Genomic DNA, 144,179 nt, shown 5'->3' on the forward strand with positions numbered 1-144,179 from the left:
GAGATTAAGGGAGGATTCAAGGAAGTTTGCTCAAGATTCATCTTTGTTTAGCTTAGATCTTCATCTTCTTTACATTTTGGGTTGTAATCTTTACTTTACTTTACATATTTTGCATTGATTACTTGTAATAACTTGAAGATGATGATTATTATTGTTTCTTTGATTATTATTAGCTTAATCTTAGCCATGATTGGCTAAATCCTCTGTGTTTGCTTATCTATGAATCTCTAACGCTAGTGTTTACCCCAAATCAATTGAATATTGTTGTTTGAATGAATTACATGATCATGTGTTGTTGAGTTAGCTAAAGATCTATTGCTATGAGTTCGTTTTAGGCTTGACTTTGATTACATATGTTGAGTAGCTCTCTTAGTGATTTGAGAAGTGAATCAATGTGTGCTTCAACACCTTAGGTGATCTAGACAACTAACTAGGAAATCGCTAGTGATTGTGTTCTTGATCTAGGTTGGTTTTCAATTGGCCTTTAGTCAACATAGTAGTGCCGATTATCTTAAGTGATTTCGATAGTTGGGGGTTTTAAGTGATTTCAACCCAAGCTCAATCTTAATGACCAAATCATGCTTAACTCGATCTTAGAATACAATGCTTATGTGAATTCGCAGAGTGTCATTTGATTTGAGGTTTAGTAGTGATGCTAAATATTTAATAGTTCAACAGCTTTTAAGACAACAAAATAGGCAAAACGGGGCAAGCCAAGCATAGAGATGATTAGATAGGTGAACACTTCTTAGTTAATTTGATTTAAGTCTTAATACTTTGCTACTTGTTTCTTGCTACTAGTTTACTTGTTTAGTTTAAGTTTGTTTAATCGAACACGTTTTAGTTGTTAGTTAATATCAATCAAAATCCCCAATCAAACAAACCCTAGGACAATCGATAGTTTCAAACACTTGACTATGACCACTCCCTTGGGACGAACTTGATAAGAATACTTGCATTAAAGTACTATAATAACCGGGTTTTAAGTGCTCGTTAGTTGTGTGTGCTTAATTGTTAGTGTTTGAATCATAAATAAATTTAGAGGGTAAAAGTTATGCATAGCATCACACCATCAGTAATACACGTCAAATGAGACGACAATCGGTAAAATCGTTAACATTTTTAAGTTGAGAATTTTAATAAATTTTGTGTTTATGAGTTTAATAATGGTGTGTAGGTGTATAAATACACAAAAAAGGTGTATAATTACATACAAAAAAAAATCAGCTCACAATGTCGTTCGGAAAGCTTTCCTGGATGACATGTCGTCCGGAAAGAAAACCACGCCAAAATTTTGCAGTCAATTTTTTTGGAGCCATTTTATCTGACAGTCACCTTTCCGGAAGACATGTGGTTGTCCGTGAAAGTTGGTCAACATTTCAGGAAAAAGCGAGGTAGAAAAGCAGATTTTTTTGTCGTGTAGCCGACTTTCCCGGACGACATATGTCGTCTGGAAAGGTGTCGTTGCGAATAATCATTTTTCTAGTAGTGAATTTAATGTATATATAGACCAATAGGGATATGTAATCAAAAAAAAACAAAAAAACTTTATGCATACAATGTAGTAATTTGGATAAGGAAGTCCTAACATTTTAAATAAATACTAGTGAAATGACTCGTGAAATCACGCATTTGTTTAAACGAAACAATTTAGTAACATGTTTTAGGTATTAAGTAAATGTAAATCATAAAGTCATTTATTTTAATGACCCGTTTGACTAAGAAACTTGACGTTGTTTTTACAAATATATAGAGACATGTATTTTCGCGTACATATATAACGTAAGTAATTTCGTAAAAAAAATCCATATTTGAATATTAATAATATAATAATTATAATTATAATTATAATTATTATATGAAAAGTAAATAATAATAATAAAGTTCGCTCAAAGTTGAGTATTTATATTTTTAATAATAATAATAATTATTAGTAATAATAATAAATGCCTTTTAAATTTTTTCAAAAAATTAAAATTACAATTTAGGAGAGATTAGTATTTCCTTTTTTAAAAGATTTCGTATAATTTTTTAATTAAATTAATATATAATTATGACATCATCACTATAAAAATTAAAGAGTAATTAACCTAATGATGACATCATCATTTTAGAGTTATATGACTATACTAGTGAAATGACCCGTGGAATCACGGGTTTGGTTAAATAAAATAGTTTAACGATGTTTTTTATGTATTAAGTGAACGTAAATGCTAAAGTCATATAGTTTAATGACACGTGGAACCACATATTCTAACTAAGAAACTTGTCATTGTTTTTACAAACATATTGATATACTTAACTTAGTCAGAATAAATGAACTACATTTATTCTCCCACCACTTACTTTCAATTTTGATCACAATTATTATTTTTCTTATCATAAAATTTACATTACAACATTTTATTGAGACATGTATTTCGCATACATATGTAACGTAATTAATCCCGTAAAGAAAACCTATATTTGAATAATAATAATAATAATGTAATAATACTCCCTCCGTCCGACTACAAGTATCCGGTTATTTTTTGCACAAAGTTTTAGGAAATTCCATTAGCTTCATTCTCCACCGATCAGAAATCTTCTCTCTCTCCAGAATAACCTCTTCTGATTGATTGAAATATCAAGTAGATACTTGAAATGTGACAACAAAAAATAGAAAGGTGGATCATTATCATTTTCATTATTGTAGTAATATCGTTGTATATGTATGTAAATCAGTATTGTTATCTCATCATATTGTTGGTCAAAACAATAACTGAAGTGCTACTTGTGATGTGAGCAAAAGAAGTAAACAATTGTAATTAGTTAGATATACATATCAATTTTTTTACGAAACGTGATTTATAGTATCTGTAGCCTATCAATTAAAAGAAATTAACAACAATAAAAAAAATTCAGTCAGCTAAAGATATATAAAGATAATTAATAGTGATCACATTATGTATTCTCACCTTATAATAGCTTTATACCATTGAGGAGAAGTAGATGATTAACATGTATCGATTATGGTAGTTAATATCATAGTACATAACTCGGAGAAGAAAAAAAAGCAAGCATGAATAATTGCAGCTAAAAAAATTAGGGCATAAATACGTATCACATTAAGATTGAATAAATGAGTAAATATGATGAGTTTATATGTTTAAAATGGGCTAATATGATATAATTATGTTTAATTGGGTAAATATGTTATTATTAAGTTAAGAATGCTATATATGATAAAAACCCTAAATAAATAATAAAATATTTAATTAATGTTAATGACATTATCAAGATGGCTTAGATTTTTTTCTTTTTATTTTTGATTTTTTCTTAACAAAGGAAATAGTCTAATAATGAAATCATCATTTTAGAATTTTAATAGAAACTATAGATAGATAGATATAGATGCAAACTTTAAAAATTGATATAGAAACTCTCATTTTGTAAACATGAATATAATCACGATTCACGAACCCCGTGTGTATACGCGGGTCTAAAGTCTATTATACTTATAAACTAGTAACTAGTTTGATTGTCCTCGTATAATAAACTCACTATTTTCTCTGTATACATGCTCTTACCTCTAACTTGATTTGTTGCTCTTCCCTATCTGAAAACAGCTTAACTAAGTTCCTTGGAATTACTAATCCATCTAGACTGTCGCAAATTTCGTTGTTACTGTCACGAATACTCCTCACGACCCCTTCCCATGTCAATCTCCGACCATTTCCACTGATTTCTAAAGAGTAGCTAAATCTCTTTGCTTCTGTGTCCTCTCCCATGAATCGTATAAATGCTATGTAGCACGGAACCGCACCTAGAAGAAAATCTTCAAATTGATAACAAAAATGATCGCTGTAGCGGTTACATACCTAAACAATATTTCAATAAAATGTTTAGAGGTTTAAGAAATACATGAACATTTAGGAGTTATGTTTATAGGTTAATTTAACTAGTAACATGACTTTGTAACTTACAAGCAACATCCCTTTAACATTATCCTTCTCTTGTAGTTGAACATAACTATATTCGAACACAGATCCACGTGACATGTCAAAGTTGTCAACATTATGATCATCCTTAAGATGCGTTACAAGTCGTGTAATGCTGCCTTTGATCGAGCATTTAGAGCCAGAGTAAGGACAATCATAGGCAAGTTCATATGGTTTCGATAAACTCAATGGTTCTGCTACTTTCTCCAAAGCTAAGCACCTTATGCTACCTATTTTGAGACGGCATACTGGGCAACAACTTTTCAATCGGGTTATACACATTGGGCAAAAGGTGTGGCCATTTGGGCACTACATGAAATAAATTTTAATAACATCATTATTATAAGTGCATAATATGAAGAAACCAAACACAATTATTCAAGACATATTGTTATATTTGGATCATGTTAGTAATCACTCGTATTAGGAATTATGTTCCATGTACGTACCAACGATAAATGCATCTACATGTACGAAAATTACATTTAATTACAATTTGCAGCATTTCATGAGCGGTTGCAATTAAAAAGATACTCGTATATACTAGCAACATATCAGAGCCGCAGATTGAGGCCTGCAAAGTGGCCTAATATCCAAAAGGGCTCAAAAAATATCGTCTAACATTACATACATATACATAGTTCAATTTATTTATTAAGAATTTAAATATGTCAAAATAAAATACCCAATATAACTGGTTAGTGAAAAACCTTTTTATATTAAAAACCTTTTTATATAAAAGATCATTTTTATTATTTTATTTATATTTATTGAACATGCTCATAAAATTAACGAGAGCACCCTGCAACATATATACCTGGCGAATCGGCGAGGACATAAATTCAGTGCAGACAGGACATTCAAGAAGCTCGTATACATTGTCTAAAACCAATTGATGTTTCTCACTTTCTTGTGAAACTATTAGTTCACAGTAATTCAACTATGAACACCAGACTCTTAATTTCACACAAACAATAGGAATTAAAGTGCAGAAAATTAAGAGAACACGAATTAGAAGAAAACCAATAATATATTAAGCACAATCGTGTTTTTGATATATATATGAAAACTGCAAACATAAACGTGTATTTATACAAGAAGAACCAAATCTTCCAGATTTGGTTTCTTAACAAACTACTCTACAAAATAGGAAAAGATATACAAGGATCAAAGCTAAACTTAAGGAGATTAATTCTGGAAGATAAACACAAAAACGCATCATCATATATCTTCTAAATATAAAAGAGATCTTCCAGAATCTTCAAATGGCTTTATCAACAAGAAATCATTCGGCAGTTGACTTTTGAAAACTTCAGACTCTAACATCATCTGCTCCTCAGACTCTAACATCATCAGACTCTAAAATCTGCAAAATACTTTGACTCATCAGATTAACTTTCCCAACAATCTCCCCCTATCTGATGATGTCAAAACAATTCAAGCTACTAACCCATCAACTTCTTGACCTCTCTTTCAATCAGCTTGCACTTATGCTTCATGTGTGAGATCTTCTTCATCATACTGATCTTGCTGTACAAGTGCATCAACAACTTTCTTCGAAAAGGTAAGGTCTGCAGAGATTCACACCTTGTCATCAAACTTAATAGCAGCTCAATATTAGCATCCTCAAACTGATCCACTCTAATCAACATTCTCCTTCCATTAGAAGTTTTAACCAGCAATGCATCCAAATACTCAACATAAAAATCATCTATAAACTCCATATGTTCAGGAACAGCATATGTATCAACTATCCTCTTGACCCTTCTTTCTTTCTTTCTCAAATTAAAGGCTTCACAGAAAACTTCATAATCCTTCAAACTAATAAACCCTTCTTCAAACACCAGATGCACAAACATAAAAATCCTCTTAAACACCTCACTTAAAATCACCCTGTCACCTTCACAACCTCTCAAACCAAATGCAATTCCTCTCCATTCACAAAATCCTAACCTCAATATTTGATTCAACTTCACCCTTAATCTTTTATCAGAAGCATGAGATAAAGTCAGAAACAAACACACTCCATCATACTCAGTCCTATCAATTTCAACCTTCAACACTTCTCCTTCATACCTTCTAAATCTAAACCTTTTATTCAACTTAGCTCTCAGATCATTCAAGACCGCAGGATTTTCAGAAATATCACCAGCAGATTCTGCAATCATCTCACCAACAGCTGCAACATTTTTACCCTTATCCTTAACACCACCAGCAACAATTTCATCACCAACAGTAACATTCTCAACCACATTTTCTGAAACCACAACCTCATCAACAACAATGTGCTCCCCCTCAATTTGATTCTCCCCCTCAACAGCAGCTCTCTTATTCTTATCACCAGCAACCTCTGCATCATCAACTCTCTTTCTTTTCTCCCCCTTTTTGACATCATCCACCTGAAGAGAAGATATGATTTCCCAGATTTCAGCTTGTTGATTTTTTAAAGTAACCAAATCAGAAGCAAACCCTGTAAAACAACTTTCTACCCCATCAACTTTCTTTTCCAATACATCCAACCTGTCATTAAACATCACCACAGAATTTGAATTACCAGCACCACCCTGCAACTCCCCAACCAACCTCCTCACCTCCATCAACTCTGATTTTGAAACAAAATTATTATTAAAGTTTTTAGAAAGATCAGACTGCACAACAGATAGTTTGTCATCAAACTTCTTAGTCAAATTAGTCAAAGCCTTATTCAAGCCAACCAATTCAACTGGTGCCCCAGTCTGACCTGCAGTGTCAATAGATGTGGGTATGGTTGGTATATCCTCATGACTTTCCTGTTGTGAAGAAAAGCAATCCTTGGATAAAGAAGGTGTTGAGGCCTGTACCACACCCTGTGACATGAGTGTGGCATTGGCAGCCTGTGCAAGAGTGTGTAAGGATGACATGCTCTGGAAAGGTAGTGACAGACTTAAGTCTGAGGTAGAAGTAGGTTTGGCCATTTCAGTAGGTTGTTGAATTTGGTTTGATGAGTCCAGGATTGGGACCTCTGTTTGTAAGTTAACTGAGGGGGTTGCATCAGTAACTGTAATGTGGGTATCCAAGTTAACTAACCTATCAGGTTTGGTTAAGGTCAAAGCACTGCTTGCAACAACCTCTAGCAGAGGTGAAGAAACAGTACTAGCACCATCTTGCCTAGTGAATTGTAATGGTGAATTCACAGGTGCTGAATCATCTAAGGGTTCAAGTATGGTGGTATTCTCTGTATGAACTGGTGAGTTCATAAGGTTGTTTGATGAAGATATTTGCTCAGTAGCAGTGGGTGAAGATGGGTTAGATTGAAGTGGTGTTTCTTCAACCATATCTTCAGCCTGCTCTGTTTGATTGACAATATGGGGTGGAGTAATTGGGGGGGTAGAAACTGAATGTTCAGATTCTGTTGAATGTTGTTGACCATTGTTGTGACCTTCTTCAGATTCTGATTGCTCAGATCCTGAAGAAGATGCCCCTTCAGATTCTGATTGCTCAGGATCTGCAGGTTGGTCTGCACGGCCCAAATTGACCCAATGCATCATAGCAGCTGTAAGAGGGACTTCTTGACCATCATCAATGTGCCTATGAAACATTTTGACACTGCATTCAGGTAAATACCTGTACTCATAGACATTAAAAGTTTGCAAACCATTGTACAAAATTGGTGTCATTGCTTGTTCAAACATTAGACTCATAAATCTTATGAATGGCACATTGTGATCTCTTAAAGGTTTTTCAGTAAGCACTAAGAGTTCATTAAAATACAGACGTGCAAAGTCTATATTTCTCCCTGTTACCATGGCATCAAAAATATGAGCCTCAAAATCATTTATTTCAGTTAGACTCCCACATTTAAAACTCAAACTTCTGATTATATTTGACAATAGAAACATCCACCTTGGACTGAACATACTGATTTTGACACTAGAATTGGTTAAGGGCTGACCAACTAGGTTAAAACAATTTCGTACAGCAGATTTTGCTGCTGTTCGAACAAAATTCTCATTAAAAGGAAGGTTTAAAGCAGCCCTTAAATGATTTTCAGTAATTGTTAAGGTGTTGTTACCATTCCTGTAAGTACCAGTAATTGACCTTGCTTCTCTGTTCCCATTACAAGTGTACCAGAACTCAGCCAGCATCTCAGGATACATCACCGTTGTCTTAAAGAAGGCATCCTTCAAAGGATGATTCCTCATAAACAGCATCAATTCCTCATATCCCTCATTAGCAAACCCTTCTGGAATTCTACCACAAGCTACCCTATTGTTCACCGATACCTGTACCTCCTTATTACCTCTAAAATCCTTTGCTCGATGCATCCTTTCAGTTGGTTCCAGAACAAAAGGGATGAATTTCATGTTCGCCATTGTAATCGCAAGAGAATTTCGAAAAACAGATGAGGGTTTTGAGATGATCGACTGATTTGACAAAAAAATTTAAAATTTAAACCCTATTAAATAATTCTGACACCGCCAAAAATTTTACCATTTACCTCCTCAAAAAGTTACAGTTTTGACCCTTTTATTATAAGAAATAGAATAAAGAAAAAATAAACTTACCTAAAACAGAACAAGAAAAAAAAAAAAAACTTTATTTGACTCAAGATAGAAAATAATTTACACAAAATTACATCAAAAATACACCAGAGTCACACCATCTCAGACTCTGAAATAGCATTACCTCATCCAGACTCATTAAAACATCAGACTCCGGAAGAGTCATCACTAGACAACATTTCACTAGATGGATTTAACATTCCAAGTTGTCCAAGAAGATAAAAATGCCTTTCTTCATTAAGTGCCTTAGTAAAAATATCTGCCAATTGATCCTTTGTACCAATATGCTTCAAATACACTTTGCCCTTTTCAACACAATCCCTTATAAAATGATGTCTGATTTCAATGTGCTTTGTTCTTGAGTGAAACACTGGATTCTCAGTAATAGCAATTGCACTCTCATTGTCACACATGATTGGAGTGTTGGACAATGTCAACCCAAAATCCAAAAGTTGATGTTGCATCCAAAGTAATTGAGCACAGCAGCTTCCTGCAGCAACATATTCAGCTTCTGCTGTAGAAGTAGCAACAGAGTTTTGCTTCTTACTAGACCAGCTAACCAGTTTTCCACCTAACAATTGACATCCACCAGAAGTGCTTTTCCTGTCTAACTTGCAACCTGCATAGTCTGCATCTGTGTAACCAATTAGATCAAACCCTGAGTCTTTGGGATACCAAAGACCCAGGTTAGGGGTACCTTTTAAGTACCTAAAAATCCTTTTCACAGCTTTGTAATGAGACTCCTTAGGGTCAGATTGGTAACGTGCACAAAGACATGTAGCAAACATTATATCAGGTCTACTTGCAGTTAAGTATAACAAAGATCCAATCAAACCTCTATAGGTTGATTGACAAGTGGGTTTACCAGACTCATCCTTATCAAGTTTTTCAGAAATGCTCATTGGTGTTCTTATAGAAGAACAATTTTTGAAACCATATTTGTCTAACATGTTAGCAATATAGTTACTCTGGTTTATAAAAATACCCTCAGAACTTTGTTTTATTTGCAACCCAAGAAAATAGTTTAATGTACACAAATTACTCATTCTATACTCTTTTGACATAATATCAGAAAACCATTTTCCCAAGTTAGGATTAGTAGACCCAAATATAATGTCATCTACATAAATTTGAACAAGTAGCACATCACCTTTGTCCTTTTTGACAAACAAAGTCTTGTCAATAGCTCCTCTGGAAAAATTATTTTCTAGAAGAAATGTTGACAAGGTATCATACCAGGCTCTTGGAGCTTGCTTCAGACCATACAATGCCTTTTTCAATTTGTAAACATGTTTTGGAAATTTCTTACTTACATAACCAGGAGGTTGTTTCACATACACCTCTTCTTGCAAAACTCCATTCAAGAAAGCACTCTTCACATCCATTTGAGATACCTTAAACCCTTTGTGAGCAGCATGAGACAAAAACAATCTGATAGCTTCAATTCTAGCCACAGGAGCAAAAGTCTCATCATAATCTATCCCTTCTTCTTGCCTGTACCCTTGAGCAACCAACCTTGCCTTATTTCTGATAACAATACCATCTTTATCCACCTTGTTCCTGAATACCCATTTTGTGCCAATGATAGTTTTATCATCAGGCTTTGGAACCAATTCCCATACTTCATTCCTTTCAAACTCTGTAAGTTCTTCAGTCATAGCCTCATTCCAGTCATCATCACCTAGTGCCTCATCAATCTTCTTAGGCTCAATAAGTGAAAGAAAACTTGAAAACAAACAGAAATTAGCTATGGCAGATTCAGACACAGCAGCCTGATTAGAAGAACTAGTCTTGGGTAACCCTGTAGTATCCACAACATAATCATCAAGATGCTTTGGATGAACTATGCTTCTTGAAGATCTTCTGATAGGTACAATGGGATCTGAGGTGGTATCTGATGATTGGCCACTCTCTTGATTAACAACAATCTCTTCTTCTTGTGTAGATTCTTCTGTATGAACACCTTCAGCAATAATATTTTTAGAGTCTGACCACTGTTCATCAGACTCAGACTCTGAATCCAGAGTCTGAACAATGTTCTCTGAAATTAACTTAGACATTTCTTCAAGTGCAGAATTCTCAGAATTGGATGATTGATCCATTTCTAAGGAGCTTTCATCAAAAGAAACATTGATAGATTCTTCAATCTTCATTCTCCTCTGATTGTAAACTCTATAAGCTTTAGATACAGAAGAATATCCCATAAAAATACCTTCATCAGACTTTGGCTTCATCTTATCAAGCTGATCTCTTTGATTTAAAATGTAGCACTTACACCCAAAAACTTGAAAATAATGAATAGTAGGCACCTTTTTGTGATATAACTCATAAGGAGTTTTACCATGTTTCTTCACAATCAGTGACCTATTTTGAGTGTAACATGCTGTGTTTACAGCTTCAGCCCAGAACCTTAAAGCTACATTCGATTGACATAGCATAGTTCTAGCTGCTTCAATAAGGGTTCTGTTTCTTCTTTCAGCAACTCCATTCTGTTGAGGAGTTCTTACAGCAGAGAAGTTTTGACCAATTCCAGATTCTTCACAAAAATCAATTAAAGTAACATTTTTGAACTCAGTACCATGATCACTTCTTAACTGTTTAACAAGAATACCCTTTTGAACCTGCTCTCTTTTGATCAACCTGATGATTTCTTCAGGAGCATCACTCTTTGCAGCCAAGAAAATAACCCAAGTAAATCTGGAATACTCATCAACAATCACAAGAGTATACCTTTTTCCACCCAAACTACTAGTATTCATTGGACCAAACAGATCCATATGAAGCATGTGAAGTGGATCACAAATGGTAGCCAGGGTTTTTGAAGGAAACTTGGTTTTGGTTTGTTTACCCATAATACAAGCAGAACATGGCTTATCTTTCTTAAAGGGTTGCTGTGGAAGACCTCTCACCAATTTCTTCTTAGACAGCTCATTTATATTCTTAAAATTAAGATGAGAAAGTCTTTTATGCCACAGCCAATTTAGCTCATTTACAGTCTGAGAATACAAACATGTCTCAATACCAGAATTAACAGAATTCAGATCCAATACATACACATTCTGATGTCTCCAGGCCACAAGTGTTGGCCTACCTTTTGGATCATAAATAATACCAGCTTTCTTTCTGATTCTTATTTCACAGTCTTCATCAGCAATTTGACTAACACTTAGCAGATTATGCATCAACCCTTCAACTAAGGCAACTTTCATCAAAGTAACACTACCAGCTTTCACAGTACCATAACCAACTGTCTTTGCAACAGAATTATCACCATATCTCACAGGAGGACCCTTCTCTTCTACAAACTCTACAAGATGTTCTTTGCATCCAGTCATATGTCTTGAGCAGCCACTATCCAGATACCACTTACTACCCTGCTACACAAGACACAAACAACTACACAATTAATTCTTGGAGGGAACCCACTTTTCAGTGGGTTCAATAGGAGAATCTTTTACTCTCCATACAAAAGCTTTGTTACCAATCCAGATCAACTTGTCTTTAACAGATTTCAAAACACTTTCACTTTCACAGACTTTGGGTTTCCAACACTTTTCAATTCTCTTTGGAAGACAACATGTACTCTTAACAGGAGATTTCTCTTTACTTTTGATTACATTATTAAGTTTTGAAATTTCCTTTTTAAGTTTTCGAATAGTCTTAGTCTGTTTGGACTTTGACTTTCTTTTTGACCTTTTAGAATCTGGACTGGTACTAGTAACAGAAGATAAATCAGATATGTCCTTGCAACTTGACTCATGGGTGATAGACTCCTGGTCAGAACATTCACTTTTAATTTTCAAATCTAAACTGTTAGAGTCTGAAGATTTCTCAAGTTCAGACTCTGATTGACTTTTACTTTCTGACCAGTTAGAGTCTGATGGTAACAAAATTTCAGACTCTAAAGGATCTCTGCTCTCAAGTACAATGATGTCTAAAGGCTCAACAGGATCTAATGATTTTACAAAAGCATTTGTCAAAATCTTTTTATCACCATCAAACTTTACAAAAGTATCTGGTAAAATATCAGGTTTAAATCTATTAGGATCAGCTTCCACATTATTGTCTAATATGTAGTTTTCACCTAATATAGCCTTAACATCATCTGGAATTTGTTTGGCAATAGCATCAGAATTCTTTTTAGAAGATACACACCAAGATCTACAAATTGACTCATAATGTTTTGACCTTTTAATTGATCTTCCTAATTCTGTATTTAATCTTTTAGTTTCTTCAGCATATGCCATTTTATAAGTGTCTAATTCAGCCTCACACGATTTTAATCCTTTAATTTCAGCATCTTTTTCCATAATTGACTGTTTAAGATCAAAGATTTGTGTTCTTAACCTATCAATGTCTTCTAAACACCACTTAAAGTCAAGCAACAAGTACTGAAACATTCTCACTTTTTCATTATCAAAATAGTTCACAAAGTTTTGTACCTTATAGGCAGAAATTTTATTACAAGAACTATCCATATCCATCTTCTCAATAGCCTTCAGATCCTCTTCAAAATTACTGGATCCACCAACCATTTCAGTTAAAGCCATAAAACACTTGTCTTCCTCATCATCTGATGATGAATCTTCATCCTCCCATGTTTCAGTATACAAAGCCTTCTCCTGTTCTTTACCCTTTGCCTTCTCAGCTTCATTCTTTAATTTCTTGTACTTCAACTTGTACTTTCTTGCTTTGTCAACAGACTTGTAGGAATCTGAACCTCCTTCAACCTTAGACCAGCAATCAGCAGCTATATGCCCTATCTTACCACACTTGAAACACTTAGCTTTCTTTGGATCAAATGAACTCTTACCTTTACCCTTCTTAAAACCAAACTTTCTTTGCTCAACTCTCTGAGCCAAAAGAGCTATCTGGGCCTCCAGATCATCATCTTCCTCATCTTCTTCAGATTCACTATCATCAGAAGTTTCATCATCCTCAGATTCAACCTTACTAGAGTAACTGGAGAACAACTGTTTGTTCTTCTTTGTAGTAGCCACCAAAGCTGCCTCTGGATCTTTAGCAACCTTCTTAACATTGATCTTGTTCTTCAACTGTGTTTCTTCAAAATTTGATAGAATACCAAACAACTCACTTAGCTCATACCCTTCAATCTTCTCACTTATTACCATAGAAGTAATAACCGATTCAAAGTTTGAAGGTAGTAATTCAATGAACTTTTGACACAAAACTTGTTGTGTCTTTTCTATACCAACACTTTCAAGATCATTTATCAAAACCTGAAACCTTGAGTGGAGATCACTTAAGGATTCTTTAGGCTCAGCAGCAAAGTTTTCATAGCATCTGATCAGATTCTTTCTCTTTTGAGTCTTAACAACTGTGACTCCTTCATAATCATTAAGTAAAAGATCCCACATAGCTTTAGCAGTCTTGGCATGACTAATTTTCCTGAGAATAGGAACAGTGACAGCATTACCAATAATACTTCTTATTTTGCTGTCAAGCTTAAACTTTATAGCTTCTGCTTCTGTCCATCTTTCTCTTGGAGTTGAACGAAAATAAGCAGGTTGTGCAGCAACAGTATCTGATCCAGGAACAGCATCGACCATTTGACCTGGTGTAATGGGTCCTGTGGTAAGGACAGTTTCTGCATCTTCATGAACAGATCCAAGAAACCATAGAACTTTTAGCTTCCATGTTGCAAAGTCTGTGCCATCAAAAATCGGCACACCTTTTCCAGCCATGACTGGAGTAACAATTGTACTGGTAGACATCTTGATTTCTTCAAAGATGAAAAATAGATCGTTTTAAAGATTACCTTTGACGGATTTACACCTTACCCGCTCTGATACCAGTTATTAGTTCACAGTAATTCAACTATGAACACCAGACTCTTAATTTCACACAAACAATAGGAATTAAAGTGCAGAAAATTAAGAGAACACGAATTAGAAGAAAACCAATAATATATTAAGCACAATCGTGTTTTTGATATATATATGAAAACTGCAAACATAAACGTGTATTTATACAAGAAGAACCAAATCTTCCAGATTTGGTTTCTTAACAAACTACTCTACAAAATAGGAAAAGATATACAAGGATCAAAGCTAAACTTAAGGAGATTAATTCTGGAAGATAAACACAAAAACGCATCATCATATATCTTCTAAATATAAAAGAGATCTTCCAGAATCTTCAAATGGCTTTATCAACAAGAAATCATTCGGCAGTTGACTTTTGAAAACTTCAGACTCTAACATCATCTGCTCCTCAGACTCTAACATCATCAGACTCTAAAATCTGCAAAATACTTTGACTCATCAGATTAACTTTCCCAACAGAAACCCTCGATTTATTTTCGATTGTTTTCCCCATTACCACCAGATTTTCGCATTTTCGGGAGACCTTCGATAGATACAAGGGAAAAACCTTATCTTCTTGCCGTTGCCAATATTCAACGTTCCGTTTGAGATTTGTTCCTTTGCCTATCAAACAATGTGTAAAACAAACTTTTGGGATAAATTAATAGTGGAACATGGATATAATTTACAGAAATTGGAACAGAAAATAATAATTACAGATATACACATAACAAAGTAAAGATTCGAAACACAATAACCTAATCAAATACATGTTGGAAGTTGGAACCAAGAAAAAACGCCAATTTTTAAAATAATACACTAATATATTAATTATTTATTTTTTGTTTCAAAAGAAAAAACCTAACACGTGCTTAAACCCTAACCAGGATCGATGACTAACGAAATACATAATCATAATTATAAGTATATGTAGAATATACATGCGCACTTCACATGAAAAAGAAGAAGCAGAATATTTCGTACCTTTTCTAGTAAACGTAGAACCTGATTTCCGTTTTCTATATATATTTGCTCTTTTTTCAACCACGAATAACTTGTATGCATATATCATTATCATATTATAATTATATTTAATATTTAATTTTAATTAATTTATTAAAGTAAAATTTAATTATATACAACCAATCAGAGTCCTATTACAACTACTCTACTGAATAGATGTTTTTGAACTTAAAGGGATAACTCGGGCCGCTACAGGGTTGTAAATTTAGACTACAAGGCCAAACAAACAATAAAAACACCAATGCTATAAAAAGTTTGACTTGGCGTTTTTATCTCACAGAAGAACAACTAACATCCTTTTTATCTTAAACACAGTTATTACTCTTAAACCTAGCAGTGGTGAAGTCTCCCAAATAATTTTAAAATATATCAAGTCTCCCAAATTTAATCAATAATGAACGTTTCTAACTTTTCAGTACAAAAGTTAACAAAAAAAATGTTACATTTTACTACAAATGTCCCTTGCGATCTTTCATTAGTAGTACTATATACTACTGTGATACTTAGATACTCTAGTATATATAATATTCACAGACTGATAAACATAAAACACTATTTGACTATTTGTTCCATTCATATTCATAAATCATACAGTAATAATATTTTAATAACATTATACTGTAACAACTTCTATATATCTATTTATTTATCTATTTATCTATCTATACATTATATAAAGCGTGTGAAGATAATTCTACGTGTCAACTTCTGATTAAATTCTGCCACATGTCAACTCCATATTTTACACTGCCACATATCAGCTCCATATTACACTATTTATTTGTTTAAAATAAATTTATATTTTGATTGATATTAATTCACAATATATAACCTATATTACATAGTTTTTTAAATGACATATCATATCGACCCATGTATATATATTATTTGAAACAACCATAGACACTCTATATGCAGTAATGTTGGAGTTAGCTATACAGGGTTGAGGTTGATTCTAAAAATATATATACTTTGAGTTGTGATCTAGCCTGAGACGTGTATACACTGGGTAGTGGATTGATTCAAGATAATATATATCGATTTATTTCTGTACATCTAATTGTGAGCAACTAGTTGTAGGTTACTAACGAGGACAGCTGACTTAATAAACTTAAAACATTAAAACGTATTAAAAATGTTGTAAATATATTTTGAACATACTTTGATATATATGTACATATTTGTTATAGGTTCGTGAATCGACCAGTGGCCAAGTCTTACTTCCCGACGAAGTAAAAATCTGTGAAAGCGAGTTATTGTCCCACTTTTAAAATCTAATATTTTGGGATGAGAATACATGCAGTTTTATAAATGTTTTACGAAATAGACATAAGTAAATAAACTACATTATATGGGTGAATGATCGAAGCCGAATATGCCCCTTTTGCTTGGTAACCTAAGAATTAGTAAACCGATCTACTAATTGACGCGAATCCTAAAGATAGATCTATTGGGCCTAACGAACCCCATTCAAAGTACCGGATGCTTTAGTACTTCGAATTCGTTTTTATCATGTCCGAAGGATTTTCCGGAATGATAGGGGATATTCTTATATGCATCTTGTTAATGTCGGTTACCAGATGTTCACCATGTGAATGATTTTTATCTCTATGTATGGGATGTATATTGAAATATAAAATCTTGTGGTTTATTATTATGATTTGATAATATATAGGTTAAACCTATAACTCACTAACATTTTTGTTGACGTTTTAAGCATGTTTATTCTCAGGTGATTATTAAGAGCTTCCGCTATTGCATACTAAAATAAGGACAAGATTTGGAGTCCATGCTTGTATGATATTATGTAAAAACTGCATTCAAGAAACTTATTTTTGATGTAATATATTCTTATTGTAAACCATTATGTAATGGTCGTGTGTAAACGGTATATTTTAGATTATCATTATTTGATAATCTACGTAATGCTTTTTAAACCTTTATAGATAAAATAAAGGTTATGGTTGTTTTAAAAATGAATGCATTCTTTGAAAAACGTCTCATATAGAGGTCAAAACCTCGCGACGAAATCAATTAATATGGAACGTTTATAATCAATATGAACGGGACATTTCAGTTGGTATCCGAGCGTTGGTCTTAGAGAACCAGAAAATTGCATTAGTGTGTCTTACCGAGTTTGTTAGGAAGCATTAGTGAGTCTGAACTTCGACTGTATTTTTCTTCAAAAACGATTGCTTAACATTTTTTGTTGGAAACTATATATTATTAACATGTAAATATTATGTGATATATTAATCTCTTAACGTGTTTGATATTGTGTAAATCCCATTGATTCACCTAATAATAATGAAGAGTCAAATATATTTTGGGAAGATTCACAAATTCCCGAAGAGGAACCGGAATAAGAGGAACCAGAAGAGGAGGAATCGGAAGAAGAGGAACCAGAAGAGGAGGAATCGGAAGAGGAGGAACCAGAAGAAGAGGTTCTGGAGGAAGAAATATTGATACCTATAGTAAATCGATTAAATAAAATAAAATCCTCAACCAAAGGACCAAAGTTAATAATGGTCAATGGTGTTTCCGCCGAGGAAGCAAAATATTGGGAAGATTACCAATTTTCCGATGAATCGGATCCCGATGAGGATTCCGATGATGTTATAGAAATTATCTCGACCCAATTTAATAAAGCGAAAGAAAATAATAAGGGGAAAGGTATAAAAATAGAGAAACCCGATTCCAACCCCGATGAACTTTATATGTATCGACAACATCCGTATTTCCTAAAATGTAACAATGACTCGGGAACCTCTAAACCACCAGGTTTTTCTATACCATTGTGAAAAACGACGGCTCGTATTAGAGGAACATCATATATTCCTGTAAAATTAGGAAAACGAACCAAGTCCGAAGAAGAAGAAACCAGTGATTCAGATTAGAGGGTTGTAATCATGTTGTGTATTATATGTATTGTAGTGTGCTTGTACTTTTATGTTCTATGTAAAAATTTCTTGTATTGTTTGTTAATTATCTTTTACGAATCTAATCCTTGTATATTTTACAGTATAAAAACAAAATGGACGTTAAGGGTAGACAACCGAATATTTTAGAAGATCTACCAGAGGATATGATTGAGGAAATCTTGTCTAGAGTCGGTCAGAATTCATCAGCACAATTAATTATGGCAAAATTAACTTGTCAAACATTTGAAAGACTTTCCAGAAATACCTTTGTTTATAAAAGACTTTCCTTTGATAGGTGGGGTATATCACATTGGGGAGACCATAAGTTACGCCGTGTTTTCTTTAAAGCGTTAATGTGGGAACCCAAATGCAATTTTACGCTACGGGTTAAGAACCTATTTTGACTCAACATATCCCAACATAGGATTTCGTGAATTAGAAAGAGCTTCTAACATGCAACATAAAGAAGCATGTTATGCTTACGGGTTAGTGATGTTCGCTTCTTACCAAAGTGAGAAAAAGAACATCGGTTTGCAGCTTTTAAATAAGACCTTCCCACAAGTGACGGATTCAGTAGTTGGGGTGAGAAACAAGGTTTTTAGATTATTACGGGGCTGTTGGACATTACGAAACCCTCGTCCTTTTGATGACATTACAACATGCTGCCTAGCCAATGGTCATAACAGTTATTTTCCACATGACCAAGGATGGGAAGTCGTCTTAGTAAAACCAGAATACATGACTTGTTTCTGGACTTATGAATTACGTGTCTTTATTTCCTTTGCTGAACAACTTGCGTATTAACTAGATTTATCTTCAAAACTATCATGTATCATAGTGTACTATATTTCATGTTATATGTAATATAGCGAAGTTGTAAGTTTGAAGAATATTTGTATGTGATATATTATTATAATCAGTTTTTCATATGAAATTTTAGTAGTTGAATTGTATATTAGCTACTAAGTATGAACTTAACGTGTAGGTAGTACCCGAATTTAAACTTATATAATGCTAATATGAAGAAAAAGCTTTTATAAATGAGTTCATATTATGCTACGAAATACTATTGACTACTCTTAATATTCTGTATGATTAACTCGATTCAGTTGGCTATTTTGAAGGAAATGGCACCGACTACTTGACACACCATGAATATGAGCGAAGAGGAATTTCATACCTTTCTTGCTGCAAACATAGCCGCAGTACAGGCTGCGCTACATACCAACAATAACTATGAATCTAGCAATGTAGCTAACGGCGCAAGAAATCGTGTAGGATGCTCCTACAAAGAATTCACTTCCTGCAAACCTTTGGAATTTGATGGAACCGAAGGACCAATTGGATTGAAAAGGTGGACCGAGAAAGTCGAATCGGTATTTGCCATAAGTAAGTGTACTGAAGAAGACAAAGTTAAGTACGCTACGCATACCTTCACAAGTACTGCGTTAACGTGGTGGAACACCTATCTTGAACAGGTAGGACAAAATGCTGCTTACGCACTACCGTGGTCGGCATTCAAGCAATTGATGATCGAGCAGTACCGTCCTAGAAACGAAGTCAATAAACTCAAGGCAGAACTTAGAGAGTTACGAACACAAGGGTTCGACGTTACCACATATGAATGACGATTCACAGAGTTGTGCCTATTGTGTCCAGGAGCATTCGATGATGAAGAAGAGAAGATCGACGCGTTTGTAAAAGGGTTACCAGTAAGGATTCAAGAAGATGTGAGTTCACACGAGCCCGCTTCTATACAGAAGGCAAGTCGAATGGCTCATAAACTCATAAATCAGATTGAAGGAAGAATTAAAGAGCAGGTGGCCGAAGAAGCCAACACAAAACAACTCAAGAGGAAGTGGGAGGAAAACGGTGACAAGAGTCACCAGTACAACCACAATAATAATTACAACCACAATCGCAACAACTATCCCAACAACCGCAACAACAATCGCAACAATAACCGCAATCCAAACAATAACTACAACAAACATCCCAACAACAACAATAACTACAACAACTGTTTCAACAACAATAACAATCCCAACAACAACCTCAATAACAACAACGGCAACAAAAACCAAAAACAGCCATGTCATAGGTGTGAAGAAAATCATCAGGGGTTTTGAACGACATTATGCAACAGGTGTAAAAGAAATGGTCGGAACAAGTAATGCCGAAACGAATAGTGTCGGAACAAGTAATACCAACACTGTTTGTTATAAATGTGGAAAACCGGGCCACATTATAAGAAATTGCCCGAATCAGGGGAATACTAATGGACAGGATCGAGGAAGAGTTTTCAATATTAATGCGGCAGAAGCACAAGAAGACCCGGAGCTTGTTACGGGTACGTTTCTTATTGACGATAAATCTTCTTATGTTTTATTTGATTCGGGTGCGGATAGAAGCTATATGAGTAGAGAATTTTGTGCTAAATTAAGTTGCCCATTGACGCCTTTGGATAGTAAATTTTTACTCGAATTAGCAAACGGTAAATTAATTTCAGCAGATAATATATGTCGGGAGAGAGAAATTAAACTGGGGGATGGAACATTTAAAATTGATTTAATACCAGTCGAGTTAGGGAGTTTTGATGTAATAATTGGCATGGACTGGTTGAAAAAGGTGAGAGCAGAGGTCGTTTGTTATAAAAATGCGATTCGCATTATGCGTGAAAAAGGAAAACCTTTAATGGTGTACGGAGAAAAGAACAACGCGAAATTAAATCTTATTAGTAGTTTGAAGGAGCAAAAACTAATAAGAAAAGGTTGTTACGTCATTCTAGCACACATCAAGGAAGTTAAACCTGAAGAAAAGAACATCAGTGATGTTCCCGTAGCAAAAGAATTTCCCGATGTATTTCCGAAAGAATTACCGGGATTACCCCCATATCGATCCATTGAATTTCAAATAGACCTTGTACCAGGAGCTGCACCAATAGCTCGTGCTCCATACAGACTCGCACTCAGCGAAATGAAAGAATTACAAAGTCAGTTACAAGAACTTTTAGAGCGTGGTTTCATTCGACCAAGCACATCACCATGGGGAGCTCCTGTTTTGTTTGTCAAGAAGAAAGATGGTACATTCAGGTTGTGTATCGACTACCGAGAGTTGAACAAACTTACCATCAAGAACCGCTACCCACTACCGAGAATCGAAGACTTATTTGATCAACTACAAGGCTCGTCTATTTATTCGAAGATCGATTTACGTTCTGGATATCATCAAATGCGGGTGAAGGAGGATGATATTCCAAAGACTGCTTTTAGGACGCGTTACGGTCATTACGAGTTTATGGTTATGCCGTTTGGATTGACTAACGCACCAGCTATGTTCATGGACCTCATGAACCGAGTGTGTGGGCCATATCTTGACAAGTTTGTCATTGTTTTCATCGATGACATACTTATTTACTCGAAGAATGATCAAGAGCACGAAGAACATTTGAGAAAAGTGCTAGAGTTGCTGAGAAAAGAAAAACTGTACGCTAAGTTTTCAAAGTGTGCATTTTGGTTGGAAGAAGTTCAATTCCTCGGTCACATAGTGAACAAAGAAGGTATTCAGGTGGATCCAGCAAAGATTGAAACCGTTGAAAAGTGGAAAACCCCGAAAACTCTGAAACACATACGCCAATTTTTAGGACTAGCTGGTTACTACAGAAGGTTCATCCAAGACTTTTCCAGAATAGCAAAACCCTTGACTGCATTAACGCATAAAGGGAAGAAATTTGAATGGAAGGATGAACAAGAGAAAGCGTTTCAGTTATTGAAGAAAAAGTTAACTATGGCACCTATATTTTCATTACCTGAAGGGAATGATGATTTTGTGATATATTGTGACGCCTCAAAGTAAGGTCTCGGTTGTGTATTAATGCAACGAACGAAAGTAATTGCTTATGCGTCTAGACAATTGAAGATTCACGAACAGAATTATAGACGCGGTTGTTTTTGCATTAAAGACTTGGAGGCACTACTTATATGGGGTCAAAAGTATTATATATACCGACCACAAAAGTCTTCAACACATATTTAATCAGAAACAACTGAATATGAGGCAGCGTAGGTGGATTGAATTGTTGAATGATTACGACTTTGAGATTCGTTACCACCCGGGGAAGGCAAATGTGGTAGCCGATGCCTTGAGCAGAAAGGACAGAGAACCCATTCGAGTAAAAGCTATGAATATAATGATTCACACTAACCTTACTACTCAAATAAAGGAGGTGCAACAAAGAGTTTTAAAAGAGGGAAATTTAAAGGATAAAATACCCAAAGGATCGGAGAAGCATCTTAATATTCGGGAAGACGAAACCCGGTATAGGGCTGAAAGAATTTGGGTACCAAAATTTGGAGATATGAGAGAAATGGTACTTAGAGAAGCTCATAAAACCAGATACTCAATACATCCTGGAATGGGGAAGATGTACAAGGATCTCAAGAAATATTTTTGGTAGCCATGTATGAAAGCCGATGTTACTAAATACGTAGGGGAATGTTTGACGTGTTCTAAGGTCAAAACAGAGCATCAGAAACCATCAGGTCTACTTCAACAACCCGAAATCCCGGAATGGAAATGAGAAAACATTACCATGGATTTCATCACTAAATTGCCAAGGACTGCAAGTGGTTTTGATACTATTTGGGTAATAGTTGATCATCTCACCAAATCAGCATACTTCCTGCCAATTAGAGAAGATGACAAGATGGAGAAGTTAGCACGACTGTATTTGAAGGAAGTCGTCTCCAGACATGGAATACCAATCTCTATTATCTCTGATAGGGATGGCAGATTTATTTCAAGATTCTGGCAGACATTACACCAAGCATTAGGAACTCGTCTAGACATGAATACTGCCTATCATCTACAAACTGATGGGCAGAGTGAAAGGATGATACAAACGCTTGAAGACATGCTACGAGCATGTGTTATTGATTTCGGAAACAGTTGGGATCGACCTCTACCGTTAGCAGAATTTTCCTACAACAACAGCTACCATTCAAGCATTGAGATGGCGCCCTTTGAAGCACTTTATGGTAGAAAGTGCAGGTCTCCGATTTGTTGGAGTGAAGTGGGGGATAGACAGATTACGAGTCCGGAGATAATACAAGAAACTACCGAGAAGATCATCCAAATTCAACAACAATTGAAAACCGCCAAAAGTCGACAAAAGAGCTACGCTGACATTAAAAGAAAAGATATAGAATTTTAAATTGGCGAGATGGTCATGCTTAAAGTTTCACCTTGGAAAGGTGTTGTTCGATTTGGTAAACGAGGGAAACTAAATCCAAGGTATTGAACGTGTCAGACCAGTAGCTTACCGACTTGAGTTACCCCAACAACTCGCAGCTGTACATAACACATTTCACGTCTCGAATTTGAAGAAATATTTTGCTAAAGAAGATCTCACTATTCTGTTAGACGAAATTCAAATCAACGAAAAACTTCAATTCATTGAAGAACCCGTCGAAATAATGGATCGTGAGGTTAAAAGACTTAAGCAAAACAAGATACCAATTATTAAGGTTCGATGAAATGCTTGTTGAGGACCCGAGTTCACCTGGGAGCATGAAGATCAGATGAAAAAGAAATACCCACACCTATTTCCAGAAGATTCGTCAACACCTTCTACAACTTAAAATTTCGGGACGAAATTTATTTAACGGGTAGGTACTGTAGTGACCCGAACTTTTCCATGATTATATATTAAATGAAAACTATATTTGCATGATTAAATGTTTCCAACATGTTAAGCAATCAAACTTGTTAAGACTTGATTAATTGAAATAGGTTTCATATAGACAATTGATCACCCAAGTTGACCGGTGATTCACGAACGTTAAAAATTGTAAAAACTATATGATGACATATATATGATTATATATATAGTTAAAATGATATTATGATAAGTAAGTATCTAATTGGGCATTTTAACAATGAGTTATATACATAAAATTGAGTTTATTGAATTAAGAAACTCGAAACGATATATATAACGATTATCGTCATAATAACGTCTTACTAAATACATATGAATCATATTAAGATATTGATACACTATGTTTAATCATGATAAATGATAAGTAAACATGTCATTAAGTGTATTAACAATGAACTACATATGTAAAAACAAGACTACTAACTTAATGATTTCGAAACGAGACATATATGTAACGATTATCGTTGTAACAACATTTAACTGTATATATTTCATACTAAGATATATTAATATATCATAATATCATGATAATGTAATAATTTAACATCTCTTTAGATATAATAAACAATGGGTTAACAACATTTAACAAGATCGTTAACCTAAAGGTTTCAAAACAACATTTACATCTAACGACTAACGATGACTTAACGACTCAGTTAAAATGTATATACATGTAGTGTTTTAATATGTATTCATACACTTTTGAAAGACTTCAAGACACTTATCAAAATACTTCTACTTAACAAAATTACTTACAATTACATCCTCGTTCAGTTTCATCAACAATTCTACTCGTATGTACCCGTATTCGTACTCGTACAATACACAGATTTTAGACGTATGTACTATTGGTATATACACTCCAATGATCAGCTCTTAGTAGCCCATGTGAGTCACCTAACACATGTGGGAACCATCATTTGGCAACTAGCATGAAATATCTCATAGAATTACAAAAATATTAGTAGTCATTCATGATTTATTTACATGTAAACAAAATTACACATCCTTTATATCTAATCCATATACCAACGACCAAAAATACCTACAAACACTTTCATTCTTCAATTTTATTCATCTAATTGATCTCTCTCAAGTTCTATCTTCAAGTTCTAAGTGTTCTTCATAAATTCTATAAGTTCTAGTTTCATAAAATCAAGAATACTTCCAAGTTTGCTAGCTTACTTCCAATCTTGTAAAGTGATCATCCAACCTCAAGAAATCTTTCTTATTTACAGTAATATATCTTTCTAATACAAGGTAATACTCATATTCAAACTTTGGTTCAATTTCTATAACTATAACAATCTTATTTCGAGTGATGATCTTACTTGAACTTGTTTTCCTGTCATGATTCTACTTCAAGAACTTTCAAGCCATCCAAGAATTCTTTGAAGCTAGATCCATTTGTCTCTTTTCTAGTAGGTTTATCCACAAAACTTGAGGTAGTAATGATGTTCATAACATCATTTGATTCATACATATAAAACTATCTTATTCGAAGGTTTAAACTTGAAATCACTAGAACATAGTTTAGTTAATTCTAAACTTTTTCGCAAACAAAAGTTAATCCTTCTAACTTGACTTTTAAAATCAACTAAACACATGTTCTATATCTATATGATATGCTAACTTAATGATTTAAAACCTGAAACACGAAAAACACCGTAAAACCGGACATACGCCGTCGTAGTAACACCGCGGGCTGTTTTGGGTTTGATAATTAAAAACTATGATAAACTTTGATTTAAAAGTTGTTCTTCTGGGAAAATGATTTTTCTTATGAACATGAAACTATATCCAAAAATCATGGTTAAACTCAAAGTGGAAGTATGTTTTTCAAAATGGTCATCAAGACGTCGTTCTTTCGACTGAAATGACTACCTCTTACAAAAATGACTTTTAACTTAAATTTCCAACTATAAACCTATACTTTTTCTATTTAGATTCATAAAATAGAGTTCAATATGAAACCATGGCAATTTGATTCACTCAAAACGGATTTAAAACGAAGAAGTTATGGGTAAAACTAGATTGGATATTTTTTGATTGTTGTAGCTACGGGAAATATTGTAACAATTCTATAAAAATCATATCCTAGCTAACTTATATTGTATTATACATGTATTCTAATATATTATGTAATCTTGGGATACCATAGACACGTATGCAAATGTTTTGACATATCATATCGACCCATGTATATATATTATTTGGAACAACCATAGACACTCTATATGCAGTAATGTTGGAGTTAGCTATACAGGGTTGAGTTTGATTCCAAAAATATATATACTTTGAGTTGTGATCTAGCCTGAGACGTGTATACACTGGGTCGTGGATTGATTCAAGATAATATATATCGATTTATTTCTGTACATCTAATTGTGGGCAACTAGTTGTAGGTTACTAACGAGGACAGCTGACTTAATAAACTTAAAACATTAAAACGTATTAAAAATGTTGTAAATATATTTTGAACATACTTTGATATATATGTACATATTTGTTATAGGTTCGTGAATCGACCAGTGGCCAAGTCTTACTTCCCGACGAAGTAAAAATCTGTGAAAGCGAGTTATTGTCCCACTTTTAAAATCTAATATTTTGGGATGAGAATACATGCAGTTTTATAAATGTTTTACGAAATAGACATAAGTAAATAAACTACATTATATGGGTGAATGATCGAAGCCGAATATGCCCCTTTTGCTTGGTAACCTAAGAATTAGTAAACCGATCTACTAATTGACGCGAATCCTAAAGATAGATCTATTGGGCCTAAAGAACCCCATTCAAAGTACCGGATGCTTTAGTACTTCGAATTCATTTTTATCATGTCCGAAGGATTTCCCGGAATGATAGGGGATATTCTTATATGCATCTTGTTAATGTCGGTTACCAGATGTTCACCATGTGAATGATTTTTATCTCTATGTATGGGATGTATATTGAAATATAAAATCTTGTGGTCTATTATTATGATTTGATAATATATAGGTTAAACCTATAACTCACCAATATTTTTATTGACGTTTTAAGCATGTTTATTCTCAGGTGATTATTAAGAGCTTCCGCTATTGCATACTAAAATAAGAACAAGATTTGGAGTCCATGCTTGTATGATATTATGTAAAAACTGCATTCAAGGAACTTATTTTTGATGTAATATATTCTTATTGTAAACCATTATGTAATGGTCGTGTGTAAACGGTATATTTTAGATTATCGTTATTTGATAATCTACGTAATGATTTTTAAACCTTTATAGATAAAATAAAGGTTATGGTTATTTTAGAAATGAATGCAGTCTTTGAAAAACGTCTCATATAGAGGTCAAAACCTCGCGACGAAATCAATTAATATGGAACGTTTATAATCAATATGAACGGGACATTTCATATATGATAAAATATACATATAGTTGGTTTTATGTTAATATAAGTGTATTGTTCTATGATCAATCAGATTACACAATGTAATTCGTTTGTACGAGAAGCATATACAATTTGAGATGTACAATAGTCATGTACCTTAAAGGCTTAAATCATTGAGAAAAGATGCGCAACAGAAAGCAACAATATCCCCAAAATTACTTTTGTTGTTCTTGACAAATTTCATCCACATAAATTAAAATAAAAACATATCAAACACTTGGTCAGATGATCCATTTTCTTTTGACGAAAAACGAAAAACTTATATAAATCAATAGAAGGATCATCTTTTTTATTTGAAGAGGAGATAGAAGTGTTTGGTGATTTTATCAAAGACGCTTGAGTCTCTATGTTTGTGAGAAGGCGGTCATTTTTGGTCTTTAGATGATTTTTTATTTTCCGATGCCCGGTTAGATAGATTATCATCTTTTTCTTAGTGAGGTCGCGATCTTTTGAGTTTCGAAGTCCTTATGTATTCTAGTTGGTTTTGCGAGCTTTCTTTTGATCTAGTTTAGTTTTGCTCCACGTTATCATTGAATCTTTTATGGGCCTTAGTTGCACTATATGTGATCCAAATGCTTCATGCGTTTCACATGTGTGTTCATCCGCAAATATTTCTTCAATATGCGGTGAATGAGTTTTTTGTTTATCTTGTTCATCCTCCTCATTAGGTCATGTATGATTGTGTCCTAAAATGTGACGCCCCGTACAAAACCATCGTGTACGATTCGTCAACAACATGATCTTTATACGGTTAAGTACTACATGCTGTTTGAAAACCAGTTTGAATTTAAAAAAAAGACATAGCGTTTACAAAAGATAACGTGACACAAAGGTCGTTACAAAGTCATTATTTTTGAAAATAACATAAATTACGAATGCAAAATAAAAGTTCCATAATTAAGACATCACTAAGTTATGCAGTGGATATCTAACACAGTAGGTCCTTAACAGCAAGTCTAAATAGCATGACAGCAAGTCTAACAGCGGAAGCAACAAACCTCTAAGCACCTGAGAAAACATGCTTAAAAACGTTAACAATAAAGTTGGTGATCTATAGTTTAAGTTGTAACAGTAATATAAGATTGACCACGAGATTTCAATGTTTCAAAACAGTATGAAAAGTATATGTATAACCGAGGGCACATGGTAAGTAGACTTAACGTAAATATAAATATCACCCCCTGAAAGTACACCTGGTGAGTGTGTATGTCTTCGAAGTATTAAACACCCGTTAAATGCTAGCGCGACTAGCCCGAGTGGGGATGTCAAACCCTATGGATCCATATCTAAGATTCGCGTCTACCGGTTCAAAAACCAATAGTTAAACGTTACCGTGCTAAGGGGAAAGTTTATGCCGTTATATAACCCACACATATGTAAAGTTTAAGTACTCGTGTCAAATAAGTAAAACATAAAAAGCGCATGTATTCTCAGTCCCAAAAATAGTATAAGTAAAAAGGGAAGCTATAACTCACAGTGAATAAGCAATACAAGTCGATACGAAAGTGTGCAAGTAGTAAGTCGGTCCGAAAGGTCGTCAACCTAAATCAAAGGTTACTAGGTCAGTAGGTTGTCTTTATAAGTTCTAATAGTGCATAAAATAAGTTTAAGTGTCATCATCATCATCATTTATCATCATAAAAGCTAAGTAAGTTTGACAAGAATAGAGATCGAAACAATAGGCTGATTTCGGTCAGCTGTTACGACCTCTACGTAAATCGAAAAGATGCGTAGTCAGTGGCTATGGCTCCGTATATGAGTCCACTAACCTCTGACCAATTTTCAGAACCTAAATCGTCTTCGTTTAACCGTGGCGACGGTTTAAGTGCGAGTAGGTCAGAAATTTCAGCACAATGTTACAAGGGCGTAGTGACTTTCGGAGGGCCATAAATCCTAAACCGTAACTCGGATTAAGACGAGGCCTAAATGGAAAATCATCTACTTGAACCTAACTAACTGAAAATAAACTTTACAGTAGTCCAGGTTACTTCTCAGATCCTGAAAAACAGTAAACAAATGTTCCGGTGGGGTTCTTAATGCTTGATGCTCATCACGGTTCTCATCCTTGATGCTTGTAGCTTCAAGTGTACAACTCGTTGATGGTTTAGCATCACTTTTGACCAAGATTCTACCATCAATACACAATATGTTAAGACCAAGTAATAACACAACTCATTTAAGAGTCTTAGATGGATGATGAACCAAGGTTACATCATATCCTTAGTCTTAACACAATTACAAGTTACATTTACAACTAAAGCTACAAACTTTACATCAATCAAACAAGTATGAACATAATCTAAGTCAAATGAGGTGATGGAACCCTAAGCTAGAGAGCTTGGATCCATTTCACACAAGTTATAAGGTCACAAAGCTAGAAAGCTTGAACCTTTAGTGTTCTTGAAGAACTTGAAGCATAAAGCTTAGATCTTTAAGTTATATGAAGACCATAAACATAAGTTTTGATCTTTATATCAAAATAATGAGATCATAAGTTAGAAAACTTAGATCCAACAAAAGATATGAAGATCCAAGCTAGAAAGCTTGCATCTTGATTGTTCTTGAAGATCTTGAAGCATAAAGCTTGGATATTTAAGTTACATGAAGATTACAAACACAAGTTTGAATCTTTATAACAAAATAACAAGATTTAAAATTAAAAGATATAGATCTACAAAGTGGGTGAAGATTCAAAGCTAGAAAGCTTGAATCTTCCATGTTCTTGAAGGATTCAAATCCATGTTTGAATCTACAAAATATAATCAAGATCAAAAGCTAAAAAGCTAGACCCATGATGATGATGATGATGAATTCGTGGTGATGAGAAGGAGAAGAAGAAGAAGAAAAGTTCAAAATACTTACACTTTTAGAGAGAGAAAGAACTAGAGAGAATTAGAGTGTGTGTGTGTGTGAATTACAAATGAAAGCAAGTGTTAAATGGATGGAATAAGGGTGGTATTTATAGGTGAATGGGAGAGGGTGGTGGAGAAGGTGGCCGTGATTTTTGGAGGGGGACAAAAGTTTGCTTTTTGGTTAATGGTTGTCTAAAGTTGGTGCTTATGTTAGGATCCCATGCAACATTAAGGATAATACTTGACATAAATGCTAGCATGTTCCCTCTAATAAATGAGCATTTGTCTTACTTATTATTGGGTCACTAGTAATTAATAAGTGGGCTAAATAAAGGGCTACTAGCTAGAGTAGGGTGGGCTTAAGTCCAACAAGGTAGAAAGTCCAACAAGACTAACTAGTAAGCATAATTAAATTACTACGCATAATTAAGTATCCAAAAACCCAAGTAATTATTATTGTAAAATAATAATTAATATTTCGTAGTCATAATATTCCGATTACGACAAAAGTTAAACGTGTGCGTGGTTCGCAGTTTTTTCGAAACGTCAAGTGACACTAACGGTCATAAATGCTTCCGGTGAACAAGTTAAGTATCCTACGTACTCTAAGGCACGTTTTAATATATAAATGAAAGTAAACCATGTAATTAAAGATTCCAGAGTATAAAGTAGCACAGTACGCTCAAATACGCAGTTTCGATAAAACATAAGGCATAAATGTAAGCCGAAAAAGTCGGGTCGTTACATTACCCACTTGTTAATGGAAATTTCGTCCTGAAATTTAAGCTGAGGCAGGTGTTTGAATCGGGAAAAGGTGAGGATATTTCTGTATCATTTGATCCTCTCGTTCCCAAGTAAACTCAGGTCCTCGTTTGGCATTCCATCGAACTCGGACGATCGGAATCTTGTTGCGTTTCAAAGTTTTGACCTCACTGTCCATAATTTTGACAGGTTCTTCCACGAAGTGGAGTTTATCATCAATCGTGTAGTGACCCGAACTTTTCCATGTTTATATATATTAAATGAAATTGATATTTACATGATTAAGTGTTTCCAACATGTTAAGCAATCAAACTTATTAAGACTTGATTAATTGGAATAGGTTTCATATAGACAAATGACCACCCAAGTTGACCGGTGATTCACGAACGTTAAAACTTGTAAAAACTATACGATGGCATATATATGGTTATATATATAGTTAACATGATTTTATTATAAGTATGTATCTCATTAGGTATTTTACCAATGAGTTATATACATAAAAAATGAGACTATTAAATTAAGAAACTCGAAAACGATATATATAACGATTATCGTTATAACGTCTTACTAGGTACATATGAATCATATTAAGATATTGATACACTTGGTTAATTATGTTAAATGATAAGTAAATATATCATTAATTGTATTAACAATGAACTACATATGTAAAAATAAGACTACTAAATTAATGATTTTGAAACGAGACATATATGTAACGATTATCGTTGTAACGACATTTAATGTATATAGATCATATTAAGAGATATTCGTATATCATAATATCATGATAATATAATAATTAAAAATCTCATTTGATATTATAAACATTGGGTTAACAACATTTAACAAGATCGTTAACCTAAAAGTTTCAAAACAACATTTACATGTAACGACTAACGATGACTTAACGACTCAGTTAAAATGTATATACATGTAGTGTTTTAATATGTATTCATACACTTTTGAAAGACTTCAAGACACTTATCAAAATACTTCTACTTAACAAAAATTCTTACAATTACATCCTCGTTCAGTTTCATCAACAAATCTACTCGTATGCACGCGTATTCGTACTCGTACAATACACAGCTTTTAGATGTATGTACTATTGGTATATATACTCCAATGATCAGCTCTTAGCAGCCCATGCGAGTCACCTAAAACATGTGGGAACCATCATTTGGCAACTAGCATGAAATATCTCATAAAATTACAAAAATATGAGTAATCATTCATGACTTATTTACATGAAAACAAAATTACATATCCTTTATATCTAATCTATACACCAACGACCAAAAACACTTACAAACACTTTCATTCTTCAATTTTATTCATCTAATTGATCTCTCTCAAGTTCTATCTTCAAGTTCTAAGTGTTCTTCATAAATTCTAAAAGTTCTAGTTTCATAAAATCAAGAATACTTCCAAGATTGCAAGTTTACTTCCAAGTTTTCTAAATCCATTCCAAGTAATCATCCAAGATCAAGAAACCTTTGTTACTTACAGTAGGTTATCTTTCTAATACAAGGTAATAATCATATTCAAACTTTAATTCAATTTCTATAACTATAACAATCTTATTTCGAGTGGAAATCTTACTTGAAATTATTTTCGTGTCATGATTCTGCTTCAAGAACTTTCAAGCCATCCAAGGATCCTTTGAAGCTAGATCCATTTTTCTCATTTCCAGTAGGTTAATCCAAGGAACTTGAGGTAGTAATGATGTTCATAACATCATTAAATTTATACATAAAAAGCTGTCTTATTCAACGTTATAAACTTGTAATAACTAGAACATAGTTTAGTTAATTCTAAACTTGTTCGCAAATAAAGTTAATCCTTCTAACTAGACTTTTAAAATCAACTAAACATATGTTCTATATCTATATGATATGCTAACTTAATGATTTAAAACCCGGAAACACGATAAACACCATAAAACTGGATATACGCCGTCGTAGTAAAACCGGGAGCTGTTTTGGTTGGGATAATTAAAAGCTAAGAAGAACTTTGATTTAAAAGCTATACTTCTGGAAAAATGATTTTTCTTATGAACATGAAACTATATCCAAAAATCATGGTTAAACTCAAAGTGAAAGTATGTTTTTCAAAATGGTCATCAAGATGTCGTTCTTTCGACGGAAATGACTACCTCTTTCAAAAACGACTTGTAACTTGTTTTTTCAACTATAAACTTATACTTTTTCTATTTAGATTCATAAAGTTAAGTTCAATACAAAACCGTGGCCACTGGAATCACTCAAAACGGATTAGAAACGAAGAAATGGCGAGTAAAACAATATTGATAAAAACTACTCATTTTACCTACGTGAAAGTTAGTAATAAATCTATTCCAACCATAACCTAATCAACTTATATTGTATATTATATAATCTTGAGATACCATAAACACGTATACAATGTTTCGACCTATCATGTCGACCCATCTATATATATATATTGCGGAACAACCATAGACACTCTATATATGAATGTTGGAGTTAGCTATACAGGGTTGAGGTTGATTCCAAAATATATATATAGTTTGAGTTGTGATCAATACTGAGATACGTATACACTGGGTCGTGGATTGATTCAAGATAATATTTATCGATTTATTTCTGTACATCTAACTGTGGACAACTAGTTGTAGGTTACTAACGAGGACAGCTGACTTAATAAACTTAAAACATCAAAATGTATTAAAAGTATTGTAAATATATTTTGAATATACTTTGATATATATGTATATATTGTTATAGGTTCGTGAATCAACCAGTAGCCAAGTCTTACTTCCTGACGAAGTAAAAATCTGTGAAAGTGAGTTTCATTTGATCCCTTTTTAAATGCTTTTACAATATATATTTTTGGGACTGAGAATACATGCGCAATTTTTATAAATGTTTTAAGAAATAGACACAAGTAATCGAAACTACATTATATGGTTGAATTATCGAAATCGAATATGCCCTTTTTATTAAGTCTGGTAATCTAAGAATTAGGGAACAGACACCCTAATTGACGCGAACTCTAAAGATAGATCTATTGGGCCTAACAAACCCCATCCAAAGTACCGGATGCTTTAGTACTTTGAAATTTATATCATATCCAAAGGGTGTCCCGGAATGATGGGGATATTCTTATATATGCAGCTTGTTAATTTCGGTTACCAGGTGTTCACCATATGAATAATTTTTATCTCTATGTATGGGATGTATATTGAAATATGAAATCTTGTGGTCTATTGTTACAATTTGATATATATAGGTTAAACCTATAACTCACCAACATTTTTGTTGACGTTTAAAGCATATTTATTCTCAGGTGAATACTAAGAGCTTCCGCTGTTGCATACTAAAATAAGGACAAGATTTGGAGTCCATGTTTGTATGATATTGTGTAAAAACTGCATTCAAGAAACTGATTTCGATGTAACATATTTGTATTGTAAACCATTATGTAATGGTCGTGTGTAAACAGGATATTTTAGATTATCATTATTTGATAACCTACGTAAAGCTTTTTAAACCTTTATTTATGAAATAAAGGTTATGGTTTGTTTTAAAAATGAATGCAGTCTTTGAAAAAACGTCTCATATAGAGGTCAAAACCTCGCAACGAAATCAATTAATATGGAACGTTTTTAATCAATAAGAACGGGACATTTCAAATCGTAAGTTCCTCCAGGGGTATGATAAGTTCCGGTGGAGCAAGACACTTCTTCAAATTTGATACGTGGAAGGTAGGATGAACAGCACTCAACTGAGTCAGAAGATCCAAACGGTAAGCAACTGGTCCGACACGCTCCAAGATTTCAAACGGACCAATGTATCGCGGGTTTAGCTTTTCACGCTTTCCAAAGTGGATTACACCTTTCCAAGGTGCGACTTTCAACATCACACGGTCACCCACGTTAAATTCGAAGTCCTTACATTTAAGATCAGCATAACTCTTTTGGCGATCACGGGCCCTCTTAAGTCTCGCTTGAATCTGGGCAATCTTCTCCGTCGTTTCATGGACTATCTCGGGTCCGGTGATTTGCGCTTCGCCTAATTCGGCCCAACAAATAGGAGAACGGCACTTGCAGCCATACAACGCTTCAAAAGGTGCGGCATTAATACTCGAGTGATAATTGTTGTTGTAAGAGAATTTGGCTAACGGCAAATGCCTTTCTCAAGACTTTCCGAAGTCAATAACACAGGCACGCAAAATGTCCTCTAAAGTCTGAATCGTTCGTTCGCTCTGACCGTCGATCTGCGGGTGATATGCAGTGCTCATGTCGAGACGAGTTCCCAAGGCTTCTTGCAAAGAACGCCAAAACCTTGAAGCAAAACGGGTATCGCGATCTGAGATAATCGATAAGGGCACACCATGACGGGATACAACCTCTTTGATGTATAGTTGAGCGAGTCTCTCCATTGTATCCGTTTCCTTCATGGCTAAGAAGTGTGCAGATTTAGTAAGTCGGTCAACGATAACCCAGATGGTATCATAACCGCCTACCGTCTTTGGTAGCTTTGTGATGAAGTCCATCGTAATTGCTTCCCATTTTTATTGTGGGATTTTTGGTTGTTGAAGTAATCCAGATGGCCTCTGATGTTCAGCCTTAACCTTTGAACAAGTCAAACACCTCCCAACATAAGTTGCAACATCCTTCTTAAGATTAGGCCACCAATACTGTTCCTTGAGATCGTGGTACATTTTACCGGCTCCTGGATGAATCGAATATCTCGACTTGTGGGCTTCATCTAGTATAAGGCTATGTAGACCTCCATAACTAGGTACCCAAATCCTTCTGGCAAAGCATCGGAGTCCAGACTCCTTAACCTCAAATTTAGAGACGAGAATGTTCAAGTGTTCACGGGATATGTTCTCCTCTTTGAGAGCCTCTTCTTGGGCTACTCGGATCTGACTATTGAGATTTGAATGAATGATGATGTTCAGAGCCCGAACACGAAGAGGTACCGTTCTCTCCTTTCGACTCAGAGCATCGGCTACAACATTGGCTTTGCCAGGATGGTAACGGAGTTCACAATCATAGTCGTTCAGCGTCTCGATCCATCGACGTTGTCTCATATTCAGCTGCTTCTGATCAAAGATGTGCTGGAGGCTTTTGTGATCAGTGAATATGGTACTCTTTGTCCCATAAAGATAGTGTCTCCACAGTTTTAATGCAAAGACAATGGCTCCAAGCTCGAGATCGTGCATTATGTAATTTCGCTCGTGAATCTTCAGTTGGCGAGAGGCATAAGCGATAACCTTTATGCGTACCATCAGTACACAACTAAAACCACTCTTCGAAGCATAGCAATAAACGACGAAATCATCACTGCCTTCAGGAAGTGATAAGATAGGTGCGGTGATTAGCTTCTTTTTCAAAGTTTGAAATGCTGATTCCTGTTCGGGTTCCCAAATGAACTTCTTCCCTTTGTGAGTCAGCGCGGTCAAAGGGCGCGCAATCAGAGAGAAACCTTCAATAAATCTTCGGTAGTAACCGGAGAGACCCAAAAATTGGCGAATATGCATCAGAGTAGTGGGGGTTTCCCACTTGCTAATAGCTTCAATCTTGGCGGGATCACCTTTGATACCCTGGTCGCTCACAACATGACCCAGAAATTGGACTTCCTTCAACCAAAACTCACACTTGGAGAATTTTGCATAAAGTTGCTCTTGTCTCAAGAGTTCGAGTACCAGACGAAGATGTTGCTCATGTTCTTCTTCGCTCTTAGAGTAGATGAGGATATCATCTATGAAGACGATAACAAACTTGTCCAAGTATGGTTTGCAGACACAATTCATGAGGTCCATGAACACGGCAGGTGCGTTGGTTAATCCGAATGGCATCACGAGAAACTCATAAAGACCATAACGAGTTCTGATTGCAATTTTCATTATATCACTCTCTTTCACCCTCAACTGGTGATAAAAGGATCGCAAATCGATCTTAGAGTAAATGCTCGATCCTTGTAGTTGGTCAAAAAGATCGTCAATGCGGGGAAGAGGATACCGATTCTTGATCGTCAATTTGTTGAGTTCACGGTAGTCGATACACATGCGGAATGATTCGTCCTTCTTCTTCACAAATAAAACAGGTGCGCCCCAAGGCGAGAAACTTGGTTGGATAAATCTACGGTCTAGCAGTTCTTCTAATTGGCTCTGTGTCACGTCCTCCAGATAGGGCCTGGAAGAATAACGTGACTTAATATATCAAATCACAGTTGTATAAACGAGAACGACTCTACATGAGACGTTTTGTTGAGTTTTGTAGCGGAAGATAAATATGTCTTTAATTGATATGATATGTAATGAAGACTCCAAGCATAGCAAGCAATCATCATCAAAGCAGTAGATATACAGTGAAAGCAATATTTAAGTACCTGAGAATAAACATGCTTAAAAAGGTCAACACGAGGTTGAGTGAGTTCATAGGTTTGTAATAAATAATGATTTCAGTAGTAGTGTTAGACCACAAGATTTGTTTTCATAAGTAGATCACTCAGATCCAGTCAAGTTGATCTCCCGCAGGATCAAAAAGTTATGCCAGTGCGTGATATTTAGACTAAACGTTGTTTGTCCCGTGACAAGTTGTTCTGTCCTTATCGTTTAATTTCATTATCAAGTAATACAAAGACTTAGTCAAATGTATCGGGGACGTTACTCCCGATAGGCCTATCCCCAATAATTAAGAATGCCGCAGCAATTAAAAATATCACTGTAGGGACTTAGTCGGACATAGCTGGATATAGCATAGTTTAATAGTTGGTACTGATATTTAGACTAGACTTTCAAGTTTTCCCCGTAACAAGTTATCGTTTATACTTGTCAGTTGGGGACTTGCTGGTCATAGCCCAACATATCACAGTTTAATAGTTGGTACTTGTATTTAGACTAGACTTTTAAGTTTGCCCCGTACAAGTTATCGTTTATACTTGTCGGTTAGGGACTTGCTGGTCATAGCCCAACATATCACAGTTTAATATTTGATACGTGTAAAACAGTTATAAAAGTTGTGCATGTATTCTCAGCCCAAAAATATAGATAAAAAAGGGAGCAGATGAACTCACTAAAAATCAGTTTTAGTATTTATATTCATTTCATAAAAACAGTTATAAAAGTAGCGCATGTATTCTCAGCCCAAAAATGTAAAGAGTAAAAGGGAGCATATGAAAACTCACATTAAATAGCAGTTGAAGTATTTCACACAAGAAGGAAAGTAAAGCAAGTAAGTGATCTGGATATCAACCTTGAGGTATAACGTTTGATTAGTTAATGTCTAACTTGACATAAAGTATGTTTGTTAATATAGCAACTATATTGACAATGACGGTTTTCGAGAAAAGTTCCTATTTCTCAAAAGTTTCTATTTTTGGAAACCTACTATTTATGAAAAACTTCCACTTATAGTAAGCTTCTAGTTTAAGAATGTTCGAGTTATAATTCTTAACAAAGATGTTGTAAATCTCGCCCAAACTCGTCGCTAACATGCAAGTCACTCGAATGATCTATTGTTACCGAGCGGCCCAGGATCTCTTGACCAGAATCTAAGTCTTGGCATTCGAGATCCACAGGCGTCCCATAATGGTAACAAGGATCACCCTAGGCCACAAGTAGCGATGATGTTTGTAGTCTTTGTACGCTATCTTTAATTATAACCTTCACGTTAGGTGCGTATATACATATATATTCATTAATTCGATTTTAATTAAAATTCCTATATATTAATACTTTTATAATTTTTAGTAACATATATTACTAATTATAACATGTTATTTATTTTAATTTTAATTGCATATAATTTATAACATTATTTACATGTTTCGGTAAAAAAATAATAAACCGAAGTAAATAGTAAAAAGTAAAAAGTAAGAAAAGAATACTTACTAGTAGTAATTCTTCAAAGAGAGAATGAGAGAAATTTTGGTATGAGTTTGAATGAGAAATGAGGGGTATTTATACTTGAAAAAATTAGGTAAAAAGAATAAAATAATTAAAAGAAAAAAAATATTTTAATTTTTAATGGGATTTTAAAATTAAAAAGTATTAAATGTTAGGTCATGGGATAATGCACAAAATAAAATAATAAAAGTAGTTTTCCATTATAATTTTTAATTAAAAAGTAATTTATTTATTTATTTATTTATTTATTTTTTAAAAAAATTCATTTATTTTAAGGATTTTTTTTAAAAAATAAACAAATTGATTTACTACTTTTCCAAGAATATTTGTCAATATATTTTTTTTATTTTTTTTTCAAAATAACAATACTGATAATAAAGATATTAATTATTGATATCTTGTTTAAAAAGGATATTAATAATAATAATATTAATATATCAAATTAATGCGTAATTATTTATAAATAATTGTTCGTAAATCGTCGGAATTAGTCGAGGTTAAATGAAATTATATAAAGATTTTTGTTTAAATTTTGCCAAAAATTTACGGGTTGTCACAGTATCCCCCTGTTAATAGAAATTTCGTCCCGAAATTTAGTTGTTGCCATCAGTCGGCGTTGTTTGTAAATAGGTGAGGATATTTTCGTTTTATTTGGTCTTCATGTTCCCAGGTATGCTCGGGACATTGCGTGAATTTCAACGGATAGAATATTGTTTTGTTTCTAGCGTTTAAATCTTATGATCCATAAATTCTACGAAGTGCATTTTATTATTAATGCGGAGGTTATCTAAAGGATTTAACAAGAGTGTCATTGATTAGGTTTTCTCAGAAAGAGATGATCACGCTATACAAGCATTTCAGTACATATGAAATGTGTTATGAATAATATTGAGCTTATTTAAACCTTGAACGTTTATGCCACAATATTAGGGTAGACAAAACAGAGAGAAGTTCATGAAAATCACAGTCATGAAATTTGATAGAGATCGTCATTGTTTACAACAAGAATGATGAATATGAGTTGAAAAATAGAGTTTTATCAACATTGGGTAATATGGATAAAACGATTCGATTACAGGAAGAATATAAACGAAGCTATCGTAAAAGATTGAAATGAGGAAATTAAATGTTCGCCTTAACTTTTGATATGGTTAAAGTTGTTTTCTGGAATTCAATGGATTTAAAGGAAATCTTCGTAATCTATAAGATTTGATTCTCCGGTAATTAAGGAAATTAGGATTTCTTTGATTAAATGCGATAAGTTGCCTCGATTGCTGTGTCTGGAATTTCACTATAAATTAGCTTCTTCCGTTTCATTATCTTCACCACTTCTATACTTTCTTTCTCGATTCGTACTTCCAAAAGATTCTTCAATATGCTTCATCCGGTTCTAATTCAAGATATAGTCCTGACTTTTATATCTATCGTTCTTCTTTTTCATCTGTCGCCGGAAGAGTCAGTTTACTTCTACTATGCTCTTGGATTTATTGTATTTTTAGTTCTCCCGTATCTTTATATTGCTATACGCATTGATATACACGGTTTATAATTTCGGTGTCATTATCAGGCTTTATATTCTCCCCTATATGTCGAAGCTTCATGCTTTTGTAAAGCAAGTAATGGTCCAGAATTCGTAGGTATGAAGTTTCAAATGAACCTAATGTTCTAAGCAGAAAGGAATGTAATATCATGATTTGATTTGTTACATTACCAGAATTACTGAAGATAGAACTATTAAGAAAATATGTTCTTGATATCTTCAGAGTTTAAGTAGAATGTAAGAGTCGTGTAACATGGCAAATGATGATTATAAAGTCTATGAATCATCATCTTCCATTAAAAACTTAGCATGACTTACTGTAATGTAATCACGTTGGCCTGACGTCATTATATTATACTAACTCATGCTTCAATTTCCAACACTTCTCCAAAATCATTCATATTTTAAATTTTGAATTTTACAGAATATAGAAACTTAAACAGTTTCCTTTATGATGTAATAAAGATATCGCAAAGAGATAATTTATTGCGGACAAGAATAGTTATGAAGATATCTTCAGAAACATCGAGGATATTTATGATGAAAGATACGATGATATCGAAGAATAATGAAGAAAATTCTTCTGTAAGGATTTAGAATACGTAAAGAGATCTTTTGTAGTTTTCATCAGAAATCGAATCATCTAGATTCTTTGATTATAGGTTTAGTCCTTGGGATTTGTCCACCGCTTCCTTCATGTTTTGCTCATTCCGTTTCTCAATACCAGATTTTCTTTGAGCTTTTCCAACGCAAAATTCTTTATTATCAAGCTTCTGGTCATTAAGACCATCTACGGCCTTTGCTGCTTCATCAGCATTATTAGGGTTAACGAATCTGAATTATTGGTTATAGTTCTAAGGTGTTTTTAAGAATTTTGAAGAATGTACAATGTAACATATTAATGTGAGATATAAATATTTCTCGGGTATTACCTACCCATTAAAATATTTTCACAATTAACAGTTTGTACAAAAGAGTTTTAATTACAGTTTTTTTATGAAAATATACGTACATATATATTTTCCTTCAGATGTAATCATGGATTTAATATAATATTAAACTCATTTGATTTACGGTTGAAACTAGAATGAATAATCTCCAAAACCTTTAGAGATTTCATAATTGTCGCAAAATATTTCGCTAATGAAGTTATGAATCAATACATTCATCGTTACACTTGATTTATTATGAAATGGAGTTTATTGTGTTGAAACAGTGATTAACAATTGTTAAGTCATTAGCGAAGGGTGAACATCATAGCATATTAGTGATATAAATTAACCAAGTAGTACATACTTGTTGAGATTCACACTTAATTGCTTAGTACGACAAGATTTATTATTATTCTAAATCATATATATAAGGTTTACATATATAATTCTTCACGAAGAATGAGTCAATACATCTTAACTCATTATTACTAATATTCCTTGGTATCTATGGGCGTATGATGTTGATGTTTGAGGTACTGAGTGTGATGTTGAGGCATGGAATGCGGATGTTGTTGTTGATGAAGCTGATGTTGTTGGTGGTGATGTTGATGGTACTGTTGGTACTGGTGGTGATGCTGGTCATGCTGCTGGTGTTGCTTGTGGTACTTGGGTAGTAGGTGTGAGCCTAGCTTCCAAATCGTGCACCGTTTCCTCCAGGGTTTCTACTTTACGCTCGAGTCTATGGATTTGTTCTACCCATTCCTCTGTAAGGTTTGTCAATTCTTGATATTTAGTTCGAAGTCTTCTAACTTCTTCTAATAACCCAATCTGGTTAGAATTTGGGAGTAGAGGACGAATACTGTCTTGGGCTACATCGAGTCGACCTTCGAGGCAGAAAATCCTTGCGAAAAGAGTGTAAACGGTATTACGAACAGGTTCGCCGGTAAGCGGATCGAGTACTCCGACGTTTGGTGGTAAGTTTGGCTCGTGATAAGGAGTACCTTCTTCATTTCTCCATAGGGTGAGTATTTCGCGAACCCATCCCCATTTTGTGAAGAAATTACGGTAATTGATCGGTGGGTGTGCTCCCGTCACATTATCTTCGGAGCTAGAGGAACTTGAGGAATCAGGTGAGAAATCCATATTATGTTTTTGGAATAAGGTTTGATATGAAATAGGTATTGGATACTGAATGATATATTCGTCTCCTTGAATACGTATATATAGCAAAAAGATTTCCGTAATTTACGGAGGAAATTTAGGAAAAGTGTCAGACAAAGTCTATTGGGATAGATATGATAAGATATAATAAGATATGATGTGTCTATATTCCAATAATGGCAGTATGAGGTGTCGAGATCATAAAATGATAAGTATGTAATCTGATAATCTTTCGACTAAAGACTTTCAATTCGTAATGGCCTATTCAGGTCTAGGGGTGTAACGACCCGGAATTTTCCGATCGTTCTATACTTATGAGATTAATATTTACACAAATTAAACCTTACCAACATGATAAGCAATTCAAATTGTTGAGACTTATATTTTTGAAAAGAGTTTTACACAACGTTTGACCGTCCAATTTGACCGATGATATCACGAACTATATAACACACGATAATTATACGATTATGTATATGTACATATCTATACATATTTAACATGATTTAAGGATGGTTTAACATCTCATTGTGAACTAACAACAATGAGTTATAAGTATACTTTGAGACCACTAACTTAAGTTTTCAAAACGATAACTATATGTAACGTTCTTTGACATATATACTTACAATCTATAATGTGTTGTGATTTATGTCACCAATATGATTTAAGTGTAATGGGATTAATTTGTAACCAAAATAATCTTGATAAATATCGAACAAGTTTGGGGAAGTGTGGAGTGCACATTTGTTTGAACTTATCTTGATTATGACGGGGGTTCGGGGGCAGCGCCGCCGATAAGCGGGGTCTAAGGGGTGGCAACCCCTGGCGGGGTCCAAGGGGCAGAGCCCCTGGCTGGGGTCGAGCTGCCAGGTCAGCTTGGAAATTTTTTTTTTGGGCTAACATTGCTTTATTAAAAATGTCTTAAAATTTTATTTTTGGCCCGGTTGGACCTAAAATAAAAGCCTGATTTTGAGCTTCTTTTACCGTATCATACTCATCATCCATACGTATTTACTATTAGTAAATACACATCAAATCAATATCCTTATCAGCTTTAAATCTGCCCTAGATAAGAGGGAATCTTATTTGTAAGCTAGCATACATTATTACTCAAAAATTCAACACAATAATTTGTCCTTGTTCCCTCAACAACCAGACTGTCCTATAAGTATCACCATCACCCTGGTTTTTCATTTCATTCTTACAACCATCTTTCTCTAACCAAAAACACACTCTTAGGAACTCTAAGTGTTCTTCACAATCTCAGCAAATACTCATGAAGAACTAGCTTCATGAACAACCTATAATCATCATAAGAAAGTTTGATCAAGATTATTTTCTATCTTTTCCAGTAGCTTTATCCAAGTAACTTGAGGTAGTAACCTTATTCATATTCTTATTCAATTCATATTTATATAGCTATCTTATTTTGTGTTATAAATTTTTAACAACAAGAACATAGTTTGAATGATTTCAAACCTGTTCGCAAACAAAATAGATCCTTCTAATTTGATTTTTAAAACACTTCAAAACCTGTAATATATCATATTATGACAAAATCGGATTAATCATATCTTGGCTAATTAACATAATATTTAATATATATTTACTTATGATTTGATTTTATATATTCCAGGACCACCCGTAAACAACACGAGAAGATTAATCATAAGACCTCATGATTGTACGCAACACGTCATCTGACAACACGGTACTTTATGTACGCAACACGTCATTTGACAACATGGTACCATGGGTCGAGATTAATTCTGATCAATACGAATATAATGGGGTCTTTATTTATTTTATTGAGCAACTAATTGTGGACCATTAACAACAGACTGCTAACTACGGACTAAGAAAAATATTAAAAGTATTAAAAGTATATATATATATATATATATATATATATATATATATATATATATATATATATATATATATATATATATATATATATATATATATATGTAACGATTACTTGAAAAGAAAATATGTTGATATATTATATATATGGTTAGGTTCGTGATATCTATCGGAGACCAAGTCGAGTTAAATACCTTCAAGGAAAAGGTGAGTATATAGTCCCACTTTTAAACTCTAAATATTTCGGGATGAGAATACATGCATTTTATGATTTACGTTATGGACACAAGTGATTAAAAATATATATTCTACGTTGAGTTGTACCACTGGCATACTTCCCTGTAACTTGGTAACTACTATTTACATGAGGTATTGTAAACGCGAATCCTGTTGATAGATCTATCGGGCCTGACAACCCCAACCGGACTGGACGACCAGTATTCAACGGTTGCACAGTACTTCGTTTCGGTAACTACACTTGGTACGGTGTAGTAAGATTTCATAATAAAGGGAATATGCGACGTTGATTAAATGTTAAGTATGGTTATCAAGTGCTCAACATCTTAGAATATTTTTATTAAAACGTTTATATATGAAATCTTGTGGTCTATATTTATAACGCTGCTGGCATTAAACCTATATCTCAGCAACTTTATGTTGACGTTTTAAGCATGTTTATTCTCAGGTGATAACTAAAAGCTTCCGCTGCAACATGTTGAATTTAAGCAAGATCTTGAGTATGCATATTTGTGTCAAAAATAAAACTGCATATCGGAGGATTTGTAATGTAAAATATGTTGGAGGTCGTATTGTTATTATCACATGTAAAGTTTGTAAGTCTAAGATTATCGCTAAACGATAATCATTATTAAGTTGTTTAAACCTTGTATTTGTAATAAAAGCTATGGTTTGTATTGTAAAAACGAATGCAGTTTTTGAAAAGTGTCGCATTTAGAGGTCAATACCTCGCGATGAAATCATATGTTATTGTATTCGTCCTTATGGTTAAGGTCGGGTTATGACATGTGGTATCAGAGCGTTGGTCTTAGAGAACCAGAGAATTTGCATTAGTGTGTCTTATCGAGTTTGTTAGGATGCATTAGTGAGTCTGGACTTTGACCGTGTTTGATTTCGAAAACTATTGCTTATCCTTGTTGGTTAAAAATTAATATGTAAATATTATGTGGTATTAACGTGCTAGTTGTTATGTGATAGATGTCTGGCTTAGAACTTATTATCACATTCAGCGACTCCGAACCAGACTCTTCAGATGGTGTTCCAGTCATTAATCTATCCGATGATGAAAACGACACCTTTGGGGAAGACTCACAAGTTTCGGATGAATCAATTGAAGAGGAACCGGAAAGTGATCCTGAGGAGGAAGAAATACAGGAAATTACGAAAGACAAGTTCGAACGAGGAAAGAAACGAAAGGCTACTGAAATGGAAAATCTAAATCCCGAGTCTAGAGAGGATGTTGTGGCACCAACTCCACCAGATACTTCCACACCTATTCCCGCTATTCCTATTAGTTCTATCCCGACATCCAGTTCTTCGGTTCCTCGGCCAAAACGCAGGGAGACAACCAGGATAACCTTTAAGCGATTTCTTTGAACACAAACGCTTTGGGTTAAATGATGCGCTGTTGTTTTAAACCATGGGATCATATAATGTTTTGTATAATATTACTAGTGTGGTTTGCTTAATGTTTGATGTAAGATAAGCATATGTAAAATAGTGAAGTGTGAAATGTAATAATTTTCCATGGTTAAGTATTATTTGGGTGGTAGTGATTGATTTTCGTACTAAGCTATTAAGTATGAACTTTAACGGGTAGGTACTACCCTAGATATAATTATAAAACGCTAATAATAAGAAAAGGCTTTTATAATAATAACTGGTTCATATTATTAATAAGCTACGATGTACTGTAAATACATACTACATCTATAATATTCCATGTGAATAATTATTTTTTTATTCTTATTGAAGATTATGGCGCGATTGAACCGAATGACGGAACAAGAAATCCAGGAACTCATCAATCAGCGAGTGAATGACAGAATGTTATGGGTCGAGGCTGCAAGAGGTGCTGCAGTTAACCCAAATCCTCGTGTGGGGTGCACTTACAAAACTTTTCAAGGTTGCAAACCCTCATCATTCAGTGGAACAGAAGGACCGGTCGGTTTAACCCGGTGGATCGAAAAGATTGAGTCTGTGTTTAAAATCAGTGGTTGTATTGAGAAGGACATGACCAAGTATGCATCGTGCACCCTACAAGATAGTGCACTCACGTGGTGGAAAAACTATGTGAAGGCAGTAGGAGGAGATGTAGCTTATGATACTCCTTGGGAAGAATTCAAAACAATGCTAATCAACGAATATTGTCCAAGGAACGAGGTTAGGAAGTTGGAAGCTGAATTACGAAGCCTGAAAGCTGTTGGTACTGAACTCACCAACTACAATCAGCGATTCATGGAATTAGCTTTGCTATGTCCCGAATTGGTACCAACCGAAGAACGGAAGATTGAACTGTACAAAGACGGTTTGCCTAAAAAGGTCAAGGCAAATGTTACAGCATCCAAACCCAAGACTATTCATGAAGCTATCACCATGGCGAACGAATTGATGGACCAGATTATTCTGGATAAGAACACCGATGTGAAGACATCGGGAAACAAAAGAAAGTGGGAAGGTAATCATCAACAATCCAACAAGAAACAAGAAACCACGCAAGGTGCGAGTAGCGGTTCAAACTCAGGTTACAAAGGACGAAATCCTTTATGTAACAGATGCCACAAACATCACTCTGGTTATTGTAATGTGGTGTGCAACAATTGTAATCGAAAAGGTCATCTTGCTGAAGATTGTAGGGTTCCTGCTACAAATACAAACGGTACCGAGACTCCTGCCACCAATGCAAATAGAACTGCCTTGGCCACTGTTACTTGTTATGGGTGTGGGAAACAGGGTCATTATAAGAGCCAGTGTCCGAATCCAGAGAAGAATAATGGATCTGCACGTGGAAGAGCATTTGTTATTAATGCTAGAGAGGCGTGTGAAGACCCGGAGCTTGTTACGGGTACGTTTACCATTAATAACTTATCCGCATCTATTATATTTGATACTGGTGCCGATAGAAGTTACGTGAGTAGAGACTTTTACGCTAAATTGAATTGTTCATCATTACCTCTAGATGCTAAGTACATGATTGAGTTAGCTAATGGTAAACTAATTAAAGCCGATAAAATTTGCCGTGATTGTAAAATAAATTTAGCCGGAGAAACATTTAAGATTGATTTGATACCCGTAGAATTAGGAAGTTTTGATGTAATAGTCGGCATGGACTGGATGTCCAAAATAGGAGCTGAAGTTGTGTGCGCCAAGAAGGCAATTCGCATTCCTCGTAAGGATAAAACGCCAGTAATGATTTATGGAGAGAAGGGTAACTCAAAGCTAAAACTCATTAGTTATTTGAAAGCTCAAAAGTGCTTGAAGAAAGGGTGCTATGCTATCTTAGCATATGTTAATAAAGTCGAAACGAAGGAAAAAGTGAAGAGCATCAACGACGTGCCTGTGGCAAGAGATTTTCCTGAAGTATTTTCGGAAGAGTTACCAGGATTACCTCCATTTAGATCTGTAGAATTTCAAATAGATCTAGTACCGGGAGCTGCACCAGTGGCTCGTGCTCCATATAGACTTACACCATCTGAGATGAAAGAGTTACAAAGCCAGTTACAAGAATTACTGGACCGTGGTTTCATTCGACCGAGCACTTCACCGTGGGGAGCTCCGATTTTATTCGTCAAGAAGAAAGACGGATCTTTCCGAATGTGTATAGATTATCATGAATTAAATAAGTTAACTATCAAGAATCGGTATCCACTACCGAGAATTGATGACTTATTTGATCAATTGCAAGGATCATGTGTTTACTCGAAAATCGACCTAAGGTCGGGCTATCATCAACTACGCGTCAAAGAAGAAGATATTCCGAAAACTGCTTTTCGGACACGCTACGGTCATTATGAATTTTTGGTCATGCCGTTTGGGTTAACGAATGCGCCAGCTGTATTCATGGACCTCATGAATCGAGTTTGTAGTCCGTATTTAGATAAGTTTGTTATCGTTTTCATTGACGATATTCTTATCTATTCCAAGAGTGAGCAAGAGCATGAGCAGCATTTAAGATTGGTATTAGAATTGTTAAGAAAAGAACAATTATACGCAAAATTTTCTAAGTGTGCATTTTGGTTGAAAGAAGTGCAATTTCTTGGCCATGTTGTTAGTAGCAAAGGAATTCAGGTTGACCCGACTAAAATTGAGGCCATTGAAAAATGGGAGACTCCTAAGACACCAACGCAGATACGCCAATTTTTGGGTTTAGCTGGTTATTATAGAAGGTTTATTCAAGATTTTTCTCGAATAGCTAAACCATTAACAGCGTTAACACAAAAAGGGAAGAAGTACGAATGGACTTCTGAGCAGGAGAGTGCATTTCAATTACTGAAGAAGAAGTTGACTACAGCACCTATTTTATCGTTACCTGAAGGGAACGATGATTTTGAGATATATTGTGACGCTTCGAGACAAGGTTTTGGTTGCGTCCTTATGCAACGGAAGAAAGTTATAGCATACGCATCCCGACAATTGAAGATTCATGAGCGGAATTATACGACGCATGATTTAGAATTGGGAGCAGTAGTGTTTGCATTGAAGATATGGAGACACTACTTATATAGGGTTAAATGCACTGTGTTTACCGATCATAAAAGCCTTCAACATATCTTCGATCAGAAACAGCTGAACATGAGGCAACGTAGGTGGGTCGAGCTGATAAACGACTATGATTGTGAGATTCGCTATCATCCTGGGAAAGCGAATGTAGTGGCCGACGCTCTAAGCAGAAAGGAACGGGAACCAATTCGAGTACGAGCAATGAACATAAAAATTCGCATGAATCTCAACTCACAAATCAAAGAGGCTCAACGAGAAGCTCTTACTAAAGAAAACATAGGAAATGAAATAATGAAGAACTATGGGAAACAACTCGTTATACGGGAAGACGGAATTCGATATTTTGCAAACCGTATTTGGGTACCAAAGTTGGGTGGATTAAGGAAGTTGATATTGAATGAGGCACATAAGACAAGATACTCGATACATCCTGGAGTTGGAAAGATGTATCAAGATCTTAAGACGCATTATTGGTGGCCTAATTTGAAGACAGACGTTGCAACGTATGTTGGGGAATGTTTAACTTGTTCCAAAGTTAAAGCAGAACACCAGAAGCCGTCAGGGTTACTTCAACAACCAGAAATCCCAGAATGGAAATGGGACGGTATTACCATGGATTTCATCACAAAGTTACCTAAGACTGCCTGGGGTTATGACACCATTTGGGTAATAGTTGATCGTCTCACCAAATCTGCACATTTCTTGCCTATAAAGGAAACGGATAGAATGGAGAAACTATTACGATTATACATAAAGGAAATTGTTTCAAGGCATGGAATACCTATTTCCATTATATCCGATCGTGATAGTAGATTTACATCAAAGTTTTGGCAATCACTACAGGAGGCCCTGGGAACTCGTTTGGATATGAGCACCGCATATCATCCACAAACTGACGGGCAGAGTGAAAGAACAATTCAGACTCTTGAAGACATGCTCAGGGCATGTGTGATCGACTTTGGAAACGGATGGGATAAATATCTACCATTAGCAGAATTCTCGTATAATAACAGTTATCATGCGAGCATTAAAGCTGCACCATTCGAAGCACTGTATGGAAGGAAGTGTAGATCCCCTATCTGTTGGAATGAAGTAGGGGATCGACAATTAACTGGTCCCGAGATCATACACGAAACGACTGAGAAGATAGTACAAATCAAGGAGAGATTGAAAACAGCCCGTAGTCGCCAAAAGAGCTACGCCGATGTCCGAAGGAAACCATTAGAGTTTCAGATAGGTGACATGGTTATGTTAAAGGTGTCACCTTGGAAAGGTGTAATACATTTTGGAAAAAGAGGTAAACTGAACGCAAGGTATGTAGGCCCGTTCAAGATCATCGAACGCATTGGATCGGTAGCTTATCGACTCGAATTACCACAACAACTTGCCGGAGTACATAATACATTTCACGTTTCAAACCTTAAGAAGTGTCTTGCAAAGGAAGACCTCACCATTCCTCTTGAAGAAATCCAAGTCGACGAGAAACTACAATTCATAGAAGAACCAGTCGAAATCATGGACCGTGAAGTTAAACAACTCAAGCAGAGCAACATACCAATCGTTAAGGTTCGTTGGAATGCTCGAAGGGGTCCCGAGTTTACTTGGGAACGAGAGGATCAGATGAAACAAAAGTACCCACATTTGTTTCCCGAGAACGCAAAATAGGTACAATTTTAAAATTTCGGGACGAAATTTATTTAACGGGTAGGTACTGTAACGACCCGGAATTTTCCGATCATTCTATACTTATGAGATTAATATTTACACAAATTAAACCTTACCAATATGATAAGCAATTCAAATAGTTGAGACTTATATTTTTGAAAAGAGTTTTACACAACGTTTGACCGTCCAATTTGACCGATGATATCACGAACTATATAACACACGATAATTATACGATTATGTATATGTACATATATATACATATTTAACATGATTTAAGGATGGTTTAACATCTCATTGTGAACTAACAACAATGAGTTATAAGTATACTTTGAGACCACTAACTTAAGTTTTCAAAACGATAACTATATGTAACGTTCTTTGACATATATACTTACAATCTATAATGTGTTGTGATTTATGTCACCAATATGATTTAAGTGTAATGGGATTAATTTGTAACCAAAATAATCTTGATAAATATCGAACAAGTTTGGGGAAGTGTGGAGTGCACACTTGTTTGAACTTATCTTGATTATGACGGGGGTTCGGGGGCAGCGCCGCCGATAAGCGGGGTCCAAGGGGTGGCAACCCCTGGCGGGGTCGAAGGGGCAGAGCCCCTGGCTGGGGTCGAGCTGCCAGGTCAGCTTGGAAATTTTTTTTTTGGGCTAACATTGCTTTATTAAAAATGTCTTAAAATTTTATTTTTGGCCCGGTTGGACCCAAAATAAAAGCCCGATTTTGAGCTTCTTTTACCGTATCATACTCATCATCCATACGTATTTACTATTAGTAAATACACATCAAATCAATATCCTTATCAGCTTTAGATCTGCCCTAGATAAGAGGGAATCTTATTTGTAAGCTAGCATACATTATTACTCAAAAATTCAACACAATAATTTGGCCTTGTTCCCTCAACAACCAGACTGTCCTATAAGTATCACCATCACCCTGGTTTTTCATTTCATTCTTACAACCATCTTTCTCTAACCAAAAACACACTCTTAGGAACTCTAAGTGTTCTTCACAATCTCAGCAAATACTCATGAAGAACTAGCTTCATGAACAACCTATAATCATCATAAGAAAGTTTGATCAAGATTATTTTCTATCTTTTCCAGTAGCTTTATCCAAGTAACTTGAGGTAGTAACCTTATTCATAATCTTATTCAATTCATATTTATATAGCTATCTTATTTTGTGTTATAAATTTTTAACAACAAGAACATAGTTTGAATGATTTCAAACATGTTCGCAAACTAAATAGATCCTTCTAATTTGATTTTTAAAACACTTCAAAACCTGTAATATATCATATTATGACAAAATCAGATTAATCATATCTTGGCTAATTAACATAATATTTAATATATATTTACTTATGATTTGATTTTATATATTCCAGGACCACCCGTAAACAACACAAGAAGATTAATCATAAGACCTCATGATTGTATGCAACACGTCATCTGACAACACGGTACTTTATGTACGCAACACGTCATTTGACAACATGGTACCATGGGTCGAGATTAATTCTGATCAATACGAATATGATGGGGTCTTTATTTATTTTATTGAGCAACTAATTGTGGACCATTAACAACAGACTGCTAACTACGGACTAAGAAAAATATTAAAAGTATTAAAAGTATATATATATATATATATATATATATATATATATATATATATATATATATATATATATATATATATATATATATATATATATATGTAACGATTACTTGAAAAGAAAATATGTTGATATATTATATATATGGTTAGGTTCGTGATATCTATCGGAGACCAAGTCGAGTTAAATACCTTCAAGGAAAAGGTGAGTATATAGTCCCACTTTTAAACTCTAAATATTTCGGGATGAGAATACATGCATTTTATGATTTACGTTATGGACACAAGTGATTAAAAATATATATTCTACGTTGAGTTGTACCACTGGCATACTTCCCTGTAACTTGGTAACTACTATTTACATGAGGTATTGTAAACGCGAATCCTGTTGATAGATCTATCGGGCCTGACAACCCCAACCGGACTGGACGACCAGTATTCAACGGTTGCACAGTACTTCGTTTTGGTAACTACACTTGGTACGGTGTAGTAAGATTTCATAATAAAGGGAATATGCGACGTTGATTAAATGTTAAGTATGGTTATCAAGTGCTCAACATCTTAGAATGTTTTTATTAAAACGTTTATATATGAAATCTTGTGGTCTATATTTATAACGCTGCCGGCATTAAACCTATATCTCAACAACTTTATGTTGACGTTTTAAGCATGTTTATTCTCAGGTGATAACTAAAAGCTTCCGCTGCAACATGTTGAATTTAAGCAAGATCTTGAGTATGCATATTTGTGTCAAAAATAAAACTGCATATCGGAGGATTTGTAATGTAAAATATATTGGAGGTCGTATTGTTATTATCACATGTAAAGTTTGTAAGTCTAAGATTATCGCTAAACGATAATCATTATTAAGTTGTTTAAACCTTGTATTTGTAATAAAAGCTATGGTTTGTATTGTAAAAACGAATGCAGTTTTTGAAAAGTGTCGCATTTAGAGGTCAATACCTCGCGATGAAATCATATGTTATTGTATTCGTCCTTATGGTTAAGGTCGGGTTATGACAAGGGGCTTGAGCTATAGGATCCTTTAAATTGGTAATCCAAACCTTTCCATTCTAGAGTTTCGTAGACGCCATCCGTCAAGAAAATTCAATGATAAAAAATAACGAGAAATCAAAGATTTTGAAAGTAATGAATATGAATAGTAGAGATTTCAAGAATCATTGATAACATTTCATGTAATACATATGTAATACACAAAACCATGATAGATGATAAAGGAATGTAGAGAATTTCAGAAATCATGGTGTTGCATTTAAATATGGTGGTGGAATTGGATAGTACTTAGGAGAATGAGCAGAGTTCTTAGATTGGATTGGCATTCTAAGATAAGTAAAGTTTCTAAAGTATAGGGTAGCATTTAACAGTTAAAGGCAACAATTAAAGGCACTATGGTCAAGGATAGTTGTAGTCCTACATTGTTAAGGTACCTAATTGTATAAGGCACACATAAAATGCAATCCTGGTTCTCTACAACAACCTGGCTCTGATACCAATCTGTCACGTCTTCCAGATAGGGCCTGGAAGAATAACGTGACTTAATATATCAAATCACAGTTGTATAAACGAGAACGACTCTACATGAGACGTTTTGTTGAGTTTTGCAGCGGAAGATAAATATGTCTTTAATTGATATGATATGTAATGAAGACTCCAAGCATAGCAAGCAATCATCATCAAAGTAGTAGATATACAGCGGAAGCAATATTTAAGTACCTGAGAATAAACATGCTTAAAAAGGTCAACACGAGGTTGAGTGAGTTCATAGGTTTGTAATAAATAATGATTTCAGTAATAGTGTTAGACCACAAGATTTGTTTTCATAAGTAGATCACTCAGATCCAGTCAAGTTGATCTCCCGCAGGATCAAAAAGTTATGCCAGTGCGTGATATTTAGACTAAACGTTGTTTGTCCTGTGACAAGTTGTTCTGTCGTTGTCGTTTAATTTCATTATCAAGTAATACAAAGACTTAGTCAAATGTATCAGGGACGTTGCTCCCGATAGGCCTATCCCCAATAATTAAGAATGCCGCAGCAATTAAAAATATCACTGTAGGGACTTAGTCGGACATAGCCGGATATAGCATAGTTTAATAGTTGGTACTGATATTTAGACTAGACTTTCAAGTTTTCCCCGTAATAAGTTATCGTTTATACTTGTCAGTTGGGGACTTGCTGGTCATAGCCCAACATATCACAGTTTAATAGTTGGTACTTGTATTTAGACTAGACTTTCAAGTTTGCCCCGTACAAGTTATCGTTTATACTTGTCGGTTAGGGACTTGCTGGTCATAGCCCAACATATCACAGTTTAATATTTGATACGTGTAAAACAGTTATAAAAGCTGTGCATGTATTCTCAGCCCAAAAATATAGATAAAAAAGGGAGCAGATGAACTCACTAAAAATCAGTTTTAGTATTTGTATTCATTTCATAAAAACAGTTATAAAAGTAGCGCATGCATTCTCAGCCCAAAAAATGTAAAGAGTAAAAGGGAGCATATGAAAACTCACATTAAATAGCAGTTGAAGTATTCCACGCAAGAAGGAAAGTAAAGCAAGTAAGTGATCTGGATATCAACCTTGAGGTATAACGTTTGATTAGTTAATGTCTAACTTGACATAAAGTATGTTTATTAATATAGCAACTATATTGACAGTGACGGTTTTCGAGAAAAGTTCCTATTTCTCAAAAGTTTCTATTTTTGGAAACCTACTATTTATGAAAAACTTCCACTTATAGTAAGCTTCTAGTTTAAGAATGTTCGGGTTATAATTTTTAACAAAGATGTTGTAAATCTCGCCCAAACTTCGTCGCTAACATGCAAGTCACTCGAATGATCTATTGTTACCGAGCGGCCCAGGATCTCTTGACCAGAATCTAAGTCTTGGCATTCGAGATCCACAAGCGTCCCATAATGGTAACAAGGATCACCCTAGGCCACAAGTAGTGGTGATGTTTGTAGTCTTTGTACGCTATCTTTAATTATAACCTTCACGTTAGGTGCGTATATACATATATATTCATTAATTCAATTTTAATTAAAATTCCTATATATTAATACTTTTATAATTTTTAGTAACATATATTACTAATTATAACATGTTATTTATTTTAATTTTAATTGCATATAATTTATAACATTATTTACATGTTTCGGTAAAAAAATAATAAACCGAAGTAAATAGTAAAAAGTAAAAAGTAAAAAGTAAAAAGTAAAAAAGAATACTTACTAGTAGTAATTCTTCAAAGAGAGAATGAGAGAAATTTTGGTGTGAGTTTGAATGAGAAATGAGGGGTATTTATACTTGAAAAAATTAGGTAAAAAGAATAAAATAATTAAAAGAAAAAGAAATATTTTAATTTTTAATGGGATTTTAAAATTAAAAAGTATTAAATGTTAGGTCATGGTATAATGCACAAAATAAAATAATAAAAGTAGTTTTCCATTATAATTTTTAATTAAAAAGTAATTTATTTATTTATTTTTTAAAAAAAATTCATTTATTTTAAGGATTTTTTTTAAAAAAATAAACAAATTGATTTACTACTTTTCCAAGAATATTTGTCAATATATTTTTTTTTATTTTTTTTTCAAAATAACAATACTGATAATAAAGATATTAATTATTGATATCTTGTTTAAAAAGGATATTAAAAATAATAATATTAATATATCAAATTAATGCGTAATTATTTACAAATAATTGTTCATGAATCGTCGGAATTAGTCGAGGTTAAATGAAATCATATAAAGATTTTTGTTTAAATTTTGCCGGAATTTTACGGGTTGTGACACTCTGCAACTCTTGCATTTCGGAAGGTGCGAGTCGATAAGGTGCGTGAGCCACAGGTGCAGCTCCTGGCACTAAGTCGATCTGAAACTCTACTGCTCTTGGTGGCGGCAATCCAGGCAATTCCTCTGGAAAGACATCGAAAAATTCGTTCACAATTCGTACGTCATCCACGCTCTTCACCTCAGTTTCTAACGTTTTCACATGTGCCAAAACAGCAAGACGCCCTTTCTTTATGATATTTTGCACTTTCATACAACTAATGAGATTCAGCTTCGAGGTACATCTCTCTCCGTAAATGATCAGTGGCTCACCATCTCCGTGTGGTATACGAAGAGCTTTATCTCCACAGATAATGTCGGCCCTTATCTTGGTCAACCAGTCCATACTGAAAATAACATCAAAGCTTTCGAACTTAATGGGTATCAAGTCAATCTTGAAATCTACACCAGCTAAGTTGATAATAGCTCCTCGGCTAATTTGGTCAACTTGCTCAAGTTTTCCATTGGCTACTTCTACAAGATACTCTCCTTTAAAGGAACTAACGACCAATTTATCTTATCAAAAAAGTGTCTACATACATAACTTCTATTGGCACCAGTATCAAATAGGATAGAAGCTAATAGATTGTTGATAGTGAATATACCTGTCACCAAGTCGGGGTTCTCACGAGCATCCCTTGCATTTACATTACAAGCTCTGTCACGTGATGGTCCGCCGTCCTTTCGCTTGTTGGGACACTCATTTCTGAAGTGGCCCGTCTGTCCACATTCATAACACTTTCTCGGTCCATTGGGGTTCGGCTTCCCAGTCATGGTGGTGATCTTGCAGTCCCTACCAATATACCCGGTCTTTTTTGCATTTTTCACAAACAACGTTACAGTACCCGGTATGGTGCTTGTAGCACCTCTTGCACTGTGGTAGAGTACCCTTGTAGTTGGGGTTTGAGCTAGTGTTCGGGTTGGGGTTCCCACCGTTGTTGTTTCTTTTGAAACCCTCATGTCACTTCGCTGGGTTTTGATCATAGGCTCTACCCTTGTTGTTATCCCACTTTTGCTTATCACTACTACCCGCTTCGGATTTTGCCTTTTCCGGTTCATCGATGATGATTTGGTTCATTAAGGTATGCGCCATGCACATTGCTTCCGAGACATTAGGCGGCTTAGACGAGGTGACATTTCCCTTAATGGACTTAGGAAGTCCCCACAAGTACCTTTCCATACGCTTAAACTCCGGGGTAACCATGGTAGGACACATTAGGGCTAATTCCAGAAACCTACAGTTGTAACCATCGAGATCGTTTCCCACAACCTTCAACTGCATAAACTCCATCTCCATTTTCTGGATCTCTGTCCTAGGGCAATATTCCTCAATTAGGGCCCCTTTGAATTCCTCCCATGGGGTAGCAAACGCCTCATCAATACCCTTTGCTTGAGCCAATGTGTTCCACCAAGTTAGTGCGCCGTCTGACAGCGTACATGAAGCATACTTGGTTTTGTTCGCCTCTGAGCAGTTACTAACTCGAAACACAGATTCTAATTTCTCAAACCACCTAGTGAGACCAACTGGCCCCTGAGTTCCACTAAAGTTGAGGGGCTTGCAGCTTTGAAACTCTTTGTATGTACACCCATTACGAATGGGCTGGATAACCGGTGGCGGTGGAGCTTGGGGGTTCATTTCCGCTAAAGCTACGGTGACTCGTTCATTGATCATTTCCTCGATTTGGGCTGCGGTGGGTGTTGATCTTCTGTTGGCCATTGATGTTCTAAACAAAAAAATTTGACTCAAGTCAAAATCTAGTATTCAAATAGTAATAATACAGTATATGGCAACCAGCATGGAATCAACACAACACATGCTAATTAAGTAACGCAAATAGATTCAGATACCACAAAGTCATCACACAGTAATGTAAATAGAATACTGTGCAAGAATTAAACAACACAAAGTTCCATTCATTAATAATAAGTTGCATACATCAGCATAGGTTCGTACAATACATAAGTGAAACATGAAACTACAAATGAGATTGCATAATGAAATCTACTACAAAAGCCCTACGGTGACGGTGGGTGTAGGATGTCCAATACATGGGACATCTGGTCCTCGAGCTCAGTTACCCGAGCACGGAGGATCTCTACCTCCCTCATCAGTTCCTCGACAGAGGGAGATGGTGGGGCAGGCGGTGCAGTCGGTACGGGTGGTGCTGGTGGAGCGGGTGGTGCAGATGGTACGGGTGGTACTGGTGGAGCTGGTGGTGCAGACGGTCCGGCTCCAGAAGTAGAGGCTGCGAAGTGGTTAGGCTTACGGATGAAGGGATCAGCAGGATACGGCACAAGCCGCTTTCGGGCGGTAACCCTACGATGCCAACCATGAGCATCAACGAATGGTCGACCTCCATTAATCCCTGGAATGACGGTACAATCGAAATGGTACCGCTTCTTCGGCGAGGTGGAGGGTGGCTATACAGGTGCATCATCAGGGTCCTCATCTGAATCCTCGTCACTAGAGTCGTCAGAGGATGAGTCATCGGATGAAGAATCGGCGGATGATGGGTCGTCTAGATTGTCTGGGGGTGGCTGCATGGGTGGCTCTCCTCAGGCGGCCATCATCTGTCAGTATATGGCGGGTTCGATTGGCACGATACGTCCATCAGGAAGGCGTCGGAACCAATGGTTATGCTCATTACGGACTGGACCTTCCCCAAGTTCCGCGGGAATCACAGCACCACCAGGATGGTGCTGTGGCTCCGGAGGTCCTGAGGCAAGTGGAGCTGGAATCTCCGGTGGTTCCTCGGCTCCGTCTGAGGTAATCACTGGGCCGGGTGCATGGCTACTAGCTCCGGAGGACGAAGCGCCTGAGTCACTGGAGGGTGTCCACGACGGGATCTGAGAATTGACAACGATGGAAAGTGAGGTGGCTGATGAGTCTGTGTCGCTATCCAAAATGATGACAGGTGGAATATCCGACATCTGAACAAGGAAAAATAACTTTTTCCATGTTAGTAAGTCATAAAGCAAGCATGTATTAGGCAAAGTAACTACGACAGTCTAAATCATGTATAACAGTAAGTAGCATGGCAATAACGGCAAGTATCATGCAATCGAAAACAGATAATAGCATGCAGTAGTGAAGTCATGTAGTAGCATACGGCATATAGCAGTAAAAGTAAGCAGCAGCATGCAGCAAATTCCGCAGAAACAAGTAAACTAGCAAGTTGTAGATTAGTCCTATTAGTGAATCCTACTCGGCCGGGTCTAGAGTCACTAATGCAACCTAATTCCCTACAACCAATGCTCTGATACCAAATGTGATGCCCCGTACTAAACCATCGTGTACGAATCATCAACAACAGGATCATTACAAGGTCAAATACTATATGCGGTTTCAAAAGAAGTTTGCATTCATGAATAAAGGTGATGTCTTAACCAACATCAAATGTCTTACAACAAAAGTATGCTTCAATGAACAGAAGCAATTAGTAATAGTGCGTGACCCAATGGTCATTATAAATCATTATTTCAAAAGGTAACATAGTTTGAATAAAATAAAATGTTTCATGCAGTGACAACTCTAACAAGCGCAGCGGGTGTCTACAAAGCATGACTAGTACAATAGCGGAAGCAAGCAACCTTAAGCACATGAGAAAAACATTCTTAAAAACGTCAACAATGTTGGTGATCTATAGTTTAAGTATAACAGTAATGTAAGGTAGGCCAAGAGATTTCAGTGCTTCAAAGAGCATTTCAAAACAGTATGAAAGTATATGTTTAACCGTGGGCACTTGGTAACTAACTTAACATTTATAACCCCCTGAAAGTACACTTAGCGAGTGCGTATGTTTACGAAGTATTAAACACCCATTAAACGCTAGCGCTACTAGCCCGAGTGAGGATGTCAAACCCTATGGATCCATATCTAAGATTCGCATTCACCGGTTCCAAAGACCGATGACTAAACATTACCGAGCTAAGGGGAAAGTTTATGCCGTTGTATAACCCACACATATATAAAGTTTAAGTACTCGTGCCTAGTATGTAAAATGTAAAATACGCATGTATTCTCAGTTCCCAAAATAGTTAAAGTAAAAAGGGATGCTATAACTCACAGTGGAAAACTAGTAGTAAAGTTGACTCGGGAAAAGTAAGCAAGTACGTTTGTCCAAAAGGTCCTCAACCTAAGTCAAAAGTTACTAAGTCAGTAAATCGTCCTAATAGGTTTAAATGTATGTAAATTAGGTCTTAAATATCATCATCATTCATCATTAAACAAAAAGTATAAAGTAAGTTTCATTCTAGAAAAGAGTTTAAAACAAAACCTGACTTCGATCAGTCGCCACGGCCTCTATACAAACTGAATTGAGGTGGGACCAGTGGCCATGGCTCATTATATGAGTCCTTTAGTTGCTAGAAAATTTCCAGAACCAAAATTGTCTTCGTTCGACCGTAGCGACGGTTTAAGTGCGAGTAGGTCAGAATTTTCAGCACAACGTTAAAAGGACATAGTGACGTTCGGCGGGCCATAGATCCTAAACCCTAACTCGGATTAAGACGAGTCTTAAATGAAAAATTATCTAATCGAACAGAGATAACTGAAAATCAACTTTACAGTAGCCCATGTATTCTGATCAGACCCGAAAAATAGTAGGTTTAGTGTCCTGGTGGGTTCTTGGTGCTCGATGCTCATCACGGTTCTCATCCTTGATGCATATAGCTTCAAGTGTACAACTCGTTGATGTGTTTACATCATCTTTATCAAGTTTTGACCATCATAACACAAGTGTAAGTCTAAGATAAGTAGGACAACTCAATTAAGTGTTGCAAGTAGTTTGATGAACCAAAGTTACATCAAGATCTTAGATCCGACACATACATGAACTCTAAAAGTAATATTAAGCTACAAACTTGAAAGGAAACTAAATAATCAAGATCTTAAGTTGTAGAACATAGTTCTTAGTTAGATCTTGAAGATCCAAGACCCAAAAGTCTAGATCTAAAGTTACTAAGTTAAATCCTAAGTCATAACACTTGAATCTTTACTTTAATGAAATCATAAGTTATGAAACTTAGATTCTCATCTTGTAAAGTGTATGTAAGCTTACAAGCTCTTGTTTACAACAAAATAAGAAGACCATAAGCTATAGAAACTTAGATCTATCAAAAGTATATGAAGTTGTAACTAGAAAGTTATACTTCTATGTTCTTGAACTTATAAAGTTAACTTTGGTTCAAGAAAAATGAGATCAAGATTAACTAGTAATACTTGACCAATTTAACAACATCACAACTTTAAAGTACATAAAATGAAGAAATAAATTAAATCTACAAGTAACAAGTTCATGGTTGTTCATACTTTAAAGATTCAAGTCAAGGCTTTGACCTTTAAGAAAGTAAACCTTAAGTTTACAAACATGAATACAAGTAATGATTTTACAACTCATGAACTTTCTTTCTTTAAAACATTAAGTGTCAAACCTGATGTGCGTAGAGGTGTATACAAAATAGTTATATATTTATTACAAAATACTATTAAATAGGATACATTTTTACACAAGTTATTTATTTATTTATAGAGTGGATATACCTAAACCTTGCTACAACACTTATAGGCAGTGTACCTAATCGTACAGTAGTGTAGTTTTTAGTAAGTCCGGTTCGTTCCACAGGGAGCTAGCCAAGTTTAACACTATATTTTTAAAAACTATATTTGTATATAAATATATATACAAATAAGTAGATTTATTATTATAAAATGGGGTTTTTACCGTTTAATGACCGGTTTGTCGATTTAAAAACTTAAGTCGCAGTTAAAACCTAATGTAAAATATTAAAAATAAATATAACTTAATTTTAAGCGTAAAGTAAATAACGATAATGAAATTGCGATAAATAAAAGTGCGATAAATAAAATGACGATAAATAAAATTGCGATAATTAAAAAGTACGATAATTAAAAGTGCAATTAAATATAATGACAGTAAATAAAAGTGCGATGAAATATGAAATAAAGGAATTATGCTTATTTAAACTTCCGTAATCATGATGTTTGACATGTTGATTTTAGTTTATTACCATGGGTTAATTGTCCTTTGTCCTGGATTATTCAATATGTCCATATGGTTTTTGTCCATAACAGTCCATCAGTCATAAATATAAAGTGCGAGTGTCCTCGTCAAATTATCCTTATATCCGAAGTCAAATATTCCAACTAATTGGGGACTTAAACTATAATTACACCAATTTTCCTTGTATGTAATTCACCCCTGTTTTAATAAGTCCATTGACTATTAATCCATTCCCGTGTTCGGTTAAATGAATGATTATTAGTACTTATAAATATCCCGCCCATCGTGTCCGATCGAGTATATGGTTATTTATAGGTACGTCCAATTGTAAATCTTTATATTAAATTAACAAACTATAATTTAATTAAACAAATATAAAACCCATTAATAGCCCATAGTCTAATTTCCACAAGTGTCGTTCTTTTGTCCAAACCCCAATTATGGTACAAAGCCCAATTACCCCGTCTTTAATATTTAGCCCAACATCATGATTACTTCAATTTAAATAAGCATAATAATAACTTAGCTACGAGACATTAATTTAAAAAGGTTGAACATAACTTACAATGATTAATAATAGCGTAGCGTTACAAGGACAGAATTTCGACTTACACACTTACAACATTCGCTAACATACCCTTATTATTATTAAAATTAAAATTAAAATTAAAATTAAAATTAAAATTAAAATTATAATATATATATATATATATATATATATATATATATATATATATATATATATATATATATATATATATATATATATATATATATATATATATTACGCTGAGAGATAGAGAAGAGAAAAAGATGTTTACATTCGACTGAAACTGTGCCTTTTATAGCAATGTGGCCTCACTTTTTACTCCATGTGATCGCATGTCATTTGGTCTTGCTGGCCATGCGATCGCATGGCCTAGGATTCCAGCTCACATTCGTTTGTTTTCTTGTTTGCCGACGGTTTTATATATAATATAATATAATATATATATAATTTTAAGAATTAATTATATATTATATTATATTCATGTGCATAGTTGACTTGTAATTTTTAGTCCGTTGCGTCGAGCGTTGAGAGTTGACTCTGGTCCCGGTTCCGGATTTTCGAACGTCCTTTTGTACTATTTAATATCTTGTACTTTGCATTTTGCGGCTCGTACTCTTGTAACTTTTAGACGTTTCTCATCAATAATTTTTGAACCACTTTGATTGTACTTTGTACTTTTGAGCTTTTTGGTCATTTGCGTCTTCAATTCGTCGAATCTGTCTTTTGTCTTCATCTTTTATTATTTAAACGAATATCACTTGTAAATAGAACAATTGAAACTAAAAGCTTGTCTTTCTTGAGGGATAATGCTATGAAATATATGTTTGTTTTTAGCATTATCAAATATTCCCACACTTGAGCGTTGCTTGTCCTCAAGCAATATAGTCTTGAAATAAAAATACTAGAATCACTTCTTTATTCTTCACACTTTGTACATCAGTGATTTCGATTTGGCGGTATAAACAATGATAGTAACGTTGTGGTTTACAGTCCCACATGACTATGAAAATTTAGATCCTTAAGGAAATTGGATCTTTATGAAAACATTTGATCTTTTGAAAATTAAATCTAGCTTTTACCCTAGATAAGTTTTCCGGAATAACCCTTCACCGGTATTTGCGAAATTGTTTTTGTGGGTTTCAGATTTGAAAATTTTAGCTTAAAACTTGCGGTTTTGTGTCACCCACTTGCTAACCTTGTATTGGGAAAGCAACACGTCCAGTATACTTGCTCTGTATATTACATTTCGGTAACCTACCGTTCGGTTGTAAAGGAAAGCGTTGAACAAGCAACTATTAAGGCAATGTCCCGTGACATGCTTTTAATTATGGTCTATAACGTGTCGGATGCAATTACTATCCTTTGTAGGAGCAATAGTAAAGATCACCCTATAGTTTTTCGGTCTGGCACAAGGTCCTGTCTTCGACAATGCTATGCAACCACCGTTCTTACGGTTGACACCCGATTTGGTTCAGGTGACCTAATGAATTCTCAGGATTTTACGTTCAATGGTAATGAACGCATTGAAAATGGGTTTTTAGAAAACAAATCGGTTTTAATTTGATCAAAATATTTTCTCGTTCAAGCTCGAGTTTAGATATCATCTCTCATAACCCGTCCTTAACCATAAGAACGTGTTAAATAACGTATGATTTCATTGCGAGGTATTGACCTCTATATGCGACATTTTTAAAAGAAAAACTGCATATATTATACATTACAAACCATGATTCTTATTTTTGTTACAAGCTTTGGACAACATAAAAATGATTATCGTTTAGCGATAATCTTCGACTTACAAACTTTACATATAATGATAACAACACGGTTTCTAGCATATTTTACAACACAGATCCTCGGGTATGCAGTTTTATTTTTGACACAAATATGCGTACGCAAGATCCTGCTCAAATTCAACATTATGCAGCGGAAGCTTTAGTAATCTCCTGAGAATAGACATGTTTTAAAAGGTCAACATAAAGTTGGTGAGATATAGGTTTAGTGCCGGCAGCAATATATATATATATATATAGACCACAAGATTTCGTATATAAACAGTTTAATAAAAATATTCTAAGTGGTTGAGCACTTGGTAACCATACTTAACATTTAATCACGTCGCATATTCCCTTTAATATGAAATCTTACTACACCGTACCAAGTGTAGTCACAAAACGAAGTACTGTGCAACCGTTGAATACTGGTCGTCCAGTCCGGTTGGGGTTGTCAGGCCCGATAGATCTATCAACAGGATTCGCGTTTACAATACCGCTGTAAATATTAGTTACCAAGCTACAGGGAAGTATGCCAGTGGTACAACTCAACGTAGAATATATTTTTCAGTTACTTGTGTCCATAACGTAAAACATAAAATACATGTATTCTCATCCCGAAATATTTAGAGTTTAAAAGTGGGACTATATACTCACGTTCGTCTTGAAGATATATATATTTTTGACTTGGTCTTCCGGTTGATATCACGAACCTATCCATATATAATATATCAATACCTTTTCTTTTTAAACAAATGTCTCATATATATACTTGTTATACTTTTAATACTTTGAATAATTCCTTAGTCCGTAGTTAGCATTTCGTTGTTAGTAATTCAATTTTAATGGTTCATTTGTAGATGTTTAATATACCCGCAATGAAATAAATAAAACCCCCAACGAAATAAATAAAACCCCATCGTATATGTATTGGTCGAGATTAATCTTGACCCACGGTACCGGTGTTGTCAAATGACGTGTTGCGTACATAAAGTACCGGTGTTGTCAAATGACGTGTTGCGTACAAACATGGGATCTTATGATTAATCTTCTCGTATTATTTATGGGTGATCCTGAACCATATAAAATTGAATTATAAGTACATATATATAAAATATCATGTTATCTTAGAAAGATGTGATTTTATTTAACTTTTTCCCAATTAATCCCGAAGTTAAACAAGTCTTGGATAACCAATTTTATTTCGGTCATAGTTTCTTCGTTACAAATCCGTTTTCGTTGATTCAACTTGCCATCTCCTTGGATCGAGTTCCTCTTTAAGACTATGAACTGAAAATACCTTGGTTTGTATTCAAAATCACACGGCATAGGTGAAACTTTAGTGAAACTTATGAAGTTAAACATTTTCCTTTATGTAAACAACCTTAAATGATTATTTTTCTAAAAATACTTATACTTTGAATTAAATCATGAAATTTTTATGTGTTATCATATTCATATTAAAAATCATTTTTCCAGAAGATAAACTTCCAATTCAAAGTTTAAGATGGTTTTTAATTATCTAACCCAAAACAGTCCCCGGTTGCACTCCGACGTCGTAAAAACAGTTTTTAAGGTGTTCTTTGAAAAACCAAGTTATACCTTGTTAAATTAGCATGTAATTAAGTTATATTACAGGTCTTGAAGTATTTTAAAAGTTAAGTTAGAAGGATCTATTTAGTTTGCAAACAAGTTTGAAAACTTTCAAACTATGTTCTTGTTGTTAAAATTTTATACCACAAAATAAGATAGCTATATATATATGAATCGAATAAGGTTATGAACATAGTTACTACCTCAAGTTCCTTGGACAAGGTTGCTGTAAAAGAGGAGTAAGAACCTAGAACTAAAAGGGTGATGGAATTGGATGAAAGATTGGAAGTAAGTTTGTGTTCTTGGAAGGATTCTTGAAGTGTTTTTGTAAGGGTTTTCTTATGGTGATTAAGTGATGTTTTTGAAGCTAAATGATGGGGAAAATGCTTGGAGATGATCAAGTATGAAGTTAAGAGTATTTTGAGAGAGAAATGGGAGTGTAAGTATGAGAAAATGGGGTGAAGAAATGGTGTGCATGCATAAAAACGTTTTTAGGTTATAAAGGAAAAAAAAGATACCTAACTTTGTTTTCTTGCTAAATAATTCATGCTACTTGACAAATGGTTGGTTCCACACGTTTCTTAATCATTTAAGGCTGCTAAGGAGCAGATTTTTATTGGTATATACCAATAGTAAATACATCTAGAAGCTGCGTATGATACGGGTACATATACCCTAGATATACGTGTAGAAATCTTTGAGAAAACGGAACGAGGATTCAAATATAGCTATCTTTTGTAAATATACTTATATTGTTTTATGTATGTAAGCCCTTTAAAAGTGATAAAATACATATCTATACGATGCATGTATAAGTATTATAGGTTATAAGTATTTATGTCGAAGAACGTTACGTATAGTTATCGTTTTGAAAACTTAAGTTAGTAGTTTCAAAATATACTTATAACTCATTGTTATTAGTACCCAATGAGATGTTAAACATCCTTAGATCATGTTAAATATATATAAATACATATATATACATAAACGTATAATTATCGTATGTTATATAGTTCGTGATATCATCGGTCAAATTGAACGGTCAAACGTTGTGTAAAACTCTTTTCGAAGACATAAGTCTCAACAATTTGGATTGCTTGTCATGTTGGTAAGGTTTAATTTATGTAAATATTAATCTTATAAATATAGAATGATCGAAAAAGTGCGGGTCATTACATCATCGAATTCCATGAGTTTGTAATTCTCAATCTTTAAGGTCAATCTCAAGGATTGAGTAATATCAGTCTTAAAAGCTGATTTTTTTGATCTTTAAAGAGATTATCCTTTCTGGGGATCTGATTCATTAGTCTTATATGCTAATTTGCACGGCGCCCTCCCCATTTTACGAGATAGATCCTCTCATGGTTAGGATAAGTCTGACCACTTGGCGACCCTATTTGATGTTGAGGTCCGTGGATTTCCTGTTGATTTTAGAGATGACATTTCTAGATTTTTCGTCAACCTACAGCTGGTCTGGACGATAACTTCCTGACCTAAATCAAGAAGCGCATGTCTTTTTCGGAAGACTTTACTTCCTTTTAATGATGGAATTGATTCATCATGTAGATCCATCTTTGTTTCAAATATATTAAAATTTATCGAGTAAAATGGTTAATTTTGTCCAAAACAAAAGTATCTTCAATTATTTGTACAAAAATATGTGATATATGTTTTAAATAACTTGGTAAATTTTTCCCATACTTGGCTTTTGTTTTCCTTTCTTTGCCTTTTTATTGTCCTCTATTCCATTTTAAATAAATTCTAACATTTTGGGTTGTTTCTCAATTTATGTCCTTTCCAAGGTAATAATAATTTTGGTGTTAACACCTAGTTTTATCGTTCATAAATATGTATAAGCATGATTTTGAATTCATTTATTTGAAAATTTTGAAAAATTTTACTAGAATTGGGTAGTCAGTATATATGACTAGGGTTGTTCTTTATTATCAGAGAGCACTAGATTCTAATACAACTACTGCGTTACTAGTATTTTTAATGGTAACCAAGTGTATAAGTAAAAAATTTTAAAAATCCGAAAGAATTTAACCCCTTCCCACACTTAAGATCTTGCAATACCCTCATTTGCAAGAAATCAGTAACAATTTAAATTATTGAGGGTGATTAGCGTAGAAAAATGATTAAATTTTACCAAAGTTTCCAAACATATTGGCGTTTGTTTGCTGAATGATAAATGGTGCACATCATTTGTTCATTCCGTCTTGTTGTTACATCACATTTGTTTTTCGTTTTGTCGTCAAAATTAGTAGCTTTTGCTGAACTTAATGCCAGTCTTTGAAAATGCGTTGTTTTACCCTGTTGTGTACAATTGACAAAATACATACATACAAATAATAACATGCATGGTAATTTGAAATGGGACTTAACATCCCACTTTCAAATCAAATATGAAATATTAGTACAAAATAATAAAAATATTCAACATTACATTAAAGTATCACAATATCATATGTTTTAAACATAAGTAAATAAAAATAATAAAAAGATAAAAATCATAGAAATCACCAACGGGAACTATATCAATCTGGATAGGGGTTCCAGTTCATGTCTTCGGGCGAGTTCCATGGTTGGTTATAGGTGTACTGATAGGCCTGGTTAGGGTCGTAGAGAGTAAATGGTGGTCGCATATCGGGCTGGTGTGGAGGATAGTAAGCAGGTCGGGTCGGTACGTAGTGATCCTGAGATGATAGCTAGCTCATGATCTGATGCTGATGATAGTGCCATCTATCATGCTGTCGTTGCCTAGAATGTTCGTACACATTCTGGGCTTGCCACTGCTCGTACCGACTATGTCTATCCTGGTTTGTCATTTCTACCTCATCTATACGTTGGTAGACGTCAGTCATAGCCTCTCTAATGACATCCCTAATGTCATCTGCTTCCTCCATTTCCTCATCTGAACCTCTCTCTACCTTAGGATGACTACCATCATATGGTATTGCCTGATTGCGTCTGCTCTTTAATACCTTAGCACCCTGATAGACCTTCAATCCTAAAGTATCATCTTGTTCCCTACATACCAAAAGTGGACCCCCTTGATCACTATCTACACCCAAATACTCTCCAATGAGAGTAACAAAAATACCTCCTCCTATTATTCCCCCGTCCTGTATTCCGTCTACCACTTTGGACAGATAAAAACCAACACAGTAGGGGATATTAACAAAGCTTCTATTGTTTCGAATACACTTAAGGTAAAATAAGTCATGTAAGGTCATCTTCTCCTTGTTTTTACCTCTTTGTATAATCGAATTAGCTAAAAATCTATGTATAATACGTAGCTCTGCTTAGTTAATATCTAAATAGGAGTGTCTTCCTCCCAGCGAAAAAACATTATAATTTGACATACGCCTCCAAATGGCTTTCGCGTCAAAATTCCTATCTACCCGCTCCCCATGATAAATCAAATTTGTACAATCAGGTAGTAGTAATTCACCATGAGTGTAAATCTGTAAAGCCCTGGCCATGTCCAGCATGGACATCCTGTACATCCTACGGCCAAGTATAAATCTAAGAAAACTTCTATCATCTAACCTAACTATATCCGCATTAAGTGAAATAGTACTCATAAGCTCAACACACCATTCCTTATATACAGGCCTACGAATGGTGAATAAACGTTCCCAATCGGGAAAAGAAGAGCTGCCATACCTTTGAATCAGATGCAGTCTAACTGAGTTAACTAGTTGGACCCTTTTCAAAGGCTCCCAATCGATTACCCTCGGCACTTCTACATTTTTTGTTACCAGTTTGAATTTGTTACTTTGATATGTTGGGTAATCTCTCCAACTTCGATCAAATCTCAGATTAGGATGCAACTGTTCTTCATGATTCGTTGGGTGTGCTATTATCGGATGAATTTTAAAATTGTACGTAGGCATTAACATATTCTTGTTGCAGATCATAATATGGTATGTGTTGATCAGGTTGTTGATGTTGTTGTTCTTGTTGTTGCTTCGATTCATATTGCATTTCTGGTTCATGTTCTGGAGCAGGTTGCCTAGATGATGATGATGCACTATCAGTATCGGTAAATCTCTGCAAAACACATTAAACACAAAATTTGTGAATCCAAATATGCATTAGTGTTAGCAAAATAACAAATTAACACAATTACAATAACATGTTCAATCAAAATTAAACTTATACACATTTTCACAATTTTAACAATTCTACACTTTTTCAAATAAGCATTTATGAAAATGTTTACAAAGTTCATAAGTATTCAACTCAAATAATATGTTAAAATAACCATTAATAGTAATTAAATAAGTTTCAAATGGCATTTACATCAATTTAATCAAGTTCATGAATTTTAGAGCTAAAAAGTCCACTTTAATTCTCAAAAATCATGTTTAGAATCAAAGTTTGGATCATTTAGCTACCTAAACATGTTACACTACTTAATTTAGCAATAATTCATGACAAAAATAGGCCATAACCTGTTTATATCAAAAAGCCCCAAATTTCTCAAGAACACAAACCCAAGATTCCTAAAAATTTTGAAATTTTTGGCTTCAAATCATGTTAAATAGCATCAATCTAGGTTATACATGCATAATATACTAACAATTTAACTCTAATTACACTATAAATTAATAAAATCAAATTAGGTAAATTATAGCTCAAGAACACTAAAAATTCAAATTTAAAGAGGTTTAGGGGTGTATTCTTTACTTTCTTTGAAAAACTTCTGAACAAATTCATGATTAGAGCGGATTATAGCAAGAAATTTGGTGAATTTTGGTGAAAAAATGAAGATTTTAGGGGTGTTTTGGAGAGTATGCTCGTATATGTGTGTGTGTTTGTGAGGATACAGAGAGCAGTCGCTGGTCTTTTTGTTTCTGGCCAAAATTCGGTCCCTATGCGACTGCATGAAATTTGCAAGGGAACCCCATGCGATCGCATGGGGTCTGATATATATATTTTTTTTAAATTAAAAACCTTATACTTTTTAAAACAAATAATTAATTTAAAATTTTGTTTCTTTAGAATGAGGGCGTTTCGGATCATTATCCTAGTCCGTCCCTCGACAAAATTTTAAAAATTTGTCATTTCAAAGCGTTGTTTTAAAAGAAAAGATTTTTGGGTTTTTTAAATGTTTTTGGCATACTTTAATTTAATAAGATTAAAAATAATGATAATAAAAGTTCTCGTCCCTCCCTTGGGTAAAGCAATTTCAGTTCAACGACCTAGTTTTCAACTCACGACGAATTTTAAAAATCATATTTTTAACTTAGTGAAATAAAATAATTTTTTGTTTTTAAATTCACACCAAACTTAAATTTAAAATGCATAAAATTAAAAATTCATATTATTAAAATTAAAAAAAATCACACCAAATTTTTATTATATTTTTGTTTTTATACATACAAACTTATATTAAAAATATTAATTTTTCAAATATTTACAAACTTAAATATATTGATTTTAAAAAGTTTACAATATTAATTTAATATTTATATATTAAATTTAAAAACATGGTAAAAAAATTAAAAATCTTTTTGGTCTTTTATCCCACTTTAATCAATCAAATATTATCAAAAATATACGCCCCTCTTTTCGGTAAAGTAATTTCGGTTCAACGACCTAGTTTTACTCCTGACGAATTTTTGAAATATTTTGGGTTGATTGATTAAAGATATTTATACCTTAAGAATAAATGGTAAATTTCGCAGTGATGTAATAAATTTTTATATGATATCAATAATTTTGGTTACGCATACCTAATTTTATTGAATACCAATTTAATACTTTATAGCGAACGATTCAGTGTTTATTGTCAAAAGGTTAAAAGCAATAAAAATAAAAATAAAAACTGTACATACTTACCTGTGAGAAAGAATTCTCAGAGACCTGCTTTAGCCGACTCATAGGAGAGTCGTGTGATTTGATTTTCCATAGCTACGTAAGCGTAACCTCGATTCTTCAATATCTTTTCTTCTAAACATATGAACGGTCCTTCTCTGCATAGAGTAATAAATTCGGTATTTGAATATGTTTGATTATTTGAACATTTACCTTCATGTGACCATTTTCCGCATTTATAACATCTTTCAAGGCGTCGTGCTCTTCTTTTTGTTGCGGATTTTGATTTTCCTTTACCAAAATGTATCTTATGATGATCTTTTCTGAGTTCTTTTATTACTCCGTCCATTTTGCCTCTTATGAATGATACCAGTTCACTCGGAAGTATGTCATTATTACGTTTAGTAATCATAGCATGTAGCATTAGACCATGGTTTAGATAAAAGGAATTCTTCATCTCGTAAAACCTAAAAAAATTAAAAATTCAGAATGGAGGGAGAAGACCAGTTCTTTAGGGTCTGCTAGGGAAAGACCATTCTGATTTCATTCTTGAGAACTTACACGAAAATAGAATATCTAACTCTAACAGAAATATATATTACCCTAAAAAGATTCGAACCTTCCGACACTTAGTTAGTTGTGGTGTCGAAATTGTGATTGGCTTCATCTTCAACTTCCATTGGATTATCTATGTAATGTTTAACTCTGTGACCATTAACCTTAAATTCAATCTCATTTGAATTTATTAACTTTATTGTTCCGTATGGGAAAACTCTTTTGACTATGAATGGTCCAGACAATCTTGATTTCAATTTTCCAGGAAATAGCTTGAATCGTGAATTGAAAAGAAGAACTCTGTCTCCTTCTTTGAATTCTTTTGAACTTCTGATTCTTTTATCATGCCATTTCTTCGTTCTTTCTTTATAGATTAACGAATTTTCGTATGCTTCATGTCTTAATTCTTCTAATTCGTTTAGTTGACTTAACCGTAGACGTCCAGCTTCATGCAAATCAAGATTACATGTCTTCAAAGCCCAAAATTCTTTGTGTTCAATTTCTACTAGAAGATGACATGCTTTTTCGTAAACGAGTCCGAAAGGTGTGGTTCCAATTGGAGTTTTGTAGGCTGTTCTAAAAGCCCAGAGTGCATCCTCCAATTTCATGGACCATTCCTTCGGATTTGATCCTACGGTTTTCTCTAGAATACGTTTTAATGCTCGGTTGGTATTTTTAACTTGTCCACTTGTTTGTGGATGATAAGCGGTTGAGATTTTATGAGTTACTCCATATCTTTTGAGAACTTTCTCAAGTTGATTATTACAAAAATGAGTACCCCGATCACTTATTAAAGCTTTCGGTGTTCCAAACCTAGCAAAAAGACGTTTTAAGAAGTTGACTACAACTCGTGCATCATTAGTTGGGAGAGCTTGTGCTTCTGCCCATTTAGATACATAATCAATGGCAACGAGAATGTAGAGATTATTATGAGATTTTGGAAATGGACCCATAAAGTCAATACCCCAAACGTCAAATACTTCACATACTTGAATGACATTTTGTGGCATTTCATCACGTTGACTTATTTTTCGGCCCTTTGACAAGCATCACAGGATTTGCAAAGAAGGTGTGCGTCTTTGAAAATTGTAGGCCAATAGAATCCAGCATCGTAAACTTTTCTTGCTGTGAGTTGAGGCCCATAATGCCCTCCTGTTGGTCCTGTGTGACAATGGTTTCAGATTTGACTGGCTTCATCCCCGAATACACATCGGCGTATTATTCCATCGGGACAACTTTTAAACAAATATGGATCTTCCCAGAAATAGTGTTTTATATCACTAAAGAATTTCTTTCGTTTTTGGTATGACAACCCTTTTTTAAGGAATCCACATACTAAGTAGTTTGCATAGTCTGCAAACCATGGAATTTCAATATAATCTATCTTCAATAGATATTCATCAGAAAAGTTATCTTGTATGGCCAATTCATTTAGAACTTCTAATTCAGGATTTTCAAGACGAGAAAGATGATCAGCTGTGAGATTTTCTGCTCCCTTTTTATCTTGGATTTCAATATCGAACTCTTGTAAGAGTAAGATCCAACGGATTAATCGTGGTTTAGCATCTTGTTTTGAAAATAGGTATCTAAGAGCAGAATGGTCGGTATAGACCACCATTTTTGCTAGAACGAGATATGAACGAAATTTGTCAAAAGCAAAGACAATAGCAAGGAGTTCTTTTTCAGTAGTTGTGTAATTTGTTTGTTCTCCTTGTAACGTCTTACTAGCGTAATAAATAGATTGAAATCATTTTTCAATTCTTTGTCCTAAAACGGCTCCCATTGCAAAATCACTTGCATCGCACATAAGTTCAAAAGGTAGATTCTAATTTGGAGTTATCATGATCGGCGCATTAGTGAGTTTTTCTTTAAGAATATTAAAAGATTTGATGCATTCATCCGAAAAGATGAATGGAGCATCCTTTTCTAAGAGTTTATTCATAGGAGTGTCAATTTTAGAAAAATCTTTTATGAAACGTCGGTAAAAACCGGCATGCCCTAGAAAACTCCTAACTCCTCTAACATTGCAATTACATCTACTTTAGCTCTATCCACTTCAATTCCTTCCTTTGAAATTTTATGACCAAGAACAATGCCTTCTTTAACCATGAAATGGCATTTCTCCCAATTAAGAAATAGATTTGATTGTTCGTATCTAATAAGCATTCGTTCAAGATTGACTAGACATGTTTCAAAAGTATCACCGAAGACTGAAAAGTCATCCATGAAAACTTCCATGCATTCTTCTATCATGTCGTGAAAAATCGCCATCATGCACCTTTGAAAGGTTGCAGGGGCGTTGCAAAGTCCAAATGGCATGCGTTTATAAGCAAAAGTACCATAAGGGCATGTGAATGTAGTTTTCTCTTGATCCTCGGGTGCTATTGGAATTTGAAAGTATCCGGAAAAACCATCAAGAAAACAATAGTAACTATTTTCGGCTAATCTTTCCAACATTTGATCAATGAAAGGTAAGCGAAAGTGATCTTTTCTGGTGGCGTCATTTAATTTTCTATAATCAATACAAACACGCCATCCTGTTACAGTCCTAGTAGGAATAAACTCATTTTTCTCATTTGTGATGACAGTCATGCCACCCTTCTTAGGTACACATTGAACTGGGCTTACCCATGGACTATCAGAGATTGGATAAATTAAACCTGCATCGAGTAGTTTAATAATTTCTTTCTTAACAACATCTTGCATATTAGGATTTAGCCTTCGTTGGCGTTGCACATACATTTTATGATCTTCTTCCATAAGGATTTTATGTGTGCAATACGAAGGACTTATGCCTTTAATATCATGAATCTTCCATGCAATAGCTGGTTTATGAGCTTTTAGCACAGAAATGAGTTGAGTTTTTTCATTTTCTGTAAGAGAAGACGATATTATTACAGGTAATTCAGATTCACCATGTAAATAAGCGTATTCCAAATGGTTTGGAAGTGGCTTTAACTCTAATGTCGGTGGTTCTTCTATCGATGATTTATATCGATATCTGTCTTCTTCTTTTAGCATTTGAATTTCTTCTGTTGTTGGTTCATATCCATTGGCCATGAGTGTAGCTAACATTTCAGCTTCATCAATTGGTTCAGTTCCTTCTCCTAAAGAACATTCTCCTGTTCCTTGTAATTCTGGAAATTCTTCTAACAATTCTGCATGTGAATTTATAGTTTGAATATAATAACATGTATCATCTGCAGATTGCGGTTGTTGCATGGCTCTATCCATAGAAAAGGTAACACTCTCATCCTATATACTTAGGGTCAGTTTCTTACCGAACACGTCTATTATTGCTTTAGCCGTGTTTAAGAATGGTCTTCCTAATATGAGAGGAACTCGAGAATCTTCTTCCATGTCCAGAATAACAAAATCTACTGGAAATACTAAAGTACCAACTTTAACTGGCATGTTTTCCATTATCCCTCTAGGATATTTTACTGATCGATCTGCTAGTTGTATACGTATTCGTGTTGGTTTCAATTCTCCAAGGTCTAGTTTAGCGTATAATGAATACAACATTAAATTTATACTAGCACCTAAGTCTGCCAATGCTTCTATTGAACTAAGACTACCCAGAAAATATGGAATTGTGAAACTTCCTGGATCTAAAAGTTTTTCTGGTATCTTATTCAACAGTACTGCAGAACAGTTAGCATTCATAGTAACAGCTGAAAGTTCTTCCATTTTCTTTCTATTTGTGATTAGATCTTTCAAGAATTTGGCATATCTAGGCATTCCTGAAATCACATCAATGAAAGGAAAATTAACATTTATTTGTTTAAACATATCCAAGAATTTGGATTGCTCGGCTTCAAGTCTTTCTTTTCTCATTTTACTCGGGTAAGGAAGTGGTGGTTGGTATGGTTTAACATAAGGTTTAGCCTTAACTGTGTTATCTTCATTAACCTTTTCAACTACTGGTTCTGTTTCCTTATCTTGCTCAGGTTGTGGTTCTTGTGGAGTAGGAATAGTGTCATCAGAAATTACAGGTATTTCAGGTGGTTTAAGTGTAATACCACGTCTTGTGGTAATGGCTTTAGCTGTTTCATTCCGGGGGTTAGCATTTGTATCGCTAGTTAGACTTCCCAGTTTTCTTTCACCTATCAACCTTGCTAGATTGCTTACTTCTTGTTCCAAATTTTGGATAGAAGCTTGTTGATTTCTAAATGCTTGAGCATTTTTTTCATTGGCTTGTTTCTGAGATGTGAAAAATTGAGTTTGAGATTCAACTTGCTTCGACATCATATCTTCTAAATTTGGCTTTTTATCATCGGTTTGTGGTAGTTTATTTTGAAAAATAGGTCTTTGCTGATTGTAAGTATTGTTAGATACTTGTTGATTGCTAGGACCTTGTTGATTATTGTATGGAACATTTCGGTTATAATTCTGGTTTTGATTGTAGTTTGGTCTTGGCGGTTGATAATTATTCTGATAATTATTTCCAGGCCTTTGGTTCATGTATGAAATATTCTCTCTTTGTTCCATTGTTTGTTCAATACTTAGACAATCTTTTGTCAAATGTGGTCCTCCACACTGGTCACGACTAATTCGTATTGAGTGAATATCTTTAGTCATCTTTTCCATTCGTCTCTCAACCGCAACTATCTTTGCAGAAATGGAATCAAAGTCATGGCAAGAATCGGCTCTAGCCGCTTTAGATGATCTAACGATATCTTTTTCTTGATGCCACTCATGTGAGTGGGAAGCAGTGTTATCAATAATTTTGTAAGCTTCAGTTGCCGTTTTCTTCATAATGGAACCACCGGCTGCTATATCTATGTCTTTTCTTGTAGTGATGTCGCATCCTTGGTAGAATATTTGTACTATTTGATAAGTGTCTAAACTGTAGTGACCCGAACTTTTCCATGTTTATATATATTAATTGAGATTGATATTTACATAATTAAATGTTTCCAACATATTAAGCAATCAAACTTGTTAAGACTTGATTAATTGAAATATGTTTCATATAGACAATTGACCACCCAAGTTGACCGGTGATTCACGAACGTTAAAACTTGTAAAAACTATATGATGACATATATATGGATATATATATAGTTAACATGATACTATGATAAGTAAACATATCATTAAGTATATTAACAATGAACTACATATGTAAAAACAAGACTACTAACTTAATGATTTTTAAACGAGACATATATGTAACGATTATCGTTGTAAAGACATTTAATGTATATATATATCATATTAAGAGATATTCATACATGATAATATCATGATAATATAATAATTTAAAATCTCATTTGATATTATAAACATTGGGTTAACAACATTTAACAAGATCGTTAACCTAAAGGTTTCAAAACAACACTTACATGTAACGACTAACGATGACTTAACGACTCAGTTAAAATGTATATACATGTAGTGTTTTAATATGTATTTATACACTTTTGAAAGACTTCAATACACTTATCAAAATACTTCTACTTAACAAAAATGCTTACAATTACATCCTCGTTCAGTTTCATCAACAATTCTACTCGTATGCACCCGTATTCGTACTCGTACAATACACAGCTTTTAGATGTATGTACTATTGGTATATACACTCCAATGATCAGCTCTTAGCAGCTCATGTGAGTCACCTGACACATGTGGGAACCATCATTTGGCAACTAGCATGAAATATCTCATAAAATTACAAAAATATGAGTAATCATTCATGACTTATTTACATGAAAACAAAATTACATATCCTTTATATCTAATCCATACACCAACGACCAAAAACACCTAAAAACACTTTCATTCTTCAATTTTCTTCATCTAATTGATCTCTCTCAAGTTCTATCTTCAAGTTCTAAGTGTTCTTCATATATTCTACAAGTTCTAGTTACATAAAATCAAGAATACTTTCAAGTTTGCTAGCTCACTTCCAATCTTGTAAGGTGATCATCCAACCTCAAGAAATCTTTGTTTCTTACAGTAGGTTATCATTCTAATACAAGGTAATAATCATATTCAAACTTTGGTTCAATTTCTATAACTATAACAATCTTATTTCAAGTGATGATCTTACTTGAACTTGTTTTCGTGTCATGATTCTGCTTCAAGAACTTCGAGCCATCCAAGGATCCGTTGAAGCTAGATCCATTTTTCTCTTTTCCAGTAGGTTTATCCAAGGAACTTAAGGTAGTAATGATGTTCATAATATCATTCGATTCATACATATAAAGCTATCTTATTCGAAGGTTTAAACTTGTAATCACTAGAACATAGTTTAGTTAATTCTAAACTTGTTCGCAAACAAAAGTTAATCCTTCTAACTTGACTTTTAAAATCAACTAAACACATGTTCTATATCTATATGATATGCTAACTTAATGATTTAAAACTTGGAAACACGAAAAACACCGTAAAACCGGATTTACGCCGTCGTAGTAACACCGCGGGCTGTTTTGGGTTAGTTAATTAAAAACTATGATAAACTTTGATTTAAAAGTTGTTATTCTGAGAAAATGATTTTTATTATTAACATGAAACTATATCCAAAAATTATGGTTAAACTCAAAGAGGAAGTATGTTTTCTAAAATGGTCATCTAGACGTCGTTCTTTCGACTGAAGTGACTACCTTTACAAAAACGACTTGTAACTTATTTTTTCGACTATAAACCTATACTTTTTATTTTTAGATTCATAAAATAGAGTTCAATATGAAACCATAGCAATTTGATTCACTCAAAACGGATTTAAAATGAAGAAGTTATGGGTAAAACAAGATTGGATAATTTTTCTCATTTTAGCTACGTGAAAATTGGTAACAAATCTATTCCAACCATAACTTAATCAACTTGTATTGTATATTATGTAATCTTGAGATACCATAGACACGTATACAATGTTTCGACCTATCATGTCTACACATCTATATATATTTCGGAACAACCATAGACACTCTATATGTGAATGTTGGAGTTAGCTATACAGGGTTGAGGTTGATTCCAACATATATATAGTTTGAGTTGTGATCAATACTGAGATACGTATACACTGGGTCGTGAATTGATTCAAGATAATATTTATCGATTTATTTCTGTACATCTAACTGTGGACAACTAGTTGTTGGTTACTAACGAGGACAGCTGACTTAATAAACTTAAAACATCAAAATATATTAAAAGTGTTGTAAATATATTTTGAACATACTTTGATATATATGTATATATTGTTATAGGTTCGTGAATCAACCAGTGGCCAAGTCTTACTTCCCGACGAAGTAAAAATCTGTGAAAGTGAGTTATAGTCCCACTTTTAAAATCTAATATTTTTGGGATGAGAATACATGCAGGTTTTATAAATGATTTACAAAATAGACACAAGTACGTGAAACTACATTCTATGGTTGAATTATCGAAATCGAATATGCCCCTTTTTATTAAGTCTGGTAATCTAAGAATTAGGGAACAGACACCCTAATTACCGCGAATCCTAAAGATAGATCTATTGGGCCTAACAAACCCCATCCAAAGTACCGGATGCTTTAGTACTTTGAAATTTATATCATATCCGAAGGGTGTCCCGGAATGATGGGGATATTCTTATATATGCATCTTGTTAATGTCGGTTACCAGGTGTTCACCATATGAATGATTTTTATCTCTATGTATGGGATGTGTATTGAAATATGAAATCTTGTGGTCTATTATTATGATTTGATATATATAGGTTAAACCTATAACTCACCAACATTTTTGTTGACGTTTTAAGCATGTTTATTCTCAGGTGATTATTAAGAGCTTCCGCTGTCACATACTTAAATAAGGACGAGATTTAGAGTCCATGCTTGAATGATATTGTGTAAAAACTGCATTCAAGAAACTTATTTTGTTGTAACATATTTGTATTGTAAACCATTATGTAATGGTCGTGTGTAAACAGGATATTTTAGATTATCATTATTTGATAATCTACGTAAAGCTTTTTAAACCTTTATTGATGAAATAAAGGTTATGGTTTGTTTTAAAATGAATGCAGTCTTTGAAAAACGTCTCATATAGAGGTCAAAACCTCGGAACGAAATCAATTAATATGGAACGTTTTTAATCAATAAGAACGGGACATTTTAGTTGGTATCCGAGCGTTGGTCTTAGAGAACCAGAATTTTGCATTAGTGTGTCTTATCGAGTTTGTTAGGATGCATTAGTGAGTCTGGACTTCGACCGTGTTTACTTGAAAAATGATTGCTTAACAAATTTTGTTGGAAACTATATATTTTTAACATGTGAATATTATGTGATATATTAATCTCTTAACGCGTTTGATATTATGTGATAGATATCTACCTCTAGAACAAGTCCCATTGACTCACCTAATAATAATGAAGAGTCAAATGTAAATTGGAATGATTCGTGGACTGATTCACAAGTTCCCGAAGAGGAACCGGAAGAAGAGTCGGAACCGGAAGAAGAATCGGAACCGGATGAAGAAATAGAACCGGTGGGGGAAATAATAAAACGGTTAAGTAAAAGAAAATCCTCAACCAACCGACCAAGGTTAATTATGGTCAATGGTGTTTCCGCCAAGGAAGCAAAATATTGGGAGGATTACCAATTCTCCGATGAATCGGATTCCGACGAGAATTCCGATGATGTTATAGAAATTACCCCAACTGAATTTAAAAAGGCAAAAGAAAATAATAAGGGAAAGGGCATAAAAATAGAGAAATCTAATTCCAACCCCGATGAACTTTATATGTATCGTCAACCCCCGAAGTCCTTAAGTTGTAATAATGACCCGGGAACCTCTAAACCACTAGGTTTTTCTAAACCAATGTGGATAACGACGGCTCGCATTAGGGGAACATCATATATCCCTAGAAACTTGGCAAAACGAACCAAAACCAAAGAAGAAGAAATAAGCGAGTCGGAATAAGATAGTTGTATTCGTGTGGTGTAATATATGTAATATAGTGTGCTTATGCTTTATGATATATGTAAAAATTGCTTGCATTAATAAGTATTTTTTTTATGAATCTAACTCTTGTCTATTTTACAGTATAAAAACACAAAATGGATAGACAACCCAATATTTTAAGAGACCTACCCGGAGACATGATTGATGAAATCTTGTCTAGAGTTGGTCAGAATTCTTCGGCACAACTATTTAAGGCGAGATCAGTTTATAAGACATTCGAAGAACGTTCCAAGAATGCCTTGGTTTATAAAAGGCTTTCGTTCGAAAGATGGGGGATATCACATTGGGAAATCCATAAGTTACGATGTGTTTACTTTGACTCATATATTGCGGGGAACCCAAATGCTATTTTACGCAATGGGTTAAGAAATTATTTTGACTCAATATATCCGAATATTGGACTTCGTGATTTAGAAAAATCGGCTAACATGCAACATAAAGAAGCATGTTATGCTTACGGATTAGTAATGTTCGCTTCTCACCAAAGTGAGAACAAGAACATCGGCCTACAACTATTAAACAAAACGTTCCCACAAGTGACGGAGTCGGTAATTGGGGTAAGAAATGAGGTTTTTAGATTGTTACGGGACTGTAGGACATTACGTAACCCTCGTCCCTTTGACAACGTTACAACACGCTGTCTTATCAACGGCCATAACGGTTATGTTCCACAAGACCAAGGATGGGAAGTAGTCCTAGTAAAACCAGAATGCATGACTTGTTTCTGGACGTATGAATTACGTGTCTTTATTGCCTTTGCTGAACAACTTGTGTACTAGCTAGAATTATCTTCACAACTATCTTGTATCAAAGTTATTGTGTGCTATATTTCATGCTTTATGTAAAATAAGCGGTATTGTAAGTTTGTAAAATATTGTATAAAAGTTTGAACGCGAAATATTATTATAATCAGTTTTTCATATAGAATTGTAGTAGTTGAATTGTATATTAGCTACTAAGTATGAACTTAACGGGTAGGTACTACCCGAATTTAAACTTATAAAACGCTAATATGAAGAAAAAAGCTTTTATAAATGAGTTCATATTATGCTACGAAATACTATTAACTACTCTTAATATTTTGTATGATTAACTTGTTCCATTTGACTATTTTGAAGGAAATGGCACCGACTACTCGACACACCGTGAATATGAATGAAGAGGAATTCCGTACTTTTCTAGCTTCAAACATAGTCGCAGTACAGGCTGCGCTACATACCAACAATAACCTTGGATCTAGCAGTACAGGAAATCGTGTAGGATGCACCTACAAAGAATTCACTGCCTGCAAACCTTTGGAATTTGATGGAACCGAAGGACCGATCGGATTGAAACGGTGGACCGAGAAGGTCGAATCGGTGTTTGCCATAAGTAAGTGTACTGAAGAGGACAAAGTGAAGTACGCAACGCATACCTTCACAGGTTCTGCGTTAACATGGTGGAATACCTATCTAGAGCAAGTGGGACAAGATGATGCGTACGCACTACCGTGGTCAGCATTCAAGCACTTGATGAACGAGAAGTACCGTCCCAGAACCGAGGTCAATAAGCTCAAGACAGAACTTAGAGGGTTACGAACCCAAGGATTTGATATTACCACGTACGAAAGACGATTCACAGAATTGTGCCTATTGTGTCCGGGAGCATTCGAAGATGAGGAAGAGAAGATCGACGCGTTTGTGAAAGGATTACCGGAAAGAATCCAAGAAGATATAAGTTCACACGAGCCCGCCTCCATACAACAGGCATGTAGAATGGCTCACAAACTAGTGAACCAGATTGAAGAAAGAATTAAAGAACAGACTGCTGAAGAGGCCAATGTGAAGCAAGTCAAAAGAAAGTGGGAGGTAAACGGTGATAAGAATCACCAATACAACAACAACAGCAATTACAACAATAATCGCAACAATTATCCCAACAATCGCAACATCAATCGCAACCACAACAAATGGCCCAACAACAACAACAACAGCAACTACAACAATCATCCCAACAACAATAATAACCGCAACAACAACAACAATCAGAAGCAGCTATGCCAAAGGTGTGAAAAGTATCACTCGGGGTTCTGCACCAAATTTTGCAACAAGTGTAAAAGAAATGGTCATAGCGCGGCGAAGTGTGAGGTCTACGGACCAGGGGTTAATAGAACGAAAGGAACAAATAGTGTCGGAACGAGTAATGGCGGAGCAAGTAGTGTCGGAGCAAGTTATGCCAATGTAGTTTGTTATAAATGTGGAAAACCGGGCCACATTATTAGAAATTGCCTGAACCAGGAGAACACGAATGGACAAGGCCGCGGAAGAGTTTTCAATATTAATACGGCAGAGGCACAGGAAGACCCGGGGCTTGTTACGGGTACGTTTCTTATTGACAATAAATCTGCTTACGTTTTATTTGATTCGGGTGCGGATAGAAGCTATATGAGTAGAGATTTTTGTGCTAAATTAAGTTGTCCATTGACGCCTTTGGATAGTAAATTTTTACTCGAATTAGCAAATGGTAAATTAATTTCAGCAGATAATATATGTCGGAATCGAGAAATTAAACTGGTTAGCGAAACATTTAAGATTGATTTGATACTAGTAGAGTTAGGGAGTTTTGATGTGATAATCGGTATGGACTGGTTGAAAGAAGTGAAAGCAGAGATCGTTTGTTACAAAAATGCAATTCGCATTATACGAGAAAAAGGAAAACCCTTAATGGTGTACGGAGAAAAGGGCAACACGAAGCTACATCTTATTAGTAATTTGAAGGCACAAAAACTAATAAGAAAAGGTTACTATGCTGTTCTAGCACACGTCGAGAAAGTACAAACTGAAGAAAAGAGCATCAATGATGTTCCCATTGCAAAAGAATTTCCCGATGTATTTCCAAAAGAATTACCGGGATTACCCCCACATCGATCCGTTGAATTTCAAATAGATCTTGTACCAGGAGCTGCATCAATAGCTCGTGCTCCTTACAGACTCGTACCCAGCGAGATGAAAGAACTGCAAAGCCAATTACAAGAACTTTTAGAGCGTGGTTTCATTCGGCCAAGCACATCACCGTGGGGAGCTCCTGTTTTGTTTGTCAAGAAGAAAGATGGTACATTCAGGTTGTGTATCGACTACCGAGAGTTGAACAAACTTACCATCAAGAACCGCTACCCACTACTGAGAATCGATGACTTATTTGATCAACTACAAGGCTCGTCTGTTTATTCAAAGATTGACTTACGTTCCGGGTATCATCAAATGCGGGTGAAAGAAGATGATATTCCAAAGACTGCTTTCAGAACACGTTACGGTCATTACGAGTTTATGGTCATGCCGTTTGGTTTAACTAATGCACCAGCTGTGTTCATGGACCTTATGAACCGAGTGTGTGGACCATACCTTGACAAGTTTGTCATTGTTTTCATTGATGACATACTTATTTACTCAAAGAATGACCAAGAACACGGTGAACATTTGAGAAAGGTGTTAGAAGTATTGAGGAAGGAAGAATTGTACGCTAAGTTTTCAAAGTGTGCATTTTGGTTGGAAGAAGTTCAATTCCTCGGTCACATAGTGAACAAAGAAGGTATTAAGGTGGATCCGGCAAAGATAGAAACTGTTGAAAAGTGGGAAACCCCGAAAACTCCGAAACACATACGCCAGTTTTTAGGACTAGCTGGTTACTACAGAAGGTTCATCCAAGACTTTTCCAGAATAGCAATACCCTTGACTGAATTAACGCATAAAGGGAAGAAATTTGAATGGAAGGATGAACAAGAGAAAGCGTTTCATTTATTGAAGAAAAAGCTAACTACCGCACCTATATTGTCATTGCCTGAAGGGAATGATGATTTTGTGATTTATTGTGACGCATCAAAGCAAGGTCTCGGTTGTGTATTAATGCAATGAACGAAGGTGATTGCTTATGCGTCTAGACAATTGAAGATTCACGAGCAAAATTATACGACGCATGATTTGGAATTAGGCGCGGTTGTTTTTGCATTAAAGACTTGGAGGCACTACTTATATGGGGTCAAAAGTATTATATATACCGACCACAAAAGTCTTCAACACATATTTAATCAGAAACAACTGAATATGAGGCAGCGTAGGTGGATTGAATTGTTGAATGATTACGACTTTGAGATTCGTTACCACCCGGGGAAGGCAAATGTGGTAGCCGATGCCTTGAGCAGGAAGGACAGAGAACCCATTCGAGTAAAATCTATGAATATAATGATTCATAATAACCTTACTACTCAAATAAAGGAGGCGCAACAAGGAGTTTTAAAAGAGGGAAATTTAAAGGATGAAATACCCAAAGGATCGGAGAAGCATCTTAATATTCGGGAAGACGGAACCCGGTATAGGGCTGAAAGGATTTGGGTACCAAAATTTGGAGATATGAGAGAAATTGTACTTAGAGAAGCTCATAAAACCAGATACTCAATACATCCTGGAACGGGGAAGATGTACAAGGATCTCAAGAAACATTTTTGGTGGCCGGGTATGAAAGCCGATGTTGCTAAATACGTAGGAGAATATTTGACATGTTCTAAGGTCAAAGCTGAGCATCAGAAACCATCAGGTCTACTTCAACAAACCGAAATCCCAGAATGGAAATGGGAAAACATTACCATGGATTTCATCACCAAATTGCCAAGGACTGCAAGTGGTTTTGATACTATTTGGGTAATAGTTGATCGTCTCACCAAATCAGCACACTTCCTGCCAATAAGAGAAGATGACAAGATGGAGAAGTTAGCACGACTGTATTTGAAGGAAGTCGTCTCCAGACATGGAATACCAATCTCTATTATCTCTGATAGGGATGGCAGATTTATTTCAAGATTCTGGCAGACATTACAGCAAGCATTAGGAACTCGTCTAGACATTAGTACTTCCTATCATCCACAAACTGATGGGCAGAGCGAAAGGACGATACTAACGCTTGAATACATGCTACGAGCATGTGTTATTGATTTTGGAAACAGTTGGGATCGACATCTACCGTTAGCAGAATTTTCCTACAACAACAGCTACCATTCAAGCATTGAGATGGCACCGTTTGAAGCACTTTATGGTAGAAAGTGCAGGTCTCCGATTTGTTGGAGTGAAGTGGGGGATAGACAGATTACGGGTCCGGAGATTATACAAGAAACTACCGAGAAGATCATCCAAATTCAACAACGGTTGAAAACCGCCCAAAGTCGACAAAAGAGCTACGCTGACATTAAAAGAAAAGATATAGAATTTGAAATTGGAGAGATGGTCATGCTTAAAGTTGCATCTTGGAAAGGCGTTGTTCGATTTGGTAAACGAGGGAAATTAAATCCAAGGTATATTGGTCCATTCAAGATTATTGATCGTGTCGGACCAGTAGCTTACCGACTTGAGTTACCTCAACAACTCGCGGCTGTACATAACACTTTCCACGTCTTGAATTTGAAGAAATGTTTTGCTAAAGAAGATCTCACTATTCCGTTAGATGAAATCCAAATCAACGAAAAACTCCAATTCATCGAAGAACCCGTCGAAATAATGGATCGTGAGGTTAAAAGACTTAAGCAAAACAAGATACCAATTGTTAAGGTTCGATGGAATGCTCGTAGAGGACCCGAGTTCACCTGGGAGCGTGAAGATCAGATGAAGAAGAAATACCCGCATCTATTTCCAGAAGATTCGTCAACACCTTCAACAGATTAAAATTTTGGGACGAAATTTATTTAACGGGTAGGTACTGTAGTGACCCGAACTTTTCCATGTTTGTATATATTAATTGAGATTGATATTTACATAATTAAATATTTCCAACATATTAAGCAATCAAACTTGTTAAGACTTGATTAATTGAAATATGTTTCATATAGACAATTGACCACCCAAGTTGACCGGTGATTCACGAACGTTAAAACTTGTAAAAACTATATGATGACATATATATGGATATATATATATAGTTAACATGATACTATGATAAGTAAACATATCATTAAGTATATTAACAATGAACTACATATGTAAAAACAAGACTACTAACTTAATGATTTTTAAACGAGACATATATGTAACGATTATCGTTGTAAAGATATTTAATGTATATATATCATATTAAGAGATATTCATACATGATAATATCATGATAATATAATAATTTAAAATCTCATTTGATATTATAAATATTGGGTTAACAACATTTAACAAGATCGTTAACCTAAAGGTTTCAAAACAACACTTACATGTAACGACTAACGATGACTTAACGACTCAGTTAAAATGTATATACATGTAGTGTTTTAATATGTATTTATTCACTTTTGAAAGACTTCAATACACTTATCAAAATACTTCTACTTAACAAAAATGCTTACAATTACATCCTCGTTCAGTTTCATCAACAATTCTACTCGTATGCACCCGTATTCGTACTCGTACAATATACAGCTTTTAGATGTATGTACAATTGGTATATACACTCCAATGATCAGCTCTTAGCAGCCCATGTGAGTCACCTAACACATGTGGGAACCATCATTTGGCAACTAGCATGATATATCTCATAAAATTACAAAAATATGAGTAATCATTCATGACTTATTTACATGAAAACAAAATTACATATCCTTTATATCTAATCCATACACCGACGACCAAAAACACCTACAAACACTTTCATTCTTCAATTTTCTTCATCTAATTGATCTCTCTCAAGTTCTATCTTCAAGTTCTAAGTGTTCTTCATATATTCTACTAGTTCTAGTTACATAAAATCAAGAATACTTTCAAGTTTGCTAGCTCACTTCCAATCTTGTAAGGTGATCATCCAACCTCAAGAAATCTTTGTTTCTTACAGTAGGTTATCATTCTAATACAAGGTAATAATCATATTCAAACTTTGGTTCAATTTCTATAACTATAACAATCTTATTTCAAGTGATGATCTTACTTGAACTTGTTTTTGTGTCATGATTCTGCTTCAAGAACTTCGAGCCATCCAAGGATCCGTTGAAGCTAGATCCATTTTTATCTTTTCCAGTAGGTTTATCCAAGGAACTTAAGGTAGTAATGATGTTCATAACATCATTCGATTCATACATATAAAGCTATCTTATTCGAAGGTTTAAACTTGTAATCACTAGAACATAGTTTAGTTAATTCTAAACTTGTTCGCAAACAAAAGTTAATCCTTCTAACTTGACTTTTAAAATCAACTAAACACATGTTCTATATCTATATGATATGCTAACTTAATGATTTAAAACCTGGAAACACGAAAAACACCGTAAAACCGGATTTACGCCGTCGTAGTAACACCGCGGGCTGTTTTGGGTTAGTTAATTAAAAACTATGATAAACTTTGATTTAAAAGTTTTTATTCTGAGAAAATTATTTTTATTATGAACATGAAACTATATCCAAAAATTATGGTTAAACTCAAAGAGGAAGTATGTTTTCTAAAATGGTCATCTAGTCGTCGTTCTTTCGACTGAAGTGACTACCTTTACAAAAATGACTTGTAACTTATTTTTCTGACTATAAACCTATACTTTTTCTTTTTATATTCATAAAATAGAGTTCAATATGAAACCATAGCAATTTGATTCACTCAAAACGGATTTAAAATGAAGAAGTTATGGGTAAAACAAGATTGGATAATTTTTCTCATTTTAGCTACGTGAAAATTGGTAACAAATCTATTCCAACCATAACTTAATCAACTTTTATTGTATATTATGTAATCTTGAGATACCATAGACACGTATACAATGTTTCGACCTATCATGTCGACACATCTATATATATTTCGGAACAACCATAGACACTCTATATGTGAATGTTGGAGTTAGCTATACAGGGTTGAGGTTGATTCCAAAATATATATAGTTTGAGTTGTGATCAATACTGAGATACGTATACACTGGGTCGTGGATTGATTTAAGATAATATTTATCGATTTATTTCTGTACATCTAACTGTGGACAACTAGTTGTAGGTTACTAACGAGGACAACTGACTTAATAAACTTAAAACATCAAAATATATTAAAAGTGTTGTAAATATATTTTGAACATACTTTGATATATATGTATATATTGTTATAGGTTCGTGAATCAACCAGTGGCCAAGTCTTACTTCCCGACGAAGTAAAAATCTGTGAAAGTGAGTTATAGTCCGACTTTTAAAATCTAATATTTTTGGGATGAGAATACATGCAGGTTTTATAAATGATTTACAAAATAGACACAAGTACGTGAAACTACATTCTATGGTTGAATTATCGAAATCGAATATGCCCCTTTTTATTAAGTCTGGTAATCTAAGAATTAGGGAACAGGCACCCTAATTGACGCGAATCCTAAAGATAGATCTATTGGGCCTAACAAACCCCATCCAAAGTACTGGATGCTTTAGTACTTCGAAATTTATATCATATCCGAAGGGTGTCCCGGAATGATGGGGATATTCTTATATATGCATCTTGTTAATGTCGGTTACCAGGTGTTCACCATATGAATGATTTTTATCTCTATGTATGGGATGTGTATTGAAATATGAAATCTTGTGGTCTATTATTATGATTTGATATATATAGGTTAAACCTATAACTCACCAACATTTTTGTTGACGTTTTAAGCATGTTTATTCTCAGGTGATTATTAAGAGCTTCCGCTGTCGCATACTTAAATAAGGACGAGATTTGGAGTCCATGCTTGTATGATATTGTGTAAAAACTGCATTCAAGAAACTTATTTTGTTGTAACATATTTGTATTGTAAACCATTATGTAATGGTCGTGTGTAAACAGGATATTTTAGATTATCATTATTTGATAATCTACGTAAAGCTTTTTAAACCTTTATTGATGAAATAAAGGTTATGGTTTGTTTTAAAATGAATGCAGTCTTTGAAAAACGTCTCATATAGAGGTCAAAACCTCGGAACGAAATCAATTAATATGGAACGTTTTTAATCAATAAGAACGGGACATTTCATAAACCATGTTGCGGACATCCTCTTAACAATTTTCCAAATCTTGTCCATGCCTCATATAAAGTTTCATTTGGCTTTTGCGTGAACGTAACAATTTCTCCTTGAAGTCTCACGGCTTTAGATGCCGGAAAGAATTGTTTAAGAAATTTTTCAACTAAAACGTCCCATGTATCAATCGCCCCTTCATGTAATGATTCTAACCAATCTTTGGCTTCTCCCTTTAAAGTCCAGGGAAATAACATGAGATAGATCTGTTCATCCTCCACTTCTCTTATTCTAAATAGAGTGCAGATCCTATTAAAGGTACGAAGATGTTGATTTGGATCTTCCTTCGGCGCACCACTAAATTGGCATTGATTAGTTACCATGTGTAGGATTTGTCCTTTGATTTCATAATCTGGCGCATTAATGTCTGGTTGAGTAATTGTGTGACCTTGGCCAGTGCGTTTAGCTCTCATTCGGTCTTCCATACTTAGAGCTTTCAGATTTTCCATGATTGAATTTGTTGAATCTGAATCACTAGAGGATTCTGATTTAATGGTTTGTTCCTCGACAATCTCTGTTTGGATGATTGGTGGTTCCGGAGGAAAGATTAGTGGTTCAGGATCTCTGAATTGTCCCTGAATATCCTCGAGATTCTCAATTGTGAGGTCGGGTTCAAAAAATGGATTATCAGAAATTTGAATTGGAGTACTTGGTCGACTGGATGACGATTCTAAAGAAAAATCAACGGCGACAATATTGGCTAGATGTCTTGATCGAGTTACAGGTGGTGAACGTATAAAAGGTGGTGAACATTTTGCTCGGTGCATTCACTGAATATCCTATTAGTTATAAAAATAAAAATTATATAAGTTATCAAAATGATAGACTTTTCTGATTTTGCCCACGTTTCGAATAGCCAATAGATGCAGCAGGTAGCCAGGACCCTTTAAATCGGAATACCACAACTCGCCACTAACAAATCCAACTATTACTACGAACCAGAAAATTTTGGATGTCTATCAATTTAACCGCTTAAAATAATTTTTCGTCGAAGTTTAAAGAAATTTTAGAGAAGAAATAGAAAATTCTATGTCCTAAAAATTAGAGCGTCGTGAAATAAGAAAGAAAAAGAGCGCGTCGAAAAACGTAGAAAAATAAAAGGTCGAAAAATAATAAAAAGAACGTAGCGCGTCGAAACTTAAAAGTCTAAAAACTAAGAATTAAAAGTTGCGTCTAAAAGTATTAAAGCTTAAAAGGATTTCTATATCCAAAACGGCAATAACTTAAAAAGTGCTAAAATTTATAAAACGGCGTCGCAAAATTCTAAAGCACCTAAATCTTAGTCTAAAGAAAAAGCACTTAAGGGATTTTACGGCAAGGCCTAAAAATCTAGAAATAAAAATAACTACGGCAAAAACTATAACTTAAAACTAATTACGAGCGAAAAATTATAAAATTACAAATTACGTACTAAATAATAAAAATATACAATTTATAAAAAGAGACAAAAAATGATAAAATTACTAATTTTTATAAAAATATTATTTTTATATTATTTATTTTATAAAAGTATTAATTTATATAATAAAAAAACTAATTAAAACTTAAATTACAAATTAAAACTAAAAACTAAATTAATTAATTAAATAATTAACCCTAATTAGGGTTTATAATAATAATAATAATTAATACTTCGTAATTAATGCAGAAATAAGTCAAACCTGGCGTGTCAGATCAGTCCATGCGATCGCATGGATATCGAGTTATATTTTCATGCGGTCGCATGGTTAATGGTTCCAGTCCAGAATATGAGCTGCTACAGTACCGGGCCGTATAATTTCTTATGTTTTTAATATTTATATAAAATATTTATATAAATGAAATAAAAACTTATATTTTTACAAACTAAAAATAGAAATAGAAATATTTATAATTTATATATTTTGATCAATTCTTAAAAATATATATATTTTGTTTTTCTTTTTATATTTTTGTATTTTTAATATATAAAACGTATTTTTACAAAAGCGTATTTTTACAAAAGTAAACTAAGAATTTTTAAAAATCTTTTTTTTATAGCGTTTCGCTTCCGGCGTTTAAGCAGTCCCCGACAGTGACGCCAAAAATACTTGATGTGCGTAGAGGTGTATACGAAATAGTTATATATTTATTATGAAATACTATTAAATACGATACATTTTTACACAAGTTATTTATTTATTTATAGAGTGGATATACCTAAACCTTGCTACAACACTTATAGGCAGTGTACCTAATCGTACAGTAGTGTAGTTTTTAGTAAGTCCGGTTCGTTCCACAGGGAGCTAGCCAAGTTTAACGCTATATTTTTAAAAACTATATTTGTATATAAATATATATATAAATAAGTAGATTTTTTATTATAAAAGGGGATTTTTACCGTTTAATGACCGGTTTGTCGATTTAAGAACTTAAGTCACAGTTAAAACCTAATCTAAAATATTAAAAATAAATATAACTTAATTTTAAGCGTAAAGTAAATAACGATAATGAAATTGCGATAAATAAAAGTGCGATAAATAAAATGACGATAAATAAAATTGCGATAATTAAAAAGTACGATAATTAAAAGTGCAATTAAATATAATGACAGTAAATAAAAGTGCGATGAAATATGAAATAAAGGAATTATGCATATTTAAACTTCCGTAATCATGATGTTTGACGTGTTGATTTTAGTTTATTACCATGGGTTAATTATCCTTTGTCCTGGATTATTCAATATGTCCATCTGGTTTTTGTCCATAATAGTCCATCAGTCATAAATATAAAGTGCGAGTGTCCTCGTCAAATTATCCTTATATCCGAAGTCCAATATTCCAACTAATTGGGGACTTAAACTATAATTACACCAATTTTCCTTGTATGTAATTCACCCCTGTTTTAATAAGTCCATTGACTATTAATCCATTCCCGTGTCCGGTTAAATGAACGATTATTAGTACTTATAAATATCTCGCCCATCGTGTCTGATCGAGTGTATATGGTTATTTATAGGTACGTCCAATTGTAAATCTTTATATTAAATTAACAAACTATCATTTAATTAAACAAATATAAAACCCATTAATAGCCTATAGTCTAATTTCCACAAGTGTCGTTCTTTTGTCCAAACCCCAATTATGGTACAAAGCCCAATTACCCTGTCTTTAATATTTAGCCCAACATCATGATTACTTCAATTTAAATAAGCATAATAATAACTTAGCTACGAGACATTAATTTAAAAAGGTTGAACATAACTTACAATGATTAATAATAGCGTAGCGTTACACGGACAGAATTTCGACTTACACACTTACAACATTCGCTAACATACCCTTATTATTATTAAAATTATAATTATAATTATAATTATAATATATATATATATATATATATATATATATATATATATATATATATATATATATATATATATATATATATATATATATATATATATATATATATATATATATATATATTACGTTGAGAGATAGAGAAGAGAAAAAGATGTTTACATTCGACTGAAACTGCGCCTTTTATAGCAATGTGGCCTCACTTTTTACTCCATGCGATCGTATGGCATTTGGTCTTGCTGGCCATGCGATCGCATGGCCTAGGATTCCAGCTCACATTCGTTTGTTTTCTTGTTTGCCGACGGTTTTATATATAATATAATATATATATATATATATATATATATATATATATATATATATATATATATATATATATATATATATATATATATATATAATTTTAAGAAATAATTATATATTATATTATATTCATGTGCATAGTTGACTTGTAATTTTTAGTCCGTTGCGTCGAGCGTTGAGAGTTGACTCTGGTCCCGGTTCCGGATTTTCGAACGTCCTTTCGTACTATTTAATATCTTGTACTTTGCGTTTTGTTGCTCGTACTCTTGTAACTTTTAGACGTTTCTCATCAATAATTTGAACCACTTTGATTGTACTTTGTACTTTTGAGCTTTTTGGTCGTTTGCGTCTTCAACTCGTCGAATCTGTCTTTTGTCTTCACCTTTTATTATTTAAACAAATATCACTTGTAAATAGAACAATTGCAACTAAAAGCTTGTGTTTCTTGAGGGATAATGCTATGAAATATATGTTCGTTTTTAGCATTATTAGAACCATAACTAGAAAGTTTAGGTTCTTGTATGTTCTTGTATGAACAAGATGATATGAAGAACAAACTAGAGAGTTTGATTCTTAATAACTAGTAAGTAAAGAACAATAACAAAAGAACAAGTAATTAATCAACAACAAGAACAAGTAATGATGATGATGATGTGTTCATGGTTTTGGTTTTAAGACAAGAAAAGAAGAAGAAAAGTTCATGTTACTTACAATATTAGAGAGAAAAGATGAGAGAAAAAGTTGAGAGAAAAGTGAAGTAAGTTTGTGTGTGTGTAAAATGAAATGAACTAGTGAATATGTAATCAAAAAAATTTGAAAATGACTCCCCCACCACCCTTCTTGGCCGACGGTCTAGGCTCCCCAACAAGGCAAGGTTCAAATCTACTTTCTACATGGGAGAGTGGTGTGAGCTTGAAGTAGTATTAAAGCTAAATGGTTATGGGAACAAGGTGTAAAGATACAAGTAACTAGATTCCTTTACTAATTAATCCTTGATTAAGTTTAATAAGTCACTAACATAATGTTGGGCTCTTAATTAATCCATTAAGATAAGTAGGGTGGGCTTCTAAGTCCATTAACACAAGCCCAAGTCCAAGTAAGCAATTAAAATAAATAAAGCCCAAGTAATTAACTACTAACCTTAGTTAATTAAAAAAATGATTAATAATAAATAATCATGAATGTAAATAATATTTGAAAATATTATTCGAGAAAAGTACGCGTGTCACAAAGACGTGTCGGGCCATGTAAAGTCAAGTACGATAACAAGTAAACGTATAAAAATACATTTATTAATGCAAGTATTAATAATAAATATTATTAATAAAAGTTGGAAAATTCCGGGTCGTTACATAGAACACCACACAAAAGTAAACAACACTAAGTTCCATCCATTAGTAACAAGTTGCATACATCCGCATAAGTTCGTACAGTACATGAGTAAAACATGAAACTACAACGAGATTACATAATGAAATCTACTACAATGCCCTATAGTGACGGTGGGTGAAGGATGTCCATCACGTGGGACATCTGGTCCTCGAGCTTAGTTACCCCAGCACAGAGGATCTCCACTTCCCTCGTCAGTTCCTCGACGGAGGGAGATGGTGGGGCAGGCGGTGCAGTCAGTACAGGTGATGCAGGTGGTGCAGATGGTCCAGCGCCAGAAGTAGATGGTGCGCAACGGTAAGCCTTACGCACGAATGGATCGGCAGGATAAGGCACAACCCGCTTACGGGCGGTGACCCTAGTCCTCAGTCCATGTGCACTAACGTATGGTCGACCTCCGTTAATCCCTGGAATAACGGTACCATCGAAACGATACCGCTTCTTCGGCGGGGTGGAGGGTGGCTGCACGGGTGCCTCCTCAGGGTCCTCGTCAGAATCCTCGTCACTGTGGTCATCAGAGGATGAGTCGCCGGATGATGAGTCGTCGAAAACAGCTGGAGGTGGCACTGCTCGGCCGGTAGTTATAATCCGGTATCTGAAAGGAGGATTCGGCACAACACGTCCATCATGAAGGCGTCTGCACCAATGGTTATGCTCATTACGGAACGAAATGTCCCTGTATTCCCCGGGAATCACAACATCACTGGAATGGTGCTGTGGCTCTGAGGGTCCTGGGATGAGTGGAGCTAGAATCTCTGGTGGATCCTTATGTCCGTCTGAGGTGATCACTGGGTCGGGTGCATGGCCACTGGCTCCAGAGGACGAAGAGCCAGAGTCACTTGAGTGTGTCGACGACTGGATCTGTGAATCGACAACAATGGTAGGTGAGGTGGAGGGTGAGTCTGAGTCGCTCTCCAAAATGATAACGGGCGGGTGATGTTAAAGCTAAGGGGTATAAAATACTATTAAATTTTACAAGGAAATACTATTAAATACGATACAATTTTACACAAGATATTTATTTATTTATAGAATGGATATACTTAAACCTTGCTACAACACTTATAGGCAATGTACCTAATCGTACAGTAGTGTAGTTTTTAGTAAGTCCGGTTCGTTCCACAGGGAATCTTTTAATCAAAGCTTAACGCTATATTAGTTTACTATTATAAAAATACAAATATATAAATAAGTAATATTATTATTATAAAGGGGGTTTTTACCGTTTAATGACCGGTTTGTCGATTTTAAAAACTTTAGTTGCAGTTAAAACAAAATGTAAAATATTAAATAAATAAATGACTTTATTTAAAGCGTAAAGTAAATAACGATAATGAAATTGCGATAAATAAAAGTGCGATAAAATAAACTTGCGATAATTAAAAAGTACGATAATTAAAAGTGCAATTAAATATAATAACAATAAATAAAAGTGCGATAATTAGAAGTGCAATTAAATATAAAATAAAGGAAATTAAATATGAAATAAAAGAATTATGCTTATTTAAACTTCCGTAATCATGATGTTTGACGTGTTGATTAGTTTTATGCCCATGGGTTAATTGTCCTTCGTCCTGGATTATTTAATATGTCCGTCTGGTTTTTGTCCATAACAGTCCATCAGTCATAAATATAAAGTGCGAGTATCCTCGTCAAATTATCCTTATACCCGAAGTTAAATATTCCAACTAATTGGGGACTTAAACTGTAACAAGATTTTAATACTTTGTTTAATAATTACACCAGGATATCGTCTGCATGTAACCCAAGGTTTTAATACTTTGTTATCAATTATGCCAAGTGTCCTTGTACACAATTTCACCCCTGTTTTAATAATTCTAGTGGTTATTAATCCATTCCCGTATCCGGTTAAATGAACGATTATTCGTACATATAAATACCCTGCCCATCGTATCCGATCGAGTGTATATGGTTATTTATAGGGACGTCCAATTGTAAATCTTTATATTAAAATTAACAAACTATCATTTAGTTAAACAAATATAAAGCCCATTAATAGCCCATAGTCTAATTTCCACAAGTGTCGTTCTTTTGTCCAAACCCCAATTATGGTACAAAGCCCAATTACCCAATTTTAGTAATTAGCCTAACATCATGATTACTTCGTTTTAAATAAGCATAATAATAACTTAGCTACGAGACATTAATGTAAAAAGGTTGAACATAACTTACAATGATTAAAAATAGCGTAGCGTTACACTGACAGAATTTCGACTTACACCCTTACAACATTCGCTAACATACCCTTATTATTAGAATTATAATTAAAATTAAAATTAAAATTAAAATATATATATATATATATATATATATTACGTTTACATATAGAGAAAGAGAGATTTTTATGATATTAAAACTCGTCGAACTGCATTGGCTTTTATAGGGAATTGAGTCCAGGGGAACTCTGCGACTCGCGGCATTTTCCTTCTTCAAACTCCGCAAGTTGCGGAGTTTGAAATTACAGCTCACCCAGCTTTGGCTCTTTGTTTGCCAACGAATTATAAATATATTATAATATATATATATATTAATTTTAAGAATTAATTATATATTATATTATATTTATATACATGGTTAACTTGTAATTTTTAGTCCGTTGCGTCGAGCGTTGAGAGTTGACTCTGGTCCCGGTTCCAGATTTTCGAACGTCCTTGCGTACAATTTAATATCTTGTACTTTGCGATTTGAATCTTGTACTCTTGTAATTTCGAGACGTTTCTTATCAATAATTGGAACCACTTTGATTGTATTATGTACTTTTAAGCTTTTTGGTCGTTTGCGTCTTCAATTCGTCGAATCTGTCTTTTGTCTTCACCTTTTATTATTTAAACGAATATCACTTGTAAATAGAACAATTGCAACTAAAAGCTTGTCTTTCTTGAGGAATAATGCTATAAAATATATGTTCGTTTTTAGCATTATCAAATATTCACACACTTGAGCGTTGCTTGTCCTCAAGCAATATAGTCTTGAAATACAAGAATCACTTCTTTATTCTTCACACTTTGTACATCAGTGATTTCTTTACGGCAGTATAAACAATGGTAGTAACTATATGGTTTAAAGTCTCACATGACTATAAAAATTTAGATCCATTAAAGAAATTGGATCTTTATAAAAACATTTGATCTTTTGAAAATTAAATCTAGTTTTTACCCTAGATAAGTTTTCCGGAATAACCCTTCACCGGTGTTTGCAAATTCTTTTTGTGGGTTTGGTGGGTTTCAGATTTGAAAATTTTAGCTTAAAACTTGTGGTTTTGTGTCACCCACTTGCTAACCTTGTATTAGGAAAGCAACACGTCCAGTATACTTGCTCCGTATATTACCTTTTGGTAAACTACCGTCCCGTTGTAAAGGAAAGCGTTGAACAAGCAACTGTTAAGGCAATGTCCCCTGACATGCTTTTAATTATGGTCTATAACGTGTCAGACGCAATTACTATCCTTGGTAGGAGCAATAGTAAAGCTCACCCTTATAATTTTTCGGTCTGGCACAAGGTCCTGTCTTTGACCATGCTATGCAACCACCGTTCTTACGGTTGACACCCGATTTGGTTCAGGTGACCTAATGAATTCCAGGTGAATTCCTAGGATTTTACGTTCAAAGGTAATGAACGCATTGAAAATGGGTTTTCAGAAAATAAATCGGTTTATAATTTGATCAAAATATTTTCTCGTTCAAGCTCGAGTTTAGATATCATTGAATTCCATGAGTTTGAATTCTCAATCTTTAAGGTCAATCTCAAGGATTGAGTAATATCAGTCTTGAAAGCTGATTTTTGATCTTTAAGGAGATTATCCTTTCTGGGGATCAGATTCATTAGTCTTATCCAGCTAATTTGCACGGTGCCCCCCATTGTACGAGATAAATCCTTCTCATGGTTAGGATAAATCTGACCACTTGGCGACCCTGTTTTATGCTGAGGTCCGTGGATTTCCTGCTGATTTTAGTGAGACTTTTCTAGGTTTTTCGTCAACCTACAGCTGCTCTGGACGACAACTTCATGACCTAAATCAAGAAGCGCTTTCTTTTTCGGAAGACTTTACTTCCTTTAAATGATGGAATTGATTCATCGTGTAGATCCATCTTTCTTACCGTAAATCGGGTTAAACAGTTAATTATCGTCCAAAACAAAAGTATTTTCAATTATTTGTACAAAAATATGTGACATATGTTTAAGATAACTTGGTGAATTTTCTCACACTTGGCTTTTATTTTCCTTTTTATTCTCCTCTATTCCATTCTTAAATGAATTCTAACATTTTGGTTTGTTTCTCAATTTATGTCCTTTCCAAGGTAACAATAATTTCGGTGTTAACACCTAGTTTTATCGTATGATTTTAAATTCATTTAGTTGAAAATTTTGAAAAATTTTACTAGAATTGGGTAGTCAGTATATAAGACTAGGGCTGTTCTTTATTATCAGAGAGCACTAGATTCTAATACAACTACTGCTTTACTAGTATTTTTAATGGTAACCAAGTGTATAAAGTAAAAATTTTAAAAATCCGAAAGAATTTAACCCTTCCCATACTTAAGATCTTGCAATGCCCTCATTTGCAAGAAATCAGTAACAATTTAAATTATTGAGGGTGATTAGCGTAGAAATGATTAAATTTTACCAAAGTTTCCAAACATATTTGTGTTTGTGTTGAATGATAAATGGTGCACATCATTTGTTCATTCCGTCTTGTTGTTATTTCACATATATTTTGCATCTTGTCGTCAAAATTAGTTGCTTTTGTTGAACTTAATGCCAGTCTTTGAAAATGCGTTGTTTTACCCTGTTGTGTACATAAGATAAACTGCAAACATATATACATATTTTTGAAGTTTGGTATATTACCCCACATTCAAAAATTATTAAAATCTAATAAAAAAAATTAGAAAATTATAAAAACTATTACAATATTAACATAAGTATTAAATGTATCAACATTACAAATAATAAAATAAATAAAACTAAGTAGACTAGGGATGATACTGATACCAGTAGGGGTTCCATGCATAACCGTATGTGTTATAGAATGCTTCGGCTGGGTTATACGTAGGATACGGTGGTTGGATCTCTATAGACCAGGGAGGAAATACGGGCGATGGAGTAGGAATATAGTTTCTACCTACATGTTGGCAATGAGCTATGATTTGGTTTTGATGAACTTGCCAATCTTCAAATGCTCGATGTCTAGCATTTTCATACTCTTGTGAAGCTATAAACCTTTGCATTTCTGTCATTTCATTTCCCCCTCCCACATTACCTGGCTGTTGGTTTCTCTCAACCTGTGGATGTCTACCATTATATCGTACTGCGGCGTTATTTCGCCTCTTCAAAACTTTAGCACCATGGTATACATTTAAACCAATTGTATCGTGGGGTTTTGGTTCTTCGATTAATAATCCCCCCGACTTATATCCACAACGAGATATTCAGCAATCAAAGTAATAAATATACCACCTCCTATTATGCTATACGGTCTCATCCCCCTAACCATAGCTGATAAATAATAACCCACACAATAAGGTATACTTACAGCGCTTTGTGGGTCTCGAATACACATGTGGTAAAACAAATCCTGGTCATTTACCTTTTCCTTATTCTTACCTCTTTGTGTAATCGAATTAGCTAAAAACCTATGAATTACTCTTAACTCTGCTCTATCTATATCCAAATAAGAGTAATTTCCCCATTTAAATTGGTGATGGCTAGTCATTTGACTCCATACACCATGCGTATCAAAATTTTCATCAATTTTCCTACCGTTCAATATCAACCATCTACAATCGGCAGATGCTAACTCCTCAGGCATATATATACGTAAGGCCTGAGCCATGTCTAGTAGAGACATGTGGCGCATCGAACCTCCTAACAAAAATCTAATAAAAGATCGATCGGTAAACTAGCTACCCGATCATTTATTTCTATACTACACAATAATTCTTCACACCATACTTTATATACAGGTCTACGCATGCTGAATAATCGTACCCAATCGTTAAAAGTAGAATTACCATACCTCTGTGTAAGTAATTCTCTAATTGGCCCGGCCAATTCTACAACTTCTAATGGTCCCCATTCTATTACCCTAGGTACTTCAACAACTTTAGAATGAAGAGTATGCAAGCCTCTTTGGTATTTTGGATAATCTATAGAATGTCTGTCAAATCTCAAGTTCGGGTGCAAATCTTCCAAGTGCATATCAGAAAATGTCATAACTGGATGAGGTATATCTTGTTTGTAGTAGTTATCCACCTCCTGTTGTTCCGCATTCTCAGCAGGAGCATTAAGAGCTTGGGATGAAGATTCACCCCTTTCAGTCTGCAAAACACATCAAACACAATTTTTGTGCATCCAAATATGCATTAGTGTCAGCAAAATCATCAATCAAAATAATTACAATGACATGTTCAATTTATATCAAACTTAAGCTCATTTTCATATTTTTATCAAATCTACACTTTTTCAAATAAGCATATACGAAAATGTTCGCCAAGTTCATAAGCATTCAACTCAAATAACATGTCAAAATAATCATTACTAGCATTTAAGCAAGTTTCAAATGACATTATTTCTCAAAAATCAAGTTCATGAATTTTAGACTTGAAAAAGTCCACTTTAATTCTCAAAATCATGTTTAGGCTCAAAGTTTGGATCATTTAACTACCTAAACATGTTACACTACTTAATTTAGCAACAATTCATGACAAAAATCGGCCATAACCTGTTTATATCAAAAAGCCCCAAATTTGCTCAAGAACACAAACCCTAGATTACTCAAAATTTGAAGTTTAAGGCTTCTAATCATGTTAAAGAGCATCAATCTAGGTTATACAAGCATAATACACAAGCAATTTAAGCATAATTACACTAAAAAGCATTAAAATCGAATTGGGGAAAAAATTGCTCAAGAACACTAATTTTCGGATTAAATGGTGTTTAGGTGTAGAAATTTACCGTTTTTCTTGAGTAATTCCTTGATAACATCCTTCTCAACATGATTTTAGTAAAAGATTTGATGATAAACGGTCAAAAATTGCGAATTTGGTGTGTGTTTTTCGGGTGTTTGCGCAGTTTGGAGTGGGCGGGTGTGTGCAACTGAGCTGTTCAGCTCGTTTTATTTTTTTCTGGGTTTTGGTCTCTCCGCGAGTCGCGGCATTTGACTCTTTCAAACTCCGCGAGTCGCGGTGTTTTTTTTTTTTAATAACTTATAAAACAAATATAAAATAAATTTAAAATTTTGTTTTCCTTTGTTTTAGGACGAGGTCATTTTGGATCGATGTCCTAGTCCGTCCTTCGACAAAATTTTAAAATTTGTCTTTTTGTAGCGATTGTTTTAAAAGCTAAGATTTTTGGGTTTTTTAATGTTTTTGGCATACTTTAATTCAATAAGATTAAAAATAATGATAATAAAAGTTCTCGTCCCTCCCTCGGGTAAAGCAATTTCGGTTCAAAGACCTAGTCTTCAACTTACGACGAATTTTAAAAATCATATTTTTAACTTAACGAAATAAAGTAAATTTTTGTTTTTAAATTCGCACAACTTAAATTTAAAAATGCATAAAATTAAAAATTCACACCAAACTTATATTATATTTTTGTTTTTATACATACAAACTTTAAAAATATCAATTGTTCAAATATTTACAATTCTAAATATATTAATTTAAAAAGTTTACAATATTAATTTAAGATTTATATATTAATTTTAAAAACATGGTAAAAATAAAATTAAAAATCTTTTTGGCTTTTTTCCCACTTTAATCAATCAAATATTATCAAAAATATGCGCCCCTCTTTTCGGTAAAGTAATTTCGGTTCCATGACCTAATTTAACTCATGATGAATTTTTGAAATATTTTGGGTTGATTGATTAAAGATATTTATACCTTAAGAATAAACGTTAAATTTCACAGTGATGTAATAAATTTTTGAATGATATCAATAATTTCGGTCGCCAAACCTAATTTCATCGAATACCAATTTAATACTTTATAGCGAACAAATTAGCGTTTATTATCAAAAGGTTAAAAATGAAAATAAAAAATAAAAACTGTACAGACTTACCTGTGAGATAGTATTCTTAGTGATATGATCTATCCCATTCATAAGATAGTCGGTTTAATTGATTTTCCATGGCTACATAGGCGTAACCTCGAACATTCAGTGTTTTTTCTTCTAAACATATGAACGGTCCGTCTCTGCATAAAGTAACAAATTCGGTGTTTGAATAGATTTGATTATTTGAACATTTACCTCCATGTGACCATTTTCCGCATTTGTGACATCTTTCTAGGTGTCGTGCTCTTCTTTTTGCTGCGGATTTTGATTTTCCTTTACCAAATTGTAACTTATTATCTTCGCATCTGGATTCTTTTCTTACTCCGTCCAATCTTTCTTTGATTACTGATACTATTTCACTCGGAAGTGTGTCATTATTACATTTAGTGATCAAAGCGTGTAGCATTAGACCATGGTTTAGTTCACAGGAAGTCTTCATTTCGTAAAAACCTAAAAAAAATAAAAATTCAGAATGGGGGGAGAAGACTAGTTCTTTAGGGTCTGCTAGTGAAAGACCATTCGGGTTCCATTTTCGAGAACTACACGAAAACAGACAATCTAACTCTAACAGAAATACATATTATCCTTTAAAGACTTGATTCTCCCCACACTTAGTTAGCTGTGGTATCGAAATTGTGATTAACTTCGTTGTCGAATTCCATCGGACTATCTATGTAGTATTTAACTCTGTGACCATTAACCTTAAATTCAATCCCATTTGAATTTATCAATTCTACTGTTCCGTATGGGAAAACTCTTTTCACTATGAATGGTCCAGACCATCTTGATTTCAATTTTCCAGGAAATAGCTTGAATCGTGAATTGAAAAGAAGAACTCTGTCTCCTTCTTTAAATTCTTTTAAACTTCTGATTCTTTTATCATGCCATTTCTTCGTTCTTTCTTTATAGATTAATGAATTTTCGTATGCTTCATGTCTTAATTCTTCTAATTCGTTTAGTTGACTTAACCGTAGACGTCCAGCTTCATGTAAATCAAGATTACATGTCTTCAAAGCCCAAAATGCTTTGTGTTCAATTTCTACTGGAAGATGACATGCTTTTCCACTAAAAGGTGTGGTTCTAATTGGAGTTTTGTAGGCTGTTCTAAAAGCCCAAAGTGCATCCTCCAATTTAATGGACCATTCCTTCGGATTTGATCCTACGGTTTTCTCTAGAATACGTTTTAAAGCTCGGTTGGTATTTTCAACTTGTCCACTTGTTTGTGGATGATATGCGGTGGAGATTTTATGAGTTACTCCATATCTTTTGAGAACTTTCTCAAGTTGATTATTACAGAAATGAGTTCCCCGATCACTTATTAAAGCTTTCGGTGTTCCAAACCTTGCAAAAAGACGTTTTAAAAAATTGACTACAACTCGCGCATCGTTAGTTGGGAGAGCTTGTGCTTCCGCCCATTTAGATACATAATCAATGGCTACGAGAATATATAGATTATTATGAGATTTTGGAAATGGACCCATAAAGTCAATACCCCAAATGTCAAATACTTCACATACTTGAATGACATTTTGTGGCATTTCATCACGTTGACTTATTTTTCCGGCCCTTTGACAAGCATCACAGGATTTGCAAAGAAGGTGTGCGTCTTTGTAAATTGTAGTCCAATAGAATCCAGCATCATAAATTTTTCTTGCTGTTAGTTGAGGCCCATAATGCTCTCCTGTTGGTCCTGTGTGACAATGGTTTAAAATTTTACTAGCTTCATCTCCGAATACACATCGGCGTATTATTCCATCGGGACAACTTTTAAACAAATGTGGATCTTCCCAGAAATAGTGTTTTATATCACTGAAAAATTTCTTTCGTTTTTGGTATGACAATCCTTTTTCAAGGAATCCACATACTAAGTAGTTTGCATAGTCTGCAAACCATGGAATTTCAATATAATCTATCTTCAATAGATATTCATCAGGAAAGTTGTCTTGTATGGCCGATTCATTTAGAACTTCTAATTCGGGATTTTCAAGACGAGAAAGATGATCAGCGGCGAGATTTTCTGCTCCTCTTTTATCTCGGATTTCAATATCAAACTCTTGTAAGAGTAAGATCCAACGGATTAATCTTGGTTTAGCATCTTGTTTCGAAAATAGGTATCTAAGAGCAGAATGGTCGGTATAGACCACCGTTTTTGCTAGAACGAGATATGAACGAAATTTGTCAAAAGCAAAGACAATAGCAAAGAGTTTTTTTTCAGTAGTTGTGTAATTCGTTTGTGCTCCTTGTAACGTCTTACTAGCATAATATATTGGTTGAAATCGTTTTTCAATCCTTTGTCCTAAAACGGCTCCCATTGCAAAATCACTTGCATCGCACATAAGTTCAAACGGTAGATTCCAATTTGGTGTTATCATGATCGGCGCATTAGTGAGTTTCTCTTTAAGAATATTAAAAGATTTGATGCATTCATCTAAAAAGATGAATGGAGCATCCTTTTCTAGGAGTTTATTCATAGGAGTGGCAATTTTAGAAAAATCTTTTATGAAACGTCGGTAAAAACCGGCATGCCCTAGAAAACTCCTAACTCCTCTAACATTGGTGGGATGTGGAAGTTTAGCAATTACATCTACTTTAGCTCTATCCACTTCAATTCCTTCTTTTGAAATTTTATGACCAAGAACGATGCCTTCTTTAACCATGAAATGGCATTTCTCCCAATTAAGTACTAGATTTGATTGTTCGCATCTAATAAGCATTCGTTCCAGATTAACTAGACATGATTCAAAAGTATCACTGAAGACTGAAAAGTCATCCATGAAAACTTCCATGCATTCTTCTATCATGTCGTGAAAAATCGCCATCATGCACCTTTGAAAGGTTGCAGGGGTGTTGCAAAGTCCAAATGGCATGCGTTTGTAAGCAAAAGTACCATAAGGGCACGTGAACATGGTTTTCTCTTGGTCTTCGGGTGCTATTGGAATTTGAAAATATCCAGAAAATTCATCAAGAAAACAATAATAACTATTTTCGGCTAATCTTTCCAACATTTGATCAATGAAAGGTATGAAAGGTAAGGGAAAGTGATCTTTTCTGGTGGCGTCATTTAATTTTCTATAATCAATACATACACGCCATCCTGTTACAGTCCTAGTAGGAATAAGCTCATTTTTCTCATTTGTAATGACAGTCATGCCACCCTTCTTAGGCACGCATTGAACTGGGCTTACCCATGGACTATCAGAAATTGGATAAATTAAACCTGCATCTAGCAGTTTAATTATTTCTTTTTTAACTACATCTTGCATATTCAGATTTAGTCTTCGTTGGCGTTGCACATACGTTTTATGACCTTCTTCCATAAGGATTTTATGTGTGCAATACGAAGGACTTATTCCTTTAATATCATGAATCTTCCATGCAATGGCTGGTTTATGAGCTTTCAACACAGAAATGAGTTGTGATTTCTCATTTTCAGTAAGAGAAGACGATATTATTACAGGTAATTCAGATTCACCATGTAAATAAGCGTATTCCAAATGGTTTGGAAGTGGCTTTAACTCTAATGTTGGAGGTTCTTCTATCGACGATTTATATCGATATCTGTCTTCTTCTTTTAGCATTAGAATTTCTTCTGTTGTTGGCTCATATCCATTAGCTATAAGTGTAGCTAACATTTCAGCTTCATCAATTGGTTCATTACCTTCTCCTAAAAAACATTCTCCTGTTCCTTGTAATTCTGGAAATTCTTCCAACAATTCTGCATGTGAATCTATAGTTTGAATATAATAACATGTATCATCTGCAGATTGCGGTTGTTGCATTGCTCTATTAACTGAAAAGGTAACACTCTTGTCCTCTATACTTAGGGTCAATTTCTTAACGAACACGTCTATCATTGCTTTAGCCGTGTTTAAGAATGGTCTTCCTAATATGAGAGGAACTTGAGAATCTTCTTCCATGTCCAGAACAACAAAATCTACTGGAAATACTAAAGTACCAACTTTGACTAGCATGTTCTCCATTATCCCTCTAGGATATTTTATTGATCGATCGGCTAGTTGCATACTTTTCTTGTTGGTTTCAATTCTCCAAGGTCTAGTTTAGCGTATAGTGAATACGGCATTAAATTTATACTAGCACCTAAATCTGCCAATGCTTCTATTGAACTAAGACTACCCAGAAAACATGGAATTTTGAAACTTCCTGGATCAGATAGTTTTTCTGGTATCTTATTTAACAGCACTGCAGAATAATTAGCATTCATAGTAACAGCCAAGAGTTCTTCCATTTTCTTTCTATTCGATATTAGATCTTTCAAGAATTTAGCATATCTAGGCATTCCTGAAATCACATCAATGAAAGGAAGATTTACATTTATCTGTTTAAACATATCCAAGAATTTGGATTGCTCGGCTTCAAGTTTTTCTTTTTTCATTTTACTTGGGTAAGGAAGTGGTGGTTGGTATGGTTTAACATAAGGTTTATCCTTAACTGTGTTATCTTTATTAACCTTTTCAACTACCGGTTCTTTTTCCTTATCTTGTTCAGGTTGTGGTTCTTGTGGAGTAGGAATAGTTTCATCAGAAGTTTCAGGTTTTTCAGGTGGTTTAAGTGTTGTACCACTTCTTGTGGTAATGGCTTTAGCTGTTTCATTCCGGGGGTTAGCATTTGTATCACTAGGTAAACTTCCTGATTTTCTTTCACCTATTAACCTTGCTAGGTTACTTACTTCTTGTTCCAAGTTTTGAATAGAAGCTTGTTGATTTCTAAATGCTTGAACATTTTGTTCATTAGTTTTTTTTTTTTGAGATGTGAAAAACTGCGTTTGAGTTTCAACTACCTTTGTCATCATATCTTCTAAATTTGGCTTTTTATCATCAGTTTGTGGTGGTTTGTTTTGAAAATTAGGTCTTTGCTGATTGTAAGTATTATTTGATACTTGTTGATTACCAGGACCTTGTTGGTTGTTGTATGGAATATTTCGGTTATAATTCTGGTTTTGATTGTAAATCGGTCTTGGCGGTTGATAATTATTCTGATAATTATTTCCAGGCCTTTGGTTTAGATATGAAACATTCTCTCTTTGTTCCATTGTTAATTCAATACTGAGACAATCTTTTGTCAAATGTGGTCCTCCACACTGCTCATAACTAATTCGTATTGAGTGTATATCCTTAGTCATCTTTTCCATTCGTCTCTCGACAGCATCTATCTTTGCAGAAATGAAATCTAAGTCATGGCTAGAATCGGCTCTAGCTGCTTTAGATGATCTAACGATATCTTTTTCTTGGTGCCACTCATGTGAGTTGGAAGCAGTGTTATCGATAATTTTGTAAGCATCAGTTTCGGTTTTCTTCATAATAGAACCACCAGCTGCTATATCTATGTCTTTTCTTGTAGTGATGTCGCATCCTTGGTAGAATATTTGTACTATTTGACAAGTGTCTAAACCATGTTGCGGACATCCTCTTAATAATTTTCCAAATCTTGTCCACGCCTCATATAGAGTTTCATTCGGTTTCTGTGTGAACGTAACAATTTCTCCTTGAAGTCTTACGGCTTTAGATGCCGAAAAGAATTGTTTAAGAAATTTTTCAACTAAAACGTCCCATGTATCAATCGCCCCTTCAGGTAACGATTCCAACCCATCTTTGGCTTCTCCCTTTAAAGTCCGGGGAAATAACATGAGATATATCTGTTCATCATCAACTTCTCTTATTTTAAATAGTGTGCAGATCCTATTAAAGGTAAGAAGATGTTCATTTGGATCTTCCTTCGGCGCACCACTAAATTGGCATTGATTAGTTACCATGTGTAGAATTTGTCCTTTGATTTCATAATCTGGCGCATTAATGTCAGGATGAGTAATTGCGTGACCTTGGCCAGTGCGTTTAGCTCTCATTCGGTCTTCCATACTTAAAAGTTCTGTTACTTCCATAATTGAATTTGTTGAATCTGAATCACTAGAGGATTCTGATTTAATGGTTCGTTCCTCAACAATCTCTGTTTGAATGATTGGTGGTTCCGGAGGAAAAATTAATGGTTCAGGATCTATGAATTGTCCCCGAATATTCTCCGGATTCTCAATTGTGAGGTCGGTTTCAAAAAATGGATTATCGGAAATTTGAATTGGAGTACTTGGTTGACTGGATGACGATTCTAAAGAAAAATCAACGGCGGTAATATTTGCTAAATGTCTTGATCTAGTTACAGGTGGTGAACGTACAAAAGGTGGTGAACGTCTTGCTCGGTGCATTCACTGAATATCCTATTAGTTTTTAAAAGGAAAGAAAAATTATATAATTATTCAATTAATAGACTTTTCTGATTTTGCCCACATTTCGAATAGCCAAAAGATGCAGCAGAGGGGCAGGATTCGTTTGTTCTCAATATAATTGAGTACTGTTTGGCTCCAATAACCCGGTCCACGTACAAATTCAACTATTACTACGAACCTGAAAATTTTGATGTCTATCAATTTAACCACTTAAAATAAATTTTCGTAATTTTAAGAAATTTAGATAAGAAGTAGAATAAAAGTCTATGTTCTAAAACTAGAATTGCGAGAAATAAGAAAGAAAAAGAGAGCGTCGATAAAGAAAAAGAAAAGGATTGAAAAATAAAAGGCGTCGAAAAATAAAAAATAATAAAAAAAAATGACTTATAGAACTTAAAAACACTCGACTAACCCAACCTTATTACTATCACTAACTTAAAATTATAATCGCAAATTGAGATTACTAATTGAAATGATAATTGATACATAGGTAAAAGGCGTCTAAATATATTAAAGCTTACAAGTAAATCTATATCTCAAATGGCAATATCTTAAAAAGGTACTAAAACTTAAAAAGGCGTCGCAAAATTCTAAAGCACCTAAATCTTAGTCTAAAGAAAAAGCACTTAAGGGATTTTACGGCAAAGCCTAAAAATCTAGAAATAAAAATAACTATGGCAAAAACTATATCTTAAAACTAAATACTAGCGAAAAAAATAAATATTACGCTAAAACAATTAAAAAGGGATAAAATATAAAAATATACTAAAAGTTGTAAAAAGTACAATTTTTATAAAAATATTATTTTTATATTATTTATTTTATAAAACTATTAATTTTTATATATTAATAAAATTAAATAAACTTAATATTACAAATTAAATAAATAAAACTAAATTAATTAATATTAATTAACTAAACACACCCTAATTAGGGTGTTAATAATAAAAATTAAAATATACTCCATAATTAATGCGATATTAGGGTTCTGTGTGGCCCGTGTCAGACGGCTCCGCGAGTCGCGGTTGGTCCGGTTCAATAACTCCGCGAGTCGCGGAGGGTTCAGGCTCAGACGAGATGCATGTCAAAATTCAACAGGTCAGTTTTATTTATATTTTATTTATTTATTTTTCTGTTTTAAATAAAATATATTTATATAAATTTAATAAAACTTATATTTTAAAACCAAAAATAAAAATAGAAATATTTTATAATTTTATAAATAAAACTCTTAAAACTAGATTTATAAATGTTTTTTTTCGGTTTTTTGATTTTATGTTTAAAATAAAAACAAAATAAATAAAACTTATATTTTTATAAAATAAAAATAAAGAAACTTTATAAAACTTAAATATTTAACAAACTCTTAAAAATATTTATATTTTTGTTTTTCTTTTTATGTTTTCGAATATTTAAAACGTATTTTTACAAAAACGTATTTTTTTTCTTATGTGTGGCGTTTCGCTTCGGCGATCCCCGGCAGCGGCGCCAAAAACTTGATGTTAAAGCTAAGGGGTATAAAATACTATTAAATTTTACAAGGAAATACTATTAAATACGATACAATTTTACACAAGATATTTATTTATTTATAGAATGGATACTTAAACCTTGCTACAACACTTATAGGCAGTGTACCTAATCGTACAGTAGTGTAGTTTTTAGTAAGTCCGGTTCGTTCCACAAAGAATCTTTTAATCAAAGCTTAACGCTATATTAGTTTACTATTATAAAAATACAAATATATAAATAAGTAATATTATTATTATAAAGGGGGTTTTTTACCGTTTAATGACCGGTTTGTCGATTTTAAAAACTTTAGTTGCAGTTAAAACAAAATGTAAAATATTAAATAAATAAAAGACTTAATTTAAAGCGTAAAGTAAATAACGATAATGAAATTGCGATAAATAAAAGTGCGATAAAATAAACTTGCGATAATTAAAAAGTACGATAATTAAAAGTGCAATTAAATATAATAACAATAAATAAAAGTGCGATAATTAGAAGTGCAATTAAATATAAAATAAAGGAAATTAATTATGAAATAAAAGAATTATGCTTATTTAAACTTCCGTAATCATGATGTTTGACGTGTTGATTTTAGTTTTATGCCCATGGGTTAATTGTCCTTCGTCCTGGATTATTTAATATGTCCGTCTGGTTTTTGTCCATAACAGTCCATCAGTCATAAATATAAAGTGCGAGTATCCTCGTCAAATTATCCTTATACCCGAAGTTAAATATTTCAACTAAATGGGGACTAAAACTGTAACAAGATTTTAATACTTTGTTTAATAATTACACCGGGATATCGACTGCGTGTAACCCAAGGTTTTAATACTTTGTTATCAATTATGCCAAGTGTCCTTGTACATAATTTCACCCCTGTTTTAATAATTCTAGCTAGTGGTTATTAATCCATTCCCGTGTCCGGTTAAATGAACGATTATTCGTACATATAAATACCCTGCCCATCGTATCCGATCGAGTGTATATGGTTATTTATAGGGACGTCCAATTGTAAATCTTTATATTAAAATTAACAAACTATCATTTAGTTAAACAAATATAAAGCCCATTAATAGCCCATAGTCTAATTTCCACAAGTGTCGTTCTTTTGTCCAAACCCCAATTATGGTACAAAGCCCAATTACCCAATTTTAGTAATTAGCCCAACATCATGATTACTTCGTTTTAAATAAGCATAATAATAACTTAGCTACGAGACATTAATGTAAAAAGGTTGAACATAACTTACAATGATTAAAAATAGCGTAGCGTTACATGGACAGAATTTCGACTTACACCCTTACAACATTCGCTAACATACCCTTATTATTAGAATTATAATTATAATTAAAATTAAAATTAAAATATATATATATATATATATATATATATATATATATATATATATATATATATATATATATATATATATATATATATATATTACGTTTACATATAGAGAAAGAGAGATTTTTATGATATTAAAACTCGTCGAACTGCGTTGGCTTTTATAGGGAATTGAGTCCAGGGGAACTCCGCGACTCGCGGCATTTTCCTTCTTCAAACTCCGCAAGTCGCGGAGTTTGAAATTACAGCTCACCCAACTTTGGCTCTTTGTTTGCCGACGAATTATAAATATATTATAATATATATATTAATTTTAAGAATTGATTATGTATTATATTATATTTATATACATGGTTAACTTGTAATTTTTAGTCCGTTGCGTCGAGCGTTGAGAGTTGACTCTGGTCCCGGTTCCGGATTTTCGAACGTCCTTGCGTACAATTTAATATCTTGTACTTTGCGATTTGAATCTTGTACTCTTGTAATTTTGAGACGTTTCTTATCAATAATTGTAACCACTTTGATTGTATTATGTACTTTTGAGCTTTTTGGTCGTTTGCGTCTTCAATTCGTCGAATCTGTCTTTTGTCTTCACCTTTTATTATTTAAACGAATATCACTTGTAAATAGAACAATTGCAACTAAAAGCTTGTCTTTCTTGAGGAATAATGCTATAAAATATATGTTCGTTTTTAGCATTATCAGCGGGACATCCGACATCTGAACAGGGAAAAATAACTTTTTTTGTGTCAGTAAGTCATAAAGCAAGCACGTATTAGGCACTACAGCAACCTAGGTTGTCTAAAACAGTATACAGCATGGCAATAATAACAACGCTAAACATAAATAACATGTGAAAGCAGATAGTAATCATGCAATAGCGGAAATAAGCATACAGTAAGTTCGCATGGCAGTAAAGATAAGCAATAGCATGCAGCAATATCACATAGCAGTAAAAGTAATCCGTAGCACGAAGTAAGTTTTGCAGAAACAAGTAAACTAGCAAGTTGTAGATTAGTCCTATTAGTGAATCCTACTTGGTCCGGTCTAGACTCACTAATGCAAACTAATTCCCTACAACCAATGCTCTGATACCAAATGTGACGCCCCGTACAAAACCATCGTGTACGATTCGTCAACAACATGATCTTTACACGGTCAAGTACTACATGCTGTTTGAAAACCAGTTTGCATTTAAAAAAAGACATAGCGTTTACAAAAGATAACGTGACACAAAGGTCGTTACAAAGTCATTATTTTTGAAAATAACATAAATTACGAATGCAAAAGAAAAGTTCCATAATTGAGACATCTCTAAGTTATGCAGCGGATATCTAACACAGCAGGTCCTTAACAGCAAGTCTAAACAGCATGACATCAAGTCTAACAGCAGAAGCAACAAACCTCTAAGCACCTGAGAAAACATGCTTAAAAACGTCAACAATAAAGTTGGTGAGCTATAGTTTAAGTTGTAACAGTAATATAAGATTGACCACGAGATTTCAATGTTTCAAAACAGTATGAAAAGTATATGTATAACCGTGGGCACATGGTAACTAGACTTAACGTAAATATAAATATCACCCCCTAAAAGTACACCTGGTGAGTGCGTATGTCCTCGAAGTATTAAACACCCGTTAAATGCTAGCGCGACTAGCCCGAGTGGGGATGTCAAACCCTATGGATCCATATCTAAGATTCGCGTCTACCAGTTCAAAAACCAATAGTTAAACGTTACCGTGCTAAGGGAAAAGTTTATGCCGTTATATAACTCACACATATGTAACGTTTAAGTACTCGTGTCAAATAAGTAAAACATAAAAAGCGCATGTATTCTCAGTCCCAAAAATAGTATAAGTAAAAAGGGAAGCTATAACTCACAGTGAATAAGCAATACAAGTCGATACGAAAGTGTGCAAGTAGTAAGTCGGTCCGAAAGGTTGTCAACCTAAATCAAAGGTTACTAGGTCAGTAGGTTGTCTTTATAAGTTCTAATAGTGCATAAAATAAGTTTAAGTGTCATCATCATCATCATTCATCATCATAAAAGCTAAGTAAGTTTAACAAGAAAAGAGATCGAAACAATAGGCTGACTTCGGTCAGCTGTTACGACCTCTATGTAAATCGAAAAGACGCGTAGTTAGTGGCTATGACTCTGTATATGAGTCCCCTAACCCTGACCAATTTTCAGAACCTAACTCGTCTTCGTTTGACCGTGGCGACGGTTTAAGTGCGAGTAGGTCAGAAATTTCAGCACAACGTTACAAGGGCGTAGTGACTTTCGGAGGGCCATAAATCCTAAACCGTAACTCGGATTAAGATGAGGCCGAAATGGAAAATCATCTACTCGAACCGAAATAACTGAAAAACAACTTTACAGTAGCCCAGGTTACTGATTAGATCCTAAAAACAGTAAACAAGTGCTCCAGTGGGGTTCTTAGTGCTTGATGCTCATCACGGTTCTCATCCTTGATGCTTGTAGCTTCAAGTGTACAACTTGTTGATGGTTTAGCATCACTTTTGACCAAGATTCTACCATCAATACACAATATGTTAAGACCAAGTAATAACACAACTCATTTAAGAGTCTTAGATGGATGATGAACCAAGGTTACATCATATCCTTAGTCTTAACACAATTACAAGTTACATTTACAACTAAAGCTACAAAATTTACATCAATCAAACAAGTATGAACATAATCTAAGTCAAATAAGGTGATGGAACCCTAAGCTAGAGAGCTTGGATCCCTTTCACACAAGTTATAAGGTCACAAAGCTAGAAAGCTTGAACCTTTAGTGTTCTTGAAGAACTTGAAGCATAAAGCTTAGATCTTTAAGTTATATGAAGACCATAAACACAAGTTTTGATCTTTATATCAAAATAATGAGATCATAAGTTAGAAAACTTAGATCCAACAAAAGATATGAAGATCCAAGCTAGAAAGCTTGCATCTTGATTGTTCTTGAAGATCTTGAAGCATAAAGCTTGGATCTTTAAGTTACATGAAGATTACAAACACAAGTTTGAATCTTTATAACAAAATAACAAGATTTAAAGTTAAAAGATATAGATCTACAAAGTAGGTGAAGATTCAAAGCTAGAAAGCTTGAATCTTCCATGTTCTTGAAGGATTCAAATCCATGTTTGAATCTACAAGATATAATCAAGATCAAAAGCTAAAAAGCTAAAAAGCTAGACCCATGATGATGATGATGATGAATTCGTGGTGATGAGAAGAGAAGAAGAAGAAAAGTTCAAAATACTTACACTTTTAGAGAGAGAAAGAACTAGAGAGAATTAGAGAGTGTGTGTGTGTGTGAATTACAAATGAAAGCAAGTGTTAAATGGATGGAATAAGGGTGGTATTTATAGGTGAATGGGGGAGGGTGGTGGAGAAGGTGGCCGTGATTTTTGGAGGGGGACAAGGGGGACAAAAGTTTGCTTTTTGGTTAATGGTTGTCTAAAGTTGGTGCTTATGTTAGGATCCCATGCAACATTAAGGATAATACTTGACATAAATGCTAGCATGTTCCCTCTAATAAATGGGAATTTGTCTTACTTATTATTGGGTCACTAGTAATTAATAAGTGGGCTAAATAATGGGCTACTAGCTAGAGTAGAGTGAGCTTAAGTCCAACAAGGTAGAAAGTCCAACAAGACTAACTAGTAAGCATAATTAAATTACTACGCATAATTAAGCATCCAAAAACCCAAGTAATTGTTATTATAAAATAATAATTAATATTTCGTAGTCATAATATTCCGATTACGACAAAAGTTAAACGTGTGCGCGGTTCGCAGTTTATTCGAAACGTCAAGTGACACTAACGGTCATAAAAGCTTCCGGTGAACAAGTTAAGTATCCTACGTACTCTAAGGCACGTTTTAATATATAAATGAAAGTAAACCATGTAATTAAAGATTCCAGAGTATAAAGTAGCACAGTACGCACAAATACGCAGTTTCGCTAAAACACAAGACATAAAAGCAAGTCGAAAAAGTCGGGACGTTACATAAAAGGAGCCCAAATCCAAGCTCTCATAACTTTTATTGTGCCTCTATAGGGGATATTAATTTTTTGATTGCTTTTGGCAGAGTTTTTCGCGTATTATCATCAGATATGCGTTTCCTCGTGTTATCATTTGTAGTTTTACTGACATTTTCCATTACAAGGCTATCAATACGTTCTGCTGTAGTTATAGTTTGATCATCCACATTCACGTGCGAATTTTCAAACAAATTCTCATTTGCAGTTGAAGTTTCAGTATGTTCTCTGGTAGTTTCAGCATTCGCCTTGAAATTAAATGAGCTTGGATATCGAAAATCATATTCATCTGGCGTATTAGCGCTCTTTTTACTATTTTGCAATTCTGCTGCTATTGTCAATTCTTCTAATTAATTCGAAGTTTTGACAACCTACAACAAAAATTAAAACATAATTAACATTGAGACTTCAATTGTTAACAAAATTAGTTAATTTTCAAAATCTAATCTGTTATCTTTTGAAGGTCTCACGGATGGCGTCAGTTGAGAAAACTGTCACTGTTTATTACGCTTTTTTACATCACTATGCTCATTTATTGGGAAAACTATCACCGTTTATTGGGTTGTTTTTACTCATTGTTGTGTTAGCCAAAAATAGGTATAAGAAGTTGACGTTAAGATTAATTATGAGAGTTAGGTATATTTTATTGTTGTATTTAGGGAAGATCAAAAATATCGAAAAATCGAAATCGTGCTGATATTAGTGATCGATTCTAAATTCGACTATGTTAATCGAATTTAGTTCGAGTGCAATAACAATGGAGATTGAAGCTTTTTTAAAGTTTAAGGGACCTTATGACCATCTTCCGTTCATTATGAATTTGTCAATGACCACGTCTCGGTCTTGATTATCCCTTAGACAATATGAAGAAGATTTATTCAATAGCTTGGAAAACCACAAATTCAACAACCTTCAAATGAAGATACAAGTCTCCTATTTATAGTTTTCGAATAACTGCGCGTAACAATTTGCAAGCTCTAATATGTTCGCCTCATGCGCTATCTTTGTAATTAAATACGCAATTATCAAACATTGCGGTTTGCACATTATCTTACGCTATTATTAATTATTCGTGCAACTATCAAACATTGCGGTGTATGCACAATACTTATAATATTGTGCAAAATATGTGTACATTTACACATAATCAATTAGCATAATTGTATCTTTTTTTGGCGAAAATAACGAGAACTTTTATAAATAACGGAAAACGTTTTTCGAAAAGAAAACAAATTCAACGAAAGCTACAAATGAGTAACATCGATGAGGCTCGTACCTAGAAAGCGGTTGTCAAACAAACTATCTATATCGAGCCTCACCTAACCTATAGCATCTATACTGATGAGGCTCGTACCTAGCATATATGTATCTATATATTGTATGCCTATTTATAATGAAAACACATTGGTCACTCCATAATATTGTTCGATAATAGTTTGTAGTAATAAATTGACTACTTTCTCCGTATACACCCTCTTACTTGTACCTTGAATTCTTGCTCATTCCCATCAGAAAAAAGCTTAGCTAAATTCTGTGGAATTACTAAACCGTCAAGACTATCACAAACTTCATGGGGATTGTCACGAATACTCCTGGGGACCCCTTCCCACGTCAATCTCCGACCATTTCCACCAATTTCTAAAGAGTAGCTGAATCTCTTAGCTTGTGTGTCCTCTCCCATGAACCGTATAAATGCTATGTAGCACGGAACCGCACCTAGGACAAAATGTTCAAATTGATAACAAAATTGTTGACCGTAGCGGCTGAGTACCTAAAACAAGATTAAATACACATGAACTTAGGAGTTATGTTTATGGGTTACATTTACTTTATGGATTTTATGGAAAAATCTAAAGACTTAGGCTATGTTTAACAAGTTTAGACATGCATAGTTTGCTTCTACCTTCATAATAACTACCCACCCCCTATAGATAACTTCTCCAAACCAACTTAATGTACCATCAAAATTTGCATAATCAAATCCTTAAAGATAGTCCTTAGAGCTACAATTAAAAAACTCCTTTTATTATATATGTCGGTGTTAACTTCTAAAATTTTATATTTTCTCATTTCAAAGAGGATAATAATATCACATATGTATACATAAACCTCTAAAATTACATATATTTACCGAATTAAAAATAATAATATCACAGATGTTCATCTTAAATAATTAAACTCATTGAATATATCATTAAGTGTCACAACGTCAAATATAACCAATCTAAATAGTGAAACTCTCATATTATCAATTTCAATAGAAAAAATTGATAAAACTAATTCCCCTAACATATGTAGGCTGAATAAATGAATAAATGCAAGGGGTTAAACAATATTTTCTGGTTTATGTTTGTTCATTATAAAAAATGTATACTCATGAACTTCACGAACATAAATTAACACATGTGATATTATCCTATTTAGCTGGATTAATATGTGATTTTAAAGGTTGATAAGAACATATATGATACAAATCTCTTTAATTTAACTAGTAAAAGGACATTGTAACTTACACACAACAACCCTGTAGTATTATCCTTCTCACGAAATGGAGCGTAACTATGTTTGAACACGGATTCATGTGACATGTCAAAATAGACAATATTGTGATCATCCTTTAGATGAGTTACAATGTGTGTAACACTGCCTTTGATCGAGCATTCAGAGCGAGAGTAAGGACAATTATAAGCAAGTTCCATCGGTTGTTTTGGAAGTTCCAATGGCTCTGCTATTTTCTCCAGAGCTAAACACCTTATGCTCCCTATTTTTAGATGGCATACTGGGCAACAACTTTTCAATCGGGTTATACACATTGAGCATAATGTGTGGCCATTTGGGCACTACATGAAATAAATAAATAACAATATATTTATTATAAGTACGTAAACCAAACATAATTATTCAAGACATATAGTTATATGTGGATCAATATATTAGTAATCACTGGTGACTTTTGCATCTACGTACATGTACTGATGTACAAAGTCGAAAATTACACTTATTTACAGTTTGCAGCATATATACCTGGTGAATCGGCGAGGACATAAATTCAGTGCAGACAGGACATTCAAGAAGCTCGTATACATTGTCTAAAACCATTTGATGTTTCTCACTTTTCCCTCGTGAAACCCTCGATTTACTTTCGTTTGTTTTCTCCATTACCAGCAACTTTCAGCAATTTCGGGAGACCTTCGATAGATACAAGGGAAAAACCTTACCTTCTTGCCGTTGCCAAGATTCAAAATTCCGTTTTGAGTGTTTACAGCAACCTCAAAGCTTGAGTTCTGTTCCTTTCCTATCAAACAAAACAATGTGTAAAACAAACTTTAGGACACCATATTGGAAAAAGGACAAATCAATAGTGGACTACCAATATAACATGGATATAATTTTACTCAATCGTTCTGTTATTTGTAAAATTTATTTATGTATTCATGTTTTATCTATAGAAAGAATTTAAGTACAGAAAATAATACTCGTAATTACCGATATACACATAACAGAGTAAAGATTCGGAAAACAAAAACCTAATCAACTACATGTTGCAATCAAGGATAAAAAAACGCCAATTTTTAAGATACTACACTAATATATTTATTTTTTTAAGAAAAACCTAACACGTGATTAAACCCTAACCAGGATCGATGACTACAAAATACATATACATAATTATAATTATAATTATAATTATAATTATAATCATAATACATGCGCACTTAACATTAAGAAGAAGAAGAAAGAATACTTAGTACCTTTAATTTCTAGTAAACGTAGAACCTGATTTCCGTTTTATATATATTTGCTCTTTTTTCTACCACGAATAACTTGTATGCATATACGGAGTATCATATTTAAATAAATTTAATACTCCGAATTAATTTAATTTAATTATTAATTATATACAAGCAATCAGAGTCCTATTACAACTATACTCTACTGAATAGATGTTTTTGAACTTAATAGGATAACTCAGGGCCATTACAGGGTTGTAAATTAGAGTACAAGGCTAAACAAACAAAACAATAAAAACACCAATCTATCAAATGTATGACATGGCGTTTGTATCGGTTCGGTATGTTGTTGGTTTAATGTGCACGTCATACCACAAATCTATACTACCGCTTATATACAAGTCTATGGGATCACACATTTTAGCATTTAGACACCAAATATTATATATTGATGATATATAATTATAACCTATAATAATTTGTAAAGTATAATTTAATTAAATAATTGTTATTTAATTAATTTATTGCCATCCAAGTTTGACTTGAAAAACAAACATGATTAAATAATATGAAGTTGATCTTTCATCAAATTGTATCACGGATGAAAATCTAGAAAGAAAATAAAAGGTAATCTTTTGGTGATTTTTTGTGGACACTACGACAAAAGGGATAAGAGTTAAGACAAAGGGTTTGTTGATTTTCGGTTGTTCAATATACAAAAGAAATAATAAAGAAAAAGGGACGTATCAAATTTGGTTTTAGTTTTGACTACATGATCACCCTATATAAGGGTGTAGTTTTGTTTTTAATATGTGCTGAGTGAAAAAACATAAACTCATCAACATAACAAGAGGATACGTCTTCTGTTTTTCTTTTAATCAAAACATATACAAATGTTTTATATGTTTTCTTTTCATTCGACGGTACTAACCAAAGGCAAGGCGAATAGTTATATTGAGCAATCAATTCATTTAATTAATTAATCAGAGGGTTTGATTAATTATTATCCTTGGGTTATACGGACTAGCATTCGATTGGTGTTGCTTGAGGTGCTGTGTGGATCAACTATAGAGATATTCATACTTTTTGAATATATGTTTCAACCTAGACATGGAGAATTCTTTCTACCGTTCTTGCATCGCTCGCTAAAGGTATATCTAAACTCCTCTTTGTGAATTATTTACTTGACAATTATTAGTGGTGTAATTGGATCTTGTTGTGATCGTTAATCGTGTGAATGTTTTAACTTGAAAGTTTATATAAATAATAAAAGATGTTTATTATTAAATAAAAATATGTTTATTTTCATGTTCAGCTGCGTTTATAAAATTTAAAAGTACACACGGTTTTCCATCAGTGGTATCAGAGCCGCTTTTACACCGTTTTAATTGTCGGGTGTTTATTCTTTAGATATAGCTTTGTGGTGTATTGGTGAAAGTCGAAACCTTTTTGGTTTTTAAAATCAACTCGGTTGATTTAGACTTAACCTCATGACGCACAAATATGATTGAAAGAATATCACTATTTTAAATTGTAGATTTAATTGTTATGGCTTGAATATTTATTATGATTGTTGATTGTTGTATTCCATGGTTATACACATGCATTGTAACCATGAACAAACCATATATAGGTTTTAATAATGTAGTTATTAAAATTTTGATTGCATACATAGTCCGTAATGCCCCGACCTATGTATGATTATTGTGATTGTTGATTACGGCAATATTAAATCATGTTGATTATTTATTAGAAAGGCCATTTTGAAGCCAAAGTTGTATTTTATTTATTTTCAATTTCATAGTATTGTATTTAAGTTTATTCTAAATTGTAAAAGTATTAGATTAGTTGTATTTTTCAATTTTAAATAAATGTAATAAGATGAAGATTAAAGATAAAGATGCAACATGGAGTTTGACTTAGAAGATGGCGAACAGGTCAAGTTGACAACGATGGCATTTGTCAAGTTTTCACTTGATTCTTGAATTAAGTGGGAGCTACTATATTACCCTTAGTTTGACCTCTTGATCCCATGTTGGCTCATGGGATCAAGCATAGGATTTTTGGGCTAGGCTATGTGTGTTGATGCATGATTGTGTTTTATTATTGCATTTATATATAATTGTTGATTATAGTATATGCTAAATGTTTTTGATGAAAACGGTAAATAAACACATAACAAGTTTCAAAGATTAAAATTGATGATTTTAAAAAGTTAAACTCTAACGAGTTTAAAGTTAAATATTTTTTTGAAACTTAAATAATATATAAGGGTGATATCTTTTAAAACTGTTTTATAACGATACACGTTTGTGTATTTGTTATTTTTTATACTAGAAATTAAATAACAAACTGCACGCATAATACACGATTGACATATATATAATTGGTTAAAATGTTTTTTTAACAAAAGCTGTAACGAATCTTGTGCGCATGCATTATTCGTTAACACAAACATTTTTAAATTACCCGTCAAATTTAAGTCATACCATCCAATGAGCTTGCAAACACTCCTCGTTATTTTTCTGATCTAGTGAGACTAGGCTAAATTATAGCCACGAGGTGGATGTTTCGATCTAGTGAGACTAGCGTGAATTTCCACTGTTTCCAAATTGGACGACTTAATCGTATTCACGGTGAGACATGAGTTCGAGGCAAGGATGGGACAAACATGCCAATAGATAATAATGGTTTGTTGGACTACACATATCTCAAGGTCCCAAAGAGTTGCACTTGTAATGCAATTGGTACCCGCTACCTACCAATAGACTCCATAACTGCTAGCTGATCAACAGATGTGGCTATGGAACCTCTGTGTGGATCTTAGGCTTTCGTAAATTAATTGTTTTTAAAAAATATTATAAAAACTTGTTTAGTTAATTTATTAAAGCTTAATATCGAAAATACTAACTTGAATCTTATATCTGTTGTAGATTTCAAATAATGAACACGTAAACCAAAACACACATCCTTCTTTGTTGGAGAAGGATAAACTCAATGTTCAGACTTCCTAGACTGGCAATGCAACCTGAGAACTGTTTCTCAAGCCTTAATGGAAGTTGAACAAAATTAAGAACCCTTATTCGATCCTCCTATTTGCGTAGCTCCTGCTGCTCAGCAAAATGCTTATCGGAAGTTGTTCGATGAGTAGGAGAAGTAGGATTTAAGGGTGAAAAAGAATAAGCCGAATACATTGTGGAAGAAATGGCAAACCATTTGCCATGAAAAATATTCCACCTTCCAAGAAGGAAAGCCCAACAAAAGACGCTGAATGTTTCCATTATGGAAAAGTTAGCTATTGGAGAAGGAAGTTGTCTTATCTATCAAACTGAGCTGAGAAAAGGAAATGCTAGTTAAATTAGCAAATCAGGTTCATATACAGTTATATACATTTTCTAGTTATTCCTTGAATTTTGATGCCGATTGTGATCCTCACATCTGTATCAATATGAAGGGAATGAGAAGAAGTAATAAACTGAAGAAAGGCACACTGGATTTGCGAGTAAGCAATGGGGATCAAGCTTCTGTTAAAGTTTTTGGTACCTATGAGCTTACTTCTCCAAGTGGTCTTATTGTTTTGTTGGAACAATAACATTATGCTCTCAATACTGCAAGCAACATATTTTGAATGATGCAACTTTTGAACTTGCATTTACACACTTTGATATTTCAGTTTTTAAGGATAATATATTTATTTTAATGCCGATCCACGTGATAGTATTTTTGAAATTGATATGCATTGTGTAATTCCAAATGAGAATTTTGTGTATACCTGTACTGCCAAACGATTCAAGCAATACCTGAATAAGACCTATCTATGACATTGTCGTCTTGGTCATGTAAACAAACAATGCATTACAAAACTCCAATCTCATGGATTTTGTAATCAACTGACTATGAGTCATTTAATGTATGCAATTCATGTTTATATGGAAAGATGACAAAGGCTTCTTTCTTCGATTTAGGTGAAAGAGCTAAAGATCTTTTAGTACTAATACATACTATTGTATGTAGCCCTTTTAAGAATAATGTATAGATTTAGTTAATTTTACTTCATTACATTAACTGATGGTTACAGTAAATATGCTTATATTTACTTGCTGAAATATAAACATGAAGTTTTTGAATCATTCAAAAGTCTTTCAAAATGAAGTAGATAATCATCTTGGAAAGACCATTAAAGCACTTTACTCTGATGGAGGAAGTGAGTATTTGAGTCAAGAGTTTTTGGACCATTTAAAGAATTGTCTCATAATTCACCCAACCTTACACACCACTTCACAATGGTATGTCTGGGCGAGGAATCAAACCTTACTTGATACAGTTCGATCTCTGATAAGTGTGACTGCTCTACCAATGTCTTTTTAGGATATACATTAGAGTTTGCTGCAGGCATACTCAATATGATTCCAACCATGAAGGTAGAAAATACACCATGTGAACTATGGCATGGGAAGAGTCCCAAGTTGTTTTATTTGAAAGTCTAGGGTTATGAAGCGTATGTGAAGCATAACACTTCAAATAAATTAGAACCTAGAATAATCAAATGTTACTTTGTGAGATACTCAAAGGAAACAATGGGTTATTACTTTTACTACCAAGCTGAAGACAACGTGTTTTCTGCTCGGTCTGCTGAATTCTTAGAAAGAGATCTTCTCTTAAAAGTGTAGTGACCCGAACTTTTCCATGTTTATATATATTAATTGAGATTTATATTTACATGATTAAATGTTTCCAACATTTTAAGCAATCAAACTTGTTAAGACTTGATTAATTGAAATATGTTTCATATAGACAATTGACCACCCAAGTTGACCGGTGATTCACGAACGTTAAAACTTGTAAAAACTATATGATGACATATATATGGATATATATATAGTTAACATGATACTATGATAAGTAAACATATCATTAAGTATATTAACAATGAACTACATATGTAAAAACAAGACTACTAACTTAATGATTTTTAAACGAGACATATATGTAACGATTATCGTTGTAAAGACATTTAATGTATATATATCATATTAAGAGATATTCATACATGATAATATCATGATAATATAATAATTTAAAATCTCATTTGATATTATAAACATTGGGTTAACAACATTTAACAAGATCGTTAACCTAAAGGTTTCAAAACAACACTTACATGTAACGACTAACGATGACTTAACGACTCAGTTAAAATGTATATACATGTAGTGTTTTAATATGTATTTATACACTTTTGAAAGACTTCAATACACTTATCAAAATACTTCTACTTAACAAAAATGCTTACAATTACATCCTCGTTCAGTTTCATCAACAATTCTACTCGTATGCACCCGTATTCGTACTCGTACAATACACAGCTTTTAGATGTATGTACTATTGGTATATACACTCCAATGATCAGCTCTTAGCAGCCCATGTGAGTTACCTAACACATGTGGGAACCATCATTTGGCAACTAGCATGAAATATCTCATTAAATTACAAAAATATGAGTAATCATTCATGACTTATTTACATGAAAACAAAATTACATATCCTTTATATCTAATCCATACACCAACGACCAAAAACACCTACAAACACTTTCATTCTTCAATTTTATTCATCTAATTGATCTCTCTCAAGTTCTATCTTCAAGTTCTAAGTGTTCTTCATAAATTCTACAAGTTCTAGTTACATAAAATCAAGAATACTTTCAAGTTTGCTAGCTCACTTCCAATCTTGTAAGGTGATCATCCAACCTCAAGAAATCTTTGTTTCTTACATTAGGTTATCATTCTAATATAAGGTAATAATCATATTCAAACTTTGGTTCAATTTCTATAACTATAACAATCTTATTTCAAGTGATGATCTTACTTGAACTTGTTTTCGTATCATGATTCTGCTTCAAGAACTTCGAGCCATCCAAGGATCCGTTGAAGCTAGATCCATTTTTCTCTTTTCCAGTAGGTTTATCCAAGGAACTTAAGGTAGTAATAATGTTCATAACATCATTCGATTCATACATATAAAGCTATCTTATTCGAAGGTTTAAACTTGTAATCACTAGAACATGGTTTAGTTAATTCTAAACTTGTTCGCAAACAAAAGTTAATCCTTCTAACTTGACTTTTAAAATCAAATAAACACATGTTCTATATCTATATGATATGCTAACTTAATAATTTAAAACCTGGAAACACGAAAAACACCGTAAAACCGGATTTACGCCGTCGTAGTAACACCGCTGGCTGTTTTGGGTTAGTTAATTAAAAACTATGATAAACTTTGATTTAAAAGTTGTTATTCTGAGAAAATGATTTTTATTATGAACATGAAACTATGTCCAAAAATTATGGTTAAACTCAAAGTGGAAGTATGTTTTCTAAAATGGTCATCTAGACGTCGTTCTTTCGACTGAAATAACTACCTTTACAAAAACGACTTGTAACTTATTTTTCCGACAATAAACATATACTTTTTCTGTTTAGATTCATAAAATAGAGTTCAATATGAAACCATAGCAATTTGATTCACTCAAAACGGATTTAAAATGAAGAAGTTATGGGTAAAACAAGATTGGATAATTTTTCCCATTTTAGCTACGTGAAAATTGGTAACAAATCTATTCCAACCATAACTTAATCAACTTGTATTGTATATTATGTAATCTTGAGATACCATAGACACGTATACATTGTTTCGACCTATCATGTCGACACATCTATATATATTTCGGAACAACCATAGACACTCTATATGTGAATGTTGGAGTTAGCTATACAGGGTTGAGGTTGATTCCAAAATATATATAGTTTGAGTTGTGATCAATACTGAGATACGTATATACTGGGTCGTGGATTGATTCAAGATAATATTTATCGATTTATTTCTGTACATATAACTGTGGACAACTAGTTGTAGGTTACTAACGAAGACAGCTGACTTAATAAACTTAAAACATCAAAATATATTAAAAGTGTTGTAAATATATTTTGAACATACTTTGATATATATGTATATATTGTTATAGGTTCGTGAATCAACCAGTGGCCAAGTCTTACTTCCCGACGAAGTAAAAATCTGTGAAAGTGAGTTATAGTCCCACTTTTAAAACCTAATATTTTTGGGATGAGAATACATGCAGGTTTTATAAATGATTTACAAAATAGACACAAGTACGTGAAACTACATTCTATGGTTGAATTATCGAAATCGAATATGCCCCTTTTTATTAAGTCTGATAATCTAAGAATTAGGGAACAGACACCCTAATTGACGCGAATCCTAAAGATAGATCTATTGGGCCTAACAAACCCCATCCAAAGTACCGGATGCTTTAGTACTTCAAAATTTATATCATATCCGAAGGGTGTCCCAGAATGATGGGGATATTCTTATATATGCATCTTGTTAATGTCGGTTACCAGGTGTTCACCATATGAATGATTTTTATCTCTATGTATGGGATGTGTATTGAAATATGAAATCTTGTGGTCTATTATTATGATTTGATATATATAGGTTAAACCTATAACTCACCAACATTTTGTTTGACGTTTTAAGCATGTTTATTCTCAGGTGATTATTAAGAGCTTCCGCTGTCGCATACTTAAATAAGGACGAGATTTGGAGTCCATGCTTGTATGATATTGTGTAAAAACTGCATTCAAGAAACTTATTTTGTTGTAACATATTTGTATTGTAAACCATTATGTAATGGTCGTGTGTAAACAGGATATTTTAGATTATCATTATTTGATAATCTACGTAAAGCTTTTTAAACCTTTATTGATGAAATAAAGGTTATGATTTGTTTTAAAATGAATGCAGTCTTTGAAAAACGTCTCATATAGAGGTCAAAACCTCGCAACGAAATCAATTAATATGGAACGTTTTTAATCAATAAGAAAGGGACTTTTCAAAAAGAAGTCAGTGGGAGTAAAGTAGACCTTAAAGAAATTCAAGAACTACAAAGTAACATACCTTCTTTAAGCACTGGTAAACCGCATGTTGAAGCTGAACACACTGTTGGTGAGTCAAAACATGTTTCACCTGCACTTCATAGGTCTGGTAGAACTCCTCATCGGCATAAGAGGTTTGATTATCTGTTTAATTTAGATGAACCTCACCTAGTGGATTATGAACCCTCTAGCTACCGTGAGGCCATATAAGATCATGAATCTTAAAAATGGTGAGATACTATGAATGTAAATATGCAGTCCATGAAAGATAATCAAGTATGTGACTTGATTGATCTTCCACCCAATTGTAAGACAATGGGGGTGTAAATGAGTCTTCAAATAGAAGAATAGCATGTACGGTAATGTAAACTGTTAGTCCCTAAAGAAGCCTAGATCGACCGGTTTGTGTGTGATTAGTGGGTTAGAAGTATTAGTTATTCAAGAACACAAGAGAGGAAAGGATAAGATGAGTAAGTGGAAAATGGATAACTAGATACAATAGTTGTGGGGAGGTTGTTTATATATGACAACCTCCCTGGTTACAAAAGTTACATAGTAACCATGGTAAAACAGTAAATACATTACATATAAAAGATAAAACCGTGCACCACTAATCTATTACATAAACATTTGTCAACAATCTCCCCCTTGGCATGCGGTTTTTCAAAAAATATCTTCTCCAGATCATCAGCTCTGACTTGCACCTTCTGAGGCCTTTCTCTTGGCTTCTTCCTCAGCTTTCATCGCTTTAATCACATCACTTCCTGGTGTGTAGTTTCTTTCATAGTGTTTAGGAATGATGAACTTTTTGAGGATGGTGATCTTGTATTCAAATCGTGGTACATATTGAGAACCCGTGAAGTAGTTCTTTTTCCTGTTGATCCCTAACAAAGTATCAAATTGCCTCATGTACAGCCTGAATTCAAGAAGTTCATTGATGTGATTTGCCATCTCGTTCGTCATCAGCTTTTGATAGTTCCCTATGTTCTATGTTCGTTTGCAAATGTCGAAGAACTTTAGAGCACGCTTGAGGGTTCCATCAGAGTATTTGGGCAGCTCGAATTTGCGAATGAATATGGGTTTTTTGATTTTGTTGTGAAAAATGAAGCCTTTTTCAAGGGCGTCCAAGCAATAGCATATCTTGAATTGAGATAAATCCAGAGTATCGATGGTTTGATTAGGTGCGGAGAGCAGAATCTTCTTTCGAATTGATTCGACACCTAGCTGCAGATCATATTGAGAAGCCAGTTTAATTCTGTCTTTCATGAACCTTCTCACCCTTTCGATTGCCGTTTCGATAACCCAAGTCTTTCTTATTTTGTTTCTCAACCAATTGTATAGAAAAAATACGTCAACCGGATTGAGTTCAATCAGATCATACTTCGAGAACGTGTATTCATGGTCTTTTGAACGAATTACTCTAAAAATGGAGTATACACTCTCTTAGATAATGATCTGCAGAACACAATGTTTATGACAATAATCGAATTCTCTTTCTGGTCTTCCATTTCAAACTCATCCCAGTTCTTATAAACCCTCCTTTGGTAACGGTACATTATCAACTTTTCCTTGTCATTGAGAAAATCATAACACCCGATTGGTTTGAACCTTTCAGCTACTGGCACGTTTTTGAGTTTATCTTCACTTACGAAGATCCTATAAGCTTGTTCCTCCAGCCAACAGCCCTGTAATACTTCTTCAGATTGAGGTTCACCAAGTTTGATCGGAAGTGATTTGTGTTTATTGAATTCTCCATGTTGAGGATCAGATGACGTGGATTGATTAGGAGGTGGTGGAGCGATTGGTTTGGGAAACCTTGGTGCAGGTTCACCGGTGTATTCTTGAGTGACAAATCGGTCAAATTCATTCAGCTCTTCCTCGTTCGGAGCTTCTAAGTTTACGTAATTTTCTTTAGTGAATGCTCCTTCAATGACCGTAGCAGGTTGGGGTTTCAAGTTTGTGGGGTATTCTTCCTCTTCTTCTTCAGATTTTGGGAAGATAAGCTGTGGTGCGGATGTGATGATTGTTTCAGATTGAGAGGTGATGGGTTCGACGTCAGGATTTGTGTACACCACCATAGCAAGGGTGGTTTCGGCTGAGGTAACCACTGCTTCGGACATTTCGATTTCAGTTTCAACTTCTTCTTTGACATCAACAAACATAACTTCATCGAAATCATCTTCATCGTCAGAGTTTATTGTGATCACGTCATGTCCTTCGGGGGCAACATCATCTTCTTCTACTGTGTAATCGATCCCTTCGACCATTCCTTTAGGCATATCAGAGTCATCAACAATTTCTTTCCCTTTCCTGGAAGAGCTAGGTGGAGTTTATGTTTGACGAATAGATTGAGTGATATGCACAGTGGATCTTCCTCCGATATTCTCCCCCTCATGTTGGCCGCCGGAATCGGGGTCATTATGTCGCCTGGAGGAAGATGGTTGATCAACATGACACGGGATTGGTTTAAGTACTGGTGGATAATTCGGGATGAGTTGAAGAGAGTTGAGAAGACCAAGGATAGCTTTCCTGATGTAGTCACCCTCAGAAAGATTAACTGAGAGAAGATAAACGTGGAATTCGTTTTCCCGTTCAATGTACGTGAGATTTGGTTGATGAGTGGTAGTCTAGGTAATAGGAGATGATGTCATGATTGGAGGTGATAACGGTGGTGGGGAAGCATTGAGATTAGGTGGTGGTGATGTTAATCGTGGTGGTGAAAGAGCCATGGAGATAATTGGTGAGGATGTGATGGAGCCCTGCAAAGAAGTGTTAGTGAAAACAGCCTGAGGTTCTTGACGAAACTCAGTTGTCACCACTGTTGAGCTAGAGAGTTGAGCAGTGAGGCCTGCTGAAACAGGACTTCCAAGCTATCTTAGAGAAGCAATTTTCGGAGATTTGCTAAGCTCTATGCTTATTGTTGCAGTCTGAGCTATAGACACTGAACGTTCGGTATAGGACTGCACCAAATCCTTGTGAGCACTAGACACATTTTCAAATTGTTTTTGGTGAATCTCATCTAGAGATGCCGATTCTAACTCATATGAAACGGATGTTTGTGCATCTGAGTGGCTTCCTAATGTTTGGGGGGGGGGGGGGCTAACGTTTTCTTTTTGCCCCATCTCACTCCCGGTCCGCACATCCTCTCTTGATTTTTCAACCCCACCCTCATTTCCATCCTTATCACTTTGATCAGTATCGTGAAGAACCTTCTGGAGTTGTTCAGAGATTACCTGCTTTGGTTTTGATTTTCTTTTAGGCCTATTTTCACCCTTAATTCTTTTCCCCTCAAGTTTTCTTTTCTTTGACCCTCGCTTACTAGACCCCTCACCAGGTGTCTTATCAGCTCCTGGGGCAGGATCCCCGGGTTGTAGAGGATCCATAGGAGCTCCTATCTCTGTCATATATGCAATGATTCTTGGATCGTCATGTAGTCCAAGATTGAGCAGATGAGCAGGAATTAGTTCGCCTTGCACGTTCTTTGATCCGATTCGTTGTTGAATAAAGGAAATACCTTCTTGTTCTGCATCGGACTTACTCCTGTCATGTGGGAGAGGATTGGGAGATAGATGAGAGTCATGTAGGATGGATGAAAGGATAATGGCATAGAATCTTCGAAATTGGATGTAAGTTGGGAGTGGAGGGTTGGTGTGAATTTCAATCATTCGATCCCATAGAGCTTGGCCAAAATCAGCATTAGGTAGAAACACAATCCCATAAAAGATCTTTAGCAGGAATATTGTGATGTGATCCTTTCCAGTTTTCATCGGATTGAAACATCGATTAATGAAAGTGTACAGTACCGCTCATCGTTGTGCCATGCGTTGCTTCTTGAAAGCCCTTATGTTTCGGAGTTCACCGTCATACTCGAGCTGACGAACAACAGCTAACATATTATCTTCAGAAGAGAAGGCATCATATTGTTGTCTGTTGGGAATGCCTAAGTACCATCTCATGTCACGTAGAGAAAAGGAGGTTGAGTGATTAGGATTTCGGGCAACTAAGAAGGTGAAGTGATCAGGGTCATTCTCAGTGGCTGGATGATAGGTCATGGTGTCCCTCATTAATTGGAGTTGTCGTTCAGAGACATTTTATGTTTCAGTGAAAAGGTGGTGTAATGGGTGGTTCAATAGGATAGGAATCCAGTAATCATAGGGGGTAGGAACATCCTTGGTGAAAAAAGTGTTGTTTGACATTGCTGTGAAATCATGAGCATGATTAGTTAACACACAGTACATTTGGTGTTTTTGTGAAGATGGTGACAAAACATTTAATAGATTTAATTAAAAAATTTGCCAAGGAAAAGTTTTTGAGCATGAAGGTTTTCGTGCAAGCAATTTTTGAGCATTTCATACAACACAGAATTTCAGACAACACTTTCTCGAGCAGTCAAGGTTTTTCAGTCAGAACACATTTTCGAGCAGAAAGGAGTTTTTCAAGCAGACCTTTTTCGAGCATATAAAATTTTCAGTCAAACACTTTTTCAGACACAAGAGGATTTTTCATACAGTCATTTTTCGAGCACACAAGGATTTCAGTCAATAGCTTTTTCAGGCACAAAATGATTTTTCATACAGAGACTAAAAGGTTTTCAGTCAGTCATTTTTCGAGCACTGTTTTCGAGTGCTCGAAAACATGAGATTTTCGAGCACTCTGTCTGTTGGAACACATGTTGAAGATGAAGCAGAGAGATCATCAAATTTAGACTAAAATCAACTTTAATGTGAAAAATCTAGAGAAGGCCTAACCAGTTAGAATTGTGAAGCATGACTACGTACCAAATATGTTCGATCTAAGTTTAAAAAACCCTACATTTGTCCCTTTTCTTAATCATGAAGATGAAAGCATTTACAGTGAAATTAATGGAAGAAAACATGTCAAAACATCACAAAGCATGAACCCTAAGTCGATTAAACTAACAATTTTACAATTTAAGGGAGTAATCGATTCAGTTTTCTGTTCTAGGGTTCGATACCCCTTTTTGCACAGTAAATAGAGATTAAGCAAATAAGCATAAGAATCATGGCATTTCTTACATGTTTAGATGATTACATATGCTATATAGGTTCCTAGTTCCTACGATGGAATCATAAACACATAAAACAAAAGAAAATACCGATTTTATTAAGGGATGAGGACGATGAACAGTAAAGATGATGATGAAGTTTCTCCTGAGAGCATGTGGATCTTGGATATAATTATTTTAAAGTGAGATTTGAAAGTGATGGGTTAAAAAGTGAACTTTCATCCTTATTTAGACACGTGATGACTGAAAAATTCAATTTTCAGTCAGTTTTGATCGAAAAATAATAAAACAAGATGCATTGCTCGAAAACCTTCATCATATGAACTTGCTCGAAAACTTTAAGCAGATTTGGATTTTAATGGGATTTTGGTACATCATGATAACCTTTAAGAATTTTAAGAAATTCTGTGAAATAATCAAGTTAAAGTTTAAACTTTAATTATTTTTCAAAATTTAATTTTCTCAGGTTTTAATAGTTATTGAGACCAGGAACCAGGAGGCAGTCATATAGACACATCCTCTTAAGACAGTCACATGGACACATCCTTCGTCATTTATTGACTGTGGTGTTGAGGCAGTCATTTAGACACATCCTCTTGAGGCAGTCACAGGGACACATCCTCCGTCATTTATTGACTGAGATTTTGAGGCAGTCATATAGACACATCCTCCGTCATTGCTGACATTTTGATATTAACTCCCCCTAGATAGTTTCCGGTTTCAGGAGAGTTAGTTGAAGAGCGAGTTTTACATTGTTATTTGTGTAAAAGTCAGTTTAGATTTTGAAAATCAAATTATGATACCGGGTCTCACACTGTAATTATGTGAGAGCCATTGTTCTCATCTCCCCCTCAAAATGTGATGCATCAGATTTTGAAAAAACACAATACTCCCCCTAGGCAAGTGCCAGGTTCCTAAATGGAAAAGAAATCAACCATGCCAATTTTACAAACCAGATTTTTAAATGTGGGTTCATCTAGGGCCTTGGTCAGTAAGTCAGCAAGTTGACTTTTGGTGGATACAAAATACAATTCAACATTCCCTTTTTCAACATGATCTTTAATAAAGTGATAGCGAATGTCAATGTATTTGGTTTGAGAGTGGTGAACAGGATTGCTAGAGATAGCAATGGCACTCTGAGATTCGCAGTAGATCGAGATTTTGTGGAATCTGAATCCATAGTCAAGTAGTTGGGACTGCATCCACAGTACTTTGGAGCAACAGCTTGCAGCTGCAATGTACTCAGATTCAGCAGTGGAGAGAGAGATACAGTTTTGCTTGCGAGAGGACCAGCTGACTAACTTGTGACCTAGGAATTGGAGACCACCAGAGGTGCTTTTCCGGTTTACTTGGTCACCACCATGATCAGCATCCGTGAATGCTGTAAGGTTGAAGCCAGTCCCGAAGGGATACCAGAGTCCGAGATTGGGCGTGCCTTTGAGATAGCTAAAGATTCTCATTACAGCCTTGTAGTGAGAATACCTAGGTTTGGCCTGAAAATGGGCACACAGACATACAGCAAACATGATGTCGGGTCTACTAGCAGTGAGATACATCAATGAGCCAACGAGGCTCCTATAGAGAGTTTGATCAAAAGGTCGACCATCCAGATCAGCATGTAATGATATGTTGATTGACATTGGATGAAATGTCCCGTTCTTATTGATTAAAAACGTTCCATATTAATTGATTTCGTTGCGAGGTTTTGACCTCTATATGAGATGTTTTTCAAAGATTGCATTCATTTTAAAACAAACCATAACCTTTATTTCATCAATAAAAGTTTAAAAAGCTTTACGTAGATTATCAAATAATGATAATCTAAAATATCCTGTTTACACACGACCATTACATAATGGTTTACAATACAAATATGTTACAACAAAATAAGTTTCTTGAATGCAGTTTTTACACAATATCATACAAGCATGGACTCCAAATCTCGTCCTTATTTAAGTATGCTACAGCGGAAGCTCTTAATAATCACCTGAGAATAAACATGCTTAAAACGTCAATAAAAATGTTGGTGAGTTATAGGTTTAACCTATATATATCAAATCGTAACAATAGACCACAAGATTTCATATTTCAATACACATCCCATACATAGAGATAAAACTCATTCATATGGTGAACACCTGGTAACCTACATTAACAAGATGCATATATAAGAATATCCCCATCATTCCGGGACACCCTTCGGATATGATATAAATTTTGAAGTACTAAAGCTTCCGGTACTTTGGATGGGGTTTGTTAGGCCCAATAGATCTATCTTTAGGATTCGCGTCAATTAGGGTGTCTGTTCCCTAATTCTTAGATTACCAGACTTAATAAAAAGGGGCATATTTGATTTCGATAATTCAACCATAGAATGTAGTTTCACGTACTTGTGTCTATTTTGTAAATCATTTATAAAACCTGCATGTATTCTCATCCCAAAAATATTAGATTTTAAAAGTGGGACTATAACTCACTTTCACAGATTTTTACTTTGTCGGGAAGTAAGACTTGGCCACTGGTTGATTCACGAACCTATAACAATATATACATATATATCAAAGTATGTTCAAAATATATTTACAACACTTTTAATATATTTTGATGTTTTAAGTTTATTAAGTCAGATGTCCTCGTTAGAAACCTACAACTAGTTGTCCACAGTTAGATGTACAGAAATAAATCGATAAATATTATCTTGAATCAATCCACGACCCAGTGTATACGTATCTCAGTATTGATCACAACTCAAACTATATATATTTTGGAATCAACCTCAACCCTGTATAGCTAACTCCAACATTTACATATAGAGTGTCTATGGTTGTTCCGAAATATATATAGATGTGTCGACATGATAGGTCGAAACATTGTATACGTGTCTATGGTATCTCAAGATTACATAATATACAATACAAGTTGATTAAGTTATGGTTGGAATAGATTTGTTACCAATTTTCACGTAGCTAAAATGAGAAAAATTATCCAATCTTGTTTTACCCATAACTTCTTCATTTTAAATCCGTTTTGAGTGAATCAAATTGCTATGATTTCATATTGAACTCTATTTTATGAATCTAAACAGAAAAAGTATAGGTTTATTGTCGGAAAATAAGTTACAAGTCATTTTTGTAAAGGTAGTCATTTCAGTCGAAAGAACGACGTCTAGATGACCATTTTAGAAAACATACTTCCACTTTGAGTTTAACCTTAATTTTTGGATATAGTTTCATGTTCATAATAAAAATCATTTTCCCAGAATAACAACTTTTAAATCAAATTTTATCATAGTTTTTAGTTAACTAACCCAAAGCAGCCCGCGGTGTTACTACGACGGCGTAAATCCGGTTTTACGGTGTTTTTCGTGTTTTCAGGTTTTAAATCATTAAGTTAGCATATCATATAGATATAGAACATGTGTTTAGTTGATTTTAAAAGTCAAGTTAGAAGGATTAACTTTTATTTGCGAACAAGTTTAGAATTAACTAAACTATGTTCTAGTGATTACAAGTTTAAACCTTCGAATAAGATAGCTTTATATGTATGAATCGAATGATGTTATGAACATCATTACTACCTAAAGTTCCTTGGATAAACCTACTGGAAAAGAGAAAAATGGATCTAGCTTCAACGGATCCTTGAATGGCTCGAAGTTCTTGAAGCAGAATCATGACACGAAAACAAGTTCAAGTAAGATCATCACTTGAAATAAGATTGTTATAGTTATAGAAATTGAACCAAAGTTTGAATATGATTATTACCTTGTATTAGAATGATAAACTACTGCAAGAAACAAAGATTTCTTGAGGTTGGATGATCACCTTACAAGATTGGACGTGAGCTAGCAAACTTGAAAGTATTCTTGATTTTATGTAACTAGAACTTGTAGAATATATGAAGAACACTTAGAACTTGAAGATAGAACTTGAGAGAGATCAATTAGATGAAGAAAATTGAAGAATGAAAGTGTTTGTAGGTGTTTTTGGTCGTTGGTGTATGGATTAGATATAAAGGATATGTAATTTTGTTTTCATGTAAATAAGTCATGATTGATTACTCATATTTTTGTAATTTTATGAGATATTTCATGCTAGTTGCCAAATGATGGTTTCCACATGTGTTAGGTGACTCACATGGGCTGCTAAGAGCTGATCATTGGAGTGTATATACCAATAGTACATACATCTAAAAGCTGTGTATTGTACGAGTACGAATACAGGTGCATACGAGTAGAATTGTTGATGAAACTGAACGAGGATGTAATTGTAAGCATTTTTGTTAAGTAGAAGTATTTTGATAAGTGTATTGAAGTCTTTTAAAAGTGTATAAATACATATTAAAACACTACATGTATATACATTTTAACTGAGTCGTTAAGTCATCGTTAGTCGTTACATGTAAGTGTTGTTTTGAAACCTTTAGGTTAACGATCTTGTTAAATGTTGTTAACCCAATATTTATAATATCAAATGAGATTTTAAATTATTATATTATCATGATATTATCATGTATGAATATCTCTTAATATGATATATATACATTAAATGTCTTTACAACGATAATCGTTACATATATGTCTCGTTTAAAAATCATTAAGTTAGTAGTCTTGTTTTTAAATATGTAGTTCATTGTTAATATACTTAATGATATGTTTACTTATCATAGTATCATGTTAACTATATATATATATATCCATATATATATGTCATCATATAGTTTTTACAAGTTTTAACGTTCGTGAATCACCGGTCAACTTGGGTGGTCAATTGTCTATATGAAACATATTTCAATTAATCAAGTCTTAACAAGTTTGATTGCTTAACATGTTGGAAACATTTAATCATGTAAATATAAATCTCAATTAATATATATAAACATGGAAAAGTTCGGGTCACTACAGTACCTACCCGTTAAATAAATTTCGTCCCGAAATTTTAAGCTGTTGAAGGTGTTGACGAATCTTCTGGAAATAGATGCGGGTATTTCTTCTTCATCTGATCTTCACACTCCCAGGTGAACTCGGGTCCTCTACGAGCATTCCATCGAACCTTAGCAATTGGTATCTTGTTTTGCTTAAGTCTTTTAACCTCACGATCCATTATTTCGACGGGTTCTTCGATGAATTGAAGTTTTTCGTTGATTTGGATTTCATCTAACGGAATAGTGAGATCTTCTTTAGCAAAACATTTCTTCAAATTCGAGACGTGGAAAGTGTTATGTACAGTCGCGAGTTGTTGAGGTAACTCAAGTCGGTAAGCTACTGGTCCGACACGATCAATAATCTTGAATGGTCCAATATACCTTGGATTTAATTTCCCTCGTTTACCAAATCGAACAACACCTTTCCAAGGTGCAACTTTAAGCATGACCATCTCTCCAATTTCAAATTCTATATCTTTTCTTTTAATGTCAACGTAGCTCTTTTGTCGACTTTGGGCGGTTTTCAACTGTTGTTGAATTTGGATGATCTTCTCGGTAGTTTCTTGTATAATCTCCGGACCTGTAATCTGTCTATCTCCCACTTCACTCCAACAAATCGGAGACCTGCACTTTCTACCATAAAGTGCTTCAAACGGCGCCATTTCAATGCTTGAATGGTAGCTGTTGTTGTAGGAAAATTCTGCTAACGGTAGATGTCGATCCCAACTGTTTCCGAAATCAATAACACATGCTCGTAGCATGTCTTCAAGCGTTTGTATCGTCCTTTCGCTCTGCCCATCAGTTTGTGGATGATAGGCAGTACTCATGTCTAGACGAGTTTCTAATGCTTGCTGTAATGTCTGCCAGAATCTTGAAATAAATCTGCCATCCCTATCAGAGATAATAGAGATTGGTATTCCATGTCTGGAGATGACTTCCTTCAAATACAGTCGTGCTAACTTCTCCATCTTGTCATCTTCTCTTATTGGCAGGAAGTGTGCTGATTTGGTGAGACGATCAACTATTACCCAAATAGTATCAAAACCACTTGCAGTCCTTGGCAATTTAGTGATGAAATCCATGGTAATGTTTTCCCATTTTCATTCCGGGATTTCGGGTTGTTGAAGTAGACCTGATGGTTTTTGATGCTCAGCCTTGACCTTAGAACACGTCAAACATTCTCCTACGTATTTAGCAACATCGGCTTTCATACCCGGCCACCAAAAATGTTTCTTGAGATCCTTGTACATCTTCCCCGTTCCAGGATGTATTGAGTATCTGATTTTATGAGCTTCTCTAAGTACCATTTCTCTCATATCTCCAAATTTTGGTACCCAAATCCTTTCAGCCCTATACCGGGTTCCGTCTTCCCGAATATTAAGATGCTTCTCTTTTAAAACTCCTTGTTGCGCCTCCTTTATTTGAGTAGTAAGGTTATTATGAATCATTATATTCATAGATTTTACTTGAATGGGTTCTCTGTCCTTCCTGCTCAAGGCATCGGCTACCACATTTGCCTTCCCTGGGTGGTAACGAATCTCAAAGTTGTAATCATTCAATAATTCAATCCATCTACGCTGCCTCATATTCAGTTGTTTCTGATTAAATATGTGTTGAAGACTTTTGTGGTCGGTATATATAATACTTTTGACCCCATATAAGTATTGCCTCCAAGTCTTTAATGCAAAAACAACCGCGCCTAATTCCAAATCATGCGTCGTATAATTTTGTTCGTGAATCTTCAATTGTCTAGACGCATAAGCAATCACCTTCATTCGTTGCATTAATACACAACCGAGACCTTGCTTTGATGCGTCACAATAAATCACAAAATCATCATTCCCTTCAGGCAATGACAATATAGGTGCCGTAGTTAGCTTTTTCTTCAATAACTGAAACGCTTTCTCTTGTTCATCATTCCATTCAAATTTCTTCCCTTTATGCGTTAATGCAGTCAAGGGTTTTGCTATTCTGGAAAAGTCTTGGATGAACCTTCTGTAGTAACCAGCTAGTCCTAAAAACTGGCGTATGTGTTTCGGAGTTTTTGGGGTTTCCCACTTTTCAACAGTTTCTATATTTGCCGGATCCACCTTAATACCTTCTTTGTTCACTATGTGACCGAGGAATTGAACTTCTTCCAACCAAAATGCACACTTTGAAAACTTAGCATACAATTCTTCCTTCCTCAATACTTCTAACACCTTTCTCAAATGTTCACCGTGTTCTTGGTCATTCTTTGAGTAAATAAGTATGTCATCAATGAAAACAATGACAAACTTGTCAAGGTATGGTCCACACACTCGGTTCATAAGGTCCATGAACACAGCTGGTGCATTAGTTAAACCAAACGGCATGACCATAAACTCATAATGACCGTAACGTGTTCTGAAAGCAGTCTTTGGAATATCATCTTCTTTCACCCGCATTTGATGATACCTGGAACGTAAGTCAATCTTTGAATAAACAGACGAGCCTTGTAGTTGATCAAATAAGTCATCGATTCTCGGTAGTGGGTAGCGGTTCTTGATGGTAAGTTTGTTCAACTCTCGGTAGTCGATACACAACCTGAATGTACCATCTTTCTTCTTGACAAACAAAACAGGAGCTCCCCATGGTGATGTGCTTGGTCGAATGAAACCACGCTCTAAAAGTTCTTGTAATTGGCTTTGCAGTTCTTTCATCTCGCTGGGTGTGAGTCTGTAAAGAGCACGAGCTATTGGTGCAGCTCCTGGTACAAGATCTATTTGAAATTCAACGGATCGATGTGGGGTTAATCCCGGTAATTCTTTCGGAAATACATCGGGAAATTCTTTTGCAATGGGAACATCATTGATGCTCTTTTCTTCAGTTTGTACTTTCTCGACGTGTGCTAGAACAGCATAGCAACCTTTTCTTATTAGTTTTTGTGCCTTCAAATTACTAATAAGATGTAGCTTCGTGTTGCCCTTTTCTCCGTACACCATTAAGGGTTTTCCTTTTTCTCGTATAATGCGAATTGCATTTTTGTAACAAACGATCTCTGCTTTCACTTCTTTCAACCAGTCCATACCGATTATCATATCAAAACTCCCTAACTCTACTGGTATCAAATCAATCTTAAATGTTTTGCTAACCAGTTTAATTTCTCGATTCCGACATATATTATCTGCTGAAATTAATTTACCATTTGCTAATTCGAGTAAAAATTTACTATCCAAAGGCGTCAATGGACAACTTAATTTAGCACAAAAATCTCTACTCATATAGCTTCTATCCGCACCCGAATCAAATAAAACGTAAGCAGATTTATTTTCAATAAGAAACGTACCCGTAACAAGCTCCGGGTCTTCCTGTGCCTCTGCCGCATTAATATTGAAAACTCTTCCGCGGCCTTGTCCATTCGTGTTCTCCTGGTTCGGGCAATTTCTAATAATGTGGCCCGGTTTTCCACATTTATAACAAACTACATTGGCATAACTTGCTCCGACACTACTTGCTCCGCCATTACTCGTTCCGACACCATTTGTTCATTTCGTTCTATTAACCCCTGGTCCGTAGACCTCACACTTTGCCGCGCTATGACCATTTCTTTTACACTTGTTGCAAAATTTTGTGCAGAACCCCGAGTGATACTTTTCACACCTTTGGCATAGCTGCTTCTGATTGTTGTTGTTGTTGCGGTTATTATTGTTGTTGGGATGATTGTTGTAGTTGTTGTTGTTGTTGTTGTTATTGTTGTTGTTGTTGTTGTTGTTGGGCCGTTTGTTGTAGTTGCGATTGATGTTGCGATTGTTGGGATAATTGTTGCGATTATTGTTGTAATTGCTGTTGTTGTTGTATTGGTGATTCTTATCACCGTTTTCCTCCCACTTTCTTTTGACTTGCTTCACATTGGCCTCTTCAGCAGTCTGTTCTTTAATTCTTTCTTCAATCTGGTTCACTAGTTTGTGAGCCATTCTACATGCCTGTTGTATGGAGGCGGGCTCGTGTGAACTTATATCTTCTTGGATTCTTTCCGGTAATCCTTTCACAAACGCGTCGATCTTCTCTTCCTCATCTTCGAATGCTCCCGGACATAATAGGCACAATTCTGTGAATCGTCTTTCGTACGTGGTAATATCAAATCCTTGGGTTCGTAGCCCTCTAAGTTCTGTCTTGAGCTTATTGACCTCGGTTCTGGGACGGTACTTCTCGTTCATCAAGTGCTTGAATGCTGACCACGGTAGTGCGTACGCATCGTCTTGTCCCACTTGCTCTAGATAGGTATTCCACCATGTTAACGTAGAACCTGTGAAGGTATGCATAGCGTACTTCACTTTGTCCTCTTCAGTACACTTACTTATGGCAAACACCGATTCGACCTTCTCGGTCCACTGTTTCAATCCGATCGGTCCTTCGGTTCCATCAAATTCCAAAGGTTTGCAGGCAGTGAATTCTTTGTAGGTGCATCCTACACGAATTCCTGTACTGCTAGATCCAAGGTTATTGTTGGTATGTAGCACAGCCTGTACTGCGGCTATGTTTGAAGCTAGAAAAGTACGGAATTCCTCTTCATTCATATTCACGGTTTGTCGAGTAGTCGGTGCCATTTCCTTCAAAATAGTCAAATGGAACAAGTTAAACATACAGAATATTAAGAGTAGTTAATAGTATTTCGTAGCATAATATGAACTCATTTATAAAAGATTTTTCTTCATATTAGCGTTTTATAAGTTTAAATTCGGGTAGTACCTACCCGTTAAGTTCATACTTAGTAGCTAATATACAATTAAACTACTACAATTCTATATGAAAAACTGATTATAATAATATTTCGCGTTCAAACTTTTACACAATATTTTACAAACTTACAATACCGCTTATTTTACATATAGCATGAAATATAGCACACAATAAATTTGATACAAGATGGTTGTGAAGATAATTCTAGCTAGTACACAAGTCGTTCAGCAAAGGCAATAAAGACACATAATTCATACGTCCAGAAACAAGTCATGCATTCTGGTTTTACTAGGATTACTTCCCATCCTTGGTCTTGTGGAACATAACCGTTATGGCCGTTGATAAGACAGCGTGTTGTAACTTCATCAAAGGGACGAGGGTTACGTAATGTCTAACAGTCCCGTAACAATCTAAAAACCTCATTTCTTACCCCAATTACCGACTCCGTCACTTGTGGAAACGTTTTGTTTAATAGTTGTAGCCCGATGTTCTTGTTCTCACTTTGGTGAGAAGCGAACATTACTAATCCGTAAGCATAACATGCTTCTTTATGTTGCATGTTAGCCGCTTTTTCTAAATCACGAAGTCCAATATTCGGATATATTGAGTCAAAATAATTTCTTAACCCATTGCGTAAAATAGCATTTGGGTTCCCCGCAATATATGCATCAAAGTAAACACATCGTAACTTATGGATTTCCCAATGTGATATCCCCCATCTTTCGAACGAAAGCCTTTTATAAACCAAGGCATTCTTGGAACGTTCTTCGAATGTCTTACAAACTGATCTCGCCTTAAATAGTTGTGCCGAAGAATTCTGACCGACTCTAGACAAGATTTCATCAATCATGTCTCCGGGTAGGTCTCTTAAAATATTGAGTTGTCTATCCATTTTGTGTTTTTATACTGTAAAATAGACAAGAGTTAGATTCATAAAAAAAATACTTATTAATACAAGCAATTTT

At 34.3% G+C, this 144,179-nt stretch overlaps 2 protein-coding genes across 2 annotated transcripts; both read right to left on the bottom strand.

The window, feature by feature from the left end:
- Window positions 1–3,460: 3,460 nt before the first annotated feature.
- On the bottom strand, window positions 3,461–120,039 carry LOC139852091 (E3 ubiquitin-protein ligase SINAT2-like). Its single transcript, XM_071841314.1, has 4 exons — window positions 120,001–120,039; window positions 4,798–4,889; window positions 3,966–4,289; window positions 3,461–3,860 (listed from the first exon to the last, which is right to left on the bottom strand). Exons 2-4 carry the CDS (start codon window positions 4,816–4,818, stop codon window positions 3,543–3,545), a joined length of 663 nt encoding a protein of 220 aa, XP_071697415.1. The 5' UTR covers window positions 4,819–4,889; window positions 120,001–120,039; the 3' UTR covers window positions 3,461–3,542.
- LOC139852090 (E3 ubiquitin-protein ligase SINAT2-like) lies at window positions 118,316–119,988 on the bottom strand. Its single transcript, XM_071841313.1, has 3 exons — window positions 119,906–119,988; window positions 119,395–119,721; window positions 118,316–118,652 (listed from the first exon to the last, which is right to left on the bottom strand). Exons 1-3 carry the CDS (start codon window positions 119,978–119,980, stop codon window positions 118,335–118,337), a joined length of 720 nt encoding a protein of 239 aa, XP_071697414.1. The 5' UTR covers window positions 119,981–119,988; the 3' UTR covers window positions 118,316–118,334.
- Window positions 120,040–144,179: the final 24,140 nt, after the last annotated feature.

The sequence above is a fragment of the Rutidosis leptorrhynchoides genome, chromosome 6, assembly GCF_046630445.1.
Source record: "Rutidosis leptorrhynchoides isolate AG116_Rl617_1_P2 chromosome 6, CSIRO_AGI_Rlap_v1, whole genome shotgun sequence".
NCBI classification, from domain to species: Eukaryota; Viridiplantae; Streptophyta; class Magnoliopsida; order Asterales; family Asteraceae; genus Rutidosis; species Rutidosis leptorrhynchoides.

Bases quoted from the DNA above. Each gene is read 5' to 3' on its own strand.
- LOC139852091 (XM_071841314.1), bottom strand. From the start codon at position 4,818: ATGTCCTCGCCGATTCGCCAG. The intron at 4,290-4,797 runs GTATATATGTTG...TATTTCATGTAG, and splicing joins TGTCCTCGCCGATTCGCCAG to TGCCCAAATGGCCACACCTT. The intron at 3,861-3,965 runs GTAAGTTACAAA...AATATTGTTTAG, and splicing joins ATGTTAAAGGGATGTTGCTT to GTATGTAACCGCTACAGCGA.
- LOC139852090 (XM_071841313.1), bottom strand. From the start codon at position 119,980: ATGGTTTTAGACAATGTATACGAGCTTCTTGAATGTCCTGTCTGCACT. The intron at 119,722-119,905 runs GTATATATGCTG...TATTTCATGTAG, and splicing joins TGTCCTCGCCGATTCACCAG to TGCCCAAATGGCCACACATT. The intron at 118,653-119,394 runs GTAAGTTACAAT...ATCTTGTTTTAG, and splicing joins ATACTACAGGGTTGTTGTGT to GTACTCAGCCGCTACGGTCA.